We start from the raw sequence: 144179 nt of genomic DNA on the forward strand, positions 1-144179 counted from the left end.
AATTAAGCAATAATTATTGTAGTATTTTTGTCCCCTTTCTTAAAAAGAGGTTTAACAATTACATATTTCAAACCATCTGAAAAACTTTCCCATGCTAGTGATAATGGAGTAAGTGTTTACAGGTAATTGTAACAGCCACACTTAAATACCTATCCGAATGTTAAGAACATTTTGCTGCCTTACAAAGTATTTAGTCACTTGCAGTTCATGTTTTGCTCAGTCGCTAACTTTTCTTCACGCTAGCAAACAAATAATTCTGAGCCTGTACTGTGGAGCCAATGAGGAGAGCAGGCTCACCTAGTGGAAGCTGATGAAACTCTTGGCAAAGGTGAAGGAAGGTGTATGAGGCTACTGAGTTAAACGACTTTAAAAGTTTCTAACAGTCAGGCCAAGTCGCATGACAGCGAGCCAGCAGGATGTTTCCGTATACCCGTTGGCTAATCGGGATAGTGTTGGGGGATGTTTATGCAAATTTTCGGTGTCTGTGAAAGATTGGCTTAAGGAAGTGCAAGTTTTCATTTCCTGTGGAAGCCGTCCAGCGTACATTTCAAAGATTTTTGTAAAAGCACAGGTGATATTACAGGCGGGAGATATGGTTTCGGGAGTGAGGTTAGGAGGTACTCTATGGAGTTTAATTTTCGTAAATAAACAAACAATATGACTGATATTGTGAATTTTACTTTTCATTCCGCCTTCATAAAAAGGCAATTTCGTTCTAGAACATTATTAAGATATTTACGGCCTTTATTGTGACATAGAATGTCATGCAAAGTAGACCCCACACATGTAAATAGTGAACAGACATTTACTTTGAAACGAAGAATTAATTACTTGGAGTCGTGTCACTGTGGATCGTTTCATGAGTCACTTCCAGTTTATTCCGTTAAAAACACCAAGCGCTGGATGTGACGGAATCACCATTATTAGAAGTGACCATAAAGAGTTGTTCGCCTTGTGGCAGGGGAAAGAGTTGGTGTTATATGATATCAGTGCGATTGATAGTAAGGACACTACCGCAGAAGTAAGTACACACGATGGGGTTAATTTTGCTTGTATTTTCAACATTACATTTCCGGGTAGTAATTTGGGTATTCTAACACCATACTAGACTTACAACGTGGTTGGAAAACACCCTAAAAAGCTGTCAACTCAAGGATCCAGAACCTAACAACACCGCAGTGTATAAGTAAATTTGTATTTCCAACAGTAAACTCTCACTGTGTGTGTTGGGGAAACCTATATATTTTCCTCAGACTCTCCTTTATACTCATCTGGACTACCAAGCCACAACTCACCAAGTCCAGCATACATGTTCACTCTGCAGTATTATCTGTACTGACATGAGCCTTTTTGATATATCACAACAGCAAATTGTAATATGCTCAAATCTTGACCAACAGTCTGTGCCACAACAATGAGCAGTAGGCATTTTAGATATGTTGGATCATATGAACACACCTGTTTTTGAGGAACATTCCTTCGAAATTAGCCCTTTAATTATATACCTGAAGAATGGTTTCCATTTTGGATGCTACTAGGGCATGTGGTGTGACAGTTTCTAAAAAAATTGAGTGCTTAGAAGTATTTCCTAGCAGAAAAAGAGATGTTCCTCCTGCTGGTGACTATTTAAGCTAGAATTCTCATAGGATTACTTTTCTTGGTCCAGCGAAATTATATTACTTATATTTTCATGTGGACATCACTGGGAAATAAGCTCCTCACTAGTGCTCCCATATGTTCATCTGTCTCACAGGAAAGCCGTGTAGGAAGTCTTCATCCTAGTAAACATGTCTCACCTAATCCATTATTTGCCTTGGCCATTCAATCAGCCTGTAATGTATACTATTTTCAATCCATTTTCCTGCTTTACAGTGTATCAATCAATGTGGACTGTCTTAGTCAGATTTGTGTAACTAAAGTGTCATTGTTGGTAACAGTTACCATGTTACAGCAACACCTGTTGTGTAAGATGATAGCCACAATGCTAGCATTTTCTAATTGTGCACACACGTGAATAGACACTTTTGTGTAAACAATAATCCATTTGAAGAGAGAAATAGACAGTATTAGGGGCAAATATTACTAATGAAAAATTGTGTACACCAATTTTTATAATTGCTACTGTTTGAAGCTATATTTTCTGTGTTGACCATACCAGAAAATGATAGAGAAATATGTGACAAATTGACTGTAACTATTGACGTTGGTTTGATTGTAACCCTGTTGTATATTTTCTGTAATACCCCCTTTTTTTATAACTTTAATGGAGGGAATTCTCACTGTGGACTTTCACCATGGTATTTCCAGGTACTAACTTTAAAGAGTGACATTGTAAATGTGTTTCAACTGCATGGCAGTGTATGCTGTCTAGGGAGTGATGCCTCATTATACAAGCTGTGCAAGACAGACGGATCCAGCAGTCAGAAAAGGTATGTCAAAGAAACAAATAATCTTTTTTACTTCCATCATACTTCTGTATTAAGAGAAATATGACTGTAGCTGAGGTAATAATAAGTTGGACTGCTGTGAGCTTCATTAAGAGAGATTTGGAAAAGTGTTACTTAGCAAATATGCCAATAAAAACTTCAAGATACCTGACATAAAAGTGATAAAGTACAATACATTGTGGAAACTTAGATTTCTTTATTTGCAGTTGAAGAGAAGAAGCTATACGACATTGTAGATATGTGATACATTTTAATAACTTGTTGGTAATGGCCTGATTAAGAACTGCTCATTTTTACAATCATGTTTAAACATACACATTTACCATATTAGCTCAGAAAGTGTGTGAAAGGATTGATAAATAATAGCTGAATAACTGGGTTATGAACATGCTGTGACTGGATGGTATGCTGATAAATGAAATTTGAGAACAAGCTGAGTAGAATTCTAGGCCAAGAATCAGTATTCTTTCGTAAGTATTGTAGGGAGATAACTGTTTACTCTCAATTTATTTTTGTTCCAAGTGAAAAAAATAGAGTTTGGGATATAAGACTTAGGTAATATTATGAAAAGATAGTTGCTACTCACCATATAGTAGAGATGCTGGGTATTGGATAGGCACAACAAAAAGACTGTCAAACAAGTAAGCTTTCGGCTTAAAAGGCCTTAATCGGAATTGGACAACATACACGAACACACTCATGCAAGCACAACTCACGCACATGTGTCCACTGTCTCAGGCTGCCGAGGCCAGATTACGAGCAGAAGCACATGGGAGAAGCAAATTGGGTGGTGGGGGGAAGGAGGAGGCTGGGGCGGGCAGGGGGAGGGATAGCAGGATAGGGTTGGGGACCAGAATATGCAATGGGAAGCCTGGGTGAGGTATCAGAGGAAACCCACAGAAACTTGGCAAGAAATTGTGCTTTAACAAACTAATAAGTGACTCCATGATGGACTTCAGTTCTCCTTTACACAGACTCTCCACTCTCACATTCAAATACGCAAACCAAAGGTATTACATTGTTTTCAGTGCCTATACACCCATAAATGAACAACTGAAAAACCTGAAAAAAATTAAACATGTTCTAGGACCAACTGGAGAAATAACTAGTAACTACTTGCCAGGGTCTCTAATGGTTGTAAATGGAGAGGTGGGAGGTGAGAACCCAAAATCCCATATGTAGAAGCCTAGGATTAAATTTTTCTTTCATCAGACAGTATTTTTGTTTATTTGCGAGGCTGTGCCAAGCAATAGCTGATTTCTCAAGTTCCCAGTTGCTAATGTACCATTGATGTTCTGCACAGTTGTCGTAAAGGGAATGGATGGACTGACAGATTAGTTCGCTTCTACACTCAGAGGGGATATTATAAATCCCAAGCATACTGTGACTGAAACTGTCCATAATTGGGCACAGTATCTTCCTGTGTTATTGGATGGTTGGAAAATAGGTCTTATTCTTCGTCTTCCCAGGACCCTGCCTATTTTGCTACATGCAGCGCCACAAAAAGGAATGAGCACAATCAGTTGGTTGTCACGTGATTGTTCAATATTTTCATGTTTCCATTTCTTAGAGAGAACCAACCTTATTATTTATATCACATATGTCAAAGCCATTCTTTCAGAATAACTACTTCAGTCTCTTAATCACAGAATCCAAGTGATCCTCTAGGGGGGGGGGGGGGGGGGGCAAAAAAAAAAAAAAAAAAAAAAAAAAAAAAAAAAAAAAAAAAAAAAAAAATTGAACATGGCAGTGAAGTTATGTGGTTGTGTGTAACAGGTCTAGGTGAAGCCAAGTTTTTACCGGGCACCTGGGGGGCAACTTTACGCTACCAAGTATAGACTGGGATGTCTGTGGGCCCATTACAGAGGATACAGACTGACAGTTATGTGAAGTACTTTTGAACACATTTTCTGGAAACTGTCTTGAGCAGCGAGTTTGACCATGTAACTACAAATAGACCGGATCTTATCAACAACATCACTATTGAAACTGGTATTAGCGATCATGTCATTATAGCAGCTATGGCTACAAAAGTTAATAAATCAGTTAAAAAGGCTAGGGGAGTGTTTCTGCTAGAAAGAGCAGATAAGCAGTTGTCAGCATCTCACTTTTCTCGGTCCAGAAGAGAAAGCGCAAATGACAACAAGCAAAGGTTAGTAGTGATTTGTGCGTCTGTGAAAAGATCTATGCACGAAGCATACAGCTGCTACCACTGTCATACCTTAGCAGAAGATTTGGCAGAGAGCCTGAGAAAATTCTGGTCCTATGTAAAATTGCTAAGTGGGTCAAAGGCTTTCATCCAGTCATATGTTGATGAGTCTGGTGTGGCAGTTGAGGATAGCAAAATGAAGGCCGAGGTTTTAAATTTCACATTCAAGAAATTATTCATGCCTGAGAATTGTACAAACATACCATCGTTTGAGCACCAAATGGGCTCCTGTGTACACAACAAGCAGTAAGCATCCCTGGCATAGAGAAACAATGGAGGGAGTTGAAAACAAATAAGTCACCAGGTCCGGATGGAATCCCAATCCAGTTTTTCAAAGAGTAATCTGCGGCAATGAGCGTTACCTAGCTTACATTTATCGCAAATCTCTCACCCAGCAGAAAATCCCAAGCAACTGGAAAAAAAGTGTAGGTGACTCCTGTATATAAGAAGGGCAAAAGAATGGACCCACAAAATTAGAGACCAGTGTCCCCAACGTCGCTTTGCTGCAGATCCTTGAATATATTGTCAGCTTAAATATAATAAATTTTCTTGAGAACAAGTAGCTTAAGCCTATGAATCAGCATGGTTTTAGAAAGCATCGCTTGTGCGAAACTCAACTTGCCCTTTCCTCACATGATATACCGTGAACTATGGATGAAGGGAAACAGGCAGATTCCATATTTCTAGATTTCTGGAAAATGTTTGATACATTGCCCCATTGCAGGCTGTTAAAGAAGGTACAGACATATGGAATAAGTTTACAGATATATTAGCGGCTCGAAGACTTCTTAAATGATAGAACCCAGTATGTTGTCTTCAACGGCGACAGTTCATCAGAGACAAAGGTACAGTCAGGAGTGCCCCAGGGAAAAGTGTGAAGGACTGCTATTATTCTCTATATACATAAATGATATGACAGAGAGAGTGGGCAGCAATCTGTGGTTGTTTGCTGTGGTGTAGGGGAAGGTGTCATTGTTGAGTGACTGCAGGAGGATAAAAGATGAACTAGACAAGATTTCTAGATCGGTGATGAGTGGCAGCTAGCTCTAAATGTAGAAAAATATAAATCAAGGCAGATGAGTAGAAGTGTTTAAACGTCTGGGTGTAACATTGCAAAGGGAAATGAAATGAATGAGCATGTGGGAATTATAGTAGCAAAGGCGAATGGTCGACTTTGGTTTATTGCAACAGTTCTAGGAAAATGTGGTTCATCTGTAAAAGAGACTGCGTATAGGACACTTATGTGATCTGTTCCTGAGTTCTGCATGAGTGTTTGGGATTTCCACCAGGTCAGATTAAACGAAGACATCAAAGCAACTCAGAGTCAGGCTGCAAGGTTTGTTACTGGTTGGTTTGAACAATGTGCAAGTGTTAAGTGGGAATCTCTGGAAGTGAGGCGACATTCTTTTTGAGGAACACTATTGAGAAAATATAGAAAACCGGCATTTGAAACTGACTGCAGAATTATTCTGCTGCCTCCTGCATACATTGCCCATAAAGACCAAGAAGATAAGATACAAGAAATTAGAGCTGATGCGGAGGCATATAGACAGCAATTTTTCCCCATTCTATTTGTGAGTGGGACAGGAAAGGAAGTGACTAGTAGTGGTATGGGTACCCTCTGCCGCATGCTGTACAGCAGACTGCGGAGTGTTGATGTAGATGTAGAAAGCTGTAGCTCTATATATCAATTATTTAAAATGGCTCTCTTCTGGATTGGATTGTGAAAACTGAGTACTGTGCTATAAATCAGTGTGCAGTATCTGCTTGCAGTACACAGAGTGGCAGAAGTCTGACTTGTTGTACCAAAAGCATAAAAAAAATTACAATATTCCTTCTCTTTCTGGTTGGACATTGAACCTGATGTTTGGGTGTATGTTCTTCATATGTGGTTCGTAGTGCTGTAAGTGGATGCTGGTTCACCAGTTGCTAAACAGAGTGAAGTGCAATAGAAAGCTAGAGATTCAGCATCTATTATTTTTCTTTTGTTTCAATGTGTATCATTGGCATTCCAATGCTTTCTCTTTCTGCAACTGCTAAGCAGAGCCTCCTCTTCTACCTTTCTTGTGATTCTATCTGTCTGTGAGTTTTGCAATTTGAATTTAGTTTCCAAAAAATTGTAACTTATGTAAGTGCGTTTAATTTCTCTCTCTTTCAGCTATGAAAGAGGAGATGAAGATTTGTTTGAATCAGGAGACTCTGCTGATGAAGATGTCAGAGTATCACAATTTTATTTTGATCCCATCCTTGCCCTAAATAATGTAGCAAATATCTGCCCTCTAAGTGAAGGATTTGTTGTGGTACAAGAGACTTTCGGCAAGTTTTTCATTGAAGTGTTCAGTGTTGCAAAATGTTTCACAAAGACAGAGAGACTTCATTCAAAGGAAATATCTTATATACCCCCAAAGGTATGTACATTCACGTTTCAAACTGAAAAATACAATATTGTTTATTCTGTATTGTTATATACTTATGTTTCATGTTTGAATAATGAATATTCACAGATTCTGAAAAAAAATGAATGCATACTGGTGGCAGTGAAGCAGAAAAGAATGGCTCGCGATTTGATGGGCATTCTTATTGGGGACATGGCAATACTAGATATAGAAATTATTTTTATTGCTTTTAAAAGTGGACAAGTCTTTTATGTCCCAAACACCAAGACATCTCAGCTTCCAAAACTGCTATACTCTTCAGTTCATCCAGTTATAGATGTAATGTTTCTGCAAGGTAAGACTGTACATACGGCGAATGGCCCAGGGATACAATTTAACTTAGTAATCACACAGTCCAGATAGTTACTTCTGTGAGTGTCCTATTTTCTTGTGCTCCTTTCTGTTAATAATTTTTTCAATTTTCATTTAGGAATTATTAGAGCATGTCATTGATACCTTTCAACAAGAAAAATATTTATTTTGTTAGAGAAATAACCGTTTTTGTGAGCAGAAATAGGAAGAAAAGACCAGCAAGCAGAAATGAGATTAAGCTGGTAGTAATTCACCACACTCCAAACTTTCAGATTGAAACACTCTTCTTCAGAAAAAGATAAGAGATGAAGGAAGAAAAGAAAAAGAACAGTGGTAATTAACTTGTACTAATTTCGTTGAGTTCCATAGTTTGAAAGCATCACATTTTATATGTGTATAGATTTAATCAAAAATATAAACATAGACCTAACTTACTTTAGAGATGAAACGGATGTGTGGCAAGCATCCAGTATCTGGCACAATTGTCTATGTGGTTGGATAATGGATAAGAGATCAGTAACCTGTAGGTACCACTGTTCAATAAATTATGAAAATTTCATAAACCTGACTTTTATTTAGTTCTCTAAACACAGATAAAAACACAATCCCTTCCATCCAAAAGTACTCTCTACTCCGTCTTCAGGCCACAAGTGGCCTACCAGGACCATCCGACCGCCGTGTCATCCTCAGAGGAGGATGTGGATAGGAGGGGTGTGGGGTCAGCACACCGCTCTCCCGGTCGTTATGACGGTATTCTTGACCGAAGCCGCTACTATTCGGTTGAGTAGCTCCTCAATTGGCATCACGAGGCTGAGTGCACCCTGAAAAAAGGCAACAACGCATGGTGGCTGGATGGTTAGCCATCCAAGTGCCAGCCACGTCCAACAGTGTTAAACTTCGGTGATCTCACGGGAACCAGTGTATCCACTGCGGCAAGGCCGGTGCCCTTCCAGCCAAAACATTATATATTAATCATTTTAACAAAAAATAAATAAATAAATAATTTAGTAATACTGAACTAGGTGCAAATAATGGTGAATGAACCCCCAATTTCTCTGCAGTAAGAGGTTGTAAATATCACTTGTCTTTACAAGCAAGTCCATCTTCAGAGAAAAGTCATTCACTATATACACTGGTCAAGACACTGAAACATAAATTCTGGCAAACTTTGTCAAATTCAGGCACTGTGCTGCATTAGCTGACCCCCACCCCCAAATATAAGGCTCATGATTGCAATTGATTTGAACAGTATTTAAATAAAAGTCAGTCTCACTTGCAGTCACATTTGTTTTTTGACCAACACACATTTATTATATTCATTTGTCACCATCTTAAAGCAATTCTAAAACATGACATGGACATTGCAATTCACAGTTGATTGTCTCATCTGCTTTACTTCTTTTAGTAGACACTGGAGATGAGCTGCTACAAGTAGTAAAATTTTCACAATATTCCAATAAGATCTTCTGTTGAGCCCTTTCAGCTTAAACAATCACCAAATAGTCTTGTATTTTCTTGAAACTTGGGTCTAGAAAAGTTGCAATCAATGAATTTGGATCTTCGTTTAAGGAGCTGAAACAACTTTCTAATTCAGCCTTCAATGAGGCTCTCAGATGCGGTAAGTCAGGGGTTCTTAGTGCTGTCTCACCTGTACCAAGATACTTATTTAATACTGCAACATGTGGATTACTACAGATATGCAATGGAGATCAGAACATATTTTTGTTGCTTTTTCAAAGGACATCAGATGCTTAACGCACTGCTCTGTCAAACATCACTGATGAGACAGACTATCATGTTTATCACAGTAGCCTCATACAACAATTTAGCCTGTTTTTGTGAGTGCTCCACCATATAAAAAGCAGAAATCCACTTCATGCTGATAGCTTGCATCAACTGATGCTCTGATATATTTAGCACCTTTTGAATGCCAACAGCAGTTCTTGAAAAAAAACTTAATGATTGAAGTGCATTACAAAACATCCATGAGCAGCAATCATTCCTACTACATCTATGACTCATATATAAGCCTCTGAGACAAATGAGTGAAACATATAGCACAATCGCACTCAGCTACTGAAATGCCTTTCATCTTAATAGTCTCATTGTCATGAACGAGTTAATGTATTTGCATTGGTCAGTCTCTCAGCTATCTGCAATAGTATTATGCTCCCTTGCTACGTCTTCTCCAGTGTGAAAACCTAGAAAAGGCTTCATAGCAAGAACTCCGCTTTCCACTTGTAATTCAGGAGATAACCAACGAGATGAGAAACTTAGGAAGCTGGCATTGTTATGCAAACAGGTCCATATGTCAGAAAGTTACAGAAACTATGAGAACACCAGAAATGATTCTTTGATTTTTTTCCCCCCATAAATTATGTTGTTGATGTCAGGAACAATTTTTTGGGAAATGTATATACAGCTTGAAATTTTGAAGGTAGCAGGGGTAAAATACAGGAAGCAAAAGGCTATTTACATCTTGTACAGAAACCAGATGGCAGTTGAAAAAGTCAAGTTGTATTAAAGGGAAGTAGTGGTTATGAAGTGAGTGAAACAGGGTTGTAGCCTATCCTCGATGTTATTCAGTCTGAATGAGGACTGTTCAAATATTCCAGAACTTTGTCCACAAAATTTTTCCATTCTTACCTTTTACCTTCCGTCAGCAGTCTTGGTACACTTCTTGCTGGACTGTGTGGAATGCCGTCTGTGAAATTTTCTTCTCATCTATTGTTGCAAATCTTCATCCTTTCAATGGGGTTTTCAACTTTGGAAATAAAAAAATGCCCTCTGGGGCTAGGTCTGGAGGATGAGGCAGGACAGTGATTGTGTTTTTTGTGCAACAGTCATGCACCAACATGGCAACAGGGATAAATGTGCAGGTGCATTACTGTGATGCAAGATGTATGAATTGTCTCACCACATTTCAGCTGTTTCCTTCTCACATTTTCTCACAGGTATCACAACACATCCTGATAGTGCCATTTAACGGTTTTTTCCCCGTGGCACAAATTCATAATGAACGAATCCTTAAAAGTCCAAGAAAACTATCAGTATGGCTTTGACATTTGACTGACCTGATGAGCTTTTTTTGATCTTGAAGAACCTTTCCTGACCGTTGCGGAGCTTCAACCTTGGTCTCAACATCATAACTGTAGATGCACGTCTCATCACGATTTATGATTCTCTTAAGGAACATCTTGTTCTTATTTGTGCGAAGATCTTTCTGGTCTTGGCTCATGAGCCATGGGATGAACTTGGCAGCAGCACAAAGAATTCCAAGATGCAATGTCAGTACATTCCAAGATGCTGTGTCAGGCTTTCATGACATGATCCAGCTGTAATGTTACATTCTTCTACAATCGTTCGGACAGTCAGTCTTCGATTGGCACACAATTTCACTGATGTCCTGACAAGAGCAGCATCAGCAGACAGCGAAATGCAACACTGAGTATGGCTTAAGCACTCATCACCATAGGCGTCTTGCATCATTTGGTGTCTCTCTGTAAAGGGTTTCTTGAGTTTCAAGCAAAATTTAATGCAGACACATTTCTCCTCTAACTCTGCCATCTCAAAATTTGCAAACTGTGTTACACAACGTTCTACTCAATACAGCACTGAACAATAAGTAACAGACATACAATAATGAAACTTCCAGCAGTTACACATTAAACACAGGCACGTGCAGGGATGCCAACTGCATTTCACTCCAACAAACCATTGGTGCAAAATTATGAATGTTCCAGATTTTTTTGAACAGACCTCGTGTGTTGAACAAGCAGTAAAGGAAACAAAAGAAAAATGTGGCATAAGAATTAAAGTTCAAGGGAGGAAATGGAAATCCACTAGGGTCACCTTTGATACCCAAAACAGTTCAAATTTGTCTGGGACAGGTGCATTTAAATTTTGATTGGTAGTTAATAGGATTTTATGTCACTACACACAAAGAAAGTGTTTTTACAATATGTAAATGTACATGCAAACAAGTTATTCCAATTACAGAAAAAGTGGATGATTGATTCAAATGAAAGAGCTACACAAACTGAGCAAGTCAATAATTCATTGGTATACCTCTGACCCTTACGCAAACAGTTACTTGGCTTGGCATTGATTAATAGAGCTGTTGGATGCCCTCTTGAGGGGCATCTCCAGACACGCCTTCACTGGTCATCAGAACTCATTTCAAAGCAGGACTCATCACTGTGGACAATCCTACTCCAATCAACGAGATTCCAGGCTGAAGACATGCCTGGAGACACCTCGGATATTGGTTGCGTGCTACATGGCCTGACACCCAGGAGTTAAGATCAAGGATGTCATTTCGTTTCGTAGCAGGACCCCTTTGGTTGTCATTCACGATGTCCTTACAATGCAGCAGTATGTCAATAATATTCTATGCCTCATTTTGTTGCCCTTCCTGGCAAGCAATCTTGGACTTACATTTCAGCAAGATAATGACCACCCACACAAGGGAAACTTTTTACTGCTAGTCATCGTGCTTGCCAAACCCTACCTTGGCCAGCAAGGTTGCCAGATCTCTGCCAAGTTGAGAACATTTTGAGCATTGTGAACAGGGTCCTCCAAATAACTTGGAATTTGGTGATCTAACATGCCAATTGGACAGAATTTGGCATGATAACCCTGAGGAGGACATTCAAGAACTCTTTCAGTCAATGCCAAGCTCAATAACTGCTTGCATTAGGGCTAGAGGTGAGTTAATGCATTATTGATTTGCACAGTTTGTGAAGTAGTTCTTTCTCTTGAATAAATCATCCAGTTTTTCTGAGGTTGTAATCATTTCCATCCCATTTGGATAACTCCTTTGTGGTGCATTTCCATTTATTTTTTTTAGAGAGAGAGAAGAAAAAAGAACAATGTATACCAGGTCTGTCTCATAAGTGTCATTGATGCATTTCTCTGGTGTTTAAGCTGATATTAGCAATTCCATTTTTGCAATGTGTAGATCAAGCCAACCCATTCAAATATTGCATATCACAAATTTTACATTACGACCAGGATCGAAGGAACCTGTCAGGACATTAGAGATTTTTGCTGAACAGCTTAGAAGTTATACCATACAGTGCTGTATTGAGATTGTGGCTAGAAGGTTCATTTTAGTGGATGTACATGCATGTTTCATGAAACCTACAGTTACATGCATGAAGTAAGAAAAGTTTTCCTCTTTTTCTCAAGCTTGTTTTGCTTATAAAACTATTTTTCATTCACTGTTTATGTTGCTTTTCTTTCCTTTCATTTTCACTTGCCCTCTGTATTTCTTTTCTGTTTCTGTGTGTTTATTTTCTTTTTTCTATTAAAAAAAGCCCTTATTGGTGGTTTATCAACCATCTGTAGCTTCTCTTGATAGTACTAATCTGATTACAGTATCTGGTCTGTTAGTTCCTTTTTCTTCATCGTTATGAGAGAACTGTAGAGAATTTTAGTGTCTCCCTACTGTAGTGTATTGTTAATTCTTTGTTTATGTTAGCTTTGCTTCGGTTAGTTGTTCCTTTTCCAGCAGATGATAAATAGATAATATTCCTTTTTCACAAATATTTGCAGCATTCATTTTCGGCTTTAATTTTGAGTAGAAAATATTTAGTCTGCTTATAATAAATCAGAATATTATTGTTGTACCCTTAAAATAAATGTTTGTGTATAAAAGACATTATAAATAACGATATGCTATAGTATGTTCTTTCAACAGTTTCCAGAGGAGACACATTCTTGAGACTGTATAGTGCTATGAAAATGATGTTTGACGGCAAGCTTTACGAGATGTAGAATGTTATCTTGTAGGATATGAATTCTGTCAACTGCAGAAACCCATCTATTTTTCCATTTTAAGCTATTTATTACCAGTTCAGATAACTGATATTTTGTGTTCCTTATTTTTGAAATTAAGTATTTTTTGATAAACGAAAATTACAGAAGTAGCTGATCGAAGCATGATGTCGCTGCTCTGGTACAGAGCGCCGCGGGTTTCGAATCTGCACCAGACGGCATGGACCTCAATTACCACTAAAGGTGTCTCCTAAACCGTCACGCCGTAAGCCACGGCTGTGCGTGCGCTCCTGGCCCGTGTATAATGTGAGGGCGCCATGGTGGAGCACGTGATCCCAGTGACCAATAGTGGTGTACTCTATCATATATTTAAACACCTGCCTCTTGCTCAGCAGGCTGTCTGATATTCGCGTTAGTCTATCGACATCTCACCTACAGTCAGAGCGTGTATACATTACTTTATTTCCGTATACGAGTGGATATTGTGGATTCGTGAGGTTTCGCTTGTGACCCTGTTGCTATTTGCGTGTTGTTGTTCGTTAGGACTTGCTCATTCGTCCGTCGTTGTTCATGCCCGTCCTTCCCTGTTCGTTTTGTTTGTTCGTGGGCTGCTCCCATTTGGTCCCGCCATGCTTTCGTTCTCGGCAACCTCTCGACAGTTCCGGTCGCGGTTACAACAGCTGCACAGAGTCGTAACTTTTGAGCTACCACTCTTTTGCCTTTATGCTCCTCTCAACACAAACACAAACACAAACACACACACACACACACACACACACACACACACACACACACACACACACACACACACAGGAACTGCTTTTTGCTTCTTCTACTTTACCTAGATTACATCATATGTGTTTCGCTCTGTTTCAAAGTTAGAAAACATAACACCCTCTGAGTACATATAGAAGAGCGCTACTGCTTAAAAGGTTGCCAGCAAAGATATTGAAGCAAATAATAAGATGTGAAGAGAAATAACTAAGAAACAGTTACAAATGAAACTTGACATGAAATGAAAGAGAAGAGAAAAATAAAAATAAAAAACCATCTTAAAGCATACATAGCAGCCTAAAGTTTGTTCTCACTATATTTGAAATTCAAATGAGAAACAGTCAGTGAAATATGAAACACTCACTCTAGTCCAAAAACAGAGTCCAACTCACGAAAGCACAGAATCATTGCCCTCGAAGTGTTATCCCAAGGTTCACAAATCAAATATTGGAATAGAGCAAATCAAACATACACTGATCAGCCAGAACTGTATGACCACCGACCTACTATTGATATAATCCCATCCAAGTGATACCAGTGTCACCTGCCGAGGAATGACTGCTAGGCAGACACATGCACAGTGCATGTATTATCAGTGAGCATGCTATCTGTGTGTAGAGTGGGAAAGGCACACAATCTATCAGAATTTGATTGAGGGCAGATTATGATGGCTCGGAGGCTTGGCACAAGCATTTCAGAAATTGCACGACATGTTGAGTGTTCGAGGAGTGCTGCAGTGTCTTCAACATGTGTCAAAACCAAGGCGAAACCATGTCCAGACACCGTAGGGTTGCATGGCCAACCCTTGTTACTGGTGTTGGACATTGTAGGCTAAGCGGACTGGTAAAACAGGACAGGTGGCGAACTGTGGCAGACTAACATCAAATTGTAATGCTGGGTAGTGTACAAGTGTGTCTGAACACACAGTGCTCTGAACACTCGTAACAATAGGGCTCTGCAGCTGATGACCATGCATGTGCCACTGTTCACACCATGATGTTGGCAACTATGACTAAAATGGGCATGTTACCATCAGCACTGGACATTGGCACAGTGGCAGAGCATTGGCTGGTCTGATAAATCCTGATATCTTCTTCCTGCTATTGGGAGGGTGTGAATCCTTTGTATTCCAGGGGTGCAGCTCCTTGACACCTGTACTGCAGGACAGAAAAAAGCTGATGGTGGCTCCATTATGCTCGGAGAAACGTTTACATGGATGTCGACATGTTCAGTGGGGCTCTCGCAAGGTATTGACAGGGCCAAGGAGTATCGTATATAGGTTGCATATCACATACATCCCTTCATGACAACCATGTTTCTCAACAGCAGTGGCATTTATCAACAAGATAATGTGCTATGTCACACGGCTAGGAGTGTGATGTAGTGATTCGAGGAACACGGCGGCGATTTCCGATTGATGTGCTGTCCCCCCAACTCACCCAGTCTGAACCTGATCAAACACATCTGGGATGTGACCAAACGTGGTGTCAGAGTTCATAGCCCCCCCTCCACAGAATTATCTGGAATTATGTGACCTGTGTGTGCAGATGTGATGCCACCTTCCTCCAGCGACCTACTAAGGTCTCATTGCTTCCGTGTCTCTATGCACCACTGTTGTTCGTGCCAAAGGTGGGCATACTGGCTATTAAGTAGGTGTTCATAATGTTCTGGTTAATCAGTGTGTGTGCATTGCTACGTTTTCCTAGCTGGTATCATTTACCTGATGCTGCAGTGATAATTATTCTATGAGTACAGTTAATGATTCTCTGTGTAGCTCAGTGCTTTCAGCAACAAGAACAAGACTGAAAATGTTGCCGAACTTATGGTGTCCTCCTGCCCTCGTCCCAGCACTGTGACAATATAATCTGCAAAGGCAGGAGGATATTGATAGCTCAGAAAGATTTTCAGTCTTGTTCTTGTACCTTTAGGTTGCTGAGCTATACAGTGAGTGGTTACCTATTGCTTGCATGATTTGTGTTTTTATTGATGATTTATTAACCTGAAAGATAATATAATAAGTTCGTAATAGTCACTGTTCCTCACGTGAACAAACTGAGCATCAGTCCAGAAATCCTCACACATGGATTTCCAATTGCATCTCTCAACAGAATGAATAGTTAGAAGCTTGTAGCTGATTTTTTACTAATTATCTCATTGCTACTAACTTAACATTTTTATAACAACACATAAGCCACAGTATCTCATGTCCAGTTGACATGACACCTTTACCCATCATTGGTACAAGACAGACTGTCTAAAGTGGTCCTGTGCCCAACTCAAAAAATAAAACTTTGCCATCATCGGACAATGTTTCCACACTATATGGAAACAGCAGAAGCTACCAGTAAGTGTATGAGTTTACACTCAAAAAGATATAAGATGTTGATGCCAACATCCTCGTATGTGCCACGACACATTGCCCCCATCATCAGCGTGAAAGACGATGTTACACATAAAAGGTAGGTGTGTCAGATTAAATTGCTCATGATTATTTCTGTCTGATACATCTATCCAATGCAGAGAGAAAGGAGGGTCCAGCAGAGAGAACTCATATGCAACCATCAGCATGTCATATAGTGTGTTCATATTTTGCTTGCAGTTCATAGAATGTATGTTGATACAGTGAACTGTGAAAGAGATCTATTTACAAATTTCATGGCTATTCTCAAATGGTACCAGTCATATTTATTTATGAAGGTATAGTCAACAAAATTTCTCTCACAGTTCTGTAGCTCAAAGAACAGCTTGCTGTAATTCTACAATTAATGTCAAGTACGGCAGTGGTTTGTAGGAGGACCATGCCTAATGTCTTTACCATGTATCGGCAGTAACAGCAAGAGGGAGCAGGGAGGAATGGGGGGGGGGGGGGGGGGGCGCTTGGTGGTTAAGACACCGAATGTGTATTTGTAGTTCAAATTTCTATCTACCAACTGGGTTAATAATTTTATGTTGTTTTGATAAGTTGCCTTGATGATATTAACTAACCTCCTATCCTTTTTTCTTGTCAACACTTTAATCTGGAATATATACATCTATATGCCTATACAGCAAGTTATTTCATTATTGTTTATTTATTTATGGCATACATCTTTGTATTGATTGTACTTTGTAAATGTAAGGAATGTAGACGGAGTTTCTGTCCCATAACATTGAAATAAAACATTTCTGATGGATACAAGGAAGTATTTGAAAGTAAAGAAAGTGATAGTGAGCATTTAAGTTGCACGAAGTAGAGTTGTGCTTGTATTCCCTTGATTAAATTGTCATAAAAATCTTGGCATTTTTCTTACATTTAAATAACCAAATAAAAATTAATTTAAAATTCAGCTTCCTCATAGCAATTATTATTACTTTTAAACTTGGTAAGTATCATTATCTATGTCTAATAATGAAATTAATGAGGACATTAAGTAAGTGTTTAGTATCCAACAGGTGGTACACACATGAAATTGGTCATAGCTCTGGAACCAGGCCTTCTTGTAGAAGTACGAAGCAATGAGAAACGCATGGGGCAGCTAGAATATGTTACTTCCTGTCTCCCTGGCACTATCCGTGTATCGTGTGGTGTTGGCAGTCATGTTTTGGCTGGAGATGGGAGTCATCTATGGTGTTGGCAACCAGAAGCTTGCAAAACATCACATAATGATAGTCGTGGTGCTGGCAGTGGCCCTCAAATCAGAGAACTTGCAGTGAGAGGAGTGACTCACGCATGCTGCCTCCACACCAGTGGTGATGCTCTTGTCATAACTGTGAGTATACGTTTGGTATTGGCATCATTAAAAGTACTTTCTATTGTTAAACAAAGCATTCTGCCAGTTAGTGGATTTCTATCTGGAAAGTTGCAAATAATGAGTCATCCACAAAGTAATGAGCACATCATCTTGTGGAATATAAAAATAATGGGCAATCCATAAAATTTGTTTGATAACTTCGGAGCAACTGTACATCTTTCAAACATACGTACAACTCACATTCAAACATTTAATGATGAATGCCTTTCTCTATACCTCTGCTGTATTTGCTAACTGCTGAGTGACCAAATGAGTCAGGGAATAGAGCTTTTACTGCATCCATCATTTCAAAATTGAATGCTCTGCACTAAATATTCCATTTGGAAATGAGGTAATAGTTGCTCAGCAGCAGTTTTGTGGGGCAAGAAGGGTGTTTGAAAATGTCATGAAACCCTCTTTTTTTTAACCATAAATTATTGATTATAATTTTGATTATAATTGCAGAAGAGAGCAAATTAAGGAGGTGAGAACTGTATAAATGAAAAGAACCAGAGATTGTTAGTGAGTTTCAAAGTGTGGTATTAGGCAACAATTGACTAAAAAACAAAGGAAAGGAGTACAATGGAAGACGAATGGGTAGCTTTGGAGAATGAAATAATGAAGGTAATACAGGATCAACCAGGTTCAAAGGCAATACACAATAGAAATCCTTGGATAACACCTGATTTATCGAATTTATGTGACAAAAAGAGAAAATATAAAAATGAAGCAGCACAAGAAGTGCAAAATGGTAAAGGCACAAGAAGTGCAAAATGATGAAGCAGGATTGACTAGATGACAAATACAAGGCTGAGGAAGCATTCATAACTAGGAAGAAGAAAGATGCCGCCCATGGGGAAAATTAAAGAGTTGTTGGAGACAATGGAAGCATCTGTATGAATATTAAGAGTTCAGGTAACAAGCCAATACTGATCAAAACAGATAAAACTGACGGGAGGAGGGAATGTATAGTGTGTCTTCTCCAGGAAAGCACACTTCAAGCGCAGTGGTTAGACACTGGACTCGCATTCGGGAGGACGATGGTTCAATCCCGCGTCCGGCCATCCTGATTTAGGTTTTCCGTGATTTCCCTAAATCGCTCCAGGCAAATGCCGGGATGGTTCCTTTCAAAGGGCACGGCCGACTTCCTTCCCCGTCCTTCCCTAATCCGATGAGACCAATGACCTCGCTGTCTGGTCTCCTTCCCCGAACCAACCAACCAACCACACTTCAAGATAATATTATAGCAAGAGAAGATAGGATACTGTGAGAAGAATTCAACAGAGCACTGAAGGACCAAAGTCAAGACTGCCCCCCCCCCCTCCCCGCCGGAATACATGACACTCCCTCGCGGAATTACTGATATGTTATGGAGAGCTGGCCATGACTGAGTTATTTCACCTAGTATGTAAGACATATGAGACAAGTAAATACTCTCAGACTTCAAGAAGAATGTAATAATTTTTGTTCAAAACAAATCATGTGCCGACAGCTGTGGATATTACCAAACCATCAGATTAATAAGTTGTGGTTGCAAAATACTGACATGAATGAAGAACTGGGTAAAGTTAATGCTGGGGAAGATCAGTTAGGGGATTTCAGAGAAATATAGGAACAAACATGGCAATAATGACCCTTTGATTTATCTTAGAAGATAGTTTGAAAAAACGCAAACCTATCTTTATAACATTAGTAGATTGAGGCAGATTGTGACAGTGTTCACCGGAGTGCACTCTTTGAAATTCTAAAGGCAGCAGAAATAAAATAGAGAGAGTTAAATGTTATTTATAACTTGTATGAAAACCAGATTGCAGTGATGAGAGCCAGGGAACACAAAAAGGAAACTGGTTGAGAAGGGAGTCAGACAGCATGGTAGCCTACCCCTATGTTAATCAACCTTTACATTGAGCAAGCGGTAAAGGAAACCAAGGAGAAATTTGGAAAAGGAATTACAGTTCAGGGAGAAGAAATAAAAACCTTGAAGTCTGTTGACTACATTGTAACCCTGTCAGAGGCTGGAGAAGACTTGGAACAGCGTTTAAACTGAATGGAATGTGTCTTGAAAGGTGGACATAAAATCATTAGCAACTAGAGCAAAATAAGAATAATGGAATGTAGTAGAATTAAATCAGAGTTCTGCTGTTTTTGCAGCAAAATAACTGATGTTAGCCAAAGTTGAGGAAATATAAAATGCATACTGGCAGCAGCAATAAAAGCTCATCTAAAAAAGAGAAATTCTTTAACACTGAATAAAAATCTAAATGTTAGGAATCCCTTTCTGTTTGTATTTTTATGGTGTGTACTTTTATATGGATGTGAAACATGGATGATATAAAGTACACACAAGAAGAGAACAGGAACACTTGAATGTGGTGCTATACAAGAATGCTGAATAGTAGATAGGTACATTGAGGTCAGTTCTAGTATCCAATTCCACTCTTCGGCTTTGAGCAATGACGTCATATCTAAGGCAAAGATGCTGAGCAATGACGTCATATCTAAGGCAAAGATGCTACACAGAGGCAGGCTTTGAAAGCAACTCATCATGTTTGGAAACAAAGTAGCACACAATAAAATTACAATCAGAAGTCATCTGATTAATTACTTGTCCACAAATTATATTGAAAAGAATTTAAGGTAACAAAAAGAAAACACGAGCATAAAAAGAGAAGTATACATGTCTGACATAAATCATCATCATAATTAATGTGAGTAAGAAAAGTACGGAGAACCTTTACATCCATTAATTTTTTATAATAACTGTTGAATCTAAAGGGGCTACTGTGGGAAAGTGGGGACTTTTAACTGGAAAGAAACTAAAATGTAGCACAGCAATGGGAAAATGAAATAAATAATAACACATATGAAACATAAAAAGAACAGTAGCATGAAATGTGGGAAAACTGACACTGGAATCCTAAAAGAAAAACCACTACACAAGAAATGGAAATTCACAAAAAGTAACACGTACTGGAATCTGTAATTAGAGTTAAGCTTTATAGGTCAGTTCTAGTTATTGATTCGAACCATTCCATGGTAATATTATTTACAATGTTTTTCAGAATGAGATCTTCACTCTGCAGCAGAGTGTGCGCTGATATGAAACTTCCTGGCAGAGTGCTAGTTCTGCAAGGTTAGCAGGAGAGCTTCTGTAATGTTTGGAAGGTAGGAGACGAGATACTGGCAGAAGTAAAGCTGTGAGGAGGACGGAGCGTGAGTCGTGCTTGGGTAGCTCAGTCGTTAGAGCACTTGCCCGCGAAAGGCAAAGGTCCTGATTTAGAGTCTCGGTCTGGCACACAGTTTTAATCTGCCAGGAAGTTTTATAATGTTTTCTTTTTACAAAAGGTGTGGGCACTGCAATGTAATAGGAATTCTTCTTTTGTAACTCTAAACTCCTGCAAAAAGGTAACAAATATTGGAATCAGTAACTATAATTTATCTATAGAGATTAATTCCAGTTAACGATTCCACTGTCCATTATTTAGACCATTTTTGCAACAAATGTGTGCACAATAGTGTTATAAGATTTCTAAATTTGGTATCACTACTATGAAAAAGAAAGGATCTTGGAATCAATACCTACAATATTTGTTGTTTTTTTGCAGTAGTTCAGACACCAATAAGAACTCTAGAAATCCTACTAAAACTGACTTCACACACTTACTGCAAACATGTCCAAAATTTTGAACAATTGAATGCTTGGAATCAGTAACTAGAACTGACCTGATGTATAGGTCAATTCTAGTTACTGACTCCAACAATTTATGCTTCATTATTTAGAACATTTTTCAGCAGGTGTGCACACTGTTATGGGATAGGATTTCTGCATTTGTAATTCCTCTCTAAACTACTGCAAAAAATGATAAATATTGGAATCAGTAAGTAGAATTAAGCTATATAAGACGTCAATTCTAGTTATCGCTTATTTACATCATTTTTTGCAGGAAGTGTGTGCTCTGAAATACAGTAGGTTTCCTGCACTTGTAATTGCTCTCTGAAATACTGTTAAAAGTAACTAGTATTGGAATTGGTAACTAGAATTTATTTATATAGGTCAAGTCTATTTATCAATTCCAATATTTGTTACTTTTTGTGAATTTTCATTGTTCACGTATCGTCTTATTTTAGGATTTTTGCATCTGATTTTCCACATTTCATGCTTCTGCTTCATGTACATTATTCCTGAGGTAGCCCCATTAGATTCAATAACTGTTGTTATAAATTAGCATTGTTCTATAATATTAACATTTCATCATGCGCTGTCCTTTAATGGGCGTTAAAGAGTCTCTGTGCTTTTCGTACTAGGATAAATTATGACAATATTTTGTTTCACACACAAATAAATATATTTCTCTTTTGTTTTGTTCTTGTTTATTTCCGGTATCTGTAATTTATTTCGATGTAATTTGTGGCTAAGTAAAAAATCACATGAACTGTAATTGTGATTTTATCATATATTTATGAATATCGTCAGCTGCTTTCAAAGATTGCTCTATGTAACAACCTTGCCTCTTGTATGACATCATTGGTCAAACCCAGTAACTGGAATCAGATAGTAGAATTTATCCAGCAGATGGAATAACTATTGAAGTTGTGCTGAATTGAATGTTGCTGTGGTCTTCAGTCCGAAGACTGGTTTGATGCAGCTCTCTTGATCTCCCTCTACGATTTTTACCTCCCACACCTCACTCCAACACTAATTTGGTGATTGCTTGATGTCTCAGCATATATCCTGTCAACGTATCCCTTCTTCCAGTCAAGTTGTGCCACAAATTTCTTTTCTTCCCAGTTCTACTCAGTATCTCCTCATTAGTTACATGATCTACCCAACTAATCTTCAGAATTCTTCCATAGCAACACATTGCAAAAGCTTCTTTTCTCTTCTTATCTAAACTATTTTTCATCCATGTTTCACTTCCATATGAACACTTTCAGAGAAGACCTCCGAGCAGGCTGTTCGGGTAAGAGCATTTCAGGATATCACCATCTACAATGTTTACCTCACTCCTGAGGGTGAAGGGTCTCAGAACATATTGTCTGCATTGATTCCACAGCTCACCCCACCTTTCCATATCTTGGGTGATTTCAATGCCCTTGACACTTTTTGGGATAGAACCACAATCACTGGCCATGGTAAAGACCTTGATGATCTGTATGGTAATGACCAGTTCCCAATCTTTCTGTCTCTCCCTCAGTGTCACTCCCGTGGACACCTGCCCATATTGACAGGGGTGCTTTCGCCTGTGCTGTCGCCCTTGGCTCCCTGCCGTATGGAGATATAGATGAGTGAGACAGTCCAGATTACAACTACAGCCATTCTTTCGACATCTGATTTCACAATCTCCTATTTTTTGGGCCTGCCCCAACGAAAGGCAGTACATTGATGGTCATCAGAAATTGCAGAGGCCATTAAAGATTGTAGGCTAGCTCTCTAGTGACATAAGCAGTACCCATCGATGGAGCACCTCATTGTCTTTAAATGGCTCTGTGCCATCGGAAACAAGAATTCTGGGTATGGTATGTTTCAACCATCAGACCACGCACCTCCCCTTCATAGATTTTTGGCAAAGATCAGACATCTCTACAGATACCAGACATCTACAAGTGTATCTGGTAATACCTTCAAGAGCACTGTCTACATTGACCCAGAGTCTGTCGCCGAACATTTTGCTGCTGACACCTGTAACCATATAATGCTCCATTCAGCGAGTGGGAATTTGTCAATGTCGTAGCTTCCTGGCCTGATACAGCCCTAGCGCTGGACCACATTCATAACCAAGTGATCAAGCACCTATCAGTGAACTACCAACATCATACCCTTGCCATCTTTAACCACATCTGGAGTGAGGACGAGTTTCCATCACAATGGCAAGAAAGCATCATCATCCCAGTACTGAAACTGGGCAAGCACCCTCTAGAGATGGGCAGTTGTCCTCCAGTTAGTCTCACAAATGTTCTCTGTAAGTTGCTTGAATGCATGGTGAGCAGGTGGCTGTTTTGGCTTCTTGAGTCTTGAGGACTTCTGCCTCCATCTCAGGGTGGTTTTCACCAAGGCCATTCCACTACTGATAATCTGGTTTACCTGGAGTCTGCCATCTGAACAGCTTTTGTCTGACGTCGACATCTTATAGCTGTCTTCTTAGATCTGCATGAGGCTTATGACACAGTATGGCAATGCCACATACTTGCTACCTTACACGAATGGAGTCTCCGGGGTCTGCTCCCAATTTTTATCCAGAACTTACTGTCACACCATAGTTTCAGGGTTCAAGTTGGTACTTCCCACAGTACCCCCATATCCAAGAGAATGAGGTTTCACAGTTCTCTGTACTGAATGTCCCTCTCTTTGTAATAGCCATCAATGATCTAACAGCAGCTGTGGAGTCCTCAGTATCAACCTCCTTGTATGCTGACAACTTTTGCCTCTACTATTGCTCCTCTAGTGTGGGTGTCACTGAGTGTCAACTGCAAGGCTCCACATGGAAGGTGCAGGCATGGCCCCTCACCCATGGCTTTCAGTTTCTGGCCACCACGTCATGCACTTCTGCGGATGTTGTACCGTTCACCCACAGCCAGAACTTTACCTTGACGACCACCTACTCAATGTGGTGGTGACTTATTGCTTTTTAGGACTACTCAATGTGGTGGTGACTTATTGCTTTTTAGGACTGATCTTTGGTTTCCAGTTGATGTGGATTCCTCATCTTCACCAGTTTAAGTGAAAGTGCTGGCTGCATCTTAAAACACTTCACTTCCTGAGTAACACCAGCAGGGGGGCTGATCGCACTACCCTTCTGCCACTTTACAAAGCCCTTATACAATCCCTTCTTGATTATGGAAGTTTGGCATAGGTTCAGCATCGCCCTCAGCATTGCGGACACTGGATCCGATACACCACTGCACGGTCAGACTTGCAACAGGAGCCTTTCAAACTAGCCCTGTGAACAGCTTACTCATGGAGGCTGGGGTCTATCATTGCGGATTTGGCACTAACAACAGCTTGTCAATTACGCTACCCATGTTCGCAGATCCACTAAGCATCCGAACTACTGCCTTCTCTTTCCAAACACAGAAATCCATCTCCCACAATGGCAGCCCAGATTAGGAATTATGATTGCAGTACACATCCAGTCCCTCCCCTTTAAACTCTAGTTGTTTCTTTTTCTGCCTCTCCTCTCAGCCCACTCATGTACACATCCCTGGTGCATCTCTCGGTCACAGTTTCATCTTGACGTATCACAAGGCCTGAAAATCTCGTTTCCTCCCAAGGCCCTCATCCACCAATTTTTCTCTATCCTTTGTGCGTTCCGAACCTGATGGCATGATGGTTACTGGTTGCAAGGGCTTTGCTTATACTTGCACTACATACTGAATTTCACTCCTTGCTGGATGGCGGTAGTGTTTTCACTGCGGAGTTGGTAGCTATCTCTCAGACGCTTGAACATACCCATTCCTGCACCAGTGAGTCCTTTCTCATTTGCAGCAACTTCTTGAGCAATTTGCAAGCTCTCAACCAGTGTTACCATCACCATCCTTTGGTCATTGCTATCTAGGATTCCCTGTACATCCTTGAACGCCGTGGATGCTCGGTGACCCTTGTCTGGACTCCGAGCCATGTCGGAATCCCTGGGAATGAACTCGATGATAGCCTGGCTAAACTGGCTACCAGTAAACCGACTCTGCAAGCCTCTCGCAAAGATTCTACCATTCTTTGCCGGCTCCACATCAGCCATACTTGGCTGACTTGTGGTCATCTCCTCCATTGTGAGAACCCCCACCGCTGTTATGGTTTCTGTTTGATGGTGGTCCGCATTGTGCTGAACTGTTCCGACCTAGCCGCCCTGCAGTGGACTCTTAATCTCCCTGACTCGCGACTGCTGGTTTCAGGAGACAATGCCTCAGCAGTTGAATCGGTTTTACGTATTATTTGTGATGGGGCCTTTTACCTTTCTCTTTAAGGAAGGGCCACTTAACCTTGTTGGCCCATTGAGGGGTGGCGGAAAATACTGTTATCTCCTCTGCCCGGACTGGGCTGTGGCTGTCTGGGCATGGTGGTCAAGCCTGGTTCTCACCCTACCTGCTCTTTTGCTCTTCTTCCCCTCTCGCGCATGGTCTGTTAGACTTGTTCATCTTTTGTCTCTCTGTGTTTCTCTTGCTCTGTCTGTGTTGCTGATCTTTCATAGGCAGTTTCCGAGTGAGGTACCTTTGGTAAGTGGTGGGACTGGGGGCTGTATATCCCCTCGTTGCACTTTGCTTTTGGTGGCTTCTGGCTACTCCCTAGATGGAGCATCATGCCTGTCTTTCTTCCTTTGCTCTCTTTCTTCTTTTTGTCCCTTATCTTGCCTTTGTTGACCTTTCGTAGATCTTGGGAATTCAGTGGGCTCTTTCTTATCTATAGTCAATGTCTGTTCAAAGAAAAATGGACTGATGACCTAGTTAGTAGTTTGATCCTTTTAATCATTCAACCGACCAACCAACCAAGACTTTGTAACACTTAAATCTATATTCAGTGTTAACAAACTTCTCTTACTCAGAATCGAATAGAAGAAAAAATAAATAATTTTTGGATTAGTGTAACTAAAGGAAGGGACTGGTTATGGGACACATTCTGAGGCATCAAAGAATAGTCAATTTGATAATGGAAGTAACTGTGAGGACTAAAAATGGTAAAGGGAGACAAAGGCTTAAATACAGTAAATAGGTTCATGTGGGTTTAGGTTGCAGTAGTTAGGCAGAGAATTACACACAGAACAGACTAGTGTAGAGGACTGCATCAAATCAGTGTTCAGTCTGATACAGCAACAGATAATTTCCTGTTTTTTTTTATGTTCTCTGGACCATTTCACCAATGGCAGTTTTATCCAGAACTCTGTTCAGTTTTTGTCACGGAGCATTCAGTGTTCTACATGTACATCTGTAGTCTGCAAAACACGGCGCAATGTATATGTTGTACCAGTATTAGACATTCCCTATCCTAGGCCATTCATGCATTGAGCAAAAGAATGTTACTGTCTGTATATCTCCTCGTGCATCCTAATCTCTCTTATAATCATGATCCCTGTGTGGGATATATGACAAATTCCCAGCTGTTTTATGGCCCATCCGTGAACATGCAATGTGCCCACAGTTATTTAGGTTAAAAATAATTGGTAACAATATTGTGAAATTTCTGGAAAAACTATCATCAAATTGTTCAAAGTGAAGTGTGTGCCCAATAATTTTTTTTTTCTTTTAATCATAGGATCAGAAAGGTTTGACCATATACAAAATTTAACCTTCCACCATCAAATATTATGCAGTTTCCTAATACATGTTTCATTTAGTACAGTATTAGGACAGGATCATATTGTTTGACCATCAACTTGAACAAATAAAAATGCTTCCCTTCATAATAAGAATTGTGTTCTCAATAATAGTGCTTGGTGGGGCTTTGTCACAAATTTTCAAGGCATGTAAGAAACATAGATGTTCACACTGTATTGGCACCTGGCATAATCCGAGATAGAATGTGGCAAATGTTGTAACAGGGTAATGGTTGTGGGACAGCTATTTTGTCTGTCAAGTTGAAACATTATTCACTTTCTGGATGACTCATAAATTTAAATTTACATGCCATACTGCATACTGGATTTTGCTCATTGCTCCAGTCACATGTAAAGCATGTGGCAGACTTTGGTTCAGTAGTAGAATACTGGGGAGGTGCAATCAGTGTGCAAAAGAGGTTGCAACACACTTGTACGGCCCATCCTAGAATATTGTTCATGGTACCCAAATAGGACTAACAGGGAATATTCAACATGTACAAAAAAGAATAGCACAAATGGTCAGAGATTTGTTTGTCCCTTGGGAGCGTGTCACAGAGGTGCCAACAAAACTGAAACTAACTGATTTGGCAGACACTTGAAGGCAGACACAAACTATTGTGAGAAAGTCTAATTATAAAGTATCATGAACCAGCTTTAAATGATCAGTCTAAGAATGGTTGGTTGGTTTGTAGGGTAAAGGGACCAAAATGTAGGAATGTACTACAATCCTCTACAGATCGCAAGGACAAATTTACACTAATTAGAGCACACACTGAGGCATTTAAACTGTTATTATCCCTGCATTCCACATGCAGATGGGACAGGAAGAAGCTATAATAATTGGTACAATGGGAAGTTCCCACAGTCACAAGGATTTTCAGTGTGTTGATGTAGATCCAGCTGTTGAGGAAGCAATCCTACACTTGCATAATTTAATTATTACTGTTTTTTTCCTCTTAAGCTTAAGACGAAAAAACCAGTAATAATTAATTTATAATACCTACTGTGGAAGACAGCCACACTAACAAAAATGTATTACTTACTTGTGTGTTCGTGGAAATGTTGCATGCACTGTTCACTCATGGAATGCATATTAAAGACTAGAAGCTATGGGTAGATTGCGTTTTGACTGTGCCCAAGATGATGATAAGTGTAGTAAAGCAGTTAAAGCTTTGGTTTGCACCAATTATAACAACTGACCTGTCTCTCATAAGTTCTTAGTTTTCTGTTGTTGATTTCAGTTCTTCCATTAATGCCCATTGTTGTAAACTGTTATAAAATCCCTGTCACTGAAAGCTCTGTAAATCATGTGATAGTTACAACCCTCTGATTTTCACTCATTCTTACACAGTTATGTGCATCAGTAACATCTTTTTTTGTTCTGCAGTTTCTTGTTCCATAATGTTAGAAATTTGAAATGTGGCTGCAAAAGATTAGGGCTCATTGAGTTTGAACCTGGATCCACAGCAGTTATGATTATTGTGAATGTTTCCATGCTTCCAGCAACTGTTAATTAAATATTAACATATTTTATTACTTTATTGTAAATGGTAGTTATACAGTGCAATAGTAGAAATGTCATTGAATATACCTGCTGCTCCCAGCCCTGTATGCACACTGTTTGATAGTTATAGAATACCAATGACAGATGTATGTGCCATTGCCGTAAGTTCTTTGTAACAATTCCTTCTGCTGAATTGGCAGAATTTGCCATCACATATATTTTGATGATCAAAAGGATAAAAACTGTATGTTATACATTGTTACAACGTATATTCTGTACAATGAGCCTGGAGCCAACCACTCACATATAGCAGGCCAATGCATGGAACACAGAGATATTTATCGGGAAACAGGATTCAGACCAGCTCGCAGTGAGACTCACAGCGGCCACGGGATTGTGCATTTGAGTGTCTGTGTAGTCATGTGTGAATGCGTGTACTAAAGAGCAAGAACTCAAAATCTAATGTGAATGCTGTTTCCTGTTATGTGTCTTTGTGCTCCAGACATTGATCCACTATAGGTGAACAGTTGCCACTCCCTTATTTCACGTACTGCCCACCCAGGAGTTTCCATTATTGTAACTTGTTTTCTTTTTAGTCACTGCGTTTAACTAAAAAAGATGTATTGAAGATCTGATGATGTGCTTATAGAAATATTTTAACAGGTTACTTTAAAATACAGTTATGCAGTAATACAAATATAAACCAAAAACCAACACTCACAGGTAGCAATGGAGTCATTGGGAAAAAAAAAAAAAAAAAAAAAGATTTGATAGTTTTATTTTAATATTTATACAGGGTGAGTCAAAAAAGACTTTGGGATGATATAGAAATTTATTGAGATAACTTACAAAATCCGTAGATGTATTATGTTATAGCAGACAACCTCAAATTTCACAAAAAAGTGTCAAGTGTCATTTTGGGCCAGTGTGACTACCATTTGTGAGGCCACAAATATCCCACTGGTAATCAGTTTCTTCTCACAATCATTGCAGCAAATCAAGCGTAACTTGTGCAATGGCAGCGTAGATTCGATTTTTGAGGTCAGATAAAGTGTAGGCCTGCTTCGATGTTCATTTGCATATTCGGTGTGAAATTTATGCTGAACAGTTGTCTATTTTAACTGTGCACTACACTGGACTCGCATTCGGAAGGACGACGGTTCAATCCCGCGTCCGGCCATCCTGATTTAGGTTTTCCGTGATTTCCCTAAATCACTCCAGGCAAATGCCGGGATGGTTCCTCTGAAAGGGCACGGCCGACTTCCTTCCCCATCCTTCCCTAATCCGATGAGACCGATGACCACGCTGTCTGGTCTCCTTTCCCAAACCAACCAACCAACCTAACTGTGCACTAGGCTGGCACTCCTGATAGTGGAACGGGGTACTGTTGCACTATGTGAATCAAACCTAAGGTTGTTTGCTACAAAATGACACATCTACTGATTCTGTAAGTTATCTCAATATACCTCTATGTCATTCCAAAGTTTTAAAGAACTTTCAGACTCACCCTCTACTAATATACACTGATCGGCCAGAACATCGTGAACACCTACCTAACAGCTGGTACGTCCACCTTTGGCACAGATAAGTGGTGACGCATAGTGGCGTGGAAGCAATGGGGCCACGATAGGTCGCTGAAGGGAGTTTGCACCACGTATGCACAAACAAGTAATTCAATTCCCATAAATTCTGGGGAGGAGGGCGATGAGCTCTGACGCCACATTCAATGACATCAAAGACATGTTCTGTTGGGTTCAGATCTGGCAAGTTGGAGGCCAACACATCAATTGGAACTCACCACAGTATTCCTCAAATCATTACATCACACTCCTGGCCTTGTGACATCATGCATTATCATGTTGAAAAATGCCACTGCCATCAGGAAACATAATCGTCATGAGGGGATGTATGTGGTCAACAGTCAGTGTATGATACTCTTTGGCCCTCATGGTGCCTTGCATGAGTTTCACTGGACTCATGGATTCCCAAACGAATGCACCCCAGATCATAATGGAGCTGCCACCAGCTTGTCTCCATCGTGCAGTACAGGTGTGAAGGGGCTGTTTCCCTGGAAAATGATGGATTTGCTCCCTCCCATTGGCATGATGAAAAAGGTAGCAGATTCATCAGACTCTGCAGTGCTCTGCCACTGCCGATGGTAATGTGCCCTTTCAGTCATAGTGGCTGATGATGTGGTGTGAACAGGAGTGTTCATTGCACTTTGTGTTCACACACACTTGTACTCTGCCCAACATTAAAATCTGATGCTAACTCCACCACAGTTCGCCACCTGTGCTGTTTTACCAGTCTGCCCAGCCTACAACATCCAACATCTGTAATGAGGGGTGGCCACCCAACTGCACAACAACTGGATGTGGTTTCACCATGTGTTGAAGACACTCACCACAGCTCTTCTCGAACACCTGACAATGAGCAGTTTCCAAAATGCTTGGGCCGAGTCTCCAGGCCATCATAATCTGCCCTCTGTCAAACTCAGATAGATCACGCACCTTCCCCATTCTACTCAAGGACAGCATGCTCACATGCACCATGTGTATGCCTGACTAGTAGTCATTCTTTGCCAGGTGATGCTGCTATCGTCTGGACGGATTTATATCGATAGTAGGTTGGTGGTTATAATGTCCTGGCTGATGAGTATACTCTATTGACTTTTCATCAAGGAGAACTTATGTGCAAATCAAGTCTGTTGTTTGGAGTAAAGTACAAATTAAGCTATCATTTTGTTGTTTCTGAGAGCAAGATTGAAATTTGGTGTTAGTTTTTTGTTTGTTATAACAGAGAATTTGAGGTATTACTATATACTTGCTATTGACTTTGTTTTCAGATTCATGGCACCATTTACAAACTTTTCCCAAAGCTTGTAAATGAAAGTATTCAGTCAGATAATGGCTCTGGTTTACAAACAGACTCATCGTTCTTCTTGAAGCACCAGCTACAGTTACTAGAGGAAGCAGAGAAAAAAATTTTGTGTGAAGATGAACTGATTGCGGCAGTTGGTCTGACAATGCGCTCTGAACTCCTCAAAAACTGCTTCACAATGAATGTTAATGTCTGGGATGTCACAGCAAAAAATGCTTTTGTATTTTTGCAGGAGATGAAAACAAATCTACACAACCTTGAACATGGTGTAAAGTACATCCTTGACATCTGCTTGAAAAACTCCTCAGACAGAGAATTCTCTTCCTTGATATGGTACTTACATATAGTTATTAAATCTGAAAATGAGACAGTTAACAAAATCATTCACTTTACAGATGTGTTCAAAAAAGGATGTGATATAAATACAGTGATTTGTAGTGATATTGAGAATCCAGTGCATCGGATTACAGTTACAAGTACACTTGTTTGTAAAATGCCCCCTCCATATTCATCAGAAGATATTGTACTCCCATCATTGTTTCTGCCTGTTGACAGTGTTGTATTAAATGTTGGATATTTCCTCACTCCAGTGTTGTCTCTAAGTGAAGGAATTCAAAAGATTGCCTCATTGTCATCCGGCAGCCTCTACAAGAATGTATTACCAAAGATTAAGGGAAATTATACAGAATGCTCACAGAATTGTGAGGTATCTCCAATTGAAAAAGAATACATATGTAAAATCAAACTACCAACTGGCATCAGTGGAGACCTCTTATGGCAGATCATTTTTAAAAGGAGTTGGCACAGATGTAATGCTGATGTCCATGCATGGGTGAGTCACATATTTGTGGTCAATATGGTTTAGTCTGTGCTATTCAGATCATGAGAACTTTTTTTGCTATTACTTTCACACACCTGTTCATATTTTTTGCAAGTTAAAGAGAAAGAAAGTATGATGTGTATTTATTTATTGGTGGAGAAAAATGACAGGTACAGTTTAGCTTTATCAAGAGTTTATTAGAAATGTTTAGTGATCTTCCAGCAGTTCTCCTAAGTGAGGTCAGGAAATATATGTGAGAGCTTTCCCCCCCCCCCCCCCCTTCACTCCCTTACTGATAGGCACTGTTGCCTGAATAAGTGATCCAGGCACAATGTTCAAATAGTAATGTTGTATCTTTTTGCCAAATACTGTTGATATCTTTAATTTTATTTGTAAAATAAATAGTTTTTCCTGTGGCTTTGTGCCCTGTCAGTGATGAAAACGCCCTTGTAGCACTGGAGTTGGACTCTGCATGAATACCAAAGAATAACTCTTTTATTTCATAACATGTTTTTATGTATTTGATACAAAATGTCTCATGTACTGCCATTACAACCAAAAAAATTTCTAAGAAAAATATATTTCATTTTTGGCTTTTCACTTGTTTGACCATCATTTGATAATTTATCTGACAATAGCTAGATCCCTGGACAAGTCTTTAGAGGCAAGTTTCATTTTCTTTGTGTCAAACAAGTAATGTTACCGTTTATTTCAGCTTTCAGAACCCTAGAAGCGAACTCTTCATGAATCAACAAAATAAACAAAAGTGTCAAATTGTGATGTAAACTCTGAAATCAAGTCCATTAACAAGATTAGGTTTGTCAACAAGAACTAACACTTTACACTAATAGCAAGTTATGAGTGCACACAAAGTACATGTGCTGCAAAAGAAAGTGCTCCTATTTATATATAACAAAGTGTTATAAAAATTACAATATTCCATAAAAACATTTAATAAATTAGAATATAAAACAATAAATAATTGCAGGAATCAAACCAGAGCCCCACACATCAGCATCTAGAGATTATAACTGCTACACTGTGGTGGACAGCATACAGTATGTGTAATTACTGCCCCTCCTTGCAAAACAGTAACCCACTGTTGCAAAGTGGACTATCAATATCTGGATTTAGTCAGTCGTCCTTGAGCGGCAGTAGTGGATCCTCCTGTTGTGATGGTGTTGTCACATTCTCATTGTTTCTGTAGTGCCCAAAATGAGTTACTTTCATCAAGGCAACATGGTCATGGGGGCAGATATTAATGTCCCTTGTATTGGCAGCATGTCAATCTATGGTGGGTTGATTTGGGGGAAGGGACCAAACAGTGAGGTCATCAGTCCCATTGGATGAGGGAAGGATGGGAAAGGAAATTGGCTGTGCCCTGTGAAAAGAACCATCCCAGCATTTGCTTGAAGCAATTTAGGGAAATCATGGGAAACTTAAACCAGGATGGCCAGATGCAGGTTTGAACTGTCGTCCTCCTGAATCTGAGTCTAGTGTGCTAACCACTGTGCCACCTTGCTTGGTGTTGCTCTATGCCTCAGGACTGTGAAGTTCTCCTTTGTGTTGGGTGACAATATGTTTCATGTAATCATCCTCAACATTGCTAGTTGGAAATGAAAACAAAGTATCCATTGTTGTTTCAACCTCTTAATATTGGCTAAGGAAAACCAGCATGAAACCTGTTGTGTCGTGCTTTGAACCGTATGTAAATGGTCATGTATTCATATATAAACTGTTCTGACAAAAAGTGAGACACCAGTGCTACAAATAAGTCCAGTGCTATGTATTACGCTCATATATTAAAGCTTGAAATCAAAAACAGTTAACAAAGTATTGCCAATGGCCTTGCTGCAGTGGTCACACCGGTACCAGTCAGATCACCGAAGTTAAGCGCTGTTGGGCTGGGCTAGCACTTGGATGGGTGACCATCCGGTCTGCCGAGCGCTGTTGGCAAGTGGGGTGCACTCGGCCTTTGTGGGGCAAACTGAGGAGCTACCTGATGGAGAAGTAGCAGCTCTGGTCTCGGAAACGGATATACGGATGGGAGAGCGGTGTGCTGACTACGTGCCCCTCCATATCCGCATCCAGTGATGCCTTGTGCTGAGGATGACACGGCGGCCGGTCGGTACCGTTGGGCCTTCGTGGTCTGTTTGGGAGGAGTTTAGTTTAGTTTTTTCACTAAGTATTACACACTGTCAAAAATTTTTGTAAAGAATAGGAAGAGCTATCCAAAAGATAGAGTTTGGATCAGTGATACTCATAATTCCAATGACCCTCTTCTGTTTCATAAAGGCTATTTACTTTTTACTGCTTTGCCCAATATATGTCATAAGTGAATGGAAATGCAGCTTTTATTATTTCCAAATCACAAATAGATCCAAATAAGCAAATGGGAAATGCTATTCAATTCAGTCTTTTACATGGGTGAAGGATGTGAATGGGCTACATGCCGCCAAACTCTTTAAAGCTAGGTTGGGTTACTGTTAATTTGTAATTCCAGGAATTAGTAATCATATTAAAATGCTACTGGAGGCCATTTGTCTGTAAATGGTAGGTGTTTGTTATCTTGTGGACAATGTTGCATCATGAAATTACTTCAGATTTTTCCAAAATCAGTGATCATTCATTATATGTGGTCCTCTCTTAATTGATAATGCAGCCAGTGCATACTTATTCCCATTTGTCAGCTTGGAAATCTCCCCAAGAGGTCAATCCAGTCTAGTGAAATGGAGCAACTATAGAAGGAATTTATACCAGATGTTCTGTGGACAACTGAGGCATATGCTTTCATCTTTGGAATTTCCTGCAGTGGCTTACGTAGTGCCTGACAGATGGGCAGAGACGTAGCAAATGATGTGTGCTTCTGGTTCTATCAAAGGTCTACACATATTCCAGATGACTTCATGTCAGAGTGTTACAAAAATAATTCAGTTTGTCTGGCTGTAAATTAGTTGGGATGACGAGTAACCATTTCCATCTGATTGAATCGTAATTCCTTTTATACAGTAGTCCACATATTAATCTGAATTATCCTTTGTCAGCTTATTCATTCTCTTAGGCTACTATTGTTTCTTGGAGCTTTGTTTTATTCAGCAGCAATATTTGTTAGAGCAGTAATGACTGTGCTACCTCCAGCACTGTAATCTAATTCCAATGCAATAGACTCCACTAAAAACAGTCGCCATCCTTGTGTTTGCATCCATTCTCGTATACTACCAAGACATATTCCTGAAATTTAAATGCTCATGTTGCCACTCATCCTGATGGAGTCTTCAGACTTGTCAGACAGCAAAATAATAGCAGTCAGGCACAACAGTGAATTATCTGTCATCAAAATAGCATCAGGTGCCCTGTCTCAGTGGATTTGCACAATAACATCACCTACCTCTTAATCACCAAGTAACAGTGTGGAGTTCCAGTTCAGCTTTCTTGACCAAAAGCGCCAAGAATGATTTCAGCACCTCCTCGAGAATACAAAAATATCTCTTTGTATTCAAATTCCTTTTCGCGTGGCCTTAATTGAGGCAGGGCAATCTCACGTGTCCAAGATACCTCTTGCCTCCTTCAAACTGTCACATATAATCCAGAATGAAGCACCATTTATGAGAGTAGAGTTGTCAACAAGAACTGACACTTTATATTGAAAATACATTTATTGAGCACAGATAAAATACAAGTGGAGATGAAATGCCTGGTTCGGCATAAAGTGCTTTTATTGATACATATATAAAATATTGTAATAAGTACAAAATTGTTGAGGCTTTCGTGGCCACTTGTTGACAAACTGCCTATTGGCTTCCGTCTCGGGTTCTTCGGCCGACGTTCATCTTGAACGTCGGCCGAAGAACCCGAGACGGAAGCCAATAGGCAGTTTGTCATTGTAATAAGTCCCAGTATTCCATAAATAAGTCCCAGAACCTTATAGAAATTACGAATCTTAAACAATAAATAGCTGCAAGAGGTGAAAATCAAATCGGTGATCTTACATTGCCATCCTGTGACTATAACCACTACACCATAGTAATGACAGACAGCCCACAATGGTCTGCACATTCTGCTGTGTACTAAAGTTTGGTAACTGCTTAGATATGTCATTCACATATGAATCCATGCTTTGAAAGGTGAATCAAACTTGATATTCTGTATAGATGTACCAAGTTAGGGTACCCAATAATTAAGGCACTGTACTTGAGTGTGGGGGCAGTGAGTTATAAATCTTTATCCAGCCATCTACATTTTAGGTTTTACATGGTTTCTTCAATCAGTTAAGGTGAATGCAGGATGATTCCTTTGAACATATTTCTGATTTCCTTTGCCATTCTTGTCTAGGCCAAGCTTGTGCTCTATAATGATGTTGTAAACAGATTGTAAACCATGATCTTCCTATGTTAATATTAGACTGATGAAGCATACAACAAAATGTGTATTTTAATTGACACTGTGCAAACGTTGAATAATATGACAAGTAGTAAATTCACAAAGTTATAGAAAATGCTGGACAGCTCTTAGTTTCAGGAGCATGTAAAAATAGAACACAGCATTCCTAATTTTTGTAAGGATAGATTCATTCTTAATGGAATAAAGACGAATTTATATGTAATATTTATGGCTAATAACCTTGTGATTACATTTACTATGATGATACCCTTTGTCCTTTGCTTTCTATACATGTCTATGGCTGTACGATTTAGTTTGTATCGTACAATGGAAAATTCAGGATGGATTGTAACAATGTTATGGAAATGAAAGTTGCCACCCACCATGTAGCGGAGATGCTGAGTCGCAGATAGGCACAAGCTGCCAGAGCCTGCATTCGTGTGTGTGAGTTACTTTTGCGCGCGCGCGCGTGTGTGTGTGTGTGTGTGTGTGTGTGTGTGTGTGTGTGTGTGTCTGTGGGTCAGCATCTCCACCATAAGGTGAGTGGCAACTTTCCTTTTTATAATATTGCTAGTTTGTATCATTATTTATATCAGGCTTTCTTACAAGATGTGATCAAAAAGTAATGGGAATTTTTGTTGTTCTTAAGGAATCTTCATTTATCCTTCATCATCAACTTTTTCCCCTTCAAAGTAATCCCCCTCAGATACAATACAATTGTGCCAGCACTTTTTCCAATCTCGAAAGCACTTCTGGAATTCACTTTTCATTGTGGTGCTCAGCTCATTCCGCAATTCTGTTTTTGTCCAATCAGTGGTGGCAAAACGACATCCTTTCATGGTTCTTTTCAGTCTCAAGAACAGAAAGAAGTCTTAGGCGGCTATGTGTGGCCAATATGGTACCATCATGATTAAATTTCCCTAAGTGGTTTTGCCCCCCCCCCCCCCCCCTCCCCCGCCATGAACCATGGACTTTGCCGTTGGTGGGGAGGCTTGCGTGCCTCAGCAATACATATAGCCGTACCGTAGGTGCAACCACAACGGAGGGGTATCTGTTGAGAGGTCAGACAAACGTGTGGTTCCTGAAGAGGGGCAGCAGCCTTTTCAGTAGTTGCAAGGGCAACAGTCTGGATGATTGACTGATCTGGCCTTGTAACAATAACCAAAACGGCCTTGCTGTGCTGGTACTGCGAATGGCTGAAAGCAAGGGGAAACTACAGCCGTAATTTTTCCCGAGGGCATGCAGCTTTACTGTATGATTAAATGATGATGGCGTCCTCTTGGGTAAAATATTCCGGAGGTAAAATAGTCCCCCATTCAGATCTCGGGGCGGGGACTACTCAAGAGGATGTCGTTATCAGGAGAAAGAAAACTGGCGTCCCTACGGATCGGAGTGTGGAATGTCAGATCCCTATTTAATCGGGCAGGTAGGTTAGAAAATTTAAAAAGGGAAATGGATAGGTTAAAGTTAGATATAGTGGGAATTAGTGAAGTTCGGTGGCAGGAGGAACAAGACTTCTGGTCAGGTGACTACAGGGTTATAAACACAAAATCAAATAGGGGTAAAGCAGGAGTAGGTTTAATAATGAATAGGAAAATAGGAATGCGGGTAAGCTACTACAAACAGCATAGTGAACGCATTATTGTGGTCAAGATAGATACGAAGCCCACACCTACTACAGTAGTACAAGTTTATATGCCAACTAGCTCTGCAGATGACGAAGAAATTGAAGAAATGTATGATGAAATAAAAGAAATTATTCAGATAGTGAAGGGAGACGAAAATTTAATAGTCATGGGTGACTGGAATTCGAGTGTAGGAAAAGGGAGAGAAGGAAACGTAGTAGGTGGATATGGATTGGGGCTAAGAAACAAAAGAGGAAGCCGTCTGGTAGAATTTTGCACAGAGCACAACATAATCATAGCTAACACTTCGTTTAAGAATCATGAAACAAGGTTGTATACATGGAAGAACCCTGGAGATACTAAAAGGTATCAGATAGATTATATGATGGTAAGACAGAGATTTAGGAACCAGGTATTAAATTGTAAGACATTTCTAGCGGCAGATGTGGACTCTGACCACAATCTATTGGTTATGACTTGTAGACTAAAACTGAAGAAACTGCAAAAAGGTGGGAATTTAAGGAGATGGGACCTGGATAAACTGAAAGAACCAGAGGTTGTACAGAGTTTCAGGGAGAGCATAAGGGAACAATTGACACGAATGGGGGAAAGAAATACAGTAGAAGAAGAATGGGTAGCTTTGAGGGATGAAGTAGTGAAGGCAGCAAGGGATCAAGTAGGTAAAAAGACGAGGTCTAGTAGAAATCCTTGGGTAACAGAAGAAATATTGAATTTAATTGATGAAAGGAAAAAATATAAAAATGCAGTAAATGTAGCAGGCAAAAAGGAATACAAACGTCTCAAAAATGAGATCGACAGGAAGTGCAAAATGGCTAAGCAGGGATGGCTAGAGAACAAATGTAAGGATGTAGAGGCTTATCTCACTAGGGGTAAGATAGATACTGCCTACAGGAAAATTAAAGAGACCTTTGGAGATAAGAGAACGACTTGTATGAATATCAAGAGCTCAGATGGAAACCCAGTTCTAAGCAAAGAAGGGAAAGCAGAAAGGTGGAAGGAGTATATAGAGGGTCTATACAAGGGCGATGTACTTGAGGACAATATTATGGAAATGGAAGCGGATGTAGATGAAGATGAAATGAGAGATACGATACTGCGTGAAGAGTTTGACAGAGCACTGAAAGACCTGAGTCGAAACAAGGTCCCCGGAGTAGACAACATTCCATTGGAACTACTGACGGCCCTGGGAGAGCCAGTCCTGACAAAACTCTACCATCTGGTGAGCAAGATGTATGAAACAGGCGAAATACCCTCAGACTTCAAGAAGAATATAATAATTCCAATCCCAAAGAAAGAAGGTGTTGGCAGATTTGAAAATTACCGAACTATCAGTTTAATAAGTCACAGCTGCAAAATACTAACATGAATTCTTTACAGACAAATGGAAAAACTAGTAGAAGCCGACCTCGGCGAAGATCAGTTTGGATTCCATAGAAACACTGGAACACGTGAGGCAATACTGACCTTATGACTTATCTTGGAAAATAGATTAAGGAAAGGCAAACCTACATTTCTAGCATTTGTAGAGTTAGAGAAAGCTTTTGACAATGTTGACTGGAATAATCTCTTTCAAATTCTAAAGGTGGCAGGGGTAAAATACAGGGAGCGAAAGGCTATTTACAATTTGTACAGAAACCAGATGGCAGTTATAAGAGTCGAGGGGTATGAAAGGGAAGCAGTGGTTGGGAAGGGAGTAAGACAGGGTTGTAGCCTCTCCCCGATGTTGTTCAATCTGTATATTGAGCAAGCACTAAAGGAAACAAAAGAAAAATTCGGAGTAGGTATTAAAATCCATGGAGAAGAAATAAAAACTTTGAGGTTCACCGATGACATTGTAATTCTGTCAGTTGGAAGAGCAGTTGAATGGAATGGACAGTGTCTTGAAAGGAGGATATAAGATGAACATCAACAAAAGCAAAATGAGGATAATGGAATGTGGTCGAATTAAGTCGGGTGATGTTGAGGGAATTAGATTAGGAAATGAGACACTTAAAGTAGTAAAGGAGTTTTGCTATTTGGGGAGCAAAATAACTGATGATGGTCAAAGTAGAGAGGATATAAAATGTAGACTGGCAATGGCAAGGAAAACGTTTCTGAAGAAAAGAAATTTGTTAACATCGAGTTTAGATTTAAGTGTCAGGAAGTCATTTCTGAAAGTATTTGTATGGAGTGTAGCCATGTATGGAAGTGAAACATGGACGATAAATAGTTTGGACAAGAAGAGAATAGAAGCTTTCGAAATGTGGTGCTACAGAAGAATGCTGAAGATTAGGTGGGTAGATCACATAACTAATGAGGAAGTATTGAATAGGATTGGGGAGAAGAGAAGTTTGTGGCACAACTTGACAAGAAGAATGGACCGGTTGGTAGTACATGTTCTGAGGCATCAAGGGATCACCAATTTAGTATCGGAGGGCAGCGTGGAGGGTAAAAATCATAGAGGGAGACCAAGAGATGAATACACTAAGCAGATTCAGAAGGATGTAGGCTGCAGTAGGTACTGGGAGATGAAGAAGCTTGCACAGGATAGAGTAGCATGGAGAGCTGCATCAAACCAGTCTCAGGACTTGAAGACCACCACAACAACAACAACAACAAGTGGTTTTGCCACAGTTCGGGTTGTTTTTTAGATTGCTTCACTCTAACAGCACACAACTTCCAGCTGGTATTTCTTATTGATCCTGTGACCATAAGGCAGGAACTCATGATGCACTATACCATTGTAATCAAAGAAAACAGTGAGAAAAACCTTCAGTTACGATAGAACTTGTTGAATTTTTTTCAGGCTTGGTTCTTCAGGCAGTTTTCACTGGGACAATCGGGCCTTGCTTTTGAGATCATACTCATGTTTTGTTACCTGTTATAACCTTCCTTAGAAGTTCTAGAACACTGTCAATTTCATTAAGCATTCTTTAGCAATGTCTACACGACGTTGCTTTTGGTTGAAATTCAGCAGTTTTCAAACAAACTTTGGTGATACACATTTCATGCCCAAAATTTTCAAAAAGTTTCTTGGCATGAGCCAAAAGATATGCCACACCATCAGCAACCTCTCTGATAGTGATTTTCCAAAAGCATTTTCTTTACTTCTTCCACTTTGTCATCCGTAATTGATGTGCTAGGGCATCCAGGGTGATCGTCATCTTCAGTGTCTTCTTGACCCTCTTTGAAACATCTATATCATTTGTAAACTCTTGTCTTACTCATAGTAGATTCACCAAAAGCCACAGCCATCATTTATTGACCCATCTTTTTCGAAACTAAAAATTCGCTGAGCACTTGAAAATGCATATGACCTTTTTGATGTCAACAATAAACTAAATATTCGAAACAGTTGAAAATGCAAATATATATCAGGAAAATGTGTACCAACCACATAAAAAAAACTGAAAATACCTGCAAAATTAAAGAAATTTCCATTACTTTTTGGTCACACCTCGAATATGTTAATTTTGTTTCCACTCTTCAATATCATTAAACTAACTTATTAGTTATATGCTACATCCGTCTGTTCTGGTGTTGTGTGTCCAGCCAATGTTGGGTTGGGACTGATTTGATCCAATTTTATGGATCACATTTCATGGATAACAATACCTTTTATAGTCTATTATTATGATGTGGTCACCAATCCCAAAGGCATTTTGAAGTTTACCCCTTCTGTCTGTGTCTAGCATATATCATACAGTCAAATGCAACATTGTTTTTCAAGGTTTTGTGCATCCTATAACCAAGGCAGAAACTGGAAACCAGCCTGATGTTTACTCTGTCATCGTCCGTTTAGGACACATCACTCACAGCACAGTGTAGATGGTCAGTTCAGCACTGCAATCACATGTTGGTCTATGTCCTGCAGTTACTGGATTGCCTTAGGGGGCATGTTGTGAAACTTAAGGTTTGCAGTAATTTAATGTGTTCTTTCAGAAATCTCTCTCATTTTCTTAGCAATCTCTCTCATTCTCTTGCTTCAAGACACAGTTGAAGTTGATTAGTTATTATGTCCCAATAGACATATAGAAATCTCAAACACTTTCTTAAATGACCGTTTTGTTTTTCTTTCATGGTAGAAGTAAAGAGTCATACTTAGACACTGAAAATGGATAGATAACTGTCCTTAAAAGATACCATTTTCACTAGAACTCATTGGTCTTAGGGCACTCTTATAGACTAAAGCCAGTAATAGAATTAAAAATAAAAATGCATTGCAATTTGAAATGCTTTTTATTAAAATATAAAATTCATTTTAATGATTTCAAACTTGAAATGGAGGTTTATCTTCCATGCACTCTGCCTTTTCTCCAGACTGTTAACGATCCTAGATGTATTTCAAGTCACTTGGAAAGTCATTCAAGAGGAGCAGAATTGAGGGCTTTTGCATAATCATTATGACAGACTTACAGATTTGTCTTCTTAATGTGAAGTTGCATCAAGAAGGTAGACTTAGTCAAAAGCTGGTTCTTACTTTCCAGAGGATCTCTGACACAAATCTTATGTCCTTTGCGTGTAATTTTTGTCTAATGCTGTCACATTCACAAACAGTTACTATGCAATGGAAAATCATTTTGTGGGTCATTAGTTGCACATTTTGTCACCACTATGTGTTTGAGCAACAAGTAAATCTGGGCTGGAATAACAACAGTATGAGAAGAATAGTGTGCTGCTTACCACATAGTGGGGATGTTGAGTGGCAGACAGATACATTGAAATGAGACTGCCACATGCCTCTTTTCTACCCCCCCCCCCTCCCCCATCACCCCAATAAAGATTACCACTCTCCTCAGAAGCAGTCTGCCTTTAGTGCCAAGAGATGACATTGGCCATCTTTGTATGTTATACTTGTGTGTGTGTGTGTGTGTGTGTGTGTGTGTGTGTGTGTGTGAGAGAGAGAGAGAGAGAGAGAGAGAGATGTGCGCCTCACTTAATCCTTCCCACAAAGTGTGGTACTACCCCTAACAGCACTTATTATGTCAAAAATAATGCTTATTGCACCAAGAATACATTGATGGTAAAAAGAATTGCAACACCGAAGGAGGAGTTGTGCAACATAAATGAAAGTTGGTAGGCATGTTTCTACATCTGAAAGATGATGTCTAGGCAAATTTCGCACCAGTCGGATAATAGTGGCACTAGTAGCACCACTATGCGGATGTAAATCATGTTTGCTTGAAATACATACTGTAATGGTCCTTAAGCATTCATTACCATTCAGACTGGATGTAGTGACTAGATGTTAGTCAAAATGCCCTTAATGTGACAAAGACGCCATTATCAGCACCTCACTGAGTTTGAATGAGGTAGTGTAATAGGGCTACGAGGAGCTGGATGTTCCTTCTGCAATATTGCAAAAAGACTTGGCAGGAATGTAGGCACTGTACACGATTGTTGGTAGCGGTGCCACTACCAAGAAGGGAAGACCTTTGAGCTTGGCGTGTGGCTCTGGCACATTGTACTGCATCTGTGGCAGAAATTTGAGCAGCAGTTGGCAACACAGTGACACAATGAACTGTTACAAATTGGTTACTTCAAGGATAGCTCCGAGCCAGACGCCAGTAGCATGCATTCCACTGACTCCAAACCACTGCCATTTGTAACTTAAGTAGTGTCCAACAAAAAATTCTTTGTAGGGCAGGGTGAAGGTCTGTTGTGTTTTCTGATGAAAGCTGGCTATGCTTTGGTGCCAGTGACTACCATGTGTTGATTAGAAGGCGGCCAGTTGAGGTCCTGCATCCAACCTGTCTGTGTGCTAGACACTGGACCTACTCCAGGAGTTATGATCTGGGGTGTGTTTCATATGGCAGCAGGAGCACTGTGACTGCAAAATAGTAAGTCAATCTGGCGACTCAACCTGATGTGCTGCCATTCGTAAACAGTGTTTTGGGGTGTTGTTTCCAACAGGATAACGGTTGTCGACCTACCACTGTTGTAACCCAGCATGCTCTGCAGAGCGCTGACATGTTGCCTTGGCCTGCTTGATCACTAGATCAGTCTCCAATGAAGCAAATATGGGACATCATCAGATGACAACTCCAGCATCATCCACAAACAGCGTTAACCATCCTTGTATTGACAGACGCAAGTGCAACAGGCATGGAACTCCATGCCCAAACTGGTACCTTGCACCTGCACAACACAATGCATGCACATTTTCATGCTTGCATTCAACTTTCTGGCAGTTATTAATGTAGCAGCATTTCACATTTGCAATGGCTTATCTCGCCCATACATTAACCTGTGATCTTGCAATATTAACCATCAAAATATGTTACCTAGACAAATGTGTTCCCAAAATTTCATTACTTACATTAATTACTTTTTGTTGTTATGATTTTTTTTCCTGTCAGTGTAGATGCTAATTTCACCCAACATAGATGTTAATATCGCCAAAAATATGTGCTGCTTTCTCATATTCCTACATATGAGTAATCGTGCACGATCATACTTCATCTCGTTGCTTTTTGATGGCCTTCTTGTTAGGTCTCTGGAAGATGTGTGTGATGGGAGCCTTTCCTCGTTCTATTTTATGGATTTTCTCTGTCTGACTCACCTTGATCGATCTTCAGTGCTGACTATTTCATTGTGTGGTTTGACATACTTTGTGTGATTCTTCAGTTTGTCATGGTATTTTTGTTGATCAAATAGTCCACAGGTGTACTGCAAGTTCGTAGTGTCCAACAGGCTCAATATTTCGGTGATCAGATGTGTTGCCATCATCAGGTGCATTGCCAATTCGTCAACGCACCTAATAGTAGCAACTTGTCTGATTGCTGAAATATTTTGCCCCCAGCAGTATACCCATGGACTGTTCGATTGACGTACTGGGTTAGGTCTCTTCCTTGTCATAAATGTCTTTGACATGCAGAGAAGAAGTCCTGAGTATCAATATGAATGTTAAATACTTGGTAGAGGACACCTACAATTTTACTTGTACTTCTGGTAGAGGACACCTACAATTTTACTTGTACTTCTCACAGAATCTGATCTGTAGTTACAAGTGAAACATTCAAATATAATTTCTCATCTGTTGCTACAGATTTTGTGATTGATCTAATATATTTAGTGTGAAACTGCATTAGTGATATGTAGATAGCTGTTAAAATCTTTTAGTTTCCTTATTGAAAACAATTTGACAATACTCTTTTATAGCACAGACACTAACTTTTCTTTTATCCCCTTGTGGCTGGGTAATTTACTCATTTTATATTTGGTGTAATAATTCCATATAAGTGAATAGTTGTCTAACTTACCATGATATCCACTTACTGAAAAGAAGACATGTCAAGTTGCAGACAGGCACAATCAAAATTTATGTTAAAGTCTAATAATTTCAATATGGGAGATATTCTGTTGATTCAAATTAAATTCCAAGTTAGTTAAAGTTAGAGCTTATTAGTTGTAAGTAATTGCCTTTCCAAGTGAATCACATTGTCAATCTGAATCAATGATCAATTATGATTTGATATTCCCTTACCTTGTCTTCCCAGGTAGTTTTAGAAACATTAACTGCAGTAATAGTCTGTGTGTGGACATAGACATCCTGACTGAATATTGGAAGAATGAATGTGATATATACAGTTTTATCTTAATGTAGTTCCAGACCAGCAAGGACAGAGTTCGTGTGGATCAGATGGTTTGGGTCAGAGTGGGGCAGAATTTATGTAAGCTCGTTGTTAATGCAGGCATCACTGCTGTAAAACTACACTCTAAAGATCCTCTGACTCTCCATGCCTTCAAACAGTTTATAACTGAAGAGATGCTCACTGCTGGCAGATATTCTCAGGAGGTGAAGATTCCAATATCAGTTGTAGATGTTGCACAGGTGAGAAGTTTCTTCAGCTGCAAGATCACTTGCAGTACTGTATGAAAGTTATGTTTTATAGATCACTCTTTAGTACCTAATGAAAATTACTTAAAATACTTGCTATACATCCTGGATTATTATGAACTTAACGCAATACACGAAAGTTCAATCTTTTTTTTCTCTTATTTGAACTAGCTCTTAATAAATAAATAACATAGATACAAAGGCAAGCTCAAAATAAAACAGTAAAAAATAAGAAATAGCAAATTGTTTGAGAGAAAAGGTGTATTGAAACAAGTCAGAAGTAACAGTGGAATATAACAGCTACGATTCACATTGAAATTGTGATGAGATGCAAGCAATTGACAGAGAAGGAAGCCATGAACTGTTCCGAACTGTTCAGAGGACAAGAGACCATTATCTCTGTACATCAGAGCTGGCAATGTGTCAGGAAGTTCCGTGCACAACCCAAGTGACAAAGAAAGCATTTAGTTGTCTTTTACAACATTCCACAGCATGTTCAGTTATGAGTTATTTGATGTTGTTGGACAATTTGTTTGGCTCAGTTCACTCACACTGTGAGGGAATAAGAGATGCAGGTGATACGTAAGTTGCGTATCTTTTAAAGTAGCTCATCTGTATGTTTTACCAGTAGTGAAATAAGTGATGATTTAGAACAGAGAGCTCCATAATATCTTTGTTTCTTCAGAGGAAGAGATTCTACTAGCCTTTACAAGGATTTGTGATTGGGTGGTGGTGCAAGTTTCCAGCCAAGATCATTTTTATGTACCTTCTTACAACTTTTTGCACTTCCTAGGCATTACACAGCAGAGAACATTAAATATTTTGTATGTAGATTACAGAGCTCAGTCATACCCTCCTCTAATATACCGAGTGAACCAAAATTTGAACACGCGGATGCCACAGTGCAATTCCTTACATACTAAAAGTTCAGATTTGTTTGTAACAAAATTTCAAAATGGTTCAAATGGCTCTGAGCACTATGGGACTTAGCATCTATGGTCATCAGTCCCCTAGAACTTAGAACTACTTAAACCTAACTAACCTAAGGACAGCACACAACACCCAGCCATCATGAGGCAGAAAATCCCTGACCCCGCCGGGAATCGAACCCGGGCGTGGGAAGCGAGAACGCTACCGCACGACCACGAGATGCGGGCAACAAAATTTCATCCCATACACATTTTCAGTAGAAAATGAACAGCAGAGAAAGGAAATTTTGCATCTCTGTAATCAGATGTCTTCTCCATTGAGCACTGAGTAGCTGAGCTGCCCAGTTAGTGCTGTTGCAACCCGTCTGCTGGGGTCACATTGTGATTAGGAGGTCAAACATAGAGTGAGGGTGAGTGGTCCATTGCACATCTGGAGGTGTCAGTGGTGCAGTGGTATCTGTAATAGCAATATTTATTTTGCAGAGTGTACAAAGGGATAAGTGTCTTCAAAGCTATAGTCAGTAGCTGGGTGCAAGAGCACATGCCACAAAGCAGTGCCAACACCTTATCGGTGAGTCATGACATCGCCGCCACATCTCAGTGCCGTGGCCGCGTGCAGTGCTACTTGCAGCGGTAATGGGGTGAGGAAGGCATTGCTCGCCCAGATGTTCCACAGTGACCTCCTATGGCTCCCACCTCAGCACTCTCGAAGACAGCCTATCGTGCACTGAGGTGGATCAGGTGGAGACCACCGACTGTGATCCAGAATGTCAATTGTTGTGAAGGCAAGGCCCTGGTCAACTACTGTGGGTTAACTAAGACTGCAGGAGATGCTGAAGAGGCAGCCAGAAGGCTGCGTAGACATGCCTTGCCTGATAAATGCAAAGATGACAATAACAATTCTGGGTTGCCAAGCTCAGTTCTTTCCTATTTACATCTGATTTTGTAGTGGTACTTGGGCAATGAAGTTACATAGTGTTACCTCACAGTGCTTTGTTAAGTAACACAGCAGTGCTTGAGTTTCCGTCTGTCCCGTCGTGTGGTCTGTTAAACTGATGGTATGCCTTGTTGACATACCGATTGTCACATCAGCCCAGCACTAACCTACTCTGTTCTGTGCTCACCCCCAAGCCTCTACAGTAAAATAATTCTGTTGCACTACACTCCTTCCCTGTTTCAAAAAATTCATCCCTAATTTTGCCTCTTGCTTATTCTCTATACTAATCTTCTGCTTATTCTCTATACTAATCTCATAAATCTAATTACATAATTGTACATGGTGCAAAAGTTTGTTGCTCATGGGAGCTGACTTATTGTTTCACAATTCTTATTTATCATTCTGAAAGTTTTGGCTTGCTGAGTCTTTTTTACAGCTATTTTCTGTTATCCTTATTTCCCTTTCACAAAAGCTTTTTTTTTATAGTTCCCTTATTCTACATTTCTCAGTTTATGGTAGTTAACCGCTCAACAAATATCTGATGTGTCGATAAGTCTAGAGAATTGATACTTCTCTGTCTGAGAAAAAAGTAAAGTACACAAATTGCTATCAGTGTTTCATCCATCTTCAGCAACTGTATTTTTCATAATAATCAGCAATTAGTTAAAAGAAATTTTAATTCTTTAACAAGTTTCAGGCAATTAGTGTCCTTCAGGTCAAAACTATCATATTATTTGCGAGTGTCACCAATAAGATGCGTGCAGTGTATTTCTGTGGTCATGTGGTTCATAGTGCCTGTACAAAAATGGTTATTAACTGATTAGCTCCAGTTCTGGCGTGATGTCTGTACTTGTTGTTTAGCTTCTTTATACCATTTTTCTGCAGGCACTATGAACCACATGACCACAGCAATATGCGCACGCATCTTATTGTTGACACACATAAATAATGTGACAGTTATAACCTTCTGAAGATGGGCTCTAAAGTGCCTGAAACCGGTAAATGAAATAAAATTTCTTATTTGCAACTTGCTGATCGTTTCTCTATATAAATTGTTGTCAGTAACACAGAAAGATTAGTGGTTGTAATGCTTATGGTTACCATGTGTTGGCATTGGATCTCCTGGTATTCTTGAATATGTTGCAACATTTGTCCCATGGAAATTTTACCCTGCTGAGATGCCATCAGTGTGTCTAGGTAATGTATGACAACAGGATTCAGTGTGTAAAATGTAAGTTAGATTTTGCATTGGCAGTACTTCAAACAATTTCTCTGGCCAGTATAATGCAGAGGGAGTGTAGCTAGTAGCTAGTGTAGCTAGTAGGTAGAAGGCTGTCCCGAGTATCTCACAAGCATCATCTACCATGTGACAAACTTCACCATTGCCTGAGGTTTTCCTTCGCTACAGCAGTTCATAATTACAGTTTCTGGTTCAGAGACTGAGTATAACCAATGTGCTTCTACCTTTTGAAAATGAGACATTAAGTGTCAATATTTCATTCCGACATTCTGTTGCCTTAGTTATCCCCAGGAACAGCTGCATCTCACATATCTGCACATCAGACTGCACTTCTCAGGTTGGGAAAATGCTGATATTCTCCTTCAATCACTCTTGTAGGTCACTCAGTCACATACGAGTGTGAGCTTCTCCATGCTCAGAAATAATTAACACCTGTTGCATTCTTACTTGAACCCATTTTCCCATCACTGTCCATCTTACTGGATAAGCATGAACCATGTAACTTTGATATCGTGCATTCATCCCCATCGCTGGTAGTTGGGCTGACACATAACTTTTGCTCTATCCATATTTACTTGTACATTTGCTGCATGATAAAATACTGCTAAGTTTTTCTCTGATGCCTCTGTTATGTGTCACAGCTCTGTAGAAAATTCTTTTTCTGCTTGTTGCAGTTGTTGTGGTGTCAGTAATATCGAACTCATTTGTCTGTTTAGCACATGATAGGCTGCTCCTGTAATGACCCCACCTCAATTCTTGCATCCAATCTGCTAATTCTCGGAAGAGTCTGGCCACAGCTAGTTTTCTGTACATTAAGCTCAGTCGTTTTTGTATTTCTCCCTAAATCACTGTTCACTGTTTTCAATGTATCCCAAGTGTATTGGGCTAACACTGTGGTTACCTCATTCTCCATCTTCATGGTGTTAAGAAGGCCTTTGTTGCTCTACATTTGACAGTTGTGTCATACGCCATCCTACTATACCTTTGGCAGTATCTGGCACATTTGCACATGCCTAAGTGTGTTATTCAGCTCCTGGATATCTTCATTATCATCTGCTGTTTTTAAGATTTTTCATCTTTTGTCCAATCACCCTCTTTTTCTGCAAGCTAATGTCCATGGTACAGTGTCAGTGATTTGCATCAGTTGAGCTCTCAGTTTGCCGCATGACAGCCTCAGTTCGTGATATTGACCCTGCTCCACGGTGAGGATTTTGTTACCCTGCAGTTCCTTCTGTAACTGCATGAATACTTTCTGCAGTCTGCGAACTTCGTTTCTTTTCTGCCATATCCCAATGGTGACCCTCGATGTCCAATGGCGACTCGTTAGCAACACATCATGTTGTTGGGTATATAACACACCTGCCTCCAACGAGTGAATGTGAACTGTATGCACTGCTCCTCCCTTGATTCCATGCTGCATCAGGATTACCACAACTCATCCAGTTGTTCCTGGTGATTCGTAGCCCTCCTTTGAAAAAACGTATATACACTAAAACAACTAAGAAACAACACATAACTACTATAGAACTATAACAGCCCACAGAACAATTTCACAATGAATTTGACAAGTATAGAATAACTTGTAGACATAACATAACTAAATCTGAATACTACTGTGTTTCAATGATCTCAGTGGCCTGATAAGAGCCCAACCTAATACTTAGTCAAAAATTTTTTCATCTTTCCCTTACGCATGTTTTGATTGGTGACCAATAGCCATTGACCTACTCAATACTGCAGTAAGTTTCCAGAATGGTATGTGGACCATCCCCGTAGCTCCAACACTTTACCATTGGCTCACTTAAATTTTTGCAATACCTCCCTTATTCTTTTAGCCAATTTCTTAGTTGATTCACAGTTTGGCTGTAATTTAGGAATCATGACATCAAATGAGGATGGCATTTATCTACCCTACACCACCTCAAAAGGTGAGGGACTTGTACCGGTGTGCACTTTAGAGTTATGCGCACAAACTGCATGTTGCAAATATTTATCCCGGTCTACATGACTGCTGTTAACATAATAACTCAACATTTTAAAGACTGTCCTATGCTCTCACTTTGTTCTGCCTTAGTATATGGATGGAATGGGCTTGTTTGAATTTACGGATACAAAGTATGTGACATAACTGTTTCATCGAACTTGACACAAAATTTGTGTCCTGATCCGTAACTAAGGTGTCACGTATTCCCAGTTTAAGTATACAGTTGTTTCCTAAAACTGGGGCTGTATTAACCTGCAGGATTAGGAACTGGAACCATTGCTAAGAATCTTGAAAAATGACCTATGATTGTGGGTACGTATTTACTCCCAGCAAGAAGCCAACTGAAAGGTTTCAAAGTATAAGGCCAATCATTTGAAAAGGTTTAACCACCTCTGGTAGTCTTTGTAAAGAGAGTATCTTATGAGTAAGAACATCTATTTGGGCACAAATCACACAGTTCTTTACATGTTGCTTGAAATCACATTTCCTTGTTTGCCACCAGAATTTCTCCACTATATGTCTGTTGCACAGACACACAGTCATGGGCTTGCCACAGCACTTTGTCCTTAAATGCTGCCAGAACCACTATCCACGTTCCTCATTTCATCATTCTGCAGAGTAAGCCCTCATGCGTCTTGAACTGCAATTGTGATCTGAATGCCTGAAGTCTTTGTAGGCTACTTGTGCTATCTGCCACCCTGTTAACTTTTGCCTTTTGCCTTGTGCCTTTAGCACAGCAACTTTCCTATGTAGCATTTCTGCATTTGTGTGCTTTTGACCTCGCTTGTTGACCACCTTGTAATCAAACTTGGTGAGATTAAGTACCCATTATTCTATTCGAAAGGTCTTCCAGTCCCAACAACCATTGAACTGTGGTCTGTGATGACATCAAACTTCTTTCCATACAAATAGCAACAGAACTACACTACTCTAAATATAGCTACCAACATCTCCTTTTCCATAGTGGAATAGCTATACTCTGCTTTGTTCAGTTGCCCTGATGCACACGCCACTGAATGACCAACCACTCCCATTGTGGTGTCACAGGAGGGGATAAATTCCTTCTCAAAATCAGGAAAGAGTAGTGCCAGATCAGAAATTAAAGCTGCTTTCAATGCCTCAAATGCTGCTGATCACTGCAATTTCATGCCCTTCCTTAACAAGCAATTCAAGAGTTCTGCAATCTGCTCGAAATTCTTAACGAATTTGCAGTAAGAATTGCATGGCAGTATTTGCTTTGTTATTTGTGGTGCTGCAAAGTTCCAGACTGCCTCTGTTAGATGAAGATTGGTTTGAACACCTTTCCCAATAATTACATGCCCAAGGTAATTTACCTGCATGTGTGAAAAATGGCACTTGTTTATGCTAAGTGTCAGCTGAGCAGATCACAGCCTGCTGAAAATGTCTTCCAAATGTTTCACGTGCTCTGGTGCTTCCTTAAAGAATATGCAGTAATTTTGTCTGAATATACCATGCAAGTTTTCAGCTTTAACCTGTGTAGAACTGCACCTAATAACATTTGGAATGTGGCTGGCATGTTTTTTAGCCCAAACTGCATCTTTTAATACTGGTAACAAACACATGGAATCATGAAAGTGGTCTTCGGTTGATTCACTGGGACTGTCTCCGACTGGTGATACCTGCTTCTCAGATGCATTGTTGTAAATTACTGTCACTGTTCTACATTGTTTAAATCAAATCATTAACTTTTTTTAAACAAAACTATACTTTTTTTCTACCCCAAAGCAGCAAATTTTCACAAGATAAATTTTGTGGTGTAATGCTTTTGTATATCTGACAATAAATTTGACAGAATAATTTAATTGGATAGATAAAAAACAGATCACACACATAAAAGAAGGTTGCAATTAGACATAAATTAGGAAGTTTTATATCATTTTTGCAGCCATTTGAATGGTGTACTCCATAGAAGTTTACTCCAATTTTCATGGAAACTTGCTTCACTGTGTTAGAGACACACACTCATGCTTGAGCATTAGACTTTAAAAAGGTTCTACTGTACTTCAGTCAATGCCAACAGAGGTTTCCATCGAAAGTGGTGTATTATTTACCTTTGGTGTGCTAGTTTCCATGTAAAGTGGAGTAAAGTTGTAGTGGTGCACCATTCAAATAGCTGCAACCATGTAAAACTCTCCATATTCAATGTTTCTTTTGCTCAGTAACTTCTTGACACATTTACAGAAGAGTTATATCACCGAATTTGTCTTGTATAGATCTCATGACCGATGCAGAAAAATACCAACGGTAAAGAAATGGTACCCATATCTCGGTAGTCAGTGGAGTTGTGAAAATGTGTTAAAAACGAAACTCTGGCCGAACAGGCCATGAAAGCCCAATGGTACTGACCGTCTGCCGTGTAATCCTCAGCCCACAGGCACGACTGGATGCGGATATGGAGTGAAAATGTGTTGGTCTATGTTTTATAAGGCCATGGTTACCATTTGACAATTTCCTTTTAATTGAGTCACTTTAAAATTTGTGGTGTTAAGTCTGGTATGTACTGAGTGGCATTCAATCATTAGTAGAATGTGTACTATAAGCCAATACCTGAATAATTGTGCAAAAATAGTTTGACATTAATGCTTTTACAATGGATAGCCTTGTACGAATATGCCATTGACAAGTAACTGTTATGATTTCAGAGCATCAGGATGAATCTGGACATTGAAAGAGCTCAGCCAACAGCAGACAACTTAGAAGTACTCAGAAAACAATGGAGAACCTCTGTCACAGAAAAATTACCATCATAGCCAATTATCCAGAAGTGCTACAAGAGACAACGTAATTAAAATTAGTTTGTTAACTGTGAATCTAAGATATTAAACAGTGAGTTACATTCAAACAGATTTTTTATTCACAGCACAACCTCTGAACTTACCTATCACACATTAATTTTCTTTTTTTCAAACTGATTAATGTGTGCTGCATTTTACACTTCCATTACATTCTTAACTGTCCTAGTTTTCCTTGTAACTTAAAAATAAGCAGATTGAAAGCTAAGTTTTATATAATAACAAAGAGATAGAATGACTGGCCAGTACTTCCTGAAACCTTCAGAAAGGAGAATCCAAAGTACAAAAGACGGTTTTAACTTACAGAATTTTTAGTGTGTTCCTCTGGGAGCAAAGAGGGATAGGAGCAGATCACTCATATCCTTGAGAAAGGTTACCAAAAGACAAGAAAATTCAAGCAAAGATTTTCCTTGATACAATTAAAAGCGATTTGAATTTTTCATTTTGTGCAATCGTCATGGTTCAGTCACTACCTTCATATATTTTATTATTCTGAAATGAAGCAAGCATCTAAATAATCATGAATAATACACTTTCCAAATGGGTTTAGCTACACAATAGTTGCACATGACTCATGGATTCACTTTCAGTGAAATTTTGTTCCACAGTGACGCAATGCAGCAGCAGCAGCATGAGGATATGGTTAATTCAAGCCACAAATGAACTGGCAAGAACATGGCGTGCTCTCTGTGAGATGATTCAAGAACTTAGTTGGCAGTCAGCCACATTCCCAAAAAAGATTCGTATAGAGGTCTGGAAGAGTCCATGGTGGTAAATGATGGGCTGCTGTCCATCTCTGGTGCATTTACTACATGCTCTATATTGTGATATTCCTGTGATTGTATTTATTATCAACTAACCTCCAGATGAATGTGCAACCACAGGTGTGGAAAATAGTGGGGGGAGTGGAGGCTGAATGAACTGTGGTGGGAGGTGATGGATCCTGCACCTGAGCCAACCACATGAGAACAACTCATGGTGTGCAAGATTGGGAATAGGATTGAAACAGGCATGGACGAGGATATTCTGTGGCTTAGGTGGGTGGTGAGACACTACTTTGGGGGATGTGGGTAAGATCTTGGGTACTTTATCCCTCATATCAGGATACAAAAAGTTGTAGGCGAAGTCCTGGTGGAGGATGTGGTTAAGCTTATCAAGGTCAGGGTGATTACTGGGTAATCAGAGAAGTACCGATCAGTGGCTGATTAACAGGTTTACTGGTGTCAGGGGAGCAGATAGCCCAGAAGACTTGTTTGTGGATGAGCTGGATGGCATATTGTCTGTCAATAAAGGTTCTCGTACAGTTATTGTTCTAATTCAACAACTCCTACTTTCCACTGCAGATGTGATGTCCACAAATGGGGATGCTGTAAGGAAACGACTTTTTGACATGGAATGGGTGACAGTTGTCAAAGTGGAGGTACTGTTGGTTGTTGGTGTGCTCGATAGGGACAGACATATTTATGGAGCTGTCTGAGAGGTAGAAGGCAATATCTAGAAACATGGCTTGATGGAGAAAGACCAGGTGAAGTAATCTGGGAAAAGGTGTTGAGGTTATGCCGTGAGTCCAGATCACGAAAATGTTATCAGTGAATCTGAAGTAGATAAGATGTTTTAGGTGTTGACTGGATATGAAGGACTGCTCCAGATGGCCCATAAATAAGTTGGCGTAGTGTGGGGTGGATTTATTTGTAGATTTGGCTTTTGAAAGTGAAATAATTGTGGGTCAGATTGTGGTTGCCTAGAACTATTACAAAAGAGGTGATGGGTATGGATCTTTTATTTAATTTGCAAGTCAAGTTCCGTATGACAAAATTGAGAAGCAAATCTCCAAGGTCATGGAATGTGTCAGTGCATGAAATTATAACATAAAAGTAATAACAGATAAAAATAAAATGGTTATGAACCCGAAAAAAGTCAAGCCACAAGTTTAAGTAAACGCAGTAACAATGCAACAAGAATCAGCTTAATTTTTCAAGGAACAGCTCGACAGAGTAGAAGGAATGGCCCAAGAGGAAACTCTTCAGTTTTGATTTGAAAGCGCATGGATTACTGCTAGAATTTTTGAATTCTTGTGGTGGCTTATTGAAAATGGATGCAGCAGTATACTGCACACTTTTCTGTACAAGAGTTAAGGAAGTCCTATCCAAACGCAGGTTTGATTTCTGCCGAGTATTAACTGAGTGAAAGCTACTTATTCCTGGGATAAGCTGATATTGTTAGCAAGAAATGACAGTAAGGAAAATATATATTGAGAAGCCAATGTCAAAATACCCAGACTCATGGACTTATACAACTTATTGCCCGAATTGCCCATTTCTGAGCCAAAAATATCCATTTAGAATGGAAAAAGTTACCCCAAAATACAATACCATACGACATAAGCAAATGAAAATAAGCAAAGTAGACTAATTTTCGTGTCGAACGATCACTTACTTCAGAGACTGTTTGAATAGTAAAAATGCAGTATTAAGTCTTTGAACAAGATCCTGAATGTGGGCTTTCCATGACAGTTTACTATCTATCTGAACACCTAGAAATTTGAACTGTTCAGTTTCATGAATCATATGCCCATTCTGTGAAATTTAAACATCAGGTTTTGTTGAATTGTGTGTTAGAAACTGTAAAAACTGAGTCTAACTGTGATTTAGCATTAGTTTATTTTCTACAAGCAATTAACTTACATCATGAACTGCACTGTTTACCCAGCCAATGTTGCACATCCTTTACTACCAAGCTAGTGTCATCAGCAAACAGAAATATTGCAGAGTTACCTGTAATACTAGAGAGCATATAATTTTTATAAATAAGGATCTGGAATGGCCCCAACACTGATCCCTGTGCAACCCCCCATTTGACCGTACCCCACTCAGACCTCACATCAGTCATTCTCAACACTGTGAATAATGACCAGTTGCTGTCTGTTGCTAAAGTAAGAGGTGAACCAACTGTGAGCTATTCCTCGTATTCTACAATGGTCCAACTTCTGGAGCATTATTTTGTGATTAACACAATCAAACGCCTTAGTTAAATCAAAAAATATGCCTAGCATTTGAAACCTTTGTTTAACCCATCCAGTACCTCACAGAGAAAAGAGAAAATAGCATTTTCAGCTGTTAAATGACTTCTAAAGCCAAATTGTACATTTGGTAGCAAATTGTATGATATAAAATGATCAATTTTATACAGCCTTTTCAATAACTTTAGCAAACACTGATGGCATAGAAATAGGTCAAAAAATTGTCTACATTATCCCTTTTTAGATCTACATCTACATACATACTCCACAATCCACCATACAGTGCGTGGCGGAGGGTACCTCGTACCGCAACTAGCATCTTCACATCTTCTCTCCCTGTTCCACTCCCAAACAGAACAAGGGAAAAATGACTGCCTATATGCCTCTGTACAAGCCCTAATCTCTCTTTCTTACCTTTGTGGTCTTTCCGCGAAATGTAAGTTGGCGGCAGTAGAAATGTACTGCAGACAGCCTCAAATGCTGGTTCTCTAAATTTCCTCAGTAGCGATTCATGAAAAGAATGCCTCCTTTCCTCTAGAGACTCCCATCCGAGTTCCTGAAGCATTTCCGTAACACTTATGTGATGATCAAACCTACCAGTAACAAATCTAACAGCCCGCCTCTGAATTGCTTCTATGTCCTCCCTCAATCAATTTCACTGTGAGGACAATTTCAATGACAATACTCTAAAGCAAAACTATTTCTACATGCTATAGTGCCATAATCAAAAGAATAAAATGTATATTTATTGTTCAACATTCACTATTCTTGGTAAAAGAAAGATGGGGGGGGGGAGGAGAGAGAGAGAGAGAGAGAGAGAGAGAGAGAGAGAGAGAGAGAGAGAGAGAGAGAGGGGGGGGGGGTACTAATTTTATATGATGAATGAGGCTTTTGGTGTCTAGTGTGTGTAAGATGGAAAATAACAAATTAATTACAACAGCTGCTGCTGAGGAAAGGCACTCACGCAACCCACTTACACTTACTTTATGGTGTAGGTACCTGAACATATCCATACTTGTTGTTTAGCCCCAGATTCTTGGTTTCCCACCTCAGTTAGATGTGCTGAATACAATTCACTTACAATGTGACACCGAGTTACTTTGTTTTGATCAGAAAATAGTTCCATGCAGTTTTCTGCAAGTGTTTATCCAATACAGCAAACTAATTATTTTACACACAATTATGGCAATGAGAGTGAATTCTTACATCATAGATTCAATATCTCGCTGGAGTTGTCATCGGAATCTCCTTCGTTTGAAGCTACTGTTAAAGACACAGATTCATAATCTGATTCATTATGTGAACAGTCAACAGGGTAAAATATGTGTGAGTTATGAGTAGCATAATATTTCTTTGTGACAGATCCAAAGGTGCAATCTGTGAAATTGGACACTTTTTTGTATCTGCCTTTTTAAAAAAATATATGTCTAATTTTTGGGTACAAAATTCAACATCTTTCTAGAAAACTAGTACAACATTGTGATACATCCTTCTTTTTAAAAATTGCATATATCAGAAATAATACGAGGCAGTGGCTGGATCATTAAGGGAATTAGAACTTCTTGCTTGAACAAGAGAACTGCACCAAATCTGCAAGGAAAATATCGCAGCAGATTGTACACTTGCTACAAACAGGGATGAAGAGAAAAGAAAGCACAATAATAGTCTGTAAAAAGTTGTTTGAGTAAAGTAAAAGTTATGTGGGACATCATAAGAAAGGAAATGGGCAAAAACAAAAAACCAATGATAATATTATGTTCTTACATGACAATAAGAAGATTGTAAAATGCAAACTTTCACAGCCAGAAATGTCACAATTAATAAAATATTCCCATCTATTATGCCTTAGCCAAATGGATTTCACATTAAAACCCAATGTTTCTCTCATCTGCAGAGGGCATTTTCAATGGGTATGGTAGCTTCTTTAAGTGCCCACTTCACACCCTGGCTTACTACTTACTGCAGCTAAATTCCGTTTACACAGGAGATGTGTAAATGGAATTTTGATGCAGTCAGTAGTGAGACTGGGTGTGAATCGGACACTCAAAGAAGCTACGATCTCCCTTCAAAATGTCCTCTGCAGATAGAGACATAACATTGGGTTTTAATGTGGGATCCATTTGACCACAGTATCATAGCCCGGAATATTTTATTAATTGTGAATAAAAAGATTACAGAGCCTTGTGAAACAGCAAATATACTTAACAGATACTTCACCAGAATAGCTAAAAATTTAACGTAAAACTATTTCAGTGGACAATGAGGTACACAGCTGTAAATTATGATTGTTTGTGGATCTTGTTAGGAGGGATGCAACAGTCACAGATACTTCTGATCTAAAACTGACAGCATAACCAACAGGATCTTACAGCTCTCCCTCCACAATATAATCGATCCCCTCCCTCACATATGTAACTGCTCATTACAGCCAGCCACTGTTCCTGATGAGTTAAAAACATTCATATTTATTCTTATATTCAAAGCTGGGGACAAAGTGATCAACTTTTGCCCCATTATGATAATCTCCCACTTTTCAAAATTATTGGCAAAAAATACTATACATTATGTTAGCAAAGGTTATAAACAAAAAAGAAGTGTTCGCCAACTCTTAAAATGTTTCTGAAGCAAGAAATCAACTGTGACAGCAATCTATGGTATCACGATCACTGTTTTAAAAACCATTGATGAATAACAGCAAATTGCAGGTATAGTTTTAGATTTAACCAAAGCTTTCGACATGGTAAACTGCAGAACTCTTCTAAATATGGTTAAAATTGTGGCATTAATGGATTCTCAAATGAATTGATTCATTCAATTCTTAAGGACCGAAAACAAAAAGTGTGCATCAGACACACAGGTGAAAAAAGTATGAACAGTCTAAGAATACCTGTCAGATGAACACCCAGTCACCTACAGTGTATCTCAAGAGTCCACAACAGGACCTCTTCTTTTCGTGATTATTAGCAATTATATGCATGTACACGTCGATTCACACCAAAATTTTCTCTTTGGTATTGACATCATTGGTATAAGCACGCAGAACAAAGATATCCAACCATATAAATGAAAATCCCTGGCAGATTAAAACTGTGCACCAGAACGAGGCTCAAACTCGGGACCTTTCCCTTTCGTGGCAAGGTCTCAAGTTCAAGTCTTGATCCGGCACACAGTCTTAATCTGCCAGGAAGTTTCATATCAGCACACATTCTGCAACGGAGTGAAAATTTCATTCTGAAAACTAAGAAAATGGTCAAAAATAAATCAGCATATAATAAAAACAGAAAGACAGTAGCATTAAATTTCCATAATTGTCAAAACAACATCTTCTATTATGTACATTACCATCAATCAACAATCCATAGTGAACAAAGAGGCAACAAAACTTCTTGAGACTTGGATACAAAGTGGCCTAAAACAGGAAACAACTTATTGAACACATTAATGCCAGGCTGAGTACAGGCAGTTTGCTTTCAAGGGCTCTAAAAGAATATACAAACACACAGTCACTGAGTGTACCTTCTACACATATTTAATGCACGTTTGAAATGTGTACTCATATTCTCATGAACCATGGACCACCCCCCCGAACCATGGACCATGCCGTTTGTGGGGAGGCTTGTGTGCCTCAGCGATACACATGGCCGTACCGTAGGTGCAACCACAACGGAGGGGTATCTGTTGAGAGGCCAGACAAACGTGTGGTTCCTGAAGAGGAGCAGCAGCCTTTTCAGTAGCTGCAGGGGCAACAGTCTGGATGATTGACTGATTTGGCCTTGCAACATTAACCAAAACGGCCTTGCTGTGCTGGTACTGCGAACGGCTGAAAGCAAGGCGAAACTACAGCCGTAATTTTTCCCGAGGGCATGCAGCTTTACTGTATGATTAAATGATGATGGCGTCCTCTTGGGTAAAATATTCTGGAGGTAAAATAGTCCCCCATTCGGAACTCCGGGCGGGGACTACTCAAGAGGACGTCGTTTCGTTATCAGGAGAAAGAAAAGTGGCGTTCTACGGATCGGAGCGTGGAATGTCAGATCCCTTAATCGGGCAGATAGGTTAGAAAATTTAAAAAGGGAAATGGATAGGAGATTTAGTGGGAATTAGTGATGTTCGGTGGCTGGAGGAACAAGACTTCTGGTCAGGTGACTACAGGGTTATAAATACAAAATCAAATAGGGGTAATGCAGGAGTAGGTTTAATAATGAATAAAAAAATAGGAGTGCGGGTAAGCTACTACCAACAGCATAGTGAACACATTATTGTGGCCAAGATAGACACGAAGCCCATAACTACTACAGTAGTACAAGTTTATATGCCAACTAGCTCTGCAGGTGATGAAGAAATTGATGAAATGTATGATGAGATAAAAGAAATTATTCAGGTAGTGAAGGGAGACGAAAATTTAATAGTAATGGGTGGCTGGAATTCAAGAGGAGGAAAAGGGAGAGAAGGAAACATAGTGGGTGAATATGGATTGGGGGAGAGAAATGAAAGAGTAAGCCGTCTGGTAGAATTTTGCACAGAGCATAACTGAATCATAGCTAACACTTGGTTCAAGAATCATAAAAGAAGGTTGTATACATGGAAGAATCCGGGAGATACTAGAAGGTACCAGATAGATTATATAATGGTAAGACAGAGATTTAGAAACCAGGTTTTAAATTGTAAGCCATTTCCAGGGGCAGATGTGGACTCTGACCGCAATCTATTGGTTATGAACTCTAGATTAAAACTGAAGAAACTGCAAAAAGGTGGGAATTTAAGGAGATGGAACCTGGATAAACTGACTAAGCCAGAGGTTGTACAGAGTTTCAGGGAGAGTATAAGGGAACAATTGACAGGAATGGGGGAAAGGAATACAGTAGAAGAAGAATGGGTAGCTCTGAGGGATGAAGTAGTGAAGGCAGCAGAGGATAAAGTAGGTAAAAAGACGAGGGCTAGTAGAAATCCTTGGGTAACAGAAGATATGTTGAATTTAATTGATGAAAGGAGAAAATATAAAAACGCAGTAAATGAAGCATGTAAAAGGGAATACAAACGTCACAAAAATGAGATCCACAGGAAGTGCAAAATGGCTAAGCAGGGATGGCTAGAGGACAAATGTAAGGATGTAGAGGCTTATCTCACTAGGGGTAAGATAGATACTGCCTACAGGAAAATTAAAGAGACCTTTGGGGAAAGGAGAACCACTTGCATGAATATCAAGAGCTTTGATGGAAATCCAGTTCTAAGCAAAGAAGGGAAAGCAGAAAGGTGGAAGGAGTATATAGAGGGTCTATACAAGGGCGATGTACTTGAGGACAATATTATGGAAATGGAGGTGGATGTAGATGAAGATGAAATGGGAGATACGATACTGCGTGAAGAGTTTGACAGAGCACTGAAAGACCTGAGTCGAAACAAGGCCCCGGGAGTAGACAACATTCCATTGGAACTATTGACGGCCTTGGGAGAGCCAGTCCTGACAGAACTCTATCATCTGGTGAGCAAGATGTATGAGACAGGCGAAATACCCTCAGACTTCAAGAAGAATATAATAATTCCAATCTCAAAGAAAACAGGTGTTGACAGATGTGAAAATTACCGAACTATCAGTTTAATAAGTCACAGCTGCAAAATACCAACGCAAATTCTTTACAGACGAATGGAAAAACTGGTAGAAGCCGCCCTCGGCGAAGATCAGTTTGGATTCCGTAGAAATGTTGGAACACATGAGGCAATACTGACCCTACGACTTATCTTAGAAAATAGATTAAGGAAAGGCAAACCTACATTTCTAGCATTTGTAGACTTAGAGAAAGCTTTCGACAATGTTGACTGGAATACTCTCTTTCAAATTCTAAAGGTGGCAGGGGTAAAATACAGGGAGCAAAAGGCTATTTACAATTTGTACAGAGACCAGATGGCAGTTATAAGAGTCGAGGGGTATGAAAGGGAAGCAGTGGTTGGGAAGGGAGTGAGACATGGTTTAGCCTGTCCCCGATGTTATTCAATCTGTATATTGAGCAAGCAGTAAAGGAAACAAAAGAAAAATTTGGAATAGGTATTAAAGTCCATGGAGAAGAAATAAAAACTTTGAGGTTCGCCGATGACATTGTAATTCTGTCAGAGACAGCAAAGGACTTGGAAGAGCAGTTGAACAGAATGGACAGTGTCTTGAAAGGAGGATATAAGATGAACATCAACAAAATCAAAACGAGGATAATGGAATGTGGTCGAATTAAGTCGGGTGATGCTGAGGGAATTAGATTAGGAAATGAGACACTTAAAGTAGTAAAGGAGTTTTGCTATTTGGGGAGCAAAATAACTGATGATGGTCGAAGTAGAGAGGATATAAAATGTAGACTGGCAATGGCAAGGAAAGTGTTTCTGAAGAAGAGAAATTTGTTAACATCGAGTATATATATAAGTGTCAGGAAGTCGTTTCTGAAAGTATTTGTATGGAGTGTAGCCATGTATGGAAGTGAAACATGGACGATAAATAGTTTGGACAAGAAGAGAATAGAAGCTTTCGAAATGTGGTGCTACAGAAGAATGCTGAAGATTAGGTGGGTAGATCACATAACTAATGAGGAAGTATTGAATAGGATTGGGGAGAAGAGAAGTTTGTGGCACAACTTGACTAGAAGAAGGGATCGGTTGGTAGGACATGTTTTGAGGCATCAAGGGATCACAAATTTAGCATTGGAGGGCAGTGTGGAGGGTAAAAATCGTAGAGGGAGACCAAGAGATGAATACACTAAGCAGATTCAGTAGGATGTATGTTGCAGTAGATACTGGGAGATGAAGAAGCTTGCACAGGATAGAGTAGCATGGAGAGCTGCATCAAACCAGTCTCAGGATTGAAGACAACAACAGCAACAACATTCTGGAGAAATTCTGACAGCTTTGGAGACTTACAGAACCCAAAGCGGAGCCATTAGGATTATTAGAGGGACCAGAGCTAGAGAGTCAGGTAAACTTAAAATAACACTGAAAGTGCTGTCGCTGCCACATATTTATTCTTGACACTTATGTATATTAAAGAAATGTATTTGAAAACAATAGCAGAATGTAAAAAATTATGACTTGCATAACCACACCACTAGACAAAGAGGTAATCTGCATGTACTACCAGGCAATACATGCTTGTATCAGAAAAGTACATGATATATGGTAATAAAACTACTCAACAAGTTGCTGAGATATATAAAATGTACTGCTAAATATTAACATTTCTGAACGATATGATATAGAATATCTAGATTACAACGGTTGCTATTCAGTGAGTGAACTTCAGTATATGAGGCCTGTTCAGAAAATTCTGGAACATTCGTAATTTCGTGCCAATGTTGCTTTAGAGTGAAGTGTGGTAGGCATCCCTGGACGTGCCTGCGTTTAATGTGTAACTGGCGGAAGTTTCATTGTTGTATGTCTGTTGATTACTGTTCTGTGCTGTGTTGAATAGAACATTGTGTCGCAAGGCTTATGAATTTCGAGATGGCCGAGTTAGAGAAGCAATGCGTCTGCATTAAAGTTTGCATGAAAGTCAAGGAAAGCTTTACAGAGACACACTCAATAATTCAAGAAGCCTACGGTGATGACAGCTTATGCCATACTCAGTGTTATGAATGGTTTATGTAGTTTAAATATGGCCAGATGGAAGTTAATGATGACCCTCATTCAATACACTCTTCGATGTCTACTGCCGATGCTCATGTGTGGAACGTCAACGAAATTGTGCATACCAATCAAAGAATGACATAAAAGAGATTCCAGAAGAATGTAACATTTCAATTGGATCATGTCACAAAATCCTGACAGCATCTTGGAATGCATCGTGTTTCTGCCAAGTTCATCCCATGGCTTGTGAGTTAAGACCAGAAAGACCTTCACCTCGCAATCTGCGAAGAGATTTTGGATCACACATATGAGAATGAGATGTTCTTTAAGAGAATCAAAACTGATGATGAGATGCTGGTCTACATTTATGATGCTGAGACCAAGGTTCAGCCGTCACAACAAGTCAGGAAGGGTATTCCAATACCAGAAATAGTTCATCAGGTCTGGTCAAATGTCAAAACCATGCTGATAGTTTTCTTGGACTCTTGTACCACAGGGCCAAACTGTTAATCAGTGGAACTAGCAAGATGTGTTGCGCTGCCTGTGAGAAAATATGATAAGGAAATAGTCTGAAATGCGGCGAGAAAATTCAAGGCTCTTGCATCACGATAACACACTGCACATTCACTCCTGTTGGTGCATGACTATTGCACAAAAAATGAAATCGCTGTGCTGCCTCATCCTCCATACTCTCCAGATCTGGCCCCTGCGGACTCTTTTTTATTCCAAAGTTGAAAACTCTGCTGAAAGGATGAAGATTTGCAATGATAGACGAGATCAAGAAAATTCTCAGGTGGCACTTTGCGCGATCCATCAAGAGACATATCAAGACTGCTTCAGGAAGTGGAAACACCATTGGGAGTGGTGTGTCAATAGTGGTAAAGAGTATTTTGAAGAAGACCATGCACACTAAGTATAAGGTAAACATATAAAAATTTTGTGGACAGAGTTCCGGAATTTTTTGAACAGACCTCTTTTGTAATTTGTATCTATCGTAATTTATAGCACGTAAGCCAACATGTAGTCTTGAATATTGTTCTTTGTAATGACTAGAGTTAAAACCAGTATCATTTTGGTCACTGTACTACATATCATGAAAGGACTAAATAGATAAACTGATTAATGTGTGTGACAGAATAATTTGTTAAATGGCTTCCTTGACCAGTGTACTCCCACTACCATATTTTGATAGCCCTGAAATGCTATTTTGTATGGGCCAAGACTCCATGTAACCAGTTGTTTAATATATTATTGCTTCATGATGTTTAGCAGTTACATTTTCTTTAATCAACACAGTCTTCTGTCATAAGCTTATCATGATATGTGTCCAATCCATTTGTAGTTTCGAATAACTTTTTTGTGGGAGATCATGTATGTTATTGCCCTTGGTCAACCAATGGCAAGTGCACATTAGATTGAGGAAAACTCTCGAGCATGAGGTGTCCGGAGAACAGCCAACCAAAAACTGCTGCGAAAATAATTTCAGAGTTCTGCTCATCAGAAATTAAAACATTTGTGACTGCTCCCATGTACTTACAGCATACAGAGCCTGCCTCCATAACTGACTGGTCAGCACAGATGGCCACCGTGCAGAAGACCCAGGTTCAATTCCCAGTACTGCTAATGAATTTTACTTGGTGAGTGGACTGGTACCAATCATCCAGTATGAACAAAAAATGAAATTAAGTAAATAAAGTTTTTACACAGCAAAGGTTAGCACAAATAATATTGTGTAGAACAGATAATACCCCATCAGTCACAGACCTTCTCAAATATTTTATACACTTTTTCTAAAAAAAAAAAACATTTACTCTATAATTTAAAAAATTGGTTACAAATGAACTGACATTTCTGCACATATAAAAATAATTTTCTTATGACCTTGCTCCCTTACCTAGAATTCAGAGTTCTGTACTATGTGGCAAGGATCTTTAATACCCTGCCAGGAGACAAAGCAATAAACTGCATCTCTTCAAATTAAAGATATAACTTCTTGTTGTTATCTTCAGTCCAAAAACTGTTACCGAGCGAGGTGGCGCAGTGGTTAGACACTGGACTCGCATTCGGGAGGACGACGGTTCAATCCCGCATCCGGCCATCCTGATTTAGGTTTTCCGTGGTTTCCCTAAATCACTCCAGGCAAATGCCGGGATGGTTCCTCTGAAAGGGCATGGCCGACTTCCTTCCCTAATCCGATGAGACCGATGACCACGCTGTCTGGTCTCCTTCCCCAAACCAACCAACCAATCTAAAACTGTTTGATGCAGCCCTTCATGCTACTCTATCCTAAACAAACCTCTTCGTCTCCGAATAACTACTGCAACCCACATCCTTCTCAGTTTGCTTACTTTATCCATCTCTTGGTCTCCCTTTACAATTTAAACCCCCATACTTACTTCCAACACTAAATTGGTGATCCCTTGGTGTCTCTGAATGTGTCCTATCAACTGATCCCTTCTTTTGGTAAAGTTGTGCCACAAATTTGTTATCTTCCCAGTTCTATTCAGTACCTCTTTATTAGGTATGTGATCGACCCATCTAATCTTCAGCATTCTTCTGTAGCACAACATTTCAAAAGCTTCTATTCTCTTTTTGTTTAAACTGTTTATCATCCATGTTCCACTTCTGTATAAGGCTACACTCCAGATAAATATAGACATCTTTACACTTAAATCTATATTTGATGTTAACAAATGTCTCTTCGTCACAAATACTTTTCCTGCATTTGCTAGTCTACATTTTATATTCTCCCTACGTCAGCCACCATCAGTTATTTTACTGCCAAAGAGCAAAACTCATCTACTACTTGAGGTGTTTTGTTTCCTAGTCTAACTCCCTTAGCATCACCTGATTTAAGCCAAACACATTCCATTATACTCGTTTTGCTTTTGGTGGTGTTCATCTACTCCTTTCAAGACACTGTCCATTCCGTCCAACTGCTCTTCCTAGTCCTTTGCTGTCTGACAGCATTACAATGACATCAGCAAACCTCATAGGTTTTATTTCTTCTCCCTCTACTTTAATTCCTACTCCAAATTTTTGTTTTGGCACCTTTACTGCTTGCTCAGTGTACAGATTGAATTACACTGATGTTAGGTTACAACCCTGTCTCACTCCTCAACCACTGCTTCTCATTCATGCCCTGCCATCTGGTTTCTATACAAGATGTAAACAGCTTTTTTCTCCCTGTATTTTACCCCGGCTACCTTCAGAATTTCAAAGAGAGTATTCTAGTCTGCATTGTCAAAAGCTTTCTCCAAGTCTACAAATGCTACAAACGAAATTTGCCTTTCCTTAACCTATATTCTAAAGCAAGTTGTAGGGACAGTATTGCCTCATGTCTTCCTTCTTTCCTCCAGGTAAGATTCTAACAGTTTATTCCATTCTTCTGTAAAGAATTCGTGTTAGTATTTTGCAACCACAACTTATTAAACTGACAGTTCAGTTAATACTCACCTCTATCAGCACCTGCTTTCTTTGGAATTGCAATTATTGCATTCTTCTAAGTCTAATTGTATTTCGTCTTTCTCATACATCCTGCACACCAGATGGAAGAGTTTTGTCATGGCTGGCTCTCCAAAGGCTACCAGTTATCAGTAATTCTAACAGAATATCATCTAACCCTGGGGCCCTGTTTCGACTTACGTCTTTAAGTGTTCTGTCAAATTCTTCTCACAGTATCATATTTGCCATCTCATCTCCATGTACATCCACTTCCCTTCCTGCCTTCAAGTTCATCTCCCTTGTATAGATCCTCTATATACTCCTTTCACTTTTCAGCTTTCCCTTCTTTGCTTAAGACTGGTATTCCATCTGAGCTCTTGATATTCTTACATCTGCTTCTGTTTTCCTCACAGGGCTCTTTAATTTTCCTGTAGATGGTATCTTTCCCCTAGTGAAACATGTTTTTAGATCCTCACATTTGTCCTCTAGCCATTCCTGCTTAGCCATTTTACACTTTCTGCCAATCTCATTTTTCAAATGTTTGTATTCCCATTTCCCATTTTAAATTTTTTAACCTACCTGCCTGATAAGGATGGTCCACGCTCCAATCCATAGAATGAGGGACTATTTTACCTCTGGAACATTTTACCCAAGATAACACTATCATTGTTTATCTAAAAACAAAGATGATGTAACTTACCAAACAAAAGCGTTGGTATGTTGAGAGACACACAAACAAACACAAACACACACACAAAATTCAAGCTTTCGCAACCCACGGCTGCTTCATCAGGAAAGAGGGAAGGAGAGGGAAAGACGAAAGGATGTGGGTTTTAAGGGAGAGGGTAAGGAGTCATTCCAATCCCGGGAGCAGAAAGACTTACCTTAGGGGGAAAAAAGGACAGGAATACACTCGCACACACACACATATCCATCTGCACATATACAGACACAAGCAGATATTTGTAGATTACGGTAAAAAGGAGAAGGTGAATACAAAGTGAAACTACTTGCAAAAACAGAAAGAGAAAGTAAGATGACAGAAAAGATTTCGAAATGCAACGGTGACAGTAACAAACGTAATTGTTGGGTTCAAATTAATGATATGAATATAATAGAGGGAAACATTCCACATGGGAAAAATATATCTAAAAACAAAGATGATGTAACTTACCAAACGGAAGTGTTGGTATGTTGATAGACACACAAACACAAACACACACACAAAATTAAAGCTTTCGCAACCCACGGCTGCCTCTCCCTTAAAACCCACACCCTTTCGTCTTTCCCTCTCCTTCCCTCTTTCCTGATGAAGCAGCCATAGGTTGCGAAAGCTTGAATTTTGTGTTTGTTTGTGTGTCTATCAACATACCAACACTTTCGTTTGGTAAGTTACATCATCTTTGTTTTTAGATATATTTTTCCCACGTGGAATGTTTCTCTCTATTATATCCACTATCATTGTTTAACCATACAGTAGAGCTGCATGCCCGTTGGAGGAATTATGGCTGTAGTTTCCACTTACTTTCAGACATCCACAATACCAGCACAGCTAGACTGTTTTGGTTGATGTTACAAGGCCAGATCATTCAATCATCCAGACTGTTGCCCTTGCAACTCCTGAAAAGCCTGTTGCCCACTTCAGGAACCACATCTTTGTCTGGCATATCTACAGATGTTCCTTCACTGTGGTTGCACCTACAGTGTGGCTATATGTATTGCTGAGGCATGCAGGCCATCCCACCAATGGCATGGTCCATGGTTCATGGGGGGGGGGGGTATATACGTTATTTGCCACTCCAAAAAATGATCTTGATTTAAGGACTGAGCACATATGCCACTAATACGACAGGTATCCAAGTTCATTTTAACTAAGTCCCTATTCTTATAGCACATAAATAACTCTGCAGATATCCAGCATACTACAATAAATATCTACATAAAGCTACATCATTACTAAGCCCATCTGCTGGGCAATGGGTCTTCTATTCTGAGTAATATTTTGCGGAAACTCTGTGGTTTGTTTTCACATATATGCATACGTAAATTGTTAGTCTTTCAGTGTCAGTGTAGTGTCTTATTTTGTTCTCAATTCATGTATTTGATGGTGACATGCCTTATCCTCCATTCTTTCCTCTCTCACAATTCTCTTCAGTTCGCAAAATGTTTCTTTCTTTAGATCTAGTGTTATTTGTTCGTACATTTTTTTCTTCTGTAATTTTCACTGTGAATGGATACCATCTATAAAGATACCCAATCCATCGGCCCTTCCACTCCCTGACAAGTTTTCTTTTCCTGTGGTGTCGAATATTTCAGTACTAGTCATTATTTAGGACTCCTCTCCAACACCTTATCACTAAGCCACAATTCGGTGTAATCATGTAAATGTTAAGCAATTATTAGAAAATAAACACAGCTACTTTGTATAGCTGGAAAATCACTTCATTTCTTATCAGTCCACCTAATTTTCAGCATCTTATATTACCGCATCTCAGCTTCCTCCAAATTCCACAATTCACTTGCACACAGTGCTGTGCTTCAGATGAACATTCCCAGTAATTTCTTCAATTCACGGGCAATGTTTGATACTACTAACTTCTTTTTGCCTTCACGTCATCCTTGTTTCCTCAATCATACATTGTTTTGTTTCCAAAGCAGCAAAATTCCTCCACTTTGTCTACTTTGCAGTCACCAGTTTTAATGTTGATTTTATCACTAATCTCATTTCTACTAATGATCATCACTTGTGTCTTTCTTTAGTTCATTCTTAGTTCATATTCTGTGGTCAGTAAACTGATCATTTCATTCAGTATGCCCTGTAATTACTTCTTGCTTCCACTGAAGCAAATCAGCAAATCTTATCGATATTCTTTCACCCTGAATTTTAATCTGACTCCTGAACCTATTCTTTATTTCCATAACTACTACTTCAATACATAGATAAAAAGAGTACTGAAGAAAGGCTACATCCCTGTCTTATACCCTTTTCAATCTGAGCACTTCATTCTTGGTGTTCCATTTTTATTGTTCCCTTTTGGTTCTTACCCATATTATCTCTTACCTTGTAAGGCATCCGGATTTTACGGACATTACATGAGCTTGATCCATAGTGACAGTACAATACAGTATGAGAACCTCAGAAAATAATAATTATATTGCATCAACAAAAAGCAATTGAAGTAATCTCAAGTACTGAAAACTAACAAAACAATATTTACCAATATATGGACAGGGGCATGAATAAATAAGTTGAACTGAAATGCATTTTTGAGACGAATCGAGCAGGTGGTTAATGGCACCAGAAAAACCCACTTAACAAGAGAACAGCAAGCTTCACCACAGGAAGAGATAAGGCCAGAACAATACATTATTCCTTTTAACGTAAATATGGCTGGGACTGACGGTAAGCAGCTGGACGGCTTTAACAGGGATAAGCTGCGACCCGGCAAGAAAATTAAAATACACTCCTAAGGAGACAGCGATTCGCCGAAGCCATACTGAGCGACGCAGGCGCGACACGGTGAGGAGATCCCCATTACATAAAAGCATTTTGAGAACTAAAGTTTCTAGATATCTCTCTCTTCTCGCGGCAGACCACATGAGTATGTGGAAAATAGCGAGGGCATTGAGATCTTTGCTTTCTGCGAAATGCGGAAGATATGCTTCACGTATCGTGCTGACAGATAGCAAAGAGGTAATTAATTACTCCTGTGGGAATTTTTGCGGACAAAGAAATTGTGCACATCGCTCCCACCCTTTGTGAGTGTACAACAGCCATTATTTCAACTAGGGAAAAATTAATGTTCTATGGAATGCAGGAAAGTTGAGACTGAGTGAATTCAGTCATCGTCAGAGTAGGGAATTAGCGTTTCAGATCCAGCAGGGAGACAAAGCCGTTGCAGATGCCACTTGGTAAAGTACCATCACGCATTAGGCCATAGTAAATGTTGAGTTGAGATTTTGCTCACTCCAACTTGTGTACGCTTTGACCATTGAATATCAAAAGCTAGGATACTAACCTACCCTCACATTGAGTACACGAGTTTTTTCATTGGTTTAAAAAGTTAATTTATTCTCCATCAACTCAGTGCATTGACCAGCTATGACATCATAGATGTAAATGAGCTAATGAAGATTTTAATCATTCTTTCCTGTGATAAAAAATTTTTCATGTGTAGAGGTAACGAATTTAATAATCATCAATTCAATATGTCCAAGAGTTAAATATTTTGTTATTGCCTGTTGAAAGTAATTGAACATGATTGTTGTGTATCACTTGACCCCTGAAACCACAGTTGATAAATTATATGTAGAATAAAAAAGGAAATAGCTGTTTTGTCTTTCTAGAATGGACCCAAAACTTTCATTTTCATTAATTCATACAGTCTAGTTGAGTGACAACAGAATTTCTAATAACTTTGTTACGAACCGCATGTGATATTAACTGCCTTACAGGGACATATTTATATAGAGTGTCTGTTTAACACCCTGGGCTTGAGAAGACAGTTCAAATGTGGAGAATGTTTTTTCTAGATCGACAAATCCCATGACAGTGTCTTGATTATTCTCAAATCTTCCTTCCATTATCAAGCGCGATGTCAGAATAGCCTCTCTGGCGCCTTTAAGTTTACTAAAGCGAAACTGATCATCCTTTAGTTCAGGCATTCCAAAGCATCTAAAGCATGCATGTGTTATGCCCTTATCAAACAAAGGTAATACAGAGAATATTGAGAACTACTGTCTGCATTTTCAAAAGTAACTGGATCCATAATGAAAGATAGACTAATGAGTTATATGAATGAATATAACCTTTTTAATGAAGCACAGATGGATTTCCAAAGTGGGAGTACAATATCAGCTACTAAACAGTTCACAAAAGGGGTACTTGAAGCTCTTGACACGAATAAGTGTGTTAGTTATATTCTTAGACTATTCTTTTGATACTGTTGACCATAAAAAACAACTAAAGAGGCCCAGAAGCACTAGGTGTAAGAAGACCAGCGAACAGTCCCTTCCAGTCTTACAGGGTGCAAAATATTCGAAGTTCACATTTTTGCTGGTGATAATTTTTTAGTTAAACAGTTTTCAGACATGAAACTACAAACATACATGTTCATCAGGCTCCTCCTATCGTGATTTATGAAGAGTATTTGCTGTTACCCACTAAGTTTACTGCCAAACTCTATTAATGTATCTCCTCTCTCATTCCCCCCTCCAAGCCAATCCTTTGTGTACTGAATTACAAGTTCAATATCCCCACACACTTTCTCTCTACCTTCATCTATTTATCATGCCAGCAAATGTAGTTGAAATGTTTTTATTGGTGTTGGTTTGCTGTGCTCTAGTGTGATTAAATTCTGAATAGTTCAAAGTAACTCCTCCTGACTTATCTTCCTACTTGTAACAGATCTTATTCCAGTTAAACCATTTACTGCTGCTGCAGACTTCACCCCACATTCATGTGACCATAAATCTTATTTTCTTTTCACTTTCTCAGGGATCCCGACAATAAGACAGCCTTTACATTTCTCTTTTCAGATTTTCTATCTACCCTAACACACCCTTTCATAATTTATTCAATCTTTTTCTCATGGTTACCTCCCCCTTGGCAGTCTCTCCCAGGTACACAAATGGAGGACTAACCTGGAATTTTATGGTAACTGAAAGATCTAATGACACATCCTGTGGATACCCATTGTGTTTTGAGGGTGATGGGTCATGGAGGCACTTGGCAAGAGTGAGATAGTTGATAAAATATTTTAAAAGAGTGCTTAAAACATGAAAAATTATTTCAGCAAAAAGATTCAGCACAAATTAACTGTTTCATATTTGATAATCCTCAACGAAGAAGGACAATTAATATCATAATAAACCTTTATTTTTCGATCCTTGATGGGGTATGGCCACTTCCTTCTCTCATACGAATTCATTGATCTACACAGGTACATTGGTAATTCAAAATTGGTAAATCTTAATTTACATTTTGTCTGTGATCACATTTTTACGACTAATAACATTCTACACTTCAGTAATGCTATAAGATCAAAAAAATATTTTTGGGTTACAGTTTTTTTGTAACAACAAATAAAGTATCTAATCATGACAGATTTTCTTTTCTCAATATTTTTCTAAACGGTTTCCACCTCCCTTTCTTTCACTCATGATTTGCTCACCCTCTAGTGTATCCTGGGCCAATTTTGATGCCTGTATATCATAACATCGTTTTGTTGAATGTGAGTGGTTAAAAATTGCCTGAAAATCTTTTGTCTCAAAATTAATACAGTAAGAACACACATTGAAAAATCCTTCAGTTTCACTAGCTTCTCCCCCCCCACAAACAAACTCTAGTTATCAAACTGTGCATCTTCAAGCCAGTCACTACAGAATTTGCATTTTCCTATCTCAGAAAGTTTATTTTCAAAACTGAACAGAGTATCACAGCAGCAGCTTTATGGCTACAGCAAAATTGGAACAAAACAAATTAGAATCAGTTGTAACAGAGAAATATCTGACATGAGAATAGGCCTGCAAATTATATAAAACACCAAAAAGAATCAAAAGGGAACTATCTATCTCAAATTCCAGGAGTCCTTGGGTTAGATTTTTCTACTGTCATCACTACAACATTACAACAAGCTAAATTTGAACCACCATGATTACAGAAACTTGGGAACAAAAGTAAATAACTTATTTTCTTCCTTTAAAACAAAAACCTCCTCACCCTGCATCTTTACTGCATTTGCTTCCATTGTCTTCTGCATCCTCATGCTGTTGATCATTGCTGATTCTTCCACCTACCCTCATCCTGTTCCTCCACCCTCTTAACAAAGCTGTCACAAGAATGTGTGCAGCCTTTCCAGGATGTCTTGGGCCACCATTGTTCAATATTTTTAATCAGAATTTAAGCTGTGGCTGAGATTGAGCCTGGGACCCAAGAAAGAATGCTACCTGTAGACTACTTTCTATATTAGGACATTAAGTCGCCATTCATTGATAATTTCACCATGTTTCAAAGATCCGATGTCAGATACTTTCATCCCTTTCAACATCACAGCAATTCCCCATACATATGGAGAGATTGCAGAGTAGATAATTTGGCACAAATTAATGTATCTTTGAAAACTGACTTTAGGGTAGCGAGATGGATGGATGATCTGTGTATGAGGGCACTAAACAGCAGGTTCATCAGTGCCCTGAGTTGTTACAATGTCCAGATCTTTGTCAGTAAGAACCACAAAGTCCAACTGCTTATGAGTAAGTGTAAAAAATACAACATACAAATACATCAGAGAACTGCTAACTTGCAAGAACATTTGGCACCATTATGCCACCCTGGGATAAGCAGTGAATTACATAATTTAGTTCCATGCAGTTAAAATTTTTAAGATGCTACATGACAGTTTCATGTACTCATATTTGGCTGCTGAATTTATCAGTTTCTACTAAACAAGTTCTCTAGTGCATCAAACCAGGCATTCATTCTATTTTACTTCCCCTACTAATAAATCCTCAACTACCAAGATATATCAAATGTTGACATTCTCTGTAATTACTCTAATGCTACTGACATTTTCAAGTGATATTGGCTTGAAAGATGTGGAACTAGTCATGTAACAGATAGTGCTGTACTCTGCTTCTTGGTTGGTTTAAACATCACACTGGTTTTACTGGGTGTGGTAGTATTTTAGCTGATACTTACCATACTCCGGCCTTTGAATAGACTTACCTTAAAGAGACCTACAGTTTAATCTGAGATCCAAATAACATGTGGTCATAGCAATAATTTGTTTAACATAAAACAATTTGAACATATTTGGTCTCCTCTGCCAAGAAAAGTAGAAAATTTCAGATGTTGAAAGTGTAACAGGTATTAAATTTAAAAGAAAATGTGAAATCTTGATCACAAAGAATGCCTTCTCACTACAACACATCTCACTGGCTGACATCGCTATAGCAATAATACCTCTACACTAAGCCACCACTGAAAATTGGAATTGTGTAATGTGTCTTCATACTCGTTTTACTAAGAGTACACACAGCAGATATGTATATTGAACATTAATGACAAATGCACAAGAACTCATTCTATGACACTTTGTTAAGAATTTGCAAATTCTCAAGTTCATAAATTTTTCCCAAATTGTTATATAGTGTTTTTCATTTATAGTCGAGGCCCAATTCCACTATATGACAAAACAGCCATTCAAACATTTTTTATGTTAAAGTAAAGGAACTGTCAGGGCATTTGTATCACTTTAGAAGTTGCTAAGACAGTTCAACCAAAACGGAGTGCAACCTGCATTGTAACATTCTAGAAATTTTCTTACTATCAGCAAATGCTTGCTACTAATTCCAACACACGATACAAATTTAAAATTTAATACTCAAATTACATTTTTTTTAAATCTAATTTTCTTTGTACCTCAATGTGTTAAATGTAGATGAATTTTACGTATTTGAAATATTTACGTGTGGAAGTTTAAATTGTCAATCTCTCCTGCAAACTTCTTCCACTGCCAAGGAATAAATTCAATTTCCACATTACCAACAATGCGCTGCTGAAATGGCAGCGATTTTTTTTTTACTTTCTATCTACCGACGTCGAACCAAACATTTTTAGGACCATAAAATGAACAAAACCAATGCGTTCTTGATAGCTCTTTAATGCGCCGCTCCACCGAATTAGCGTTCTTCCTACGAACCAAGCTTACACAAGCGACTGTCCCCATAAACTTCACTCCATAAATCAATGGAACTGTAGACATGAGTATTGCAAGTTAGTACGCACCATTTCGCGTGACGTCACGAGTTCTGTGCGCTGTGACCTGAGCAGCACACCGAGCACATTCCACATCTGATAATTCTTTGAATTGGAGAACAGCATTTAATCATCATATTTAAACTTCTGCGTTACAAAAGTATTACGTGTTGGTGCGACAGCAAATTAAGAAGCTCTAAAAAACTTTTTAGTACACAAGTTGTGAATGAAAATGCCAGGAAACCAGATGCCGACAGATCTTATGCTTAACATCCGTTGGCGAAAGATTCAGCACTTACGACGAAACGTCAATTGCCGCAGTCTACTTTGTGATTTTTTTAAAAAATTTTGTTACCACAAATACGAGTAAAAAGCACAACTTTTATACTTGCAATTTAATTTTAAGTGTTCTCTACATCTAAACTAAATGAAGTACGATAAAATAATTCCCTGTTGGAAAAAAACTAACATCGAATATTTAAAGCTTTCAATTGAAATCTGCAATCTTTATACTTTACAAACCAGATAGCACAATGTCAGTGGAGGGAAAAAAATGAGAACACTCGCAACAACTTTTTTCTACTTATTTTAATCAAACAAAGTCTTAACTTCAAACTTTGCACAATATATACACACAGATGCATTTGACTGTGAATCATTTCAAAGTGCAGGCTTAAACTTACGTGGTTTAGGACGTCAAACGGGAAAAAACAGATTGAACATTCAACATATAAACACCAGTAAAAAGAACTGCGTGCATCTGCAATGTCACATCTATAATAACTGTTTTACACATGAAATTACAGGAAGAAAACGTTATGATTTCAGATTAGCGGTTTACTTAACTGCTTTAACGAATTACTAATTGCTGACCAATTTGCATTAAAGGATTCTGCAGAGTATGAAATATCAACAATTATTAAAAGTAACGTATGCAAACTTTCATTACATGACTACCATATATAAAAGTAGTAGAAAGCTGCTAAGCGTTACACAAATTTTAGAAGGAAAATTAATGCAGTCAAGCACTGAATCAAAACTGTTCGTTTATATTATGACAGGAATGCTCTTACTGTAGCTGAAACTGGCTTCCGACATACAGCACAGGAGGAAAGGGATGGTGCACACTTAACACAAGCAACAATGTGTCCGCATGGCAGAAAAAGTACTCCCATCTCTTCCTGGAAGCAAATTTTACAAATACGAGGGTCGTCTATCTCCCTTTCAGTATTTAAAACTGGCAGTTGCTGTTCAGACGATGCCGCACTTGCTGCTTCCGGATTGACAACTTTGACAGCTTCCTGAAGATTTGGAGGAAGTTTAATATTAGTTGCCTCCTTCGCAGTGATTATTGCGTCTTTGTTTTGGCAGATATTATCCACGAAGTCTTTGCCCTTCACAAGTATCACAAATAAACACTTAGAAAACCACAAAGCATGTTCAACCCACGGATCGTCCGCTTCTTCCCAATCCTTTAGGCCTCCGCCACAATGGAAACACACAGTTTGGTCTCCTTTACCCGTGTAAAAGAATCCAGCTTCGCTGAGTTTGTCTGGTCGCTGTTTAATAGCCAACGGCCAGCCATCGAACGACGCTAACCTCGCCTCCTGGGTGCTGTATTTAGGCCAAACTGGTCCCGTGTTTGTGTGGATGCCCAGCTTATCCAGGGTCGGCGCACTTTCAGTTGAACTGCATGATGGAGTCGGTTCTGGAGATGAATTCGGACGAATTTCTGTTCCGTACAGACCACAAGTGTCGTACGAAATAGTTCGAGGCACGGCATTTTGCTCCGTAGTCGACCCGTTAACTGTCCTGTTCCTTATGAATGGGCATAATGGCGCCCACCGTTCATGTTCAACGATGGGTTCGTCACCTTCTTCCCATTCACCAATCTCCACACCGCAATATATACACTGCACAACGTCCCTGTATTTATAAACGAAGCCAGCAGACGCTAGCTCCCTTTTCTCAATAAAAGGCACGGGCCAGTTTGTGAACGTTTTCAGCCTCTCAGATTCCAAACTGTACCTATTTCGATCCGTTGTCGTCGTATTTGCTGCAGCCGTCAGTGGAGCTTGATGTGTAGCCGGTGGTTTGACGTTGTTGGGGGGAGGCGGCCCGCTTCTTTCTTCTTGAGGAATTACTCTGACAACATCAGGAGCCATTAAACTGCCACAACGCACCACGCACTGAGCATACAACTTCCGCACTCACACACGGCTCTCGCAGCACTAGCAGCGGTTGCCAACACGGCCGAGCCAAAGCTCTGCTGCGGAAGATATACGTCCTAAGTTCCCCCACCAGTCTCGTTCCCCTCTGCTTTTCAGTGCTCTCTGCCCCACCAAATCGACTCCCTGCTTCTGCGCAGGACTGTTGGACTCGAGAGATTGATTGCCGAACTCATCAAGTGAAGAGTACGACGTGTCACAAACGACAAGAAAATATACAAAATAGATACACTGCATAATTAAGTTAATGACAATAACAGTAAATAATTACATAATAGAGCAATTACAAGATAAAAGCACTACATAATTAAATGAATGGCAAACTAAACAAATAATAAACAGATATTTGACAATAAGCACACGAGACAGTAATATAATAGTTACATGACCCAACATATTAATATAATTACAAAATAAAGTCTGTAGTTAATTCTCACAATAAATGTGGATCATCTGTCACTCATTAAAGAAATCATTACCATTTTTCTTTCTGATACACGTATGAATGAACGCATTGCGTAACAGCGCTGGTGTCACTAAGTATTCCGATGATAAGTAGCTTATTATCTTCCACAAACTGAGACGCGAAGGACAATTACGAGATAACAGAGAACAAAGTAAAATTTACAAAAATCCTAGTTTTACCCTGTTTATGTTAAAGTGAATTGTCGAGTAAAGTGTTAAAAACTCTTCTTTCCATTATGTCAGGTAATTTACAGAAAACAATATGCCTAGGTAAATAAATATGATCAACGGCTGCTGTCACTTCCTTCAAAGCTCAAAGAGCTTTTGTACGGAAATAAATCAGATACCGGTATACGTGTACAGGTGTATTCAACAACCTACCAGCGCACTTCCCTAAGCATTGTGGTCCATGTATCATCTTGCACGACAACTCGTAATGACGTGAAACAGGTCACTTTATATCACATGTAGTAAATATGACTACATGCTGACCATTTACAACATTTTTTTTTAATGTACAGATGTTAGTAAATCCTACCCATCTCCTTTTACACATTACAATAACAGGAATCCTACGGAATAGAAGGAACTGTCAAGGAGAAACGTTTACAGTCCGTTTTCAGAATTTACTTTGCTGTTTGTCATACATTTTGTATCACTGGGTAAGTTATCAAAAATGTCATATAGATGATGTGGCAGAGTTTAAGGCTGAGTCAAAGAACGTTTTTTTGGGCAACTCCTACTCCATTGAAGAGTAGCCTGTCTTCACACATTTAATATTTTAGATAAGTTTAAAATTAGTACTGTAACACAGCAGTCTTTAGTAACGTTATGCCATTTCACTGTATTGCTCTTATTGTTAAATTAAGTAAAATGTACGTCTCTGACTTCCTTGCATACCTCAGAGGCCACTCTCCGTGGGATTCAAGGAATATGACTAATATCATGTGATCTAAATATCCAGAGAGCAAAAAGTTATATAAAATGGAACAGTGACTGAGTTCGTAATCCCATACGCACTCGATGTTACTCTGGAATAAATATTTTATAGGAGTGGCCTGAATGAACAAAAGGAACATTGCTGCTGGTAAACCTTTCGGGATGTGAGATCGTGGTCCAAGAAACTCTTCTGTTCCTGACATTTCGTCCAGGACTGCGCCGGACATCTTTAGAGGCGCTCCTCTGCTGAATCTTAACGACTGACTGGTCGGACGTTTACCGGCATCTATGTCATCCGATCGTGAAAGCCTTCAATCTATGATCAAAAGGAGCATTGTTATTTATTATGGAGTACTTGAAAAACATACTATCTTTGACTGGCTTTCAATTAAGCACAACAGCGGCAGACTGATTACCAAGAACTTAAACAAAAATGGTTCAAATGGCTCTGAGCACTATGGGACTCAACTTCTGAGGTCATCAGTCCCCTAGAACTTAGAACTACTTAAACCTAACTAACCTAAGGACATCACACACATCCATGCCCGAGGCAGGATTCGAACCTGCGACCGTAGCGGTCTCGCAGCTCCAGACTGTAGCGCCTAGAACCGCACGGTCACTCCGGCCGGCCCTAGAACTTAAACCATGCCAAAATATCAGTCTTTTCGTAATTACTCGTCCTGTGAGATGAAATAAGTCAAGATCCCAGAATCTTTTAGTAGAGACTAGGTGGTACCCGCAATGGAAGAAATTCTTCCTCAGAGTAATTTTGGCACAAAATAGTAATAGATAGGTACTTCAGATGGTTCAAATGGCTCTGAGCACTATGGGACTTAACATGTGAGGTCATCAGTCCCCTAGAACTTAGAACTACTTAAACCTAACTAACCTTAAGTCATCACACACATCCATGCCCGAGGCAGGATTCGAACCTGCGACCGTAGAAGCAGCGCGGTTACGGCCGGCGATAGGTACTTCTTCACCTCCATTCTACGGAAAGGAAGATGATGGGAAGGAAAACTGACGAGAAATAACTGATACGTTGCGCCCATTATGAGGAGAAAACACACGGAATACTATTGTAACATTAATTATATAGTGCTGACACTTTTGATTCTGCGTTCGTACTTTTTTATTTATTTATTTATTTATTTTTTAAGGTAAGGACGGACTTGGTCTCATGTCATTTGGTTGTAATTGGAGTTTAAAAATTGCTATTTTGATCTATTGTCGCTGTTTTTGTTTTAATTTTGTGATTTCGAACTGGATGAGGTGTATTTTGTGTCTTTGATAATATCTGCCCGTAGTCCAGCACAGGACAAATATATATTCTACCATTTCCCTATCAAATAATAGTAAGCCGGAACTACTTACACGTCAAGTAGACTTCTTCGCGAGTGGAGGTAAGTGATCTAATTACTGTGAACTGTCATCGGCAAAACTTAGTGGGAGCCACACAGACGTGGCGTGAGTGACATCCTCTGTGGTTCATCTCTCTACGTCCTACCCATCCACTCAGCTGGGGTCACATAGAACGTTGCGGCAGGTTAGTAATAAATAAGGACCCTGCCTTCGTGCAAGATTAGATGCGAGCGTTAGTCTGATCTGACCAAGGCTCTCATGAAGAGTCTGTTACGTATACCCGCAAGTAGCGTGCAAGTTTATCCGTTCCGACCGGATGGCTGTGGTAAGAAGGGCTATGTGTCGTTTCCCACGCTTCATCACCCGCAAGCAACTCTTCCCGTTTGTGTTTTTCTCATAACGAAATCAAAGTAATAGTCGCATCGCGTTTGGTTGTAGGTCATTCATACCGCTGATAAAAAGGATTTATAGTACGAAAAGCTAAGGAGTTGATACAATTATTAATATCATGAACTTGCATTAGGGATAACTGCGATCAGTTCCTGGTCGTTCTCTCCATATTCAAATTTGCCGTGATTTTTTTAAAGCAATTAAAAAGAGTGGTTAGACGGCTTCTTCAATACCCTTGTCTGCCAGACAGTGATCTTATCTCCTGTCTCTAACTATCTCGCTCCCCACGGTTACATGGCTTCCGTATTTCGACTTTACGTCTACATCTATACTCAGAAAACCACCGTAAGGGAAGCAGAGGGTACGTCCCATTGTACCAGTACTATGGTTTCTTCCTGTTCTATTCACGTATGGAGCGCGGGAGGAATGATTGTTTGAATCCCTCTGTGCGTGTAGTAATTATTCCGATCTTAACCTCAAGATTCCTGTGTGCGTGGTAGTAAGGGGTTGTAGTATGTTTTCTCGGGATAGTTTGTGTCTATCTTCCAGAGGCTCTCAGTTCTGTTCCTCCAGTTTCTCTGTGACACTCTCGCACGGATTAAACAAACCGGTGACTATTCGTGCGGCCGTTCTCTGTATACGTTCAGTATCCCCTGTTAGCCCAATCTGGTACGGGTCTCACACACTTGAGCAGTATCCTAGAGCCGGTCGCACGAGTGATTTCTAAGCTATCTCCTTTGTAGATTGACTGCACTTCCCTAGTATTTTACCAATAAACCGAAGTCTTCCACATACTTTATCTACAACTGAACGTATGTGAACATACCATTTCATATCCGTACGGAGTGTTGCACCCAGGTATACATATGAGTTAAGGGACTGATGGCCTCAGATGTTAAGTCCCATAGTGCTTAGAGCCATATGTATGAGTTGGCCAATTCCAACAGTGACTCATCGATATTACAGTCACAGGATACTACGTTTTCGCGTTTTCTGAGGTGCAAAATTTTACATTTCTGAACATTTAAAGCAAGTTGCCAATCTCTGCACCACTTTCAAATCTTATCAAGATCTGACTGAATATTTATGCAGCTTCTTTCATCTAATTTTTCATTATAGATAACTGCATCATTTGCAAAAAGTCTGATTTTAATGTTAATATTGTCTGCAAGGTCATTCATATACAACATGAACAGCAAGGGTCCCAACATAGTTTCCTGGGGCACACTCTCCATCCAGGATAATATGCTGCGTGCTCCTTACCAAAAGTCGTCAATCCAGTCACAAATTTCTCTTGATACCCCATATGATCGTACTTTTGACAAGAAGCGTAGGTGTCGTACTGAGTCAAATGCTTCTTGGAAATCACGAAATACAGCATCTACCTGCTTCCCTTGGTCCAAAGCTTTCAGTACGTCATGTGAGAGAAGTGCAAGTTGGGTTTCAAACGATCGATGTTTTCGGAATTCATACTGGAGGGGGCACTGAAGTGGTCGTTCTGTTCAGAATATGTCATTATGTTTAAGCTCAGAACATGTTCTAAGATTCTACAACAAATCGATGTCAAGGATATTGGACGGTAGATGTGTGGATCACTTCTACTATCCTTCTTCTAGATCGGTGTGAACTGTGTCATTTTCCAAGAACTGGGCACGGTTTTTTGTTCGAGGGATCTACGATAGATTATAGTTAGGAGAAGGGTTAATTAACTTTCGCCGGCCGCGGTGGCCGAGCGGTTCTAGGCGCTTCAGTCCGGAACCGCGCGACTGCTACGGTCGCAGGTTCGAATCCTGCCTCGGGCATGGATATGTGTGTTATGTCCTTAGGTTAGTTAGGTTTAAGTAGTTCTAAGTTCTAGGGGACTGATGACCTCAGATGTTAAGTTCCATAGTGCTCAGAACCATTTTATTTATAACTAACTTTCTCCACGTTTAACAAAAAGTGGCATACTGCAGTGGCAAACATCGCAGCAGAGGAAAGGGTGTACGTATGCTTCAGTTGGGCGCACGATGACATTTAAGGAGTGGCAGAGCCGAAGCAGCTCTCGAGAAGACATGTTGCACGGATTATTCTACTGTGGTTGGGGGATGTGCGTTACCTCAAACGGCCCTATAGGTTCCAGATGCAGTGAACGCGTAAAAGACGATGGAGATCTGAACAACGTTATGCTGGGTTGCATTCGGTAAACTGTGGGTAAACAGCCAGAGTGCGGATTGGCTTACCAGCAAACACAAAAACACTAATGAGTCAGAGTAATATCGAAATTAACCACGTAACAGCACGTCAGCTACAAGAAAGTCACATAAATCTCTGAAAAATCAAATACTGAAGATATTAAATGTATACATACGAGGGTAAATCAATTATTATCCGCAAAGTAGTTATAAAATTTTATTGTAATCAAATAGGAAACTTACAGGAACATCGTTTTTCGACACAGTCTCCTAGCGTTTCAACGCACTTGGTCCATCGTTGTACAAGCCTCCTGATGCGCTCATAAAAGAACGTTCTCGGTTGAGCTGCGGGCCAGGAAGGCACCGCTTCTTTCACTGCTTCGTCCGAGGCCCCTTAATGCCTGTTTGAGTGGACCAAACAAGTGGTAGTCAGAAGGGGCAAGATCGGGACCATATCGAGAATGATCCAGTACTTCAAACTGAGTCTCTGGAGCGTTTCAGCAGTGTGAGCAGTTGTGGACGGGCATTGTACTGCAACAACACAACGCCTTTTGACAGCAATCCTCGGCGTTTGCTTGGAATTGCAGGCTTTAGCCTGGCAGTAAGCATCTCACTGTAGCGTACACTGTTTATTTTGTGCCCCTTTCCCCATAATGTTCCAGTACTGGACCTTGTGCGTCCCAAAAAACTGTGAGCATCAGTTTTCCTGAGGACGGTTGGGTCTTAAACTTTTTCTTGCACGGCGATTTCGGATGTTTCTATTCCATGCTCTGCCGTTTACTCCGCGGCTCGTAATGATGAATCCATGTTTCGTCATCAGTAATGATCCTGTCTAAGAAGTTGTTCACTTCGTTACCATAGCGATCCAAATGTTTTTTGCAGATGTCCAAACGAATTTGTTTATGCAACTGTGTGAGTTGTTTTGGGGCCATTTTTAACAAACTTTATGGAACCCAAGTCTGTTGTGTTCGTAGGCAGAACCGTGACTAATTTGCAGACGATGTGCCACTTCGCCAATAATTAATCGTCTGTCTGAGAGAACCATTTCACGTGAACGCTCAATGGTTTCTTCATTTGTGGTGGTAAACGGTCGTCCTGCTCTTGGGTCTAGTTACTACTATCTATGATTAATGTATGACGTCATTACTCAAAGCCGACGGGTTGTATCCCCTGCTTCACTAGACCCGTCTCGTTCATCGTACTTAGCACTTGTGCGACCATTTCGGAATTTTTCAATCCATTCGTAGACACTCCGTTGTGGCAAAGCACTGTTCCCGTACTGTACCGAAAGTCTTCGATTAATTTCTTCCCCTGATACGCCTTCCGACCACAAAAAAAACGGATCACTGAGCGTTGTTCTTCTTTGGTGCAAATAGACAGCGGAGCAGCCATGATTAACAGCACGGCAGCGATAACGAAACTAACCTAGCAGCTTGAAAATGGGAAAGATGTAAGACAGGACTATCAAAATAAACAAAAATATAACTAAATTGCGGATAATAATTGTTGTGGACTGACAAGACAGCCAGTCCACAGTGACGGGTAACCGAAAGGCAGGAGTTTAATTCACGCAGGCTTGCTTAAGTCTGAAACAGGATACGTAATGAATGCTATAAAGAAAAGTACGTAGCTGCTGGAATACTTAACTTTAATCCATCATTTGTATACAGCATTCTGGATGATACAAGTGAGACTCTCTCTTGAAATGGTTAATGGCGCCTTGCTAGGTCGTAGCCATGGACTTAGCTGAAGGCTATTCTAACTATCTCTCGGCTAATGAGAGAAAGGCTTCGTCAGTGTAGTCGCTAGCAAAGTCGTCGTACAACTGGGACGAGTCCTAGTACGTCTCTCTAGACCTGCCGTGTGGTGGCGCTCGGTCTGCAATTACTGACAGTGGCGACACGCGGGTCCGACATGTACTAATGGACCGCGGCCGATTTAAAGCTACCACCTAGCAAGTGTGGTGTCTGGCGGTGACACCACAATAATTGACTTACCCTCTCACATAAAATAACTGTATACATTAAATTTTATTCTTCTACATAAATTTAAAAAGTTTGATTGACAAACAGGGCTGACTGTTGAAATTTGTCACGCACGTGAGCATGTTTGAGGCTGCATTTTAATCATTTGTTACAATCTCTCTTCTCTTTCTCTCTCTCTCTAGCTCTAGTTTTAAAAACGTTTCATTCGTTTTTTATTCACTAAAGAGCATAAGTTCGATACAAGCTGAATTTGTTGGCTTTAATTATAAATGTTCAAGTAATGTTATAATGAGGACCTTAATTTGCGCCTGCAAATGGCTACATTTTTAAGCAAAAAGTCAATAAAAGTAAAAAGATACTGTATTTCACAGCCAGGCCTAAAACTTTTTACTCTGCCCATATAATCGTATCTTACCTTTCATTGATATACGAAATACCTTTCGCAAAAAAGGAAAACACTAAGTTCAACACCATTCCCATGTCTCCATTCAGAAACATTGATCTCAGAGGCGAGCTTTGTTTAACGCGGGCATTTTGTTTAAGTATTTGTAATCTTCCTATATCCTTTTTTTTCAGACTGAATGAAATCACTGTGATTTTATAAATATATCTAAATGTAGGATTCGTCTAATCGTGTCATGAGCAGTTGAAAACCAGTTCTGCGGGGGACTTTTTCGCGTAACCCCCGTCCGACACCGATACATGAATTATTGTATGTGTAGGTTCTCTTGAATTTAATTTTATTGATCTCTTCACCAACACAGGTATTTAAAACTTGCAAGTCCACCTTTCCACAATTTTACACGTAATTTAGAACAAAAAATGTAATTGACATAGACAACAACAATTAACCGCAACGACTAAAAACATTGGGCATTTTATGTTAACAAGGTAGTCGCTAAATAAGCAAAATAAACGCATACAGACCGAAACTGATCGATTGTATTTTAATGCCAACTATTAACAGGAATTCCATGTCTGTATTCATTGCTCTCAAGAGTGTTATTAGTGTGGAGGGACGGTCTTGTAGCATTTTAACCAGTTCCGTAGGTAAACAATCCCTTCTTGTGCCTACGGCAGCCGAAGTTAATCTGGTTGACTTCCTGAACTTCTGCACAGTCGCAGTGTGAAGATGGTACGACTTTAATTCTATAGAGGCGTCAGAAGCAGCTGTGGTTCAATTTCAATCCAGCATTTTGCTCTTGGACTTATTATTCCTTAGTTTTCTGCATACCATTGTGCATCTGGTATGTGTGGGTGGATTTGTCTCTTCCATGTGCTCTAACGCAAAACTTTGGTCTCTGAACCATTATTCCATTCACTTCTAGCCATATCTATGACTAAAGCAAATAGATCCGCATCTCTCCCGTACTCCATTCTTCACTGCGTTCTTTGCCCACTGGACGGCTTTCTGATTCCTCACACCCCGTCATGCCTCTTGGTGCAGAAAAATGATCCTTCTGTACTGCGTCTACACAGCAGCTATTGGATATAGGAAGTAGCAAGTCCCTTTGTCCTCGGCGATCTATTACAGTGTGTGCCTCGCGGAGAATGGTTAGTTTGTTCTGGTGGCGCCGTAACTGCAACGAGCACGTCAGAAGCGCAGTGGAAATTTCTACGGAGTTTGTCATCGATCTGCCGTGACCCTCTTCTGGCGTCTGCAAATAACCGGCCACTCGGCTACCCGTCTCACGTCAGCTTAAGCGCTGTACGTAATCAGGATCCAATTCCTCACATGGCATACGAATCGACAGATTTCAAGCTCATACCTAGGAGATATTACGTTAAGCCAACAGCATACTTCTCACAAACAAAATTGCACGAAGTCACTACAGGCAATTGCGAATGTCCTTCAGCGACGTTACACAGCAGACAATATGCGACAGTGTACATCACTTAGTTTTTAATGATGTTGTAAATGACAGCAGTGAACGTGATGTAAACAAGTTCCGCTCTGCTAGTTTAGTATTAAATTTATAAAAAGATGGTGTGTACGTTAATTGTACACTGCCGTAAAAAAAATGCAAAACCTTCAAGGACTGCGTTCAGTGGTACCAGGGTACAGTACACTACTGGGCATTAAAATTGCTACACCAAGAAGAAATGCAGATGATAAACGGGTATTCATTGGACAAATATATTATACTAGAACTGACATGTGATACCATTTTCACGCAATTTGGGTGCACAGATCCTGAGAAATCAGTACCCAGAACAACCACCTCTGGCCGTAATAACGGCCTTGATACGCCTGGGCATTGAGTCAGAGCTTGGATGGCGTGTACAGGTACAGCTCCCCAAGCAGCTTCAACACGATAACACAGTTCATCAAGAGTAGTAACTGGCGTATTGTGACGAGCCAGCTGCTCGGCCACCATTGGCCAGACGTTTTCAATTGGTGAGAGATCTGGAGAATGTGCTGGCCAGGACAGCAGTCGAACATTTTCTCTATCCAGAAAGGCCCGTACAGGACCTGCAACATGCGGTCGTGCATTATCCTACTGAAACGTAGGGTTTCGCAGGGATCGAATGGAGGGTAGAGCCACGGGTCGTAACACATCTGAAATGTAACGTCCACTGTTCAAAGTACCGTCAATGCGAACAAGAGGTGACCGAGACGTGTAACCAATGGCACCCCATACCATCACGCCGGGTAATACGCCAGTATGGCGATGACGAATACACGCTTCCAATGTGCGTTCACCGCGATGTCACCAAACACGGATGTGACCATCGTGATGCTGTAAACAGAACCTGGATTAAGCCGAAAAAATGACGTTTTGCCATTCGTGCACCCAGGTTCGTCGTTGAGTACACCATCGCAGGCGCTCCTGTCTGTGATGCAGCGTCAAGGGTAACCGCAACCACGGTCTCCGAGCTGATAGTCCAGGCTGCTGCAACCGTCGTCCAACTGTTCGTGCAGATGGTTGCTGTCTTGCAAACGTCCCCATCTGTTGCCTCAGGGATCGAGGTGTGGCTGCACGATCCGCTACAGCCAGGCGGATAAGATGCCTGTCACCTCGACTGCTAGTGATACGAGGCCGTTGGGATCAGCACGGCGTTCTGTATTACCCTCCTGAACCTGCTGTGTCATTAGGGACCGTTGGGAAACATCTGTCTGCAGCAGGGTTAAGATCAATTGCGCTTCTGCCCAGGATACCACTGATGTCACGACACTGCCAGGCATGGCTATTCTGGCGTCGTGAAGGAGCTGGATGGAGGGTGGGATGTCGTTCTTTTGTCTTCAGTGATGAGAGTAGGTTCTGTCTGTATGGCACTGGTGGATGCACATGTGTATGGCGTAGGCTTGGTGAGCTGCCTATTCCAGAGCGCATCCGCCGACGCAGACATATCCCATCCCAGTCTTCATGGTACCGGGGCCATCATTACATGTCGCTCTTACATTTGGTGTTTCTGCAGGGAAAAGCAGCCAGTGTACGCTACACTGTATACGCTTTTATTCCCTTGCTACTGACATTTCTTCGGCAGGAAGGTGATGTGTGCACGACGACATCTACATCTACATCCATACACCGCAAGTCACCTGACGGTGTGTGGCGGAGGGTACCTTGAGTACCTGTATCGGTTCTCCCTTATATTCCAGTCTCGTATTGTTCGTGGAAAGAAAGATTGTCGGTATGCCTCTGTGAGGGCTCTAATACCTCTGATTTTATCCTCATGATCTCTTTGCGAGATATACGTAGGAGGGAGCAATATATTGCTTGACTCCTCAGTGAAGGTATATTCTCGAAACTTCAACAAAAGCCCGTAACGAGCTACTGAGCGTCTCTCTTGCAGAGTCTTCCGCTATCATCTCCGTAACGCTTTCGCGATTACTAAATGGTCATGTAACGAAGCGCGCTGCTCTCCGTAGGATCTTCTCTATCTCTTTTATCAACCCTATCTGGTACGGATCCCACACCGGTGAGCAATATTCAAGCAGTGGGCGAACAAGTGTACTGTAACCTACTTCCTTTGTTTTCGGACTGCATTTTTCCAATGAATCTCAGTCTGGCATCTGCTTTACCGACGATTAATTTTATATGATCATTCCATTTTAAATCACTCCTAATGCCTGTTCCCAGATAATTTGTGGAATTAACTGCTTCCAGTTGCGACCTGCTATATTGTAGCTAAATGATAAAGGATCTTTCTTCCTGTGTATTAGCAGCACATTACACTTGTCTACATTGTGATTCAATTGCCATTCCCTGCACCACGCGTCAATTTGCTGCAGATCCTCCTGCATCTCAGTACAATTTTCCATTGTTACAACCTCTCGATATACTACAGCATCAACCGCAAAAAAAGCCTCAGTGAACTTCCGATGTTATCCACAAGGTCATTTATACATATTGTGAATAGCAACGGTCCTACGACACTCCCCTGCGGCACACCTGAAATCAGTCTTACTTTGGAAGACTTCTCTCCATTGAGAATGACATGCTGCGTTCTGTTATATAGGAACTCTTCAATCCAATCACACAATTGGTCTGATAGTCCATATGCTCTTACTTTGTTCATTAAACGGCTATGGGGAACTGTATCAAACGTCTTGCGGAAGTCGAGAAACACGGCATCTACCTGGGAACCCGTGCCTATGGCCCTCTAAGCCTCGTGGACGAATAGCGCGAGCTGGGTTTCACACGATCGTCTTTTTCGGAACCCATGCTGATTCCTACAGCGTAGATTTCTAGTCTCCAGAAAAGTCATTATACTCGAACATAATAGGTGTTCCAAAATTCTACAACTGATCGACGTTAGAGATATAGGTCTATAGTTCTGCACATCTGTTCGACGTCCCTTCTTGAAAACGGGGATGAACTGTGCCCTTTTCCAATCTTTTGGAACGCTACGCTCTTCTAGAGACCTACGGTACACCGCTGCAAGAAGGGGGACAAGTTCCTTCGCGTACTCTGTGTACAATCGAACTGGTATCCCATCAAGTCCAACGGCCTTTCCTTTTTTGAGCGATTTTAATTGTTTTTCTATCCCTCTATCATCTATTTCGATATCTACCATTTTGTCATCTGTGCGACAAGTTAGAGAAGAAACTACAGTGCAGTCTTCCTCTGTGAAACAGCTTTGGAAAAAAATATTTAGTATTTCGGCCTTTAGTCTGTCATCCTCTGTTTCAGTACCATTTTGGTCACAGAGTGTCTGGACATTTTGTTTTGATACACCTAACGCTTTAACGTAAGACCAAAATTTCTTAGGATTTTCTGCCAAGTCAGTACATAGAACTATACTTTCGAATTCATTGAACGCCTCTCGCATAGCTCTCCTCACACTACATTTCGCTTCGTGTAATTTTTGTTTATCTGCATGGCATTGGCTATGTTTATGACTGCTGTGAAGTTCCCTTTGCTTCCGTAGCAGTTTTCTAACTCGGTTGTTGTACCACGGTGGCTCTTTTCCATCTCTTACGATCTTGCTTGGCACATACTCATCTAATGCGTATTGTACGATGCTTTTGAACTTTGTCCACTGATCCTCAACACTATCTGTACTTGAGATAATAATTTTGTGTTGAGCCGTCAAGTACTCTGAAATCTGCTTTTTGTCAATTTTGTTAAAAAGAAAAATCTTCCTACCTTTTTTAATATTTCTATTTACGGCTGAAATCATCAATGCTGTAACCGATTTATGATCGCTGATTCCCTGTTCTGCGTTAACTGTTTCAAATAATTCGGTTCTGTTTGTCACCAGAAGGTCTAATATGTTATCGCCACGATCGGTTCTCTGTTTAACTGCTCAAGGTAGTTTTCAGGTAGTGCACTTAAAACAATTTCACTGGATTCTTTGTCCTGCCACCCGTTGTAAACGTTTGAGTCTCCCAGTCTATATCTGGTAAATTAAAATCTCCACCCAAAACTATAACATGGTCGGGAAATCTACACGAAATATTTTCCAAATTTTCCTTCAGGTGTCCTGCCACAGCAGCTGCTGAGCCAGGGGGCCTATAGAGACATCCAATTACCATGTTTGAGCCTGTTTTTACCGCGACCCTCACTATTATTTCACATTTCGGATCTCCGTTAATTTCCTTCGATACTATTGCACTTTTTATCGCTGTAAACACGCCTCCCCCTTCACTGTCCAGCCTGTCTCTGCGGTATACATTCCAAACTGAGTTTAGAATTTCGTTACTGTTTACATCTGTTTACATACTGCTGCTGCGACACAAGGTGCTGTTCTTGGTGTACAACACCTGCCCGGACCAGCAAGGTCATCCGATCTCTCGCCAATTGAACAAATACGGGACGGGACATGATGAAGCGGAAACATACCTGTTCTGTAGAACCCGCGAGAACCATTGTCGAATTGCAACAAAAGGCGCCAGAAGCTTGGGACACTCTATCGCAGCATGTCATTCGGCACTTTTATGATCGTTTGCATGCGAGAATAGACGCCTATGTTGCTGCCAGAGAAGGGTACACTGTACATTTGATACGACTGTCCGGTCACGCTTGACTGTGACGTGTTTCATTCGGTCTGAATTTGTTACCATATACTCCTACAATGATGAACTACGTTTCACCTCACTTGTTAATAAAATGACCTTGTCCTTGAGGATGTTGCGTTTTTTGTTTCTTTTCAGTGTATTTGGTAACCCGTATCTACACCAATATTCTGCGATTCATCGTAAAACGCATGTCAGAGGCTACTTTTCCCTGCACCATATTGTATTAAAGTTTCCATTCATAGATGGATTGAGGGAAAATGACTGCATGTTATTGTCTAATTTTGTCTTCACGATCTCTTTCGGTCATCAATCTTTCGTTTGGCTGGTAGCTCTTCCATTCGGGTGTTTAAAAATTAAATTCCTTCATTTCGGCACATTGAGTGACTGCCGCATTATCTATGGTTTGTTTTAAAAATGTCAATCGAAGTTTCCTTTGGGCTTTCTTTCGTTGTCTTGCTCCTTCTAGAATGTTTAAAAGGAACAGATAATGGCGCAGTATGTGACGCATCAACTCATATCGTCTTCCTTTGGTTGTTTTCCTTAATGTTCTTTCCTTACCAAGTCTTTGAAGATCTTCCTGTTAGTGGCTCTATCCGTCTGTTTTATTTTAACAGACCCCCTTAAACGTTTCAAAAGAGTTCATTTCGTTTTAGCCTTCAGTCCACGTTTCACATCCAGTTTCTTTTTATTCATAGACGGTACTTCTGCATCCTTAATTCTTTGTTTAGACCTTGTCCGCTTCGTCTATCTTGAGATATTTTACAATCTAAATATCTGTGTGCTATTGTTTGTTTTATATTTTTTCTTGAATTTTAATGTTTCAATTTTTCTGTTCTTACACTAGAACAGCTAGGGCGAGAGGACCAGCAGCAGCGAGTACTGTTTGTATAAAGCGTTTTTGTACTTATTTGCTGCGCTTAGCTTTTAAATAGTTTTTCTGGGAAAACCTAGCGTAGTTTTCGCGTCTCGTATTTCAGTGAGTGTTTCTTGATTATCAGAGAAGCTCATCAGAAGATTATCTTGGGAATTTGTCACCGTATAGGGTAGGGTAAACATAGTCATGTGTAGGGACTGTGGTTGTTGTGAGCGGACGCAAGGAGAATTGGCCACTCTTCGGGGGCAGGTGGAGGCTTTGTCTGTTAGGCTCATCGAGCTCGAGGCGCAGGCGTCGGCTCGTAGTGGCGTTGGGGCAACTGTGGTGAGACCTATGCCTACTTCGGTGGCCTTGGAATCACATGGAACCCCTGATGTCGCTGCGTCTTCCGGCAGTGAGCATCTTACCGGTCAGCCATCACTCCAGGGTGAATGGCGGACAGTGGTGGGCTCGCGCGTGCCTGGCCGAAAGGCGAAGGTGGGATCTGGCCGCGTGGCAGCTGCCTTACCCCTTTCCAACAGGTACGGGGTGCTTCCTAGTGGTGATGACATCGTTTCCGAGCCACCACAGGATGCCTCGCCTGTTGGGCCAGTGGCCGATTCTCCGGCAAGGTCCCGACAGTCACAGAGGGCGGGCCTATTAGTTATAGGGAGCTCCAACGTTAGGCGGGTGATGGAGCCCCTCAGGAAAATAGCGGGTAGGTCGGGGAAGAATGCCAGTGTGCACTCGGTGTGCTTGCCGGGGGGTCTCGTCCGTAATGTGGAGGAGGCCCTTCCGGCAGCTATTGAACGCACTGGGTGTGACCGGCTGCAGATAGTAGCACATGTCGGAACGAATGACGCCTGCCGCTTGGGTTCTGAGGCCATCCTTGGTTCCTTCCGGCGGCTGGCTGATTTGGTGAAGACAACCAGCATCGCACGCGGAGTGCAAGCTGAGCTTAATATCTGCAGCATAGTGCCCAGAGTCGATCGCGGTCCTCTGGTTTGGAGCCGTGTGGAGGGTCTAAACCAGAGGCTCAGACGACTCTGCGACTATAATGGTTGCAAATTCATCGACCTCCGTTATTGGGTGGAGAACTGTAGGGCCCCCCTAGACAGGTCAGGCGTGCACTACACACCGGAAGCAGCTACTAGGGTAGCAGAGTACGTGTGGCGTGCACACGGGGGTTTTTTTAGGTTAGAGGGACCCCCCCTTGGGCGAAACGATAAAATACCTGACGGCTTACCAGAGAGGACATTATCATCATTGATAAAGAACGTCCGTCCTCAGAGACCAAAAACAGGAAAAGTTAACGTAATATTGGTAAACTGCAGGAGTATCCAGGGCAAGGTTCCTGAATTAGTATCTCTTATTGAAGGAAATAGTGCGCATATAGTATTAGGAACGGAAAGTTGGTTAAAACCGGAAGTGAACAGTAACGAAATCCTAGACACAGAATGGAATATATACCGCAAGGATAGGATAAACGCCAATGGTGGAGGAGTATTTATAGCAGTAAAGAATTCAATAATATCCAGTGAAGTTATTAGCGAATGCGAATGTGAAATAATCTGGGTTAAGCTAAGTATCAAAGGTGGGTCAGATATGATAGTCGGATGCTTCTATAGACCACCTGCATCAGCAACCGTAGTAGTTGAGCGCCTCAGAGAGAACCTGCAGAACGTCGTGAAGAAGTTTCGTGATCATACTATTGTAATAGGGGGAGACTTCAATCTACCAGGTATAGAATGGGATAGTCACACAATCAGAACTGGAGCCAGGGACAGAGACTCTTGTGACATTATCCTGACTGCCTTGTCCGAGAATTACTTCGAGCAGATAGTTAGAGAACCAACTCGTGAAGCTAACGTTTTAGACCTCATAGCAACAAATAGACCGGAACTTTTCGACTCCGTGAATGTAGAAGAGGGTATCAGTGATCATAAGTCAGTGGTTGCATCAATGACTACAAGTGTAATAAGAAATGCCAAGAAAGGAAGGAAAATATATTTGCTTAACAAGAGTGATAGGGCACAAATCGCAGAATATCTGAGTGACCACCATCAAACGTTCATTTCTGAGGAAGAGGATGTGGAACATAAATGGAAAAAATTCAGAAACATCGTCCAGTACGCCTTAGATAAGTTCGTACCGACTAAGGTCCAAAGCGAGGGGAAAGATCCACCGTGGTATAACAATCATGTACGAAAGGTACTACGGAAACAAAGAAAGCTTCATCATAGGTTTAAGAGTAGTCGAATCATAGCTGATAAGGAAAAGCTGAACGAAGCGAAAAAGAGCGTAAAGAGAGCAATGAGAGAAGCATTCAACGAATTCGAACGTAAAACATTGGCAAACAATCTAAACAAGAACCCTAAAAAGTTTTGGTCATATGTAAAATCGGTAAGCGGATCTAAATCCCCTATTCAGTCACTCGTTGACCACGATGGCACCGAAACAGAAGACGACCGAAGAAAGGCAGAAATACTGAATTCAGTGTTCCGAAACTGTTTCACTGCGGAAAATCGTAACACGGTCCCTGACTTCAGCCGTCGCACGGACGCCAAAATGGAAAATATTGAAATAAACGATATCGGAATTGAAAAACAACTGCTATCACTTAGTAGCGGAAAAGCATCCGGACCAGACGAGATACCCTTAAGATTCTACAGTGATTATGCTAAAGAACTTGCCCCCTTTCTATCAGCAATTTATCGTAGATCGCTGGAAGAACGTAAAGTACCTAGCGACTGGAAGAAAGCGCAGGTCGTTCCCATTTTCAAGAAGGGTCATAAATCAGATGCGAATAATTATAGGCCTATTTCGCTTACGTCAATCTGTTGTAGAATAATGGAACATGTTTTGTGTTCTCGTATTATGACGTTCTTAGATAATACAAATCTCCTTCATCATAACCAACATGGATTCCGCAAACAGAGATCATGTGAAACTCAGCTCGCCCTATTTGCCCAAGAAATTCACAGTGCCGTAGACACTGGCGAGCAGATTGATGCCGTATTCCTGGACTTCAGGAAGGCATTTGATACGGTTCCGCACTTACGTTTAGTGAAAAAAATACGAGCTTACGGAATATCGGACCAGGTTTGTGATTGGATTCAGGATTTCCTAGAAGAAAGAACACAACATGTCATTCTTAACGGTTCAAAATCTGCAGATGTAGAGGTAATTTCGGGAGTACCGCAAGGAAGCGTGATAGGACCTTTATTGTTTACAATATACATAAATGACTTAGTTGACAACATCGGTAGCTCCGTGAGGCTATTTGCAGATGACACGGTTGTCTACAAGAAAGTAGCAACATCAGAAGACTCGTACGTACTCCAGGAAGACCTGCAGAGGATTAATGCATGGTGCGACAGCTGGCAGCTTTCCCTAAACGTAGATAAATGTAATATAATGCGCATACATAGGGGCAGAAATCCATTCCAGTACGATTATGCCATAGGTGGTAAATCATTGGAAGCGGTAACGACCGTAAAATACTTAGGAGTTACTATCCGGAGCGATCTGAAGTGGAATGATCACATAAAACAAATAGTGGGAAAAGCAGGCGCCAGGTTGAGATTCATAGGAAGAATTCTAAGAAAATGTGACTCATCGACGAAAGAAGTAGCTTACAAAACGCTTGTTCGTCCGATTCTTGAGTATTGCTCATCAGTATGGGACCCTTACCAGGTTGGATTAATAGAAGAGATAGACATGATCCAGCGAAAAGCAGCGCGATTCGTCATGGGGACATTTAGTCAGCGCGAGAGCGTTACGGAGATGCTGAACAAGCTCCAGTGGCGGACACTTCAAGAAAGGCGTTACGCAATACGGAGAGGTTTATTATCGAAATTACGAGAGAGCACATTCCGGGAAGAGATGGGCAACATATTACTACCGCCCACATATATCTCGCGTAATGATCACAACGAAAAGATCCGAGAAATTAGAGCAAATACGGAGACTTACAAGCAGTCGTTCTTCCCACGCACAATTCGTGAATGGAACAGGGAAGGGGGGATCAGATAGTGGTACAATAAGTACCCTCCGCCACACACCGTAAGGTGGCTCGCGGAGTATAGATGTAGATGTAGATGTAGATGTAGTGTATCAGTGTTTTTGTGTTAATTTCCGTTTTCTCATTTCCTGGTGCTGAATTCATACTGCTAACCTTCTGGACTATCACAGTTCATCTTCATCATCCGGAAACCTAGGCACATGTATTCGTTTTGTATTTATTTTGATTTCTATATAGCATTCTTTATTACATATTCTATACATGTGTTGAAAAGAAATGGAGAGAATGCTTTCAAGTATTCTAGGTTTTTTACCGTGTTGTTCATCTTTTATGTCGCTGTTTGTTCCTGAATTATTCTAGCTCGCTTATCTTCTTCTGGTTCCTATCCGTTTCGGATGTTGGCAACCATCTTGGAGGTGCTTTTCCTGTCACTTACAGCTCTAAGTAGCTCTGTAGATATTCTAGAGGTCCACGTTCTGATATTCTTAAGCCAGGATTATCGCTTATCTAAGTTAGTTTTTTTTTAGAATTTCCAGTTCTTTCTGAATATTCATAGTTTCTGTTCTGAAAGGGAGTTCTTGAAGTTTTCTAATCGGGTTCTCTACCGATGAACTGTATCTTCCTTCGAGTGCCTACCTGTTATGATTTTCAGTTTGTCTGTTATCACTCTCTCGCCAGTAGATGATATTTCGGACGGCTCTGCTTTGCCTACGCACGATATCCTCTGTTAGTACTCGGCTGTAAACAGTACAAGCGACAGTCGATGAAAAACAGAGTTACTTCATGTATAACATGGTACGTGATGTGCATTATTCGCATTAGTTGGTGGTTCTATGATAAACCGAGAAATGGCAGCTCTATCTTTAATTTCAGATTTTCGCTAACGGCAACTTTGTCAAAATGGCTCTGAGCACTATGGGACTTAACTTCTGAGGTCACCAGTCCCCTAGAACTCAGAACTACTTAAACCTAACCAACCTAAGGACATCACACACATCCATGCCCGAGGCAGGATTCGAACCTGCGAGCGCAACTTTGTCAAGACGAGTGCCTGGGAACAGTAGTAGGTACCAAAAACATGACTGCTAGTAGTGACAAGTGTACAATGTCCGTGTCAGGAAAATGCTTTACAGGAACGATTTATACAAATCGTAGGATGGTGGGTAACTACGACTCAATATGTACCTGAAAGCAAATGCGCTTCAAAAGTTCCTGGTAGTCGGCTATATGTGAATATTTATTTAAACAGGTAAACATAGTTGTGTTGGTTTACGTGAATAAACATGATAGTCATCATAACTTGAAATGAACATTCTTAACGTTGCTTACGTGCAGTAGACAATAAAATTATTTTATTTTGCGCAGAATCTAACGTTAATTTATGAGGCAGTCATTCTTTATTATTCCAAAAATTGGTAATGCAAATCTTAGTATCATAAACCGAAACAATTCGTTAGTATCATAAACCGAAACAATTCGGGCCTTTTAAATTTTTATTTTTTTAGTGGTTTCACAGTAACGTATTGTTAACTGGCCCAGTAAGTAAACAGTGGAAGTCAACGCTAACCAATGTTAAGTGCACTCTGTTTGCAAATTAACAGTGTCAGGTACCACCTTACGTGTTTTTACGAACAAACTTTTGGATAGAACTTAAGATTTTAAAATTACATCGCTGTTCTAGAAATATTTGAAACAATCATACATCTGAATCAAAAAATCACAATGGATGTACGCACCGGTACGTGAAACATCTTATTTATCAAATTTTGTAGAAACTTCACTGCGGAATTTCTGAAAACAACCAACTTGCCCCTTAGAACTGTTTACAGCCTGTGTCTTCGTATGGGTTCTATACACTTGTTCAGCATTCAAGTACGGGCTGTACAAGTGTTTGTATGCAGTTTAGTACATAAACTGCAGAATGGAATTTCCACTCTGCAGCGGAGTGTGCGCTGATATGAAACTTCCTGGCGGGTTAAAGCTGTGTGCCGGACCGAGACTCGAACTCGGGACCTTTACCTTTCGCGGGCAAGTGCTCTACCAATTGAGCCACCCAAGCACGACTCAAGACACGTCCTCTCAGCTATACTTCCGCCAGCAAACTGCAGTTTGCCGGTATGCCACCAGTGAGTCGTAGTCTCCCCTCAGATCGATACAAAGATACGTGCTCGACAAAAATATGGAAACGTAGCGAAAAATGCCTGCGTCAACATAAATGCAGATACTAGCCGCAATTGTCAGTCGCGGTCAGACAGTATTCTGTGTAGTTGTGAGTGCATTATGTCGGAGCTAAGTGAATATTAACTTGGGAAAATTGTTAGTGCTCATATGGTGTGTGCATTCGTATTCGGGGCAGTCGAGGTGTTAAAGTGTTTTAAGAGGCACCGTACCGAAGATCTATACCGCAAACAGGGAAAGCGGAAAAAAACGTCATCCGCTAAGTCACAACGCGGACGAAAGTATGTGTTCAGTGACCATGACGGACCGCCATTTAAGTGGATTGTGACGAAAAATAGGACAACGGTGCAAAAGTCACTGCAGAGCTGAATGTCGCACTCGCGAACCCTGTCAGCACCAAAACAACACGAAGAGAGCTCCAGAAGACACCTAAAACACCAGATCTCAGTAATACTGAGCCTTTTTGGTCTGCTTTGGATTCAAGGGTCTGCGATCGCTTTCCCCCTCCATCGTCGTTACCTGCACTTCCCACTGTTTTGCAGGAAGAATGATGTATGATTCCCTTGAAAATCATACAGGACCTGTATTTATCCATTCCGAGACGACTGGAAGCTGGTTTGAATGCCAACGGTTTTCCTACACTTTATAAGCATGATATTTTATATTTGTGGTATCTGCATATATTTGTCTACCCTCTCTAGGTTGGGCCCCAGGGAAAGCCTCGCTTGGTCCTCTGACTTGACTTCATGTGAAGTTGGTTGGGTTGGTTGGTTTGGGGAAGGAGACCAGACAGCGTGGTCATCGGTCTCATCAGATTAGGGAAGGATGGGGAAGGAAGTCGATCGCGCCCTTTCAGAGGAACCATCCCGGCATTTGCCTGGAGTGATTTAGGGAAATCACGGAAAACCTAAATCAGGATGGCCGGACGCGGGATTGAACCGTCGTCCTCCCGAATGCGAGTCCAGTGTCTAACCACTGCGTCACCCCGCTCGGTTTCATGTGAAGTACTCCATACCTTTGTAAATTTTTGGAAGGCCTGTAAGTGGACTATGTACCAATAATATCGACGAAGCAAGTTTTGTTTTTATTGCCATGTCATTTGAGTACAACAACATCTGTATTCATACCTTATGAAACCATGTACAGCGTAGAGCCTACACAACATTTCATAATCGTGGTTCACCTCACTGTCAACTTGACAACAATATGTCGAAAACGGCAATAAATAAAGCCGGCGTGGCACAAAAGAGCGGCATTTATCCGCTTTTCTTTGTTCCCCTATACGGCAAGGAGCGCAATAATAAGTAAGGAGAATGACTCAGAAACAAAGGGAGCCCTACACGATTGTTGAGTGCCTCGTGTTACCCATTTTCACTCCTTCCAGAGAGCAGGGTGTTCTTCATGCCAAGAATTAAAATTTCTTTAAATTGTGGTAGCCTCTATTAAAAAAATTAAAAAAAAACAAATTAGTAAATATGTCTGATGGATCTCGTGCTCGTCAATTTGCTTTAACTACAACAAAACCTTTGTGGTCGTTCCACTTCATATCTACATCTACATCGTCCTCGTCGGCTGCAACTCGATTCCGTGTATGCATAACAGCTCCCTGCATGGAGAGAGCATTTCTATTCAGCTCATGGATGTGTTTCAGATGAATGAACAGACCAATTCTGACGTAAGACATGTGCCCTCAGTAATCGCACTGAATTGTTGGAGGAGGACGGTGTTTTATTGACAGAGCTATCTTGCGTGTCGCTTGGTGTCTTCATGTTAGCGGCGTTCTCCTTCAAAGAAGTTGACAGCGATGGACGTGCTGTTCCTCCACAGTAAACGGTCGACAGCACAATTCTTCCCATGTTCGTAATAAATTTGTATTAATTCATTACGCATTTCAGCTGGTCCTTAAAGGTCTACTACCAGAGCAGGCCCGGATCTAGAGGGGGGGGGGGGGGGGGGCAAAGGGCAAACTGGGGTATCTGCCCTGATCGGGAATTTCAGGGGGCGCCAAATTCATATTCTTGAAGAAAAATACCTTGTTTCACCAAGCGCCTAGCAACCAGCTCACTTCGGTCTATCGATTGCTCATATGATTTTGAAACATATTTTTGAGCACATTCTAAGTTGATATTTGAACGAATCATAAGTTGATTTTTGAATGCGTGCATAGTGGCGTGATGTCATTGCCATAGGAATCCCAGTCACATCCAGAAATTAAAAAAAAAAAAATTCAGTAGACCAAAAGGGATGGGGCTATACGAGCTGAGCTGAATAAACCCGGACGGGTGAATGAATGCCAATCGCTCTTTGTTTACGTGGTTGGCTGGGTGTGCGAATGATAAGCACTGTTATAATTATTAGCGAAATCCTTAGATTCAGACTGCCCGAGTGGAAACAGACGACCAATGGAAATATTAGGTAATAAGGATTACGTATCAGTGTATCCAAGAAAATGGCGTTTTGAAGGTAAATTTTTGCCAGATCGCTGCACTACTATGGGCCAGTTGTGAAGTTCCCGGTTAGCAGCCGCTTAGTTCTATTCTCGGAACAGCGCTGAAAACGTGTTGTACGAACACGTAATACAATGAGATTTTCGCTCTGGAGCGGAGTGTGCGCTGATATGAAACTTCCTGGCAGATTAAAACTCTGTGCCGGACCGAGACTCGAACTCGGGACCTTTGCCTTTCGCGGGCAAGTGATCTACCATCTGAGCTACCCCAAGCACGACTCACGACCCATCCTCGCAGCTCCAAATCCGCCAGTACCGCGTTTCCTACCTTCCAAACTTCACAGAAGCTCTCCTAGAAGAGCATTTGCCTGCGCAAGTCAAAGGTCCCGAGTTCGAGTCGCGGTCCGGCACACAGTTTCAATCTGCCAGGAAGTTTCGTGACAAGTTTGTTTGTTAGAACGAGGAAGGAGAAGAAACGGGGACATAACACAAATTATATGGAAGAATATGACGATTTCAAATTTATATAAAAATTTCGTACTACTACTACTACTGCTACTACTACTTTCTGATCTCATGCTTGAGAAACTGGAGCGTATGAATGAAATGTGAAACTATTTCCTAATATAAAACTTTCTGCTTACAGGTGGCCTAATAGGCATTTGCGATTGATACTTCGTGAATTATATTCTGTCGTGTTATTTATGTAAATGAGGTAGATAAAAATGACCATTTGTGCCAAAACAGTCTGGCTTATTTGGGGTGTGTTACAATTGCTTTTTCTGTATTAGACAAGGGTATTTTGATGTTTCATGTAGCAAAACGTTTGACGAACTTTAATCAGGTAATAGATGCTTTCGCAAGAAAGAAAGCATACCGTGTAAAGCTGTAGCTAGATTAGAGAGAAAAAAATGCTGGGACCTAAGGATTGAAAAAAAGTGTCTTGCTTGTCTCTTGTCTTTACCGCTTTTATGTTTCCTAAATTTAATTTTACGTCACACAAAAGATAAAGTTATCAGCTAATAGCCAATAGAGAATATAAACTTATTGAAGAGTTCATATTCTCCCGGTCACAAATAATTTCACCCAGTATTAATTGTGAGGTTTTTTTTTATTTTTTATTTTTTTTTTATAGGGGGCTGAAAGTCAAACCAGCGGACAAAATATATACGTTTGAATTCCACAGAGTGAAATGCAATGACGTGCGATAGAAGAATGCTATGTAAATATGCGTTGCACTGCACTTTGGCACACTTAAGACCAAATAACATGTCTTACATTCCCTCATATACGAGGGCAGTTCAATAAGTAATGCAAAACATTTTTTTTCTGAAACAGGGGTTGTTTTATTCAGCATTGAAATACACCAGGTTATTCCCCAATCTTTTAGCTACACAACATTATTTTTCAACGTAATCTCCATTCAATGCTACGGCCTTACGCCACCTTGAAATGAGGGCCTGTATGCCTGCACGGTACCATTCCACTGGTCGATGTCGGAGCCAACGTCGTACTGCATCAATAACTTCTTCATCATCCGCGTAGTGCCTCCCACGGATTGCGTCCTTCATTGGGCCAAACATATGGAAATCCGACGGTGCGAGATCGGGGCTGTAGGGTGCATGAGGAAGAACAGTCCACTGAAGTTTTGTGAGCTCCTCTCGGGTGCAAAGACTTGTGTGAGGTCTTGCGTTGTCATGAAGAAGGAGAAGTTCGTTCAGATTTTTGTGCCTACGAACACGCTGAAGCCGTTTCTTCAATTTCTGAAGAGTAGCACAATACACTTCAGAGTTGATGGGGAAGGACATCGAACAGAATAACCCCTTCAGCGTCCCAGAAGACTGTAACCATGGCTTTACCGGCTGAGGGTATGGCTTTAAACTTTTTCTTGGTAGGGGGGTGGGTGTGGTGCCACTCCATTGATTGCCGTTTTGTTTCAGGTTCGAAGTGATGAACCCATGTTTCATCGCCTGTAACAATCTTTGATAAGAAATTGTCACCCTCAGCCACATGACGAGCAAGCAATTCCGCACAGATGGTTCTCCTTTGCTCTTTATGGTGTTCGGTTAGACAACGAGGGACCCAGCGGGAACAAACCTTTGAATATCCCAACTGGTGAACAATTGTGACAGCACTACCAACAGAGATGTCAAGTTGAGCACTGAGTTGTTTGATGGTGATCCGTCTATCATCTCGAACGAGTGTGTTCGCACGCTCCGCCATTGCAGGAGTCACAGCTGTGCACGGCCGGCCCGCACGCGGGAGATCAGACAGTCTCGCTTGACCTTGCGGCTATGATGACACACGCTTTGCCCAACGACTCACCGTGCTTTTGTCCACTGCCAGATCACCGTAGACTTTCTGCAAGCGCCTATGAATATCTGAGATGCCCTGGTTTTCCGCCAAAAGAAACTCGATCACTGCCCGTTGTTTGCAACGCACATCCGTTACAGACGCCATTTTAACAGTTCCGTACAGCGCTGCCACCTGTCGGAAGTCAATGAAACTATACGAGACGAAGCGGGAATGTTTGAAAATATTCCACAAGAAATTTCCGGTTTTTTCAACCAAAATTGGCCGAGAAAAAAAATGTGTTGCATTACTTATTGAACTGCCATCGTATATACGTTTTGTATGTCAAACTCTTCAGAAAGATGTGCGCTGCAAAATGAACATATTTTTAAATTTCGTCTTTTAAAAAGAATTTTGACGTCCTATCTCAAACGCTCTGGTTCGGAAATATCGTAGGTCCGGGGTAAAACGAAAGCGATCATATGCAGCTTTAAAGCAGTTGCCTGTAGCTGACTCTGCAGGTCTTCGAGCGGGAGATGCGGTATTATCGGCATACTGCAGTTCTGTCAAGAGGGTGACCTGGGTAGGTCTTTGAGAAAGACGTCCTGCCAAAGTGAAGAAACCACCATCAAAGCGAAACTTAATCTCCATGTTTTGGTTGTTTGCAGATGAGTCATACAGCATGGCAGCCATGTACAGTGCAAAGTGTGTTGGAGCAAGCACACAACCTTGTTTCAAACCCTGAGTCACTGGGAACGAATGTGGTGGAGAGCTAACGTGAAGAACCTGCCCAAGCATACCTTCAGGAAGAGCTTGCACCTATACTCTGCAAACCACGGTGAAGTGCATGGTAGAGGGTACCTCGGTTTCTTACCGTGCCATTCGCACATGGATCGCCGGAAGGATGACTGCTTAAACGCCTCTGAGCTCGCTATAATTTGTCTAATCTTGTGTTCGGGCTGGAGCGACACGTAGGAGACTAGTATATTCTTAGATTCCTCGCTTAATACTGGTTCTTAGGGTTCATAAGCAGCCTTCTTTGAGATACGTCCTACATGCGTCTAGCACTTCAAGTTTCTCGGCTTTTTCGTGACCTTCTCCCGTGAATCAAACAAGCTTGTGACCATTCGTAATGCCCTTTGTTTAAGTCCAACATTCCCTATTAGTCCTATTGGTAAGTGTTCATAAACTTGAAAAGTGTTTCTTAGGCAGTCTCTGTTGTGTGTGTGTTGTATTTAGCGTAGTTTAGTTTAAGCTAGATTAAGTAGTGTGTAAGCCTAGGGACCGATGATTCAAATGGTTCAAATGGCTCTAAGCACTATGGGACTTAACAGCTGAGGTCATCAGTCCCCTAAACTTAGAGTTACTTAAACCTAACTAACATAAGGACATCACACACACCCATGCCCGAGGCAGGATTCGAACCTGCGACCGTAGCAGCAGCACGGCTCCGGACTGGAGCGCCTAGAACCGCACGACCACCGCGGCCGGCTTAGGGACCGATGACCTCAGCAGTTTGGTCCCATAGAACTTACCACAAATTTCTAATTTTTTTCGTTTTCCCAGTGTTCTATCAATTTAGTGCCAGTCTGCATACGATTCCATTTTATATCTCCACAAATAGCTACACACAGGAGTTGACCTAGTACCATTTGCCGCATTTAGGCCTGCCATCACTTAAATTGCCGACACCGGACAAAGACTTCGGAAACCCCAGTCATCTGTGTCAAATCGGTTAGTTTTCCCGTGCACATACAGTGGCAGCTTCTCATTGTCCTCAGTAAAGATGTATAGAATTATACAGTATGTGTAGGACAGCGTCTAAGAATGCTTGACACTGAGTTTTTAATGTAAACCGAACGAAACTACTTGCGTTCCCGTCCTCATTAGGTGAAATTTAGCTGTTGTTGTTGTGGTCTTCAGTCCTGAGACTGGTTTGATGCAGCTCTCCATGCTACTCTATCCTTGCAAGCTTCTTCATCTCCTACATCCTTTTGAATCTGCTTAGTGAATTCATCTCTTGGTCTCCCTCTACGATTTTTACCCTCCATGCTGCCCTCCAATACTAAATTGGTGATCCCTTGATGCCTCAGAACATGTCCTACCAACCGATCCCTTCTTCTAGTCAAGTGAAATTTAGCTAAGACTTATTAAAATCTGTTTATTTCCAATTAGTCGAATTTCTTCAGACACAAAAAAGGTGCGGGTTTATCCCGAACATTCGTATAAGAATCTCCCCTCCAACCATCAAAAATCCGAGGAAGCCTGGAGATATGGCCGCTCTAGTCTCATTGGTACTGTAATCATAGGATTTTTCTGCATTTTGTGAAGTGAACAATTTTACATTTATTTCATTTAAATTAAATTGTCTATCCAATCTTTGCCTTGCTTTGAAATCTGACCAAATATTCGCGGAGTTCTTTTTTTTTCCACATAGAACTTCGTTATGGATAACTAGGTCAGCGAACAATTTGAGGTTACTATTAATATTGTCCAATTATACTGTCTACTTAAAATGTCTACACCATCCTGCTCCCAAGTATTTGCAAGAAGTTACTTGCTCCATTTGTTATTCATTATGCCTATAATCAAAGGATACCGTGCTTTTATGTTTCGCAAAGAGCACAACTTTGCATTTCCTTGATTTAAGAGCTAGTTGCCAGTCATTTTATCAATCCGATATTTTGGCAAGATCTAACTGGATATTACTGCAATCTTTACGGGAAAGAGAAGGGGGGACAGGAAGGGCATCCTGTCACCCTCTCCACTCTAGCATTGACACTGCAGCATCCAGACTGCCGACCCTGTGAAGGTACGGGACAAAGTGAGGAAAAAGAAGAGTGAAGTAGATCAGGACACAGACTAGAGTGAAATATGTACGAGGACAGTTTTGATGATGAAACTGAGGTGTGTGGGACATGTAGTCAACCGAACGAGTGATATATTCAACGACACCGAGACGAAAATCGTGTGGAAGACATTAGAAAACGTGCAGACACGACATGGTTGCGTATCGATGAGTTGCGAATGCACAGAATGATCTAGAGGAGGTCACTGTCTAGCAATGGAACTCGAATGACTGACGACAGAGATGGATGTGTCAGAGAATGGTGTCAGTTGGAAGGAACATATGGAGGTTCTATACAACGGAGAGGAACCTGAAGGCAATAGTATAGGAATGGGAAAGGATGTAGATGAATATGAGATGGGAGATGAGATACTGCAAGAAGAATTTGACAGAGCACTGAAAGACCTAAGTCGAAACAAGGCCCTTGCATTTACATTTGCAAGGAAAGGAATCGCCCATATGCATTTAGCATTACGAGGATTGCCCTGCCATCTATTGGTAACCCCGAACAACAGATATGTGGATACGAATGTATAACCGGAAGGTGATTTTATGTTGCATTTTGAACTTTCTGTAGTATTACTTGTTGTGGGACACACTTTAGGATTTCAGCATTTATATTTTATTATTGAAGTTGCTGTAAGCGAACATTAATTCCAACTATTGATGCCGTCAGAATTATTGGTAGCCTTGGGAGAGTCCTCCATGACGAAACTTCCATCTCGTGAGCAAGTTGTATGAGACAGACGATGTACCCTTTGACATCAAGAAGAATGTAATAATTCCAATCCCAAAGAAAGCAGGTGCTGAGACATGTGAATATTACCGAAATATCAGTTTAATAACTCGTAGTTGCAAAATACTAACACGAGTTCTTTAGAGAAGAATAGGAAAGAAAAACTGGTAGAAGCCGACCTTGGGGAAGATCAGTGTGCAGTCCGGAGAAATATAGGAACACGAAAGGCAATACTGGCGCTACAAGTTATCTTAGAAGATTGGTAAGGTAAGGCAAATCTTCATTTACAGCATTTGTAAACATAGAGAAAGCTGAAACTTCCTGGCAGATTAAAACTGTGTGCCAGGCAGAGACTCGAACTCGGGACCTTTGCCTTTCGCGGGCAAGTGCTCTACCAACTGAGCTACCCAAGCACGACACACGCCCCGTCCTCCTCACAGCTTTACTTCTGCCAGTATCTCGTCTCCTACCTTCCAAACTTTACATTCTATAGAGAAAGCTGTTGACAGTATTGACTGGAATACTCTCTTTGAAATTCTAAAGGTAGAAGCGGTAAAATACGGCGAGCGAAAGGCTATTTAGAACTTGTAGAGAAACGAGACGGTAATTATGAGAGTCGAGGGGCATGAAAGAGAAGCGGTGGCTGAGAAGGGAGTGAGGTAGGGTTGGAGCCTATCCCCGATGTTATTCAATTTGTGCATTGAGCGAGCAGCGAAGGAAATCAAAGAAAAAGGAAAAGTTAAGCGGGATGTGTGAATTCCTAAGGGACCAAACTGCTGAGGTCCTCTGTCCCTTAAACTAACTGAAACTAACTTATACTAAGAACAACACACACACCCATGCCCGAGGGAGGACTCGAACCTCCGGCGGGAGAGGCCGCGCAATCCGTGACATGGAGCCTCAAACCGCACGGTAAATTAAGCGAGAAAAAAAAAAAAACTTTGAGGTTTGCCGATGACAGCAAAGAACTCGGAAGAGCAGCTGAACGGAATGGACAGTGTCTTGAAAGGAGGATATGAGATGTACATCAACAAAAGTAAAACAATGACAATGGAACGTAATCGAACTAAATCAGGTGATGCTGAGGGAATTAGACTAGGAAACGAGACGAGAGGGTAGTAGATGAGTTTTGCTATTTGGGCAGCAAAATCACTGATGATGGCCGAAGTAGAGATGGCAATGGAAAGGAAAGCGTTTCTGAAGAAGAGAAATGTGTTAACGTCGAATGTTAATTTAAGTGTTAGGAACTCTTTTCTGAAAGTATTTGCATGGAGTGTAGCTATATATGGAAGTGAACATGGACGCTAAAAAGTTTAGACAAGAAGAGAATAGAAGCTTTTGAAACGTGGCGCTACAAGGGTACATTATGTAACTAATGAGGAGGTACTGAATAGAACTGGGAAGACAAGAAATTTGTGGCAGAACTTGGCGAAAAGGAGGGATCGGTTGATAGGACACATTCTCAGACACCAAGGGATTGGTAATTTAGTATTGGAGGGAAGTGTGGGGGGGTAAAAACCTTAGAGGGAGACCAAGAGATGAATAAAGTAAGCAGACTGAGACGGATGTTGGTTGCAGTAGTTATTTGGAAACGAAGAGGCTTGCACAGGCTTGCACAGGATAGAGCAGCGTAGAGAGCTGCATCGAACCAGTTTCCGGACTGAGGACCACAACAACAATAGCAGTCTCAGTTTGACATCGCAGGAGCATTTGTTTACCAAATACCACACCCATTCCATCTGAAGGACAGTAGGACGAAAGCAGTTATGACAGTGTCATAAAAAAATATTGTGGTAAAATTAACCAAAATCTATAGTAAGCCAATCGTCGCCTCCGTAAACGAAATGTTTTTTTTTTTTTTCAAAAAACATATGGTTTCCAACAGAACACGCTCGTGATGTTTAAAACAGCCGCAGAGGAAAGTGTGGTTTATCTGTAAAGGAGATCGCATGTAGGACAAGTGCAACCTGTTGTTGAGTACTGTTCGAGTGTTTGGAATCCGCGCCAGGCCGAATTAAAGGAAGACGCGGGAGCAATTCAGAGGAGGGCTGCTAGATTTGCTACCGTTAGTTTCGAACAACACGCAAGTATTACGGAGATGCTTCGGGAACTCAGATGGGAATCAGTGGAGGGAAGGCGACGTTCTTTTCGAAGAACGCGATTGAGAAAATTTGTAGAACCGGCATTTGAGGTTGACTGTAGAACGATTCAAGAAGCGCCAACGTACCATTCGCATAGGGATTACGACGATAAGATTAAATAGATTAGGTCTCGTACGGTGGCGGCATACACAGTCGCTTTTCCCTCGCTCTATTTGCGAGTGCACTTCGTAATACGTATAATATTTTTTACATATATGGAGATGGTATCTGTTCTTTCGGACATGTCCGAAGGCTCACCGGCCATTTGACCATCCTCTTCTGTGCGGATGCACAAACAGTGCCCGAACTCTTATGGGAATCGGAAACAAGCCGCGAGTAATGAGTATATTGGGCAGGGGCACTATGAATATAGTGCGGGACAATAAGTTGGGAATGTGGGTCTCACGGGAGGCGTGCCAGAGTTAAGTCCCTGCAGTCGCACTATCCTCTGTGTCCTCGGTGGCTCAGGTGGCTGCCGGCACGGTAGCTCAGCGTGTTTGGTCAGAGGGTTAGCTGCCCTCTGTAATAAAAAAACTGAGTCAACGGCTCAACACTGAACTTGAACGGGTGTCATGGGACATCCGCACCGAACAAATGCAACGAACAAAATCGACAAAAGAAAGAACAATTAAAAAGAAAAGATGGATAGAGAGTCTGCCATGTAAGCAGGAGATCCCGGGTTCGAGTCCTGGTCGGGGCACACATTTTCAACTGTCCCCGTTGAATTATATCAACGCCTGTATGCAGCTATGGGTATTCTTTCATTGTAATATAATATTTTTGGCATGGTTTTTGTATTTTTGGAAATACTATTTTGACTATCTGGCACGATGATTTGCGTCCCGGCCTGAAACTCGTCATCGATTAAATAAAAAAAGTGAAATTTGGAACTTTGACTGGTTTTTCGTTGTACTGAGCTATGCAGCATACCGTCGCTTGGAGTGTGTATGTAGATCTAGATGTAAACGAAGCAAGAGACAGCGTACATTCAAAGGCTCCTATTCGACTTCTCTCTCTACCCGTGTCTATGAGCAGCCAGATAAAGGTTATCATTCATACTCCACATGATCCAGAATATGATTTTACAGGTTCTGTCAAGTGAAGAGACGGAAATTGAACACTTACAAATTATGTAAAGACATTGTTAATTAAGTCCAAAAAGCTGTTTCTTTTTTTGAGATATTTAATTAATCACGACAGGCCTGTTTCAGCATTGTTGCCATCATCAGGCGATGTGAAAGTAATGGTTTTATTATATACTATTTTCTAGGGCAGGTGGTAGCCTACTTGTCATATATGAGATTGACAACCTAACGTTCATGGAATTCTTAACTTAACTATAACATCGCTGGTTAGTCACTTGAGCGTTTTTCTTACCTCTTTTAAAGTTATTTTATGACGTAGCTTTCGTAGGCTATATTTGTTGGAAGTTATAAGCCATCGTCTTCCCTAGAAAATAGTATATAATAAAACCATTACTTTCAGATGACTTGATGATGAGAAGAGTGCCGAAACATGCCTGTCGTGATTAAATAAACATCTCAAAAGAGAAGCAGCTTTTTGGACTTAATTCGCAATGTCTTTACACGACTTATATCGAGCTGCGGGCCCATTGGAAACAAAATTACGTACTTACAAATTAGTGTGCGAAATCAGATATCATTTGTGAGTCACAACTTAGGTATGAATGATTAAGACTTTTTGAGAACGTCTTCAAACACACATTAATAAACTGCCCTGAGTAACAACCTTTACTGCTACCAGCGTTGAATTCCATTTTATGTATCTGAAGATGACTTCTAAGCCTAACGAAATCTATTATATTATCCTGAGCTGACGAAAGTTATGGGACAGCGACATGCACTTAGATGGCGGCAGTAATGCGAACACAAAGTATAAAAGGGCAGTGCATTGGTGGAACTGTTATTTGTACTCATGTGATTCGCCTGAAAATGTTTCCGACGTGATTATGGCCGCACGAAGGGATTTAACAGTCTTTGAACGCGGAATGCTATTTCGACCTAGCCGCATGGGAGTTCCATTTCGGAAATCGTTAAGGAATTCAGTATTCCGAGATCCACACCGTCGAGAGTGTTCCGAGAATACCACATTTCAGGCTTTACCTTTCATCACGGACAACGCAGTGGCCGACGGCCTTCACGTAACACTGTAGGCAGGGGTGTTGGCTTAGAGATGTCAGTGCTAACAGACAAGCAACACTGCTTGAAATACCGCAGACATCAATGTGGGACGTGCGACGAACGTATCCATTAGGACAGTGCGGCGAAATCTGGCGTTAATGGGCTATGACAGTAGGCGATCGTCGCGAGTGCCTTTGCTAACTGTAAGACATCGCCTGCAGCGCCTCTTCTGGGCTCGTGACCATACAGGCTGGACCGTAGACGACTGGAAAGCCGTGACCTGCTCTGATGAGTCCCGATTTCGGTAGGTAAGATCCAATGATAGGGTTCGAGTGTGTTGCAGACCTCACGAAGCCATTGACTGAAGTTGTCCACAAGGCACTGTGCGAGCTGGTGGTGGCTCCATAAAGGCATGGGCTGTGTTTACATGGAAAAGACCGGGTCCTCTGGTCCAACTGAACCGACCATTGACTGGAAATGGTCAGGACCGGGTACTTGGAGACCATTTGCAACCTTGCATTGACTTCATGTCCCGAAACAACAATGGGATTTTTAAAGGTGACAATGCGCCATGTCACCGGGGCACTGTTGTTCGTGAGTGGTATGAAGAGCATTCTGGACAGTTCGAGGGAATGATTTGGCCGCCCAGATGGCCCGACATGAGTCCGATCCAACATTTATGAGACATAATCGAGACGTCAGTTCGTGTACAAAATCCTGCAGCGACAACAGTTTCGCAATTATAGACGACTGTAGAAAATAAGTAAAATGATCGCTGAACCACACATCTATCTAAGGAGACAGCTCTCATATTTACAAAGGTTGGCCTTAGTTCATCTCCCTTGGCAAGCATACGTTTATACACACAAAGGAAGACGAGATAGCGCCGACGGCAAGCAAGATGGGATCAGCAGTTCCACCACTTTCGAACAAGACCTTTTCTTACTCGACCTTGCTTGGGAGAACAACTACGTGTACTGATATTAATACTATGCTCCTACTACTACTACTTTACCTTATTAGCATTTATTTAATTTATGATATTGTGACGATCATCATCTTGACTGTATAGATTTGCCTCTTGTTTTCTGTTCACGCTAATCTAATGGAAGCATGCACTCTTGACTGTGAAAGGGGTGTGACTATCTTCTCTACACGTTAAGTCTTCGAAGCATCGTTAGCGGGACCCAGACAGGGGTTATAGTGGTTAACGCAATGTCTTGTCTTTAGAAAGATATGGGATCCAAATCAAATCTGTTTCCAGCCATCCTGATTTAGCATTTAACTAAAGTAATTGAAGGGAATGCTGCAGTAGGTCCTCCAAAGTGTCCGGTACCGGTTTCCCGTCTCAGTGCCCAGTTCAAGTTTAACGCTACTTGTCTAGTGTCGACGTCAGTTGGAAGTTAAAGAATAGTTTTCTTCCCTTCTTTTCCTTAAAAGTGAGATTTTGAGACTCGTCTCGTCAGTGCAGCTTAAAATGAAATGGAGCCCCACAGCTCTACTGTCATTTCTGCGAAAGGCGTAACTGCTACGAGGAGTCACAGCATGTGGATTTCCTACTGGGTGACTATGCTTGCTAGCTGCGATAGTTAGTACGTAGATGCCATAATGTGTTATGTGTTTGTCTAGTTGCTGGGCACATATGACGTATTCTGAGCCAACTGCAGTGGTCTCGGTCCTATAACAAGCCGAAGTCGCCATCAAAGGGATCAATTTATTTATAAAATCTCAATTTACATACACTCATGCTCATAAGTTAAGGATAATTTCAGAATGTGGTGACACACAACGTGACACTACACATAACTGGCGCTAATAGCATGGTCACATAGGGAACACACACGACACAGATCTGTAAGTCCACAGTATTGGTGATAAGTTGAGAAAACCGTCCCGAAACACATGTGCTACAAAATGCCACTGTTTCCTGTGCATGTACCCCGACATCAATATGGGATATGATCACCATGCAAACATACACAGGTTAGCATACTCTGGATGAGGTAGTCGAGTAGCTGTTGGTGTATAGCCTCCCATTCTCGCACCAGTGCCTGTCGGAGCTCCTGAAGTGCCCTAGGGGTTTGAAGACATGCAGCGATACATCGACCGAGAGCATCGCAGACGTGCTCGATGGGGCTTAGGTCTGGAGAACAGGCAGGCCACTCTATTCGCCTGATGTCTTCTGTTTCAAGGTACCCCTAATCAGACTTTACCTGGACTCGTCCGTGAACATAACCTGGGACCACTGTTCCAATGACCATGTACTGTGTTTTTGACATCAGGCTTTACGGGCTCTCCTGTGACCAGGGGCCAGTGGAATGCATCTTGCAGGTCTCCAGGCGAATGAACCATGTCCGTTCAGTCGTCTGTAGACTGTGTGTCTCGAGGCAACTGTTCCAGTGGCTACGGTAAGGTCCTGAGCAAGGCTACCTGCAGTATTCCGTGGCCGTCTGCGGGTACTGATGGTGAGATATCGGTCTTCTTGTGGTGTTGTACTCTGTGGACGTCCTGTACTGTAGCGCCCGGACACGTTTCCTGTCTGCTGGAATCTTTGCCATGATCTTGAGATCACACTTTGTGGCACCAGAGGGACCTTGCTACGACCTGCTGTGTTTGACCAGCCTCCAGTCGCCCTAGTATTCTACCCTCATAACGTCATCAATATGTGTTCTTTGAGCCATTTTCAACACACAGTGACGTCTAAAACGTCTAAAAACGTCTGCACACCTACTCGCTGCACCGTATCTGACATACACCAACACACCTCTGCTTATGTGGACTGCTGCCAGCGCCACAGTGCGACGACCGCAGGTCAAATGCACCGCAATGTCATACCCCGAGGTGATTTAAACCCGCAAACCCCCTACCAGAGCGTTGTTTCACCATGTATCAGCATTATCCTTAATTTATGAGCATGAGGGTAGTTTTGTCTCCGTTTACGGTGCTGTGAGCTTCTCTGAAGTAGCCGGGAGGTTAGCTGCACCAGTGGGAAAACCAATCAGATATCCTGACGCACAGCGGCTCGCCGACAAGCTGTGCTCTCCGTCATTAGGTTTGAGGTTGTGGTCGGGCTCCCCTAGGAGAAAATGTTTTTAGGTGGCTATGTTTCTGTCTTTAATTGTAATCTTGGTTTCCAAAGTGGAGAATGAATGGTTTTCGGATGTCTGTGCAATCTCGTGGCGAGATTCTTGAATACCTCCACGAAGGCACCGATGCGGAATTCGTTGCTCATGTCCCCAGTGCGTTTGTACCGCGGAGCATTGCTTATTGTTCGTAGAAATTTGTTCTGCATCACGTGCAGGCAGCGCAGACGTGTCAGAGCTGCTCGTGTCGCCAGCAGTCTAACGAGGGTCGTGTACACGGACCTCGACACACGCTCGCGGCGGCAGCCGGAATTCATGCACGCTTAGTGATGTACGGTGTACGATACGTAATCCCACAATTTTCTCGGAAATGTTTGTTTTCCGACCTGGATTAAACCTCAGCAGTGCTGCACTCTTAAATCAGTCCAAATAATGGTCGGCAGCCTCGCTTTGACCCACTAGACGTGGTTAAAATTGTTCTATCTATATCCGGATCCCGCTCCAGCTACTGCCGGGTCTGGGTGCTGACGAGTCCTCTCCCTTTGGCTCGGTCTTCCCACCACTTTTCTTCCTGCACTTGCTGCCAGGTCACACCTCTACTTTCCACAGATATTCTCACTCCCATTTTCCATCGTGTTCTTGGGCACCCTCTACGTCTTTTTCCATCCATCTTTAGTTCTTCCATAATTTTGGCGAGTCTCTGCCCATGCTTCCTCTAAACATTCCCATACCATCTTAATCTCTTTTTTTTTTTCAATTTCTTCGGCCGGCCGGTGTGGCCGTGCGGTTCTAAGGGCGTCAGTTTGGAACCGCGTGACTGCTACGGTCGCAGGTTCGAATCCTGCCTCGGGCATGGATGTGTGTGATGTCCTTAGGTTAGTTAGGTTTAAGTAGTTCTAAGTTCTAGGGTGCTGATGACCTCAGTAGTTAAGTCCCATAGTGCTCAGAGCCATTTGAACCATTTCAATTTCTTCACTCATAATTTCTTGTTTAAGGTCCTTTCTAATCTCTACATTCCTTATTCTGTCCGTTTTTGTTTTTCCCTTAACTGCTCTGAGAAACTTCATTTCCCCTGCTTGCAGTCTGCTCCAGTCCCTTTCTGTCATTGCCCATGTTTCTCCACCATAGGTGACAATAGGGAAGTAATAATTCTTATACATAAGGAGTTTTGCTTTTTTGGAAACTTCCTTATTCCAAATCAGGTGTTTTATTGTTTGGCAGAAATAGCCTCCCTTCTGTAAACTTCTATTAATTTCGTTGGTTATTCTTCCATCCCTAGATATTTCACTCCCTAAATAAGTGAAAATATTTCCATTGATCCCTTTCTCTCTTCCAAATATCATTACTTCACTCTCATCTTTATTTATTTTCAATCCATACCTTTTCATTATTTCCTTCCACACATCAGACTGTAACTGTACATCTACCACTTTATCACTTCATATTACCATATCATCTGCAAAAATCATCTTTTTGTCTTTTTCTTTTACTATATCTTTAACTGCCCTATTCATTCCCTCCATCACAACATTAAAAAGTGCAGGAGATAGAATACTTCCTTGCTTAAGTCCTTGTCTTATTTCGAAGTATTCAGAGTTCCTCAATGGAGTTCTAATTCTACAATTGTGTCCTCTGTACATTCTCTTTATTACATTAATGTATTCACCTTCTATATCTGTCTTCTTCATTTCTTTCCAGAGTCTTTCCCTGTTAACTGAGTCATATGCCTTTTCTATGTCTCTAAAAACCATAATCACCCTTTTGTTATATTCGCAACTTCTTCCCATCAGTTGACGGATAGAAAATATCAGGTCGATCGTCCTTCTTCCTTTCCTAAACCAATGCTGTTCTTCACTCAGCTCCTTTTCTATCTTTTCACTTATTCGATTTAGTAAAATTCTTTCAAAAATCTTGGCTGTATGACTCATAAGGGTTATTCCTCTGTAGTTTTTACAAAGTCTTTTATTGCCTTTTTGAGGATGGGAACAATGTCTCCTCTTCTCCAATCGTCGGGTATTGTACTATTTCTCCACACACTTGATAGCACTCTATACAGCCACTGAATTCCCACTGGACCTGCTGCTCTTATCATGTCCACTGATACTTCATCATGTACCTTTGGTTGTGGCACCATAGACAATCATTAACCCGGCTCCAGGGAGGTAGGGTCCCCTTCCCTATTCCTCCACTGGGGTTATTCCTGTCTGGCGCGTCCACGTCGCGGGGGTGAGCATCCTACACTTCAGTAGGCAGAAGTGCTAGGATGGCTGAGTTCAGGCAGGGACCCAATCCCGTGGGGTATAACACGGAACCCATGCCCAGGGTTACGGGTGAAGACCTTAGTGGCAGCGACGGTGGAGAAGGAAGACTTCGGAACGGTGTAGCTGGAAGATGAGGCAACCCTCCTTTCTAGGGATTAAATGAGAAGGGACCCACTGCCTTGTGGTGGAGGAGAAACTCCAAAGGCTTAGGGAGACAACCCCAACAAAAAATCCTTTCTTGCCTTAGGCCTAGCAAGTCAGTAAGAAAGTCTTCATATACTGCTTTCAAAACAAAGACGAGCCTCGGTGAAAATTGTTACTAGTCCTTTTTAGAGTGGGGGGGGGGGGGGGGGGGGGGGGGGCGGGCATCATCTAATAGCGGTCTTTCCCTACATTTTGTACCCTCTAGGGCTCCCTGTACTAGCATGGAAGTTAATCATTGGTGTCTTCATGTATGTCCTATCATCCTGTCCGTTCACCTTGTCATTGTTTCCCCCATGTTCATCTCCTCGCCGATTCTGCGTAGAACCTCCTCAGTACTTATCAGTCCACCTGTTTTCAACGTCTTTTCGCAGCACCACATTTCAAATGCTTTTATCCTCTTCTTTTCCGGTTTTCCCATAGTCCATGATTCACTTCTGTATAATTCTGTGCCACAACGCATATTCTCAGACATTTCTTCCACAAGTGAAGCCAGATATTTGATACTAATAGACTTTCTTGACTCGAAATGCCTCTTTGGCCTGTGCTAATCTCCTTTTTATGTCCCCGTTGGCTGTTCCGTCGCGTTTTATTTTGCTTGCAAGACAACAGAGTTCCGTCCTTCGTCTGCTTGGTGAGCCCCATTTTTGATACTAATACTGTATTATAGCTAATTTAATCTCTAGTACTCCTCATCACTTAAGTCTTTCTTCTGTTTACTCTCAGTCCATATTCTGTGTTTGGTTCATTGTTCGTTCCTTTCAGTTTGTCCTGTTGTTGTTGTGGTTTTCAGTCCTGAGACTGGTTTGATGCAGCTCTCCATGCTACTCTATCCTGTGCAAGCTTCTTCATCTCCCAGTACCTACCGCAACCAACATCCTTCTGAATCTGTTTAGTGTATTCATCACTTGGTCTCCCTCTACGATTATTACCCTCCACGCTGCCCTCCAATACTAAATTGGTGATCCCTTTATGCCTCAACACATATCCTACCAACCGATCCCTTCTCCTACTAGTCAAGTTGTGCCACAAACTCCTCTTCTCCCCAATTCTATTTAATACCTCCTCATTAGTTATGTGATCTACCCATCTAATCTTCAGCATTCTTCTGTAGCACCACATTTCGAAAGCTTCTATTCTCTTCTTGTCCAAACTATTTATCGTCCATGTTTCACTTCCATACATGGCTACACACCATACAAATACTTTCAGAAATGAATTCTTGACACTTAAATCTATACTCGATGTTAACAAATTTCTCTTCTTCAGAAACGCTTTCCTTGCCATTGACAGTCTACATTTTATATCCTCTCTACTTCGACCATCATCAGTTATTTTGCTCCCCAAACAGCAAAACTCCTTTACTACTTTAAGTGTCTCATTTCCTGATCTAATTCCCTCAGCATCACCAGACTTAATTCGACTACATTCCATTATCCTCGTTTTGCTTTTGTTGATGTTCATCTTATATCCTCCTTTCAAGACGCTATCCATTCCGTTCAACTGCACTTCCAAGTCCTTTGCTGTCTCTGACAGAATTACAATTTCATCGGCGAACCTCAAAGTTTTTATTTCTTCTCCATGGATTTTAATACCTACTCCGAATTTTTCTTTTGTTTCCTTTACTGCTTGCTCAATATACAGATTGAATAACATCGGGGAGAGGCTACAACCCTGTCTTACTCCCTTCCCAACCACTGCTTCCCTTTCATGTCCCTCGGCTCTTATAACTGCCATCTGGTTTCTGTACAAATTGTAAATAGCCTTTCACTCCCTGTATTTTACCCCTGACACATTCAGAATTTGAAATAGAGTATTCCAGTCAACATTGCCAAAAGCTTTCTCTAAGTCTACAAATGCTAGAAATGTAGGTTTGCCTTTCCTTAGTCTTTCTTCTAAGATAAGTCGTAAGGTCAGCATTGCCTCACGTGTTCCAACATTTCTACGGAATCCAAACTGATCTTCCCCGAGGTCAGCTTCTACTAGTTTTTCCATTCGTCTGTAAAGAATTCGTGTTAGTATTTTGCAGCTGTGGCTTATTAAACTGACTGTTCGGTAATTTTCACATCTGCCAACACCTGCTTTCTTTGGGATTGGAATTATTATATTCTTCTTGAAGTCTGAGGGTATTTCGCCTGTCTCATACATCTTGCTCACCAGATGGTAGAGTTTTGTCAGGACTGGCTCTCCCAAGGCCGTCAGTAGTTCCAATGGAATGTTGTCTACTCCGGGGCCCTTGTTTCGACTCAGGTCTCAGTGCTCTGTCAAACTCTTCACGCAGTATCGTATCTCCCATTTCATCTTCATCTACATCCTCTTCCATTTCCATAATATTGTCCTCAAGTACATCGCCCTTGTATAGACCCTCTATATACACCTTCCACCTTTCTGCTTTCCCTTCTTTGCTTAGAACTGGGTTTCCATCTGAGCTCTTGATGTTCATACATGTGGTTCTCTTATCTCCAAAGGTCTCTTTAATTTTCCTGTAGGCAGTATCTATCTTACCCCTAGTGAGATAAGCCTCTACATCCTTACATTTTTCCTCTAGCCATCCCTGCTTAGCCATTTTGCACTTCCTGTCGATCTCATTTTTGAGACGTTTGTATTCCTTTTTGCCTGCTTCATTTACTGCATTTTTATATTTTCTCCTTTCATCAATTAAATTGAATATTTCTTCTGTTACCCAAGGACTTCTACTAGCCCTCGTCTTTTTACCTACTTGATCCTCTGCTGCCTTCACTACTTCATCCCTTAAAGCTACCCATTCTTCTTCTACTGTATTTCTTTCCCCCATTCCTGTCAATTGTTCCCTTATGCTCTCCCTGAAACTCTGTACAACCTCTGGTTCTTTCAGTTCATGCAGGTCCCATCTCCTTAAGTTCCCACCTTTTCGCAGTTTCTTCAGTTTTAATCTACAGGTCATAACCAATAGATTGTGGTCAGAGTCCTATAATTCTTTATCTCTTTCACTGAGGATAGCAATGCCATCAGTGAATCTTATCCCAGATATTCTTTCACCCAAAATTTTAATTCCACTCTTGAGCCTTTCTTTTATTTCCGTCATTGCTTCTTCGATGTACAGACTGAACAGTAGGAGAGAAAGACTACATCCCTGCCTGTCACCCAATTTTCCGAGAACTTCGTTCTTGATCTTCTATTGTAATTCTTTCCTATTCATTCGTGTACATACTGTATATTGCGTCTTTCCTTAAGGCTTACAGTATTTTCTAAGAACTTTCAACATATTGCACCATTTTACACTGTCGCAGTGTCTAACGCTTTTTCTGGGTCGACAAATCTTATTGTCTCGATTTCTCGTAAGTTTTGCTTCCGTTATCAAGCGCTACTTAAAACCAAACTGATCGAAATCTAACAAACCTTCACATTTATTCTGTATATTACCCTTTCAGCAGCTTTGATGTATGAGCTGTTAAGCGGTCTGTACGATAGTTTTCGCACTTATCCGATTTTGCCATCTACGGGATTGTGTGAATGACATTTTTTCGACAGCTGGGGATTATGTCTCCAGTCTCATATGCTCTACCCAGTAGTCCTACACTATAAAAAAAATGCCCTGTAGCAATTCAATTACTTTCAAAGATACTCTCAGATCGAACTCCTAGACTGGAACCCTACACCACAAAAAGTCACTGCACCGCCTTTAGTTGGTTTTTAGCAAGTCCTGCACATAATATCCTCCAAAAAGAAAATGGGATAACAAAGTCGAAAAGGGAAAAGCACGCACAGAAACACATTTAAAGTGTACACGCTAACAAATTTAATTCTTATTTTCTTCTCCTTCTACCGCTCCAGCGTTAGGCCTAGAGGCTGTTCTGGTCTCACCATCTCTTTCTCGGTCTTCCCACACTTCTCATACCCCACGGGTTATATCCCATTGCTAGTTTAGGAAGTCTTTGGACGCAAACAAAATAAATACATGTTTTCTCCATTCGTTTTTGCATTATTTCCTTTTGGGTTGTTGCTTGAATCTCTAATTCTTCTCATGTTACTTCATCCCTAATTTTATTTTCCCTAGTGCAGCCTTCCTCGGATCTTAGAAATTCCCTTTCTGGTGTTTCTAGTTGTCACACATCTTTGTTTCTTGGCATCTAACATTCCGTCCCATATAAGAAAACGGGGACTGCCATTATATAAAACTTCAGTGGTGTTCTTCCTTGTTTGACCCTTATGTGTTCTCCTTATTGTGCCACTTATACTATCATAATTATTAGTTTTTTCTGTATATCCATATCTTCTTCATATGGTAAGTCACACCTAAATAATGGAAGTGCGCTATCTCTTCTAGCGATTTATTATTGAGGGCTATTTTTGTTTGTATTGGGTGAATATCTAACAATTTGTAAGAAGGCTGTTTAGGTTTTTATGTTGGTAACGCCGCGTAGCGCTCTGTATGAAAATCACTGACTGTGCTGTGTGCGGTCTGTGGCTGGTCGGACTCATTGTTGGAATATTCGCTTGTGTAGTGTTGGGCAGTTGGATGGGAACAGCGGGTAGCGTTGTGCAGTTGGAGGTGAGCAGCCAGCAGTGGTGGATGTGGAGAGAGAGAGAGACGGCCAGAATTTTGAGTGGACGTGTGTCCGTCAGAAAAAGGAAATTTGTTTAATTGGATGTCACAAAATTATATAAATATAATGACTTTTGAACGCTATTAAGATAAATCCATTTTTTGTTCCCTATCAAAATCTTTCATTTGCTAACTATGCCTATCAGTAGTTGCTGCCTTCAGTAGTTAGAACGTTTTATTTAGCTGGCAGTATTGGGGCTCGCTGTATTGCAGTAGTTCGAGTAACGAAGATTTATGTGAGGTACGTGATTCATGAACGGTATAGGTTATTGTTGGTCAGGGCCATTCTTTTGTAGGGATTTTTGAAAGTCAGACTGCGTTGCGCTAAAGAAATACAATGTCAGTTTAGTGATTATCAGAATAAGTTAAGAGAGAACCGTCTGATTACGTTCAGTTTTACTCAGCTGTCTTTGTATCGAATAACGTAAGAAGTTTTCCAGCACTGTCATTTATAAATTTTTCTAAAGGGACGTTTCAAAGTCTTTGGTTTTAGCTTTATTTATAGTGGTACTCTAGGTTGCGCTTATTTCATTTATTTCATGTAATGCCATTTATAATTTATCTTTGCTGTCTTATTTGATAACTTGTTCTTCTGCAAATAACATCGTGTTGATATGTTTATCCCTCCCTGTATTTATGCCTGATGACGTTCTTCTTTTCCACTCCATGATTAATGTCACCTGTATATCGGGTGGTTCAAATTAAAATGCAACTAGTCACAGAGGTCCAGTGCGGTCAGTTATTATCGTATGGCAGCGAAACTTGGCAGGTATGCCAATGCGTTAATGCGGCTCCGATTTACGCTGTAAAAAAATAGTTCCAATTTTGGCCATTTGATGCAAATCTGGCGCTGTACTGCATCTCGACGTCTCCAGTTCTCGTACTGAACAAGTTATGTAGGCGGCGGTTACTGATAAGATCAACATTATGCCTTTCTCACTTGCTTCTCTACCCATGGCGTTCCTGATCTGTTACATATGGACATACTTTTGTACGTCTTCCTGACATTCAGAGCGCCAGATTTGCACTTGGTGACCAAACTTGGAACTACTTTTTTCCAGTGTAAATCGGTTTCGCATTAACGCATCAGAGTGTCTACCAAGTTTCGCTGTCATACGATAATCGCAGCTCACACTGGACCCCTGTGAGTAGCTGCACTTTAATTACAACCACCGGCAGATGTTGAATACTGTCGGTGACATGCTACACCCTTGTTTCACTCTTTGATTTGTTTGTATTCCAGGTGTTATCTGTTTACCCATGTCAGTTCTAATTCTGGTGTTCATATACAGATTTTTTGCGATTTGGGTTCGATGTTTAGAGATTCCTCATTCTTCTGTAAGTAGGCTGTTTATGTTTTCTTATTGGCAACGTTACGTAGCGCTCTGTACGAAAATCACTGGCTGTGCTGTGTGCAGTCTGTGGCTAGTTTTGCATTGTTGTCTGCCATTGTAGTGTTTGGCAGCGGCAGCTGGATGTGAACAGCGCATAGCGTTGCGCAGTTGGAGGTGAGCCGCCAGCAGTGGTGGATGTGGGGAGAGAAATGGCGGAGTTTTGAAATTTGTAAAACTGGATGTCATGAACTACTATATATATTATGATGTTAAGGTAAATACATTGTTTGTTCTCTATTAACATCTTTCAATTGATAACTATGCGTATCAGTAGTTAGTGCCTTCTGTAGTTTGAATCTTTTATTTAGCTGGCAGTTGTGGCGCTCGCTGCATTGCAGTAGCTTGAGTAACGAAGATTTTTGTGAGGTAAGTGATTTGTGAAAGGTACAGGTTAATTTTAGTCAGGGCCATTCCTTTGTAGGGATTTTTGAAAGTCAGATTGCGTTGCACTAAAAATATTGTGTGTTAGTTTAAGCACAGTCATGAATAATTGTTCAAAGGGGACGTTTCACTTCATTTATTGGAAATGTCATGAACTGCCATCAGTCAGTCCTCGGCAAATCCGTCTCATTCATTGAACACGACAGCCAGCTAGTTAACTGGCTCCATGATCCACTCTCCATCCTCTTCTTTCCACAACCATGCACGGAAATTCACTTTTGAACACTTTCTAAGCTTTCCGTATTCGCAGAACAAATTTATTGATTGTAACGATCATTCACTCCCGGCTTGGTACAATCAATACTCTCCAAACATCATCTGAGCCCCACGACGCCCGCGACTCGCCCCTTCCATCTGCGAGGACTGCCAGACGACTACTCAATTTCTGGAGCTTGCAGTCGCTCCAAGACACTGGTTCACGTACTGGCCTTTCAGCCAATCACACTCCGGAGCAGAATGCAGGCAATTTCATTGACAATTTCACGCTGAGAACGCTCGTCTGTTAAAATGCTGCTTCCTTACAGAAGCTTCTCAAAAGTTTGTTTCTACAGTGCTTGACAAAAAAAAGTGAAACTTCCGAAAGACACGGTCGGATGTACTGTAACTTCGTATAGGTACACACCACCGCGGCTAGGTGAATAATTAGAGCTGCAATTCTCTTTTACAGGTAGAATGGCCATCACAGTGCATTAGTGATGTTCGCATTTAGTCTTGTTACCAGGCCTGGTAGGGAATACGAGGTGCATTCAAGTTGTAAGGCCTCCGATTTTTTTTCTAATTAACTACTCACCCGAAATCGATGAAACTGGCGTTACTTCTCGACGTAATCGCCCTGCAGACGTACAAATTTTTCACAACGCTGACGCCATGATTCCATGGCAGCGGCGAAGGCTTCTTTAGGAGTGTTTTGACCACTGGAAAATCGCTGAGGCAATAGCAGCACGGCTGGTGAATGTGCGGCCACGGAGAGTGTCTTTCATTGTTGGAAAAAGCCAAAAGTCACTAGGAGCCAGGTCAGGTGAGTATGGAGCATGAGGAATCACTTCAAAGTTGTTATCACGAAGAAACTGTTGCGTAACGTAAGCTCGATGTGCGGGTGCGTTGTCTTGGTGAAACAGCACACGCGCAGCCCTTCCCGGACATTTTTGTTGCAGTGCAGGAAGGAATTTGTTCTTCAAAACATTTTCGTAGGATCCACCTGTTACCGTAGTACCCTTTGGAACGCAATGGGTAAGGATTACGCCCTCGCTGTCCCAGAACATGTACACCATCATTTTTTCAGCACTGGCGTTTACCCGAAATTTTTTTGGTGGCGGTGAATCTGTGTGCTTCCATTGAGCTGACTGGCGCTTTGTTTCTGGATTGAAAAATGGCATCCACGTCTCATCCATTGTCACTACCGACGAAAAGAAAGTCCCATTCGTGCTGTCGTTGCGCGTCAACATTGCTTGGCAACATGCCACACGGGCAGCCATGTGGTCGTCCGTCAGCGTTCGTGGCACCCACCTGGATGAAACTTTTCGCATTTTCAGGTCGTCATGCAGGATTGTGTGCACAGAAATGCCAACTCTGGAGGCGATCTGTTCAACAGTCATTCGGCGATCCCCCAAAACAATTCTCTCCACTTTCTCGAAAATGTCGTCAGACCGGCTTGTGCGAGCCCGAGGTTGTTTCGGTTTGTTGTCACACGATGTTCTGCCTTCATTAAACTGTCGCACCCACGAACGCACTTTCGACACATCCATAACTCCATCACCACATGTCTCCTTCAACTATCGATGAATTTCAATTGGTTTCACACCACGCAAATTCAGAAAATGAATGATTGCACGCTGTTCAAGTAAGGAAAACGTCGCCATTTTAAGTATTTAAAACAGTTCTCATTCTCGCCGCTGGCGGTAAAATTCCATCTGCCGTACGGTGCTGCCATCTCTGGGACGTTTTGACAATGAACATGCCCTCATTTTAAAGCAATGCGCATGTTTCTATCTCTTTCCAGTCCGGAGAAAAAAAATCGGAGGCCTTAGAACTTGAATGCACCTCGTATAAGGGACGTGAGTAGCGTCAGAAGTTGATTGATCACTGTGAAGGACGAGGAGACTCCGCGCACTCTTGTGAGACAGCGTTTCAGCAACTGACAGTTTGAGAACGGCCTCACTGTGGCTCTCCATTTGACTAGCTAATCGAATCGTGCAATATCCTGATCTTTTAGGCATCCGGATGTGACACTGGCCCGATGGCACTCTGCATAGGAAAATGAGAACAGACATACTTGTCGTCAAGTATCTGCTTGACTACATCTTGCCGGCCTGTGTGGCCAAGCGGTTCTAGGCGCTTCAGTCTGGAACCGCGCGACCGCTGTGGTCGCAGGTTCGAATCCTGCCGCAGGCATGGATGTGTGTGATGTCATTAGGTTGGTTAGGTTTAAGTAGTTCTAAGTTCTAGGGGACTGATGACCTCAGATGTTGAGTCCCAAGGTGCTCAGAGCCATTTGACCCATTTGACTACATCTTACTACCGTGAGGAATCATCACGGTACTGTACACCAAACACATCGTAAGCTCTTCACACCTGTGCCTGCCACCAGAGACCATGTAAAGGACTCCGTGCAGCATTCTGCACCACTGGTCAGAGACTAGCATCCTCTCTAGGGAATTATCGTCCCATCGATAGGGTGCCAGAAACGGTACAACACAATGGCTGTATGTAGAGTGCCACCATGACCAGGAAACATGGACTGCTGATGAATCGCCTCACATTGTGATCAGCAATGAATCGTAGTTCTCCACCATCCTGGGTAACCATCGACATCGAGTATGGTGGCGACCTGGGAACAGGCCCCATTGTTCCATTGTTTTGGAGAGCTGCAGCGGTATTACTCCTGCTGTCGAGGTGTGGGTGCCATCGGGTATGACTTCAGATCATGGCAGATAGTAACTGAGAGAACTCTGATGGCGTAACAGCACGTCAGGGGCATCCTCCATCTTAATGTGTTACCTGTCATGCATCAGTATTGCGGTGTCATTTTTCAACAGGATAATGCTCGTCCACGCATGACACGTATCTCTATGAACTATGTTTTATGTTGAGCTATTCCCGTGACCAGCACAATATCTAAATCTGTCCCTGATAAAATAAGTGTGGGACCATTTTTCAACAGGACAATGTTCGTCCACGCATGACACGTGTCTCTATGAACTATGTGTTGTGTTGAGCTACTCTCGTGACCAGCACAGTCTCTACATCTGTCCCTGATAGAATAAGTGTGGGACCATTTTTCGACAGGACAATGTTCGTCCACGCATGACACGTGTCTCTATGCACTATGTGTTGTGTTGAGCTACTCTCGTGACCAGCACAGTCTCTACATCTGTCCTTGATAGAATAAGTGTGGGACCATTTTTCAACAGGACAATGTTCGTCTACGCATGACACGTGTCTCTATGAACTATGTGTTGTGTTGAGCTACTCTCGTGACCAGCACAGTCTCTACATCTGTCCCTGATAGAATAAGTGTGGGACCATTTTTCAACAGGACAATGTTCGTCCACGCATGACACGTGTCTCTATGAACTATGTGTTGTGTTGAGCTACTCTCGTGACCAGCACAATCTCTACATCTGTCCCTGATAGAATAAGTGTGGGACCATTTTTCAACAGGACAATGTTCGTCCATGCATGACACGTGTCTCTATGAACTATGTGTTGTGTTGAGCTACTCTCGTGACCAGCACAGTCTCTACATCTGTCCCTGATAGAATAAGTGTGGGACAATTTTTCAACAGGACAATGTTCGTCTACGCATGACACGTGTCTCTATGCACTATGTGTTGTGTTGAGCTACTCTCGTGACCAGCACAGTCTCTACATCTGTCCCTGATAGAATAAGTGTGGGACCATTTTTCAACAGGACAATGTTCGTCCACGCATGACACGTGTCTCTATGCACTATGTGTTGTGTTGAGCTACTCTCGTGACCAGCACAGTCTCTACATCTGTCCCTGATAGAATAAGTGTGGGACCATTTTTCACCAGGACAATGTTCGTCCACGCATGACACGTATCTCTATGAACTATGTTTTATGTTGAGCTACTCCCGTGACCAGCACAATATCTACATCTGTCCCTGATAGAATAAGTGTGGGACGACCTCGCACGTCAGCTCTGTCCCTGGATGTCAAGGACCAGTTGTAACAGTTGTGGGCCAGCTTCCTCAGGAGAGGGTTCAGCGGCTTCATGAGACACTTCCCAGCCGCCAGCTGGTGTGGCCAAGCGGTTCTAGCCGCTTCAGTCTGGAACCGCGCGACGGCTACGCTCGCAGGTTCGAATCCTGCCTCAGGCATGGATGTGTGTGATGTCCTCAGGTTATTTAGGTTTAAGTAGTTCTAAGTTCTAGGGGGCTGTTGACCTCAGATGTTAAGTCCCATAGTGCTCAGGGCCATTTGAACCAACCTTCCTAGCCGAATCAGCGTTTGCGTCCACGCCAGAGGTGGTCCTACGTCATACTAATAGGTGGACTCATACTGCCAAGTTCTTTGTAAATTTGCCTCGATTTTGTAATAGCTGAATAACATCACACATCCTCCCAACCCGTGAAGTTTCGTTTTGTTGCTCCTCCCCTTTTGGGTGATCTAGTTCTTTTATCAGGGTGTAACAGTGCTGGAAAATGCATATCATTAAGGAGACAATCACTCACTTTTAAGACAACCCATTTTAGACAGGTTACTGAAAGTCCGACGCATCATCTCAAGGCTGCCACGAAGCCCTCCGTACCACTACTCGCCGGAAAACACCTTTGGAATCCACAATAGGCAAGAGGACGAACCTAGGAGCTACATATTAACACTTTTGGCATTTTCTCGTGTAATGTGGCTACCAGACCTCTGCTCATGCAAAATCTTAAGATCCTAGTTCAACTGCAAGGCACAAAAACTGGCCAATAATTGAATTTTCGATAACTAAAACATGACCTGTAATACATCTTACTTGTCGATTGCATCAACTTAGAAGCTTCTATTTTGTACAGATCGGTGCGACTGGATACCTCAGTACGTGACATAAATTTTCAGACGATAAATGTAAACGTTTCCGAGAGAAAAGCGAGCAATGTGATTATCTGGCAATACGTCATTACGAAGACAAATGACAAAAACGGGAGGTTTTCTTAGGTTTTTACCACATATTAACACTTTTCGCATTTTCTCGTGTAATATGGCCGCCAGATCTCGGCTCATGCAAAATCTTGAGGTCCTAGGTCAACTGCAAGGTACAAAAACCGGCACAGGAGGAGCTAGATAGGATGAGGAGGGAGAAGGGTGTTGTTGAATGGGAGCTGGCTGTTGGTAAGAGATCTGATAGGAGAAGGAGATTTTCAGATAGTTTTACTATTGGTGTTTGCAATAGATATGACCAACTGTCAGAGTCTTGTGGAGGGGAATCTCTAGTAGCTGTAGATGAAGTATGCAGTAGACCTCAGCAGTTACGGTGGCTATGGCAGTTGCAGAGTCGAAGAGAAAGAAGAAGGTTCAGCTTTTAGGTAGTTCTCATGGCAAAGGTGTAGGCCAGCAGTTGCAGGAAGTGTTGGGGAGTGAGTACCAGGTCACCAGCATTGTGAAGCCTAATGCAGGATTGGCTCAGGTGACTGTTAACATAGGGGGGTTATGTAGGGATTTTACTAAAGAAGACCGGGTAGTGATTGATAGGGATGGGGAGTATGACATAGATGGTGACCTGGAAAAGATAGCCACTCAGACTGACAACACGAATGTGCATTTCGTGGGACGTTTCAGCGTCACGATCGGCCTCATCTTAATACAGCCGTCAGGCGTAATAACATGAGACTTGGTGGTGCGCTGATGACAGAAGGGATGTGTCACATTTCAGTGGTGTCGGTGGAGTCTATCAGCAAGACGGGTTTCACTAGACATGGCCTGCACCTCAACAGGTATGGGAAGGGGAGGTTGGCGAAGTTTATAGGTGACAGCATAGGTGGGGGTGGTGGGATCACTCATGGGAAAATTCCTGTAGTAGTGGGTGTTAGAGATGCACCTTTTTTAGATTGAAGTCAGCTGATATGTATTCCTGCTTAAGGGAAGTCTCTCTAACAAAGGAACCACTTTCGACAAAGCTTAGGTATCCGAGTAATGAGGGAATTAGTATATTTCATGAAAACATACAAGGTATTAGAGATAAAGTTAGTGAACTGCTTATAAATGTTGACTCTGAAATTATTGGTATACCTGAACACTTCTTAAATAAGGAGATAATTCAGAGGCTTCCTTTACCAGGATACAGGTTGGCTGGCAGCTTTTCTAGGAGCTCTTTGCAGTGTGGGGGAGTAGCCATGTATGTGAAAAACGGCATCCCATTTGAGTCAGTTGATGTTTCAAAGTACTGCACTGAAAAGGTGTTTGAATGTTGTGCAGGTGTGGTTAAATTTAGTGGAGCTAAACTTCTAACTATTGTTATTTATAGATCCCCAGACTCCGATTTCACAACATTTTTGCTAAAGCTAGGGGAGGTTCTTGGTTTACGTTATAGGAAATACAAAAAGTTAGTTATATGTAGTGACTTCAATATTAATTGTATAAGTGATTGTGCAAGGAAAAGGATGCTGGTAGACCTCCTTAATTCATATAATCTTATGCAAACCGTATTATTTCCAACGAGAGTGCAAGGGAACAGTAGGACAACCATAGACAACATTTTTGTTCATTCCTCATTACTAGAAGGGCATTCTGTTAGCAAAAAGGTGAATGGCCTTTCAGATCATGATGCACAAATTTTAACTCTAAAAGATTTTTGTGCTGCAACACGTGTTAAATATAGTCATCAGCTGTTTAGGAAAGCTGATCCAGTTGCTGTAGAGACCTTTGTAAACCTTATCAAGGAACAAGAGTGGCAAGACGTTTATAGTGCTGATACCGTAGATGATAAATATAATGCTTTCCTCAAGACTTTTCTCGTGCTCTTTGAAAGTTGCTTTCTGTTAGAACGTTAAAAACAGGGTACTAGCACAAACAGGCAGCCTGGGTAGCTGACTAGAGCGATAAGAATATCTTGTAGAACAAAGTGGCAGTTATATCAAAACGTTAGAAACAGTCAAAATCTAAATGCAGCAGTCCATTACAAACAGTATTGTAAGGTGCTTAAAAATGTAATTAGGAAGGCAAAAAGTATGTGGTATGGAGATAGAATAGCTAAGTCTCAGGATAAAATTAAAACCATATGGTCAGTCGTAAAGGAAGTGGCTGGCCTGCAGAGACAGGTCGAGGATATAGAATCAGTCCGCAATGGGAATGTCCGTGTTACTGATAAGTCGCATATATGTACAGTATTTAATAATCACTTTCTGAATATAGCAGGTGAACTAAATAGATATCTAGTCCCAACAGGGAACCATATAGCGCTCTTAAAAAAAAGTGTTCCGAGACTGTTCCTGAAATGCTCCTCCATGACACTGACAAGAGGGAGATTGAGTTAATAATTAAATCACTAAAGACCAAGAACTCTCATGGATATGACGGGGTATCTAGCAGAATACTGAAGTATTATTCTATGTATGTTAGCCCAGTACTTAGCCATATCTGTAACTTTTCCTTTAGGAGTGGTCGGTTTCCTGACCGTTTAAAGTACTCGGTAGTGAAGCCACTTTATAAAAAGGGAGACAGGGATAATGTTGAAATTTTAGACCTATTTCTATCCCATCGGTGTTTTCTAAAGTTATCGAGAAGTTTGTATATACAAGGTTACTGGAGCATTTAAATTCACATAATTTGCTGTCAAATGTACAGTTTGGTTTTAGAAATGGTTTAACAACTGAAAATGCTATATTCTCTTTTCTCTGTGAGGTTTTGGACGGATTAAATAAAAATTTGCGAACGCTAGGTGTTTTCTTTGATTTAACGAAGGCTTTTGACTGTGCTGACCACAAAATATTACTGCAGAAGTTGGACAATTATGGAGTAAGGGGAGTAGCTTACAATTGGCTCGCCTCTTACTTTAAGAATACAAAGCAGAACGTAACTCTCCGCAATATTGAGAGTGGTAGTGATGTTCAGTCCCAGTGGGGCACTGTTAAGTGGGGCGTTCCCCAAGGGTCGGTGCTGGGGCCACTGCTGTTTCTTATTTATATAAATGATATGCCTTCTAGTATTACTGGCGATTCAAAAATTTTTCTGTTTGCTGATGACACTAGCTTGGCAGTGAAGGATATCGTGTGTAATATTGAAACAGTATCATATAATGTAGTTCATGAAATAAGTTCGTGGCTTGTGGAAAATAATTTGATGCTAAATCACAGTAAGACTCAGTTTTTACAGTTTCTAACTCACAATTCAACAAGAACCGATATTTTGATCAGACAGAATGGGCATATTATAAGCGAGACGGAACAGTTCAAGTTCCTAGGCGTTCGGATAGATAGTAAGCTGTTGTGGAAAGCCCATGTTCAGGATCTCGTTCAGAAACTAAATGCTGGTTTATTTACCATTAGAACAGTATCTGAAATAAGTGACAGTTCAACACGAAAAGTAGTCTACTTCGCATATTTTCATACACTTATGTGGTATGGTATTATTTTTTGGGGTAATTCTTCTGATTCAAAAAGGGTATTTTTGGCTCAAAAACGGGCTGTTCGAGCTATACGTGGTGTAAGTTCGAGAACCTCTTGTCGACCCCTATTCAATAGTCTGGGAATTCTGACATTGCCCGCACAGTATATATTTTGTTTAATGTAGTTTGTTGTTAGCAATATTAGCCTATTCCCAAGAGTTAGCAGCTTTCACTCAGTTAATACTAGGCAGAAACCAAATCTGCATGTGGAATGCACTCTTCTGCAGAAAGGAGTGCAGTATTCTGCTGCATCCATTTTCAATAAGATACCACAAGAACTCAAAAATCTTAGCAGTACCCCAAACACTTTTTAAGTCCAAACTGAAGAGTTTCCTCGTGGCTCACTCCTTCTATTCTGTCGAGGAGCTCCTGGAAGAGCTGAAAAATTAAGCAAATTTCAGTGTTACATTGTTGATTTTCTGTATTTAAACTTACGACTTGTCGCCTGAATATGTTTCTTATATTTCATTTTATCTCTTTCTACTATCGTGCTATAATTTCATGTATTGACTCGTTCCATGACTTCTCCTTAATTTGGTCCCACGGAACAATAAATATATAAAAAAATAAAAAAAGGACCATCGCTAGGATTGGTATGGTATAGCATTTATTCGATTAGCGACGTGTTGCGTGCGGTCCCTACAAAACATTCTGTCCAGTCACACACGAAACTATCCGACTATATCTCAAAATGGTATTAGTCGCGTTTGTTGTGTGATTTGTTTGCAGTGTTGCTTTTTGTGGAATTGTTCCGGTCTGTCTGTGAACATTACTGCTCCGCACTTTTTGATGTTACTTCAACAAGTAATTTCTCCATACAAGACTGGACAGTTATGAGTAATGTTAGTGACAGTTGCAAATGGTGGCCTTGTAGATTTAACGCTGTGTCCAAAAGCGAAACGTTCCACAAGAAATAAGAGCAGAACCTGTATGCAGGAATCAGCCTGCCGAAGCACCTCAAAGAAAGAGACGTGAAAGGGAAAGGCATTGTCGAGTCACGAGCACAAGCTGTTTCCACTCGCTGAATGTCTGCCCCAAATGTACACAGCTGCGCGTTATCTAGTACACGAGGCTGTTTGTGCTTCCGACCTATTTCACAGTGTGATGCCACAGCACGTGGGCTAGGAGTCAGCTCAGTTAATTTCCTCTCTCTGTAACTTCGTTAGCGCCCACTAGCCACACCAAGGTCACACCCAACAAGCAAACACACTCACAAGCTGTTGCAATTTCCGCTGTGTTTGCATCGGTGTGAGTGAAAGTGAAACGTGTGAGTGAGCGAGTACAGAAATAGATTGTTTTAACTCGGCTTACTGAAAGAGGAGCGTAAAAAGTAAGATTTGACAATAACGTGGGAGAAGCGAAAGACGAAAAGGAACTGATATATACAGGGTAAATCTCAATCTCACACAGGCTGTTTAGAAACATAATGAAACTATATGATTCCAGAGACCTTATCAAGTCTCGAACTTCCATGATGTATATACACAAAGTGGAGCGACGAATGAAAATTTATACCAAGGGTAGGATTCGAACACAGGTCTCCTGGTCACTAGGAAGATGCCCTGACCACTACACCACCCTGGCACGGCGACTTTCTATGACTGCACTGACTACCAGAGTACGCCTCCCTCCATAATCCAAATTCCCATTCACGCCTCAGTCCATTTGCTATTTCCGCTAAACTAGAAATTTAGATATTTAGAAAGCTGTTTTCTGAGTGTCTTGATATAAAAGACCTGTCGTCTGTGGTGGCTCGTTACGGAGCAATAACACACTACTGGCCATTAAGAAGAAAAGCAGATGATAAACGGGTATTCATTGGACAAATATATTATACTAGAACTGACATGTGATTACATTTTCACGCAATTTGGGTGCATAGATCCTGAGAAATCAGTACCCAGAACAACCACCTCTGGCCGTAATAACGGCCTTGATACGCCTGGGCATTGAGTCAAACAGAGCTTGGATGGCGTGTACGGGTACAGCTGCCCATGCAGCTTCAACACGATACCACAGTTCATCAAGGGTAGTGACTGGCGTATTGTGACGAGCCAACATTGACCAGACGTTTTCAATTGGTGAGAGATCTGGAGAATGTGCTGGCCAGGGCAGCAGTCGAACATTTTTTGTGTACAGAAAGGCCCGTACAGGACCTGCAACATGCGGTCGTACATTATCCTGTTGAAATGTAGGGCTTCGCAGGGATTGAATGAAGGGTGGAGCCACGGGTCGTAACACATCTGAAAGGTAACGTCCACTGTTCAAAGTGCCGTCAATGCGAACAAGAGGTGTCAGAGACGTGTAACCAATGCCACCCCATGCCATCACGCCGGGTGATATGCCAGTATGGCGATGAGGAATACACGCTTCCAATGTGCGTTCACCGCGATGTCGCCAAAGACGGATGCGACCATCATGATGCTGTAAACAGAACCTGAATTCATCCGAAAAAATGACGTTTTGCCATTCGTGCAGCCAGGTTCGTCGTTGAGTACACCATCGCAGGCGCTACGGTCTGTGGTGCAGCGTCAGGCGTAACTGCAGCCATGGTCTCCGAGCTGATAGTCCATGCTGCTGCAAACGTCGTCGAACTGTTCGTGCAGATGGTTGTTCTCTTGCAAACGTCCCCATCTGTTGACTCAGGTTTAGAGACGTGGCTGCACGATCCGTTACAGCCATGCGGATAAGACGCCTGTCATCTCGACTGCTAGTGATACGAGGCCGTTGGGATCCAGCACGGAGTTCCGTATTACCCTCCTGAACCCACCGATTCCATATTCTGCTAACAGTCATTGGATTTCGACCAACGCGAGCAGCAATGTCGCGATAGGATAAACCGCTATCGCGATAGGCTGCAATACGACCTTTATCAAAGTCGGAAACGTGATGGTACGCATTTCTCCTCCTTACACGAGGCATCACAACAACGTTTCACCAGGCAACGCCAGTCAACTTCTGTTTGTGTATGAGAAATCGGTTGTAAACTTTCCTCATGTCAGCACGTTGTAGGTGTCGCCACCGGCGCCAACCTTGTGTGAAAGCTCTGAAAAGCTAATCATTTGCATATCACAGCATCTTCTTCCTGTCGGTTAAATTTCGCGTCTGTAGCACGTCATCTTCGTGGTGTAGCAATTTTAATGGCCAGTAGTGTATATGTACACTGGGATACTTCATAACATCGTGTCGTATCTTCTTTTTCCCGGCATAGTGCAGCAACTCGATAAGGCAGGGTCTCAACAAGTCGTCGCAAATCCCAGCAGAAACACTGATCCTTGCTGTCTCTATAGCCGTCCACAATTACGAAGGTGTTGAAGGTGCAGGATTTTTTCCACGAACTGACCTTTCAATTATGTCCCAACAATTTTCGATGGGATTCATGTCGGGCGATGGGGTGGCCAAATCATTCACTTGAATTGTCCAGAATGTTCTTGAAACCAGTCGCGAACAATTGTGGCCCAGTGACATGGTGCATTGTCATCCAGAAAAATTCCATCGTTTTTTCGGAATATGAAGTCTACGTATGAATGGCTGCAAATGGTCAATTATCGTTTCAGTTGGACTACAGGATGCAGTCCATTCCATACGAACACGCCCCACACCATTATGAAGCCACCACCAGCTTGCACGGTGCGTTGTTGACGACTTCGGTCCATGGCTTTGTAAGTAGGCTCTTTATGTTTTCTTTATGTAAGTAGGCTGTTTATGTTTTCTTATTGGCAACGTTACGTAGCGCTCTATATGAAAATCACTGGCTGTGCTGTGCGCAGTCTGTGGCTAGTTTGCATTGTTGTCTGCCATTGTAGTGTTGGGCAGCGGCAGCTGGATGTGAACAGCGCGTAGCGTTGCGCAGTTGGAGGTGAGCCGCCAGCAGTGGTGGATGTGGGCAGAGAGATGGCGGAGTTTTGTAATTTGTCATGAACTGCTATATATATTATGACTATTAAGGTAAATACATTGTTTGTTCTCTATTAATATCTTTCATTTGCTAACTATCCCTATCAGTAGTTAGTGCCTTCCGTAGTTTGGATCTTTTATTTAGCTGGCAGTAGTGGCGCTCGCTGTATTGCAGTAGTTCGAGTAATGAAGATTTTTGTGAGTTAAGTGATTTGTGAAAGGTATAGGTTAATGTTAGTCAGGGCCATTCTTTTGTAGGGATTTTTGAAAGTCAGATTGCGTTGCGCTAAAAATATTGTGTCAGTTTAAGCACAGTCTCGTATACAATTCTTCTAAGGGGACGTTACAGCTTCGTGGAATCTGCGTCACACTCAAAACCTACCATCAGCTCTTACCAACTGAAATCAGGACTCATCTGACCAGGCGACAGTTTTCCAGTCGTCTATGTTCCTACCGATATTGTCAGGAGCCCAGGAAGGGCGCTGCAAGCGATATCGTGCTGTAAGGAAATCGGGTCGGTGATCTGCTGCCATAGCCCTTTAACGCTGAATTACGCAGCACTGTCCGAATCGATACGCTCGTCGTACGTCCCACATTGATTTCTGGCGTTATGTCACGCATTCTCGCTTGTCTGTTTGCATTGGCAACGCAACGCAAACGCCGTTGCTATCGCCGGCCGTTGTGACCGAGTGGTTCTAGGCGCTTCAGTCCGGAACCGCGCTGCTGCTACGGTCGCAGGTTCGAATCCTGCCTCGGGCATGGATGTGTGTGGTGTCCTTAGGTTAGTTAAGTTTAAGTAGTTCTAAGTCTAGGGGACTGATGACCTCAGATGTTAAGTCCCATAGTGCTCAGAGCCATTTCAACCATTTGAGCCGTTGCTCTCGGTCGCTAAGCGAAAATCCTCGGCCTCTGCGTTGTCCGTTGTGAGAGGTAATGCATGATATTTGGTATTCTCGGCACACACTTGATATTTGGATCTCGGAATACTGAATTCCTTAACAATTTCCGAAATGGAATGTCCCATTGCGTGTAGCTCCTACTACCTTTCTTCCTTCAAAGTCTGTTAATTCCCGTCGTGCGGCCATAATCACGTCGGACACCTGTTTACGTGAATCACCTGAGTACAAATGACAGTTCCGCCAAGTAACTGCCCTTTTATACCTTGTGTACACGATACTGACACCATCTATACAGGATGTTACAAAAAGGTACGGCCAAACTTTCAGGAAACATTCCTCACACACAAAGAAAGAAAATATGTTATGTGGACATGTGTCCGGAAACGCTTCCTTTCCATGTTAGAGCTCATTTTATTATTTCTCTTCAAATCACATTAATCACGGAATGGAAACACACAGCAACAGAACGTACCAGCGTGACTTCAAACACTTTGTTACAGGAAATGTTCAAAATGTCCTCCGTTAGCCAGGATACATGCATCCACCCTCCGTCGCATGGAATCCCTGATGCGCTGATGCAGCCCTGGAGAATGGCGTATTGTATCACAGCCGTCCACAATACGAGCACGAAGAGTCTCTACATTTGGTACCGGGGTTGCGTAGACAAGAGCTTTCAAATGCCCCCATAAATGAAAGTCAAGAGTGTTGAGGTCAGGAGAGCGTGGAGGCCATGGAATTGGTCCGCCTCTACCATTCCATCGGTCACCGAATCTGTTGTTGAGAAGCGTACGAACACTTCGACTGAAATGTGCAGGAGCTCCATCGTGCATGAACCACATGTTGTGTCGTACTTGTAAAGGCACATGTTCTAGCAGCACAGCTAGAGTATCCAATATGAAATCATGATAACGTGCTCCATTGAGCGTAGGTGGAAGAACATGGAGTCCAATCAAGACATCACCAACAATGCCTGCCCAAACGTTCACAGAAAATCTGTGTTGATGACGTGATTGCACAATTGCGTGCGGATTCTCGTCAGCCCACACATGTTGATTGTGAAAATTTACAATTTGATCTCGTTGGAATGAAGTCTCATCCGGAAAGAGAACATTTGCACTGAAATGAGGATAGACACATTGTTGGATGAACCATTCGCAGAAGTATGCCCGTGGAGGCCAATCAGTTGCTGATAGTGCCCGCACACGCTGTACATGGTACGGTAACAACTGGTTCTCCCGTAGCACTCTCCATAATGTGACGTGGTCAACGTTACCTTGTACAGCAGCAACGTCTCTGACGCCGACATTACGGTTATCGTCAACTGCACGAAGAATTGCCTCGTCCATTGCAGGTGCCCTCGTCGTTCCAGGTCTTCCCCAGTCGCGAGTCATAGGCTGGAATGTTCCGTGCTCCCTAAGACGGCGATCAATTGCTTCGAACGTCTTCCTGTCGGGACACCTTCGTTCTGGAAATCTGTCTCGATACAAACGTACCGCGCCACGGCTATTGCCCCGTGCTAATCCATACATCAAATGGGCATCTCCCAACTCTGCATTTGTAAACATTGCACTGACTGCAAAACCACGTTCGTGATGAACACTAACCTGTTGATGCTACGTACTGATGTACTTGATGCTAGTACTGTAGAGCAATGAGTCACATGTCAACACAAGAACCGAAGTCAACATTACTTTCCTTCAATTGGGCCAACTGGCGGTGAATCGAGTAAGTACAGTACGTACTGACGAAACTAAAATGAGCTCTAACAGGGAAATTAAGCGTTTCCGGACACATGTCCACACAACATCTTTTCTTTATTTGTGTGTGAGGAATGTTTCCTGAAAGTTTGGCCGTACCTTTTTGTAACACCCTGTATATGTGAATATCGCTATCCCATGACTTTTGTCACCTCAGTGTATAGTATATTCGCTTTCTTACCCCTATTATCGTCTTACAACAGTGAACAAGCCTGCAGGCAATCACGAAAACGTACAGCACGGATTCTCACAGGCGCCTCTCTAAAGATGCAGAAGTACTGCAGCTTGGTTGCCGTCGCTGCAGGAACATCGAAACATAGCCTCCTTTTGCCGCTCTTCCATTGCATTCAGCGAACCGAGATACCTATACGCTAACTCTTCATCTGACGTGTTGTGCTGTTAACCTACGACTAACACTGTCGGGAGAAAAGCAGACACGAGACAGAACCGGACAGTAGCGAGTGCAAGGTTCCGAGCGAAGTGTAAAGTGTTGTCAACAACACGTACCGTGAGTGAAAGAACCAATTTGTCTTCAGATACGGCCGGCCGGTGTGGCCGAGCGGTTCTAGGCGCTTCAGTCGGGAACCGCGCGACCGCTACGATCGCAGGTTCGAATCCTGCCTCGGGCATGGATGTGTGTGACGTCCTTAGGTTAGTTAGGTTTAAGTAGTTCTAAGTTCTACGGGACTGATGACCTCAGATGTTAAGTCCCATAGTGCTCAGAGCCATTTGAACCATACAAAGCGCATAATGCCCACATCAGTATTGGTGGCCAGATATTGTCAATGCATTGCAGAAACAAACATAAACAGAGGTAAGGAATCAAATGAAATGCAGTTACCTCTGTTACGAACTTAGAGACCAGTGATATCTCATTTTAAAATACCTCGTAACAATCTATGAAATCTTGTCGATGGAGTTCGGGTTTATCCTGTGATTGGAAAGGAGTTAACGAATGAGCCGGTCGCAGTGGTCGAGCGGTTCTAGGCGCTACAGTCTGGAACCGCACGATCGCTACGGTCGCAGGTTCGAATCCTGCCTCGAGCATGGATGTGTGTGATGTCCTTAGGTTAGTTAGGTTTAAGTAGTTCTAAGTTCTAGGGGACTGATGACCTCAGAAGTTGAGTCCCATAGTGCTCAGAGCCATTTTTAACCATTTTTGAGTTAACGAATGAGTGGCATCTATGAATGTCGGCGGAGCTGTAGAGACTTGGTCATAACTTTAGAGGATCGTGTTTCAGTTATCAAGTTTGATTAATAGCTATGGGCAACAAAGGCCTATGCTGCAAAGGAAGTTTAACGTAGGGATGTGTTGACAACAGGAATCACTAACCTAATGTAACGGTCATTTGTGAGACATCGTCACAAACTTTCAACAGTAGTATGCAAACCAGAACGTGCAATTGTCAAGCATTAAGTGCAAATCGACAGACGTTGTTCTGCTAGCTGTGTTGCAGTACTCCTTGAATGTTTTTGCGGCGTTCGGTACTGTAGCGAGCAGGGATACTGGAACAATGCTGTAACTATTCTTCTTCACAGGAAAGGAGATGGTTCAAGTGGATCTGAGCACTATGGAACTTAACATCTGAGATCATCAGTCCCCTAGAAATTAGAACTACTTAAACCTAACTAACCTAAGGAAATCACACACATCCATGCCCGAGGCAGGATTAGTACTTGCGACCGTTGCAGCAGCGCAGTTCCCGACTGAAGCGCCTAGAACCGCTCGGCCATAGCGGCCGGCAGGAAAGGAGAGATGCAAGTCATAAAAAGATACACATATATACTGATGTGCCAAAACTGATGTATCTGCCAAGTAACATGATCATATAATGTTGATCGTCGGTAAAGCAGATGCCAGACTGAGATTCATTGGAAGAATCCTAAGGAAATGCGATCCGAAAACAAAGGAAGTAGGTACGCTTGTTCGCCCACTGCTTGAATACTGCTCAGCAGTGTGGGATCCGTATCAGATTGGGTTGATAGAAGATATAGAGAAGATCCAACGGAGAGCAGCGCGCTTCGTTACAGGATCATTTAGTAATCGCGAAAGCGTTACGGAGATGATAGATAAACTCCAGTGGAATACTCTGCAGGAGAGACGCTCAGTAGCTCGGTACGGGCTTTTGTCAAAGTTTCGAGAACATACATTCACCGAAGAGTCAAGCAGTATATTGCTCCCTCCTACGCATATCTCGCGAAGAGACCATGAGGATAAAATCAGAGAGATTAGAGCCCACACAGAGGCATACCGACAATCCTTCTTTCCACGAACAATACGAGACTGGAATAGAAGGGAGAACCGATAGAGGTACTCAAGGTACCCTCCGCCACACACCGTCAGGTGGCTTGCGGAGTATGGATGTAGATGTAGATGTAGATGTAGATGTAGATGTAGATGTAACATAGCTCGATCAAACTTGGCTCATACGAGGGTTGGAACTTTAATAGTGGCAACTATTTATTTACAGCTCGTACAAAATAGATATGTGTTTCGAAGTTTTACTGACCTTTAGAGTAGTCCCCAGCATTATGTATAACCCGTTGCCAGCGATGTGGAATTCGTATGATACTCTTAGCAGTGCCACTTGTGTTGACAGTTCGAGCGGCGCGGTCTATGGCCCGACGAATTTGTAGCAGTTCCGAAGCGAATGCCGTGAAGTGTTTCCTTCAGTTTATAAATCGAGTTGAACTCACGAGGGCTTAAGTCAGGGGAGTGCAGTAGGTAGTACAGCACTTAGCAGCTCCATCAGTCAAATAGATCGGTAACAGCTTGCACTGTACGTGCTTGAGCATTGACCTGCAAAATGATGGTCAGGTCCTGCAGAAAGTGTCATCACTTCTGTCTCTATGCTGTTCATTTTTGGAACGCAACCTACGACCAGCTTAGAGACAGAAGTGATGACACTTTCTGCAGGACCTGACCATCATTATGCAGGACAGTGCTCAAGCACGTACAGTGCAAGCTATTACTGATCTGTTTGACTGATGGGGCTGCTAAGTGCTATACCACTTACTGCAGTCCCCTGACTTAAGCCCTCGCGTGAGTTCAACTCGATTTCTAAACTGAAGGAAACACTTCACGGCATTCGATTCAGAACTGCTACAAAAACTTCGGGCAACAGACCGTGCCACTCGAACTGTCAGCACAACTGGCACTGCTAAGAGTATCCTACGACCTCCACATCGCTGGCAACGGGTTATACGCAATGTTGGTGACTACTCTGAAGATCAGTAAAACTTTGAAACACGTATCTATTTTTTACGAGCTATAAATAAATAGTTGCCACTATTAAAGTTCCATCCCTCGTACACTGAAAGAACAGCCACAGTATAGTGTGGAAGATAACTGACAGAAATGCGCAGTAAGGTGAACCTATATGTCACTTTTATTTAAAACAATAATTACGGTGAAGCCACCGCGATTCATGATGCTCCCCTGGAAATTACAAAAGGTGCAGATATTACACGCGTGTTCTATGGGCTTTAAGTCAGGGGAAACGGGCAGGCCAATCCATTCGCCGAATATCCTCTCGTTCCAATTGCTCCTTCACCTGTGTTGTTCGATGCGGTCACCCACTGACATTCTTAAAAATGAAATCATCGCCGAATGATCACCAGTGGAAGGAGTACAGTGTGACAGTAACATTGAGTGGTGAATGTACCGTGTTCAAAGATTTGGAGATCGGTACACCCATAGGCTTCTTATTGCGGTGGCTCCTCGGAACAAAATGTAAAAGCATTATACGCGTAGGATTGGACTCAGATCTTGAGATATTTTTAAATAAATTGAAGTTGTCACAAGCAGTACTACCTTTCGTATTCCTTTAACTGAGAGTACAAGTTCTTGAAGATTGGAAGAAAAGCTTCTGCATTCAGAGTTGTAGCAAAAAATTTTTGGTCGACGTGTGGGAATGCAACGAATTTTAGTGATGACATTTTCTCAGAAATCACTTCAGTCGGGGTGTCGTACTGTCGCTGTTACAAGCATCTTGGAGCTGCTGTATGTGAATTCAAGCTTACTAGGCGGTTCTCAGGTTATCAGCAAATCAGTGGCGTCGTGTTGTTGCGAGAACACAGCGCCACGACTCGGCTGATAAATTGAGAAGATTTCATCAGTCTGGTCCTTATTTCGACTATCAGAAACCAAGCACCAAACTCAGCTTTTTTTTACGACCAAGAAAAAGTTCGCAAGAACCATGTGAGGACCAGTAGGGGTTTATCAGCTATTCTCGTAGCTAGATAGGTGAAACCAAACTTCATCACTCATCAGGGACATCACCGTCAGGGACATTTCAACCATTCTAAAGCTGCCCAAGTCGATTGTTCGTGAAGTGGTTGTGAAGTGGAAACGTGAAGGAACAACCACAGCAAACCAAGACCAGATAGACCTCATGTACCGGCGGACAGGGAACGTCGATCATAGTGGAGGGTCGCTGCAAAAAAATCGCATCAAATCAGGTGAGGGAATCACTCGTGACTCCCAAAATGCTACCAACAGTCCAGCTAGCAGAATAAATGTGTATAGGGAGTTAAAAATAATGGGGTACAGTGGTCGAGCATCTCCTGATAAGT

The 144179-nt window shown here is 41.2% G+C and overlaps 2 protein-coding genes and 1 pseudogene across 4 annotated transcripts; 2 read left to right on the plus strand and 1 right to left on the minus strand.

The window, feature by feature from the left end:
- Positions 1-340: 340 nt before the first annotated feature.
- LOC126176922 (uncharacterized) lies at positions 341-54792 on the plus strand. Of its 3 annotated transcripts, XM_049924107.1 has the most exons (9): positions 349-1021; positions 2308-2429; positions 6815-7064; positions 7161-7386; positions 17388-17704; positions 31380-32246; positions 45846-46073; positions 53833-53971; positions 54591-54792. In XM_049924107.1, the coding sequence occupies exons 1-8, from the start codon at positions 860-862 to the stop codon at positions 53938-53940; spliced, it is 2280 nt and encodes a 759-aa protein (XP_049780064.1). In that variant the 5' UTR covers positions 349-859; the 3' UTR covers positions 53941-53971; positions 54591-54792. The 3 variants fall into 3 exon arrangements, with proteins under 3 accessions (XP_049780065.1, XP_049780064.1, XP_049780062.1); XM_049924105.1 differs by lacking the exon at positions 54591-54792 and having other exon boundaries at positions 53833-54032; XM_049924108.1 differs by lacking the exons at positions 45846-46073; positions 54591-54792 and having other exon boundaries at positions 341-1021; positions 53833-54032.
- On the plus strand, positions 34073-34190 carry LOC126177844 (5S ribosomal RNA; annotated as a pseudogene).
- Positions 54793-77375: 22583 nt separating the features above from the next.
- Positions 77376-79067, minus strand: LOC126176923 (death-associated inhibitor of apoptosis 1-like). The gene has a single exon (XM_049924109.1). It carries the CDS (start codon positions 78968-78970, stop codon positions 77858-77860), a length of 1113 nt encoding a protein of 370 aa, XP_049780066.1. The 5' UTR covers positions 78971-79067; the 3' UTR covers positions 77376-77857.
- Positions 79068-144179: the final 65112 nt, after the last annotated feature.

This window comes from Schistocerca cancellata, chromosome 3, assembly GCF_023864275.1.
Source record: "Schistocerca cancellata isolate TAMUIC-IGC-003103 chromosome 3, iqSchCanc2.1, whole genome shotgun sequence".
In the NCBI taxonomy this organism is placed as follows: Eukaryota; Metazoa; Arthropoda; class Insecta; order Orthoptera; family Acrididae; genus Schistocerca; species Schistocerca cancellata.

Excerpts from the sequence above, each read along its gene's own strand:
- LOC126176922 (XM_049924107.1), top strand. The coding sequence starts at position 860 with ATGAGTCACTTCCAGTTTATTCCGTTAAAAACACCAAGCGCTGGATGT. Across the intron at positions 7,387-17,387 it reads AGATGTAATGTTTCTGCAAG|GTGGTACACACATGAAATTG; the intron begins GTAAGACTGTAC and ends AGTATCCAACAG. Across the intron at positions 32,247-45,845 it reads ATGCTGATGTCCATGCATGG|TTCCAGACCAGCAAGGACAG; the intron begins GTGAGTCACATA and ends ATCTTAATGTAG.
- LOC126176923 (XM_049924109.1), bottom strand. The coding sequence starts at position 78,970 with ATGGCTCCTGATGTTGTCAGAGTAATTCCTCAAGAAGAAAGAAGCGGG.